The sequence below is a fragment of the Ammospiza nelsoni genome, chromosome 4 (assembly GCF_027579445.1).
Source record: "Ammospiza nelsoni isolate bAmmNel1 chromosome 4, bAmmNel1.pri, whole genome shotgun sequence".
In the NCBI taxonomy this organism is placed as follows: Eukaryota; Metazoa; Chordata; class Aves; order Passeriformes; family Passerellidae; genus Ammospiza; species Ammospiza nelsoni.
In genome coordinates this window covers 64,572,945-64,699,808 of record NC_080636.1, presented here as the reverse complement: position 1 = coordinate 64,699,808, position 126,864 = coordinate 64,572,945, and the positions used below count along the sequence as shown (strand labels likewise).

The 126,864-nt window shown below is 39.9% G+C and overlaps 3 protein-coding genes across 3 annotated transcripts; all 3 read left to right on the top strand.

Moving 5' to 3' along the window:
* Positions 1-5,268: 5,268 nt before the first annotated feature.
* RRH (retinal pigment epithelium-derived rhodopsin homolog) lies at positions 5,269-15,142 on the top strand. Its single transcript, XM_059471353.1, has 7 exons — positions 5,269-5,374; positions 8,734-8,924; positions 10,488-10,587; positions 11,264-11,417; positions 11,781-11,949; positions 13,955-14,133; positions 15,013-15,142. The coding sequence occupies exons 1-7, from the start codon at positions 5,269-5,271 to the stop codon at positions 15,140-15,142; spliced, it is 1,029 nt and encodes a 342-aa protein (XP_059327336.1).
* Positions 15,143-16,546: 1,404 nt separating this feature from the next.
* LRIT3 (leucine rich repeat, Ig-like and transmembrane domains 3) lies at positions 16,547-28,269 on the top strand. The gene is made up of 4 exons (XM_059471370.1): positions 16,547-16,662; positions 17,923-18,401; positions 25,912-26,217; positions 27,206-28,269. The coding sequence occupies exons 1-4, from the start codon at positions 16,547-16,549 to the stop codon at positions 28,267-28,269; spliced, it is 1,965 nt and encodes a 654-aa protein (XP_059327353.1).
* A 17,482-nt stretch (positions 28,270-45,751) lies between these two features.
* On the top strand, positions 45,752-103,469 carry EGF (epidermal growth factor). Its single transcript, XM_059471348.1, has 25 exons — positions 45,752-46,363; positions 55,343-55,474; positions 58,886-59,085; positions 60,063-60,244; positions 61,560-61,790; positions 63,372-63,574; positions 67,717-67,842; positions 68,843-68,965; positions 71,159-71,281; positions 72,395-72,520; positions 73,613-73,749; positions 75,605-75,753; positions 77,359-77,463; positions 79,165-79,388; positions 82,463-82,630; positions 83,381-83,530; positions 83,976-84,122; positions 84,743-84,859; positions 85,872-85,997; positions 88,134-88,253; positions 90,382-90,532; positions 93,119-93,292; positions 96,157-96,259; positions 99,167-99,269; positions 100,709-103,469. The coding sequence occupies exons 1-25, from the start codon at positions 46,237-46,239 to the stop codon at positions 100,930-100,932; spliced, it is 3,771 nt and encodes a 1,256-aa protein (XP_059327331.1). The 5' UTR covers positions 45,752-46,236; the 3' UTR covers positions 100,933-103,469.
* The last annotated feature ends 23,395 nt before the right edge of the window (positions 103,470-126,864 follow it).

Below are 126,864 nucleotides of genomic sequence, written 5' to 3'. Positions count from 1 at the left end.
GGTCTCTTTAAATGGATGGATAATGAGGGTTGTTGGAAAGATAGGGACTGTGTCTTCCTAAGGATGGAGGACACAGGGGTGCCTCTGCTCTGGAACTTTGGAAATAAAATAGGTGAAAATAGAACCCCCTGGATTTCTTTCAGCTGGAGCTAGGAGTCTGTTCACAGACTCTCCTACCAAGCAATTTTCAAAAGGGGTCTGTAGAATAATGTATGTGCAAGTATTTTGAGCATCTTGTTCAGTGTGAGAAAAGTTCCTTTCAGAATTGATTGCACTCTTATGCTTTTTAGTTGATGAATGCAGTAACAGGCAGTTTAGTTAGCTTACTGCTTAACAAAGGCAGCAGGTAATTTCTCAGTACCAGGATTGGACAGTTACTGCATGTTTTAACAAATGTGACCATTACTTCTAATAATGTCAAACAAAACTTGAAAGAGTGAAAAAACAAACAGTAAAGAATTCATTTAAATGTGAATAGATGCTGCAAAGGATAATAGATAAAAATGTTTGTCAGCTTAAAAAATGAAACACAGAATATTGAATTTCTGCTAGATCTGCTTTTGTGAGAAGAATCTGGCTCTAATTTTAACCCCAGGAAATTCAGGAAATGAGGGATTCCATGGGGTTTTTTTCCCTGGTATTGCTACAAGCCTAGCTTTAGCCAGGTCAGTTAAATCCAGAACTGAGAATCATTAGGCTTCTGTTGCTGTGCAGTGCTAGGCCTAAGTGCCTCAGGGCTTTGACGTGAGGCTTTGTAAAATTGCCTTTTATCTAAATTCTTTGCAAGTAATTGCATTTTGGGCATTCCACATTGCAGCTGAACGACACAAACCAAGTGCACCTGCGGTGTCAGTACTTCTGTCCTGTTTGCAGCTGGTTCCTCTGCTGTGCTGGGTTTCCTCACTGATGCTTCAGTAGTGGCAGCTGGCTCGGGTACTCTTTCCTTACTGTTCTGACTTTGAAAGACTAACATAACACAGTCCTCACTCTTACACCCAAAGTCCTCACTCTTACACCCAAATCCCTGCTGCTCTTTGCTATTCTTTAGGGACGTGCTTTTTGCCAGGATGTCAGAAGGCTCCTGCCATGCCTGTGGAGTGCAGGGTGTGACAGGCAGTGTTGGGCTGCAGCAGTGTGGCCTGGCAGCCCAGGAGCAGGCGAGTGTGCCGAGTCTCTCAGCAGATGGAGCAGTGAGTCAGCCTCAGGCGCTGCAAGGGCAAAGCAAAGGCTCTGACCTCTGTGCAGAGGGGCTAAACAGCAATATCCATTGCAGCTCTGGAGGAAAGATTGGCCTCTTGGATACAGGGAAGGGAGCATTATGGCATGGCCTATGCATACAAACAGTGCTGTTTGGATTTTATGCAAATCTCCAGAGAAATCTTAGATCTCCATGGAGGTTGTAGGATGTTAGGATGGAAGAACATATGAGGAATCTGTCCGGATGTGTTTGCCATATGATGATGCCTTTTTTTCATTCTCCATTCTGGGGAAGAGGGGATTTGCAAGGCACATTAAGTCCTTGTTCTGTGTTGTCTTCTCTGTGCCATGGTGTGACCCTGCCCTCCTAATATAAATAAGGTGCTAACAGTAACAGATTAAAATTCAGTCTCAAAAAAATGAAGATGTCTTGTCTGCAGTGTAATGCTGTAATGAACTAAGACGTTCTCTAATTTAATGACACCTTTCTCTCAGTCTTGAACTTCTAATTCAGATTCTATCTGTGAGTCTGTCCCAGTGTTCCTGCTCTAGTAAGTGAAATGTTCTGGATTTATTTATGTGCATAATTACAGATACTCTGCTGCTGCAGAGAATAGGAGAGGGGCTCACAGGTACTGTGACAGAAATAGGTGTGTTGGCAGAAATGGTGAATTTCAAGTAGTTGCAGCGTCTGGGGAAGAAAAGTCAGAGTGCAATCTGAAGTGAGGGGAGTGGGGGTAAGGTGTTACTCTAGCCTCTGGATGACAGTTTGGTGTTCCCTGTATTTATATTCCCATTTCTGGTAGCACATAGCTGAGCCGTGTAAATATCTTTTCATCTGCCACCTGCTCCAGCAGCACAAGGTGGGGTTGCTGTCCTGGAAATTCCTTTGAAGCTCAGGTGGGCTTCAGAGCAGCTCAGTACACAGCAGTAGTGATGTCACCTGTGTCCTCCTCCACTCCCATGGCAGTGTTTGACCCAGGTGTAGGCTCTGACTTTGAGCTGATTTTGAAACTGACACCAGGTGCATCACCAGGATCAGATTGCCTATAAGACCTGGAGCCTTTTGTCCATGCCACAGCAAAATTTTGGAGTCTTTTTTTTTCTTTTTGGGATCCAAATCCTCCTTAAACAGAGGGTAATACATGGTGGTGTATTATAAGGCTTATTGTTACCTAATGAGAATGGCTTTAGTGGCCTTGCATTCCTTATGGAGTTGTTTATTTTCCTTTTGTTTTCTGCAGATGCTGGGATAGGATGGCCCAATGTAGTTCAGAGATTTGCTATATTATTTACAGAAATTTGATGAAGTGCAGAAAATAATTGGGGTATTTTAATGTGAATCTGCACCACTGGGAGTTGTAGAACGGGAAGGATTTTCTCTGGCACTGACTTGTACATGTGGATGTTTGCCTGAAGAAATGGTGGGCTGTTGCACATAGACTGGTGCAAAGTAATTTGCAGTTGTGTAAAGCATTGTCTTGGCAAGGAAGAGCATTGTTTAAAAAAAAAAGCATAGTTATTATGTGATGTATGGCAAGTAAAAATCTTAGTGGGGTCATGCATCTTTCAGGGCTGTCAGGTGAAAATCTCTATGGAGTGAAACTTTTCTAACCAGCAGTTTAAGTCCAGTAAAAGTCTTTGAGAATGAGGAGAAAGAAGTATTCATTTGTTTTCCTTGGGATTTGAACCATTTGCCTCAGTTTTGGAAAAGGTTAAAGGGACGTTTTGCCTTAGAGGGCCCTCCAGTGGTGGAGGGCATAGTAAACATGGGAGGGTTTGGGTTTGGGATGGATTTATAGCAGGGTTACTGGAAACAGGAAGAGGTTTGGGGTTGGTTTTGGTTTCCAATTTATTTATTTTTAATGCAAAAGGTACGTTTCTCTACTCACATGCATTGATATATATTTTACACATAACTGAAAGCAGCTTGCTAAACCTCTAATTGCATTGCCCCACATATATAGGGAGAGACCGGCAAACTGAAGAATGGATTTTAACAGAAGTTACATTTTGCTACTGATCTGGGACAGGTGGGAAGGAAAAGCATCACTTTATAAGGTGCCCCTCTGACACCTGTAAGGCTATGTTATTGAAGGATAAAAACAGCCTGAGGTTTTGGATTTTATCTTCTTATACCAGAAGTAATAAGCAATGTGGTAAGACATATTTTATCTGGCTTAGAAGCTGTGGATTATTTTTCTACTTCAATATTTAATTTCTTGTTTTATCTTTTTGACTTTATTTTATGAACTACGGTGTTGCAGAAGAAGAATACTTTTGATGATGTCTGCCTTTAGTTTTGACTTTTCTCTGTCAATTGTAGTTGCAGTAAAATTAGTCAATTTGAGAAGAGACAGAAACAATTGGTAGATAGGAGGGACTGCATGTATTAGAAAGTTGTATTTAAATCAACAAATATAAAATTTCTTTTGTTAATTGCTACTGTACATCTGGAATCCTATCTGAGTAAAAATAGTAATGGTTTGCTTTTTTGAGACGTTCAACATTGCAAGCTCTGACTTCTGGGGAAGCTGCAAGATCTGAGGTGCTTTTGAGAATCTTGCCAAAGTGTCAGAGGAGGAAAGCAAAGATATCAAATTATTGTCTTGCCAGATTTTTCAGGGCACGACAGTGTTGCACGAGGAAAGTGGCTTCATTGCCAAATGGATCATCTTTCCTTTCAGAGCCCTCGCACCCTGTTCCTGTCTAATCCTCTTCTGACAGGAAAAATACTGTAATAAGACAAACACCCTGAGAGCTGTGAGTGTAGATGTGGGGCATTAAAGGGAACGTTTGCTCGCAGGATTGTGACGCGAGATCATGTGTAGTAATGATGACTAAATGCTGTGACTGCACAAGGTTATGTAAAAATTTTCTTACCTTTATGTTAAAAAAAAAGATGCAGGATGTTTGTTTTGGAGAAGTGAGGAGTGGGAGGGAACACTCTGAGTATTTCACAGGTTAGAGAAGTGAGAGCTCTTCAGGTATACTTTCCATGGCATGACTGTATTCTTTGTTACTGCACCCTTATTGCTGCTCAGAAGGCACAGCCCTAGCCTGGGACCTGCTTCACCTACCACATACAACTGAAGAACCACTGGTGCTCATCTTTGTCACTTTTATACCCAGTATGAATACTGACTGAAGGCAAAAACTGTATGACTGAGGGGGAACAGTTGCTTTCTGATGCTCTGCATAAGTCCTTTGGGCAAGGACTTATGGCAGCTATTATTTATGCAGGGTTTTTAAAAGAGTCTTTGCTTTGGTGTGCTGGTACCTCATCATTGGAGGGAAGAAAACATGAGCTTTTGCTGCTCAGATCTTTGAAGAATGTCCAGTTAGATGCTTTGAAAAATTTGCCCAAAGTAAGCTCTCATGTATTGTGTTTAGGAGAGGGAGGCATATTCAACAACTTTTCTATAGACCAGGCTATTTTAGAGATGTAGCAGCTGAGTTTTCTGGAAGTCATGCTTCACTTAGGAAAATGCTGGAATGTATTTTTCTTGTGTCTTTGTCAGAGTTTAAATCAAACAAAGAACCTTGAAGAAGTAAGTCTTTAAAGATTTGAAGGGATGGGCTTTAGAGTAAATGTATTCTGTTTTTAAGGAAACTGACATTTGTCTCTTCATGCTGTACTGCAGGTTTTTGTGCTTTGTGCGAGATGGGAATTAGTTCCAAGCCAGGCTGATGATTGATTGAACTGAGTCAACTTTTGTTGAGGTTTCGAAAGCATTGCACAAGAGGTTTGAGGGGAAAAAGTTTGGGGGCATGTGACAGTTAATCTCATTAGCAGTAAGAATGAAGTTTAAGCACACTGTTCAAAATTTACTCAATTCTGTGCTGCTCTTTGTTTTAATTAACAATCTCTTGCATAGATTGGGAGTGTAAACTTCTTTCCACTTTAGTCCAATTAAATCATACTTGGGAGCTGTCAGTGGTGGGGGGAACTCCTCCCTATCCCCTTTCTTTTAATTGTTTAGTGAGTCTGTTGAATAATGGAAGAATTTGCCTGACAAGGTTTTGTAGTGTTTAGTCTTCTTGATGAATTATTTCAGAGGATAGACGACAATGCATTGGAATGATTCATCCAATTCCTCAGAAAGTGACAATGAAGCTCATTCAGCCTTTACACAGACTGAGCACAACATAGTTGCAGCTTACTTAATAACAGCAGGTATGGGCATTGGCAAATTGTTGCATAACTTTTTAAAATAGAACTTGTAGATCTGAATGCTCATTTTGTACAGTAATAGGGATGGTATTTCTTTTTGTGTTAGACAGCTGTCTGATGGCTTTTCTCCATGTTTACTGACAAGTTAGCAATCAGCTGCCTGACTGAAATATTCAAAAACACTTAAAGGGTGCAGAATCTAAGTTTTCTGCTCTATATTTGAAGGCAGCGTTGTGTCTCAAAAAATACATTTTGTTGATATGTAATTATAGAAGAGTGTGAGAATTAGTTTCTGCCAGCTTGCAAAATGGATAAAAATAGGGCATAGCTGTCACATCTTGCATTTTTCTGTGATGTGCTCTAAGCTATCTTGAGGTTTCTCCTGGGCCACATGTTTGTAGCAATATATGTGTAGTCTGAGCATGTGAGCGGGTGTCTGTTAGGGGGATGTAAGGGGAAGGGTTGGAATGTGACTTAGAGGGAGGGAGCTGGTCATTAATCAGAGAAGAGCAGATTCCAGTTGCAGCTGTATTTTTCACCAATGACACGTGTTGGAAAAGCATGCTGTGAAGCTTTACATCGTGTTTTATCCCTGTGACTGCAGTGGTCTTTGGCTAAACTTGAATGATTATAAAATTATTCTTATTCTCTCCTTAAAAACTTATTCATTGTATTACCACAGCTTTTTCAGTAGTGCTTTTCTGAAGCAGTGACTGCCATAGTAAGGAAATATCCAGCTAACCAAAACCGAAACCTACTGTGTTTAAAAACAGGCCTTCTGTACCTTTATTATGGAAAATCAAATCAGTTTACCCTTTATTCATTGACTGTACCACAAATTTTTCCAAGTTGTAGTTAGATTTTAAAATACTGTAAAATATTAATGTATTTTACATTTATATGAAATAGTATTGCTGATGGTTGCAGTGTATTTAGCATATATGTCTGAAATGATGAGTATCAAATGGCTGTGCTGGAAAAGTGGGTATTTTTGGATGCAAAGACAATAATTTATTTAAGGTCTTTGGAGAAATTAATAGAACAGCTACACAGAGCAGTAGGCTTCTTAAGAAGCTGTAGAGATAAATAATTGCCAAGTATTGGAAGCCTAGACATACATCTTATATTTTTATTAACATTGATTATGTAGTATGTAACAAGGTGATATTTTCAGATAGTTTTAACCAGCTGGTCAAACAGTTCGGGATCAAAGCTATCATTGGTGATCATAGGGTATCAATGGAATTAGCCAGAATCAAGCCAGCTCTTCTTTCTTAATCTTGCATGGAAATTAAATGTCATGGGGAAAAAAAGTTGGATTACTTTGCAGTTTTAGGTTTTTTTCAATTTTTTATTTCTAATTATAGTTGGGGAGTCTAATAAATCTTTACTTTCTTAATGAGAAATGTTTTTGACAATGAAGTCCATAAAATATTTGAAAGTATGATTGATTGCTTTGCACCAGCCTTACCACAGCAAATTTCACATCTGGAAGATTTAAGCCTTGTTAATAGGCAGAAATGTTAAAATTAAAAAGAAGTCTGGGTGCAGTGTTCATCATTATGCTGCTCTTTAAAGGATTTAAGTGTTTCTCTCTTGTTTTCTGGGAAGGAATTGGTTGTTAAGCATTACACTGGTCAGTGTATTCAATTTTGTATTCAATTTTGTTATGACAGCAGGGATACTCAGGCTGCAGCAAGCTCTGCTGCCTCATGGATGTCTTTCTGCTTATAGTGGTGAATGCTCTGGTATCATTTTAAAATGCTAGCTGGAAAGGTAAAGTCCATGTTATACATGTACCTGGTATTTTTACTTTGATGCTACTACCCAACATTGACATGTCTCACCCTAAACTGTCCCTAACCACCATACCTACACATTCCAAGGGATGGCAGCTCAACCACTTTCATGGGCAGCCTGTTCCAGTGCTTGATAATCCTTTCAGTGAAGAAATTTTTCCTCATATCCAAAATTTCTCTTCCCTGGTGCAACTTGAGGCTATTTCTTCTCACCCTGTCACTTGTTTCCTGGGAGAAGAGACTGACCACCACCTGGCTTCACTTCTTTTCAGATGGTTGTAGAGAACAAAAAGGTCACCTTGACCCTTCTTTTCTCCAGGCTGAACAACCCCAGCTCCCTCAGCTGCTCCTCATAAGATTTGTGCTCCAGCACTTTGACCAGCTTCAATGCTCTTTTAATGGACACTGCTTAACTGCTACCTGGAGAAACTTCATTCATTTGCTTGACCTGTTCCTCAGAAACAAAGATAATTTCTTGTATCGATGTGTTTTTTCTCACTTTGTTCAAGATGGAATCTGTCTTTCGTCTTATATTTTGTTTTTCAAAACAAAATTCTTTTTTTGCTCTATTATTAGTTTAATTTAGTGATAATAACATTTTTAATTAATACAGGTTCCACTTTTTCTTCCCTGTTTTTCACTGCCTCCCCTCTCCCCCCTTTACTTCTAAGGCTGGACTCTGAATTATTAAATTTAAGTATGTCTAGAAGGATCTTTTCTTCACCCTGAGGATACGAGTTTACAGTCCTGTTGTATGTCTGATTTCATTATTGGTAGCTGTAATATCTGTTAAAACTTGCCTCATAAGAAGCCTGTGTTATTAAACTTGTAATTCTCCTTTGCTCCCTCTCTCCCAAGAGATGATGCTATCTGTCAACAGGAGACTTGACAGAACTAGCACTGCATGTGGATTTTTTATGTGGTGTTCATTTCAGATCAGATCCTCAGCTCCTTGTTTATTTAAATTTTAGGAGCACATAGGATCAGTGTCATTCCTGAAATGTGTGAGTATATGAATATGATAGATGATGACATCTGTGGGGCCAAAAGATGTTGGATCTCCAACAGGAGACCTGCACCTGAGAACAGACATCCTTGATGGTGTTAAAAGAGAGATAGCTGCGGGGTAATTATTATTTTGCCTCATTTGATTTTAAAATTACTGAATCTCAGGGGTTGGCAGGGGCCTTCTTCTAGATCAGGTGCATAAATTTTTTTATAACCTTTTTTTTACCAGTCACCAACCTGGATTCTTTACCATGGAGGTCAGCACTGTACTTGGTGGCCAGAGTGTGTCAAGTGTAATCCTAGATGCATTTGAATTTCTATTCTGCTTGTTGTCATTGCATCAAAAGTCTCGTTGGCTGAATGCATGTGAAGGTTGCCTAATTGGAAAAGCTTTTTTCTCTTTTTCAGGTGTCTATCTTCTTTGCAAACTTGTACTTGACTGAAAATAAATCCCTTTTGGGACTTCCATATTACAATAGGCTGCATTTTCTTCTGCATGTGTTTTGCTGGCTGGTGTGTACCTTTTGTAAAGTTTTCCTTTTTCTGTTTTTGCAGGAGTGATAAGCATTCTCAGTAACATTGTTGTGTTAGGCATCTTTGTTAAGTACAAAGAGCTTCGGACAGCAACCAACGCAATTATTATCAACTTGGCTTTTACTGATATTGGTGTTAGTGGCATTGGTTACCCCATGTCTGCTGCCTCAGACCTGCATGGAAGCTGGAAATTTGGATATACTGGATGCCAGGTATTGCAATTCAGTTAGAGAGAAAGTTTCAGCACTTAAAATCAAACTGAGAAATAAGTAATGGTTCTGCCTCGTGTTATTTTAAGGGATAAGGTGGAGATGCAGAATGTGACTCTGGACCTGAAGCTGATGTTCTCTGATGTCAGCAATTTCTGGAGATGGTACTTTGTGTGAATTTCCCTTTAAGCTTATATTTACAATCTGAAAACATTAAAGTGTAACCTTATATCTATCAACTAGGCATTTTAAAATAGCTTTAAGGAGGGTTACAAAATCAATTCCTAAAATGAAGATGATTGTAGTAGCACAGGTACATTTGATAATTTTGCTGAGAGCTAAAAAACTTTGATAGTGGCTACTATTTTGATGGTGAGGTTGACAGATCTTGGTGAGTTGTTCTTGGCAAATTTGTGTCCTTTTTGGATGGGACTAATAGGATATCCAATGTAAAGGCCTCTAAGGTTTTTAGTCTCCATTAAAGATTTAGCCTACTTTTAAGAGCTGCCTATTTTTAAGAGTAGACTGACTGAAAAACATATACTTCCATAGCAGAGAGATGGTGGCCTTTGCTCACTGTGTATTATGATTTTAATTTACATAATTGATAGGTTGTTGGGCTTAAGTGCCCATGAATATGAGTAGTAATGTGAAAGCATGTACTGAAAATGTGTCATAAGGCAAACATTTTGGACATTTATCTAACAGATGCTTATCACAATCTGACATCACTTGCCTCAGTAGACACTACCTTCACAGTCAAAATTCAGTCATTGTTTGGCAGGAAGCCTCACTTTTAACATCTTTGGGTGATGAGAGATTGACTTGTGGTGTGTTCAGATTGATGAGAGATCTCACTGATTTGAGAGTTAAGACCACTTGAAGCACAGCTCATGTCAACCTAAACCAAATGATTCCTGTGATCTGAGATGGCTGAATGCCATCTGTTATAATTGCTGGTGGCATGTGTTCTGACTCAGGGCTCTGTATTACTGAGTGCCAGTGGTAACACAGCCCTCCCAGTCATCCTTCCTGGTCAGGCTTCCCATGGGATGACCAGGCAGATGCATTTGGAGCATGTTGGGGTTGCAGCATGTGTTGTTCTGTGCAAAAGATTTGACACACTTAAAAATGGAGCCGGAGGGAGTAAATCAGTGGGCCACATCTGTGAAATCATCATAACAGATGAAAGAGTGATAATTCAGAACCTCATGTTTGCTAAAGCTGTAACTCTTTCTGATGGACCAAATGCTCCTCAGGTTTCCTTAACATATATTGATAACATGAAATAAACCCCTCCAAACTCTGAATCTCAAGATTTACTTATTCAAGGACAGTGTTTCTTTGATTTTGAGACTTTAGGATTTCTAATGTGCACACAAGCAGATGCTTTTGAAATATTTACTTTCTAATGAGCCACCTTCAAATTGTCTGCATTGAAATAAGACCTTTAAGACCTTGCTTATGGAAGAGAACTCTGGTGGAATTGTGTTGATTCAGCTTTGTGCTTGCATCTTTGAAAGGTTTCTCAGAAATTGTTTTCTTGCTTGTTTGTTTTAATTTCAGATCTATGCTGCCTTAAATATCTTTTTTGGGATGGCGAGTATTGGTTTGCTGACTGTTGTTGCTATTGATCGTTACCTGACCATCTGCAGGCCTGATATAGGTACTGACTTAGGGTCAAAACTCAGTCACTGTTGGGAGGAATAAAATTCTGATTTGATTGCATTGTTTTCTCATGAATGACTCCATAGTTACAGTGCTGGGCAGAACTTGAACCTACAGTACCTGGTTAAGTAAGTTACCTAGTTGGCATACTGCTCATTAAAGTGAAAAATTCATCATTAGGCTGTTACTCTGTTTATAAATTGTGTTTTTATGGCCATTTTCAGTCTTTAGAGGGCCACACCCATACAGTGAAGCACACAAAAAGCCGCTGGCTGTGTCAGGTTTTGACCTCTGTCAAGCAGGTGTGTGCCTCTGTTAACGTCCCCTGGGTGTTTTTCTCTCCTCTGTTGCAGCTGTGTTGTAACAGTTAATTCCTCCCCTGCAATCTTCCAAGGATGTACTTGAATGCAGTGTTGCATAATAAGCTTTTGGCGTGGGGTTGGGATCAGGTATTACCTGTATGCTGAGTTGGAATGGGTGATGGTGTTCAAGTGGCTTTAAAGGCTGCAAGGACTGAGATGTGAGGCAGCAGAATGAAAACAGGTATGCTACAGTGTTTGGGACTGGAAAGGGTCTATATTAGCTCCTTATGTGCTTGTTGGAAGCCACTCGTCACTCTAGTTTGACACTGGGAAGAAGCAGCAGGTGAGAATTGTGTCTGTGCTTGGCTGCAGGAAGAAGAATGACCACCCGTAGCTATGCCACTCTCATCCTTGCTGCCTGGATAAATGCAGTCTTCTGGTCTTCCATGCCTACTGCAGGCTGGGCCAGCTATGCTCCCGATCCCACCGGGGCAACGTGCACAGTAAATTGGAGGAAAAATGATGCGTAAGATTCCCCCTCACACTTTCTTTTGACTTTGCTGCCTCACTGGAGTCTAAGATTGTTTAACTCACTGCTGTAGGAGCATAACTTCTTTCTGAACTATGCAGTAAAATTTTTAACAAAAATTTAAAACAATAGAAATAACATAGTGCAAGTTTAGCAAAAAACCCCATAGGAGCTGAGATATTGTTCAAAACTTCAATACTTGTACTTTCTAATAAAAAAAACTTAGCTAAAGAAAATTTTCCTTATTATTTTAGATCTTGTTGCAAAATGTCATAATCAAATCAAAATATCAAATTCTTTGGTAACTTTTCCTGGATGGCTATTTGTAAGTTACTTTATTTTGTTTTTCTGTCTTATCAGGTCCTTTATTTCCTACACAATGAGTGTAATTGCTGTTAATTTTGTTGTGCCCTTAACAGTCATGTTTTACTGTTATTACAATGTTTCCCGGACAATGAAACAATATGCCAGCAGTAATTGCCTGGAGAGCATTAACATAGATTGGTCTGACCAAGTAGATGTGACAAAGGTAAATGAGTGCATGTTTTGTTTTAAGCATGTTCTTTGTGCTAAAGTCCTAGTTGCAAAGGGATGATGCAGTCTTTTAAGTATTTCAGTTTCCTACATTCCCCCTTTTCTTTTATACTAAATATTAGCTGATACTAAGCCTTGGTGAAAACGCTTAGCTTGACTTACCACACTAAATTCTTTATTTTTGGTCTAATACCCTTTCCAGATGAATAGCTGCTTTAAAGGCTGGGAACACTGAATTTTCCTTGCTTCTCTCCTCTGTCATTACCTAGAAATGTACCTCCAAGGTGCCTTAGGAGAACTTTTATTCTGTGTCTGCAGAGTCCTTAGGCTTCCTGCTTGCTTCACAGATGTGTCTGGTCTGAAATGGACTGGTCAACTCTCACTTGAACTTGTGGCCTAGGAATGAGAGTGCATTTCCAGCTCCCGAGCTGTGTAGTTCCAGTCCCTTGTTCTTTTCAGTCTGTTGAGCTTATCTCTTATGTAAGCAGTAGCAAATGTGAGTTATGGCCTGAAATGATATATCCTGCCTGGACAGTTGACATTCTTTTAATGTATAAAAGTCCTTGAGAAATCTTGAAGTTCACCAGCTCCTTTGATTTTGTGTAAAAATGTGATTTATGGTTGGGCATGATGAAAAAGTGAGAGAGAATTGGACAGAAGAGTATGTACCTATGTTTTTGAATTACTTATCAGTGCAAACAGCATTCCTTGGAAAACTTTCTCATTGCTAAGTTCTGAGGAATAGTATTTTTACATAAAAAGAGTAATTTGAGTGTTTTACTTTTGTGAAGAACTTTCAGAATACTTGAAACTGAGGATTCAGGTAAAAATTTAGACTCATGTTTGTGAAGAAAATGCATTTTTCCTATTTTGAAGTTGAAGACACTAAGTTCTAATAATAAAAAGGAGAAAAAAATACTTTGGAGTTAAGCAATGTCATTGTTTAGAACTGGACTAGTATGTGCTTTTTGAAAATTAGCCTCCTCTAAGTTTTGTATGCACCAAACTTTTAAATGAAAGGGTTCTTTCTTACATTTTGGTATTGTGTTTGCATTTAAATAAGGATCTTCTGTGACAGTCGCTGCTTGTGTATTGATTGTCCTCTAGAGCAGCTCATACAAAGTAGCTGTTTATTTCTTGTTTCTCATTTTGTTCATCTCTGAAAGACTAACTGGGAGCAGCACTAGGGAATCCTGTGTGTATGCAGCCCTGCAGATCTGGTTGGTTTTCTAGTGGTTTGTTTTGTCCTCTTGATGCATTTGAGATTTCCCTTCCAGTTTCCACTGCTGATTCATGTCCCTGACAAAATCCAGAAAAGTCTGTCTCAGCTGATGACCTCTCCTACCCTCTGCTACCCCTAGTTTGTCAGGTCTGGCTGTGGCATGGCATGTCCTGGGGCATGAGCCCCAAGATGCCCAGGTTGTTCTCTCTGCAGGCAGGCAGAGAAGACATGACAGCTCAGATACCTCCTCTGTATCATTCTTGAACATGTCTATAATGCTTCATTAAACCAAGCAGAGACTTCTGGGTTCCTCAACTATATGTCGTAGAACATTTGCTTTCTTTTATTTAATGGTACCATAATTAAGCCTTATGAAACACTTTTATTAACAGCCAAATTAAATATTTGGCTTAAATTTTCGTCTCTGTTCATATTTATTGTTTGCAATAGTGACTTGTTATGGAGGTCATAATTCATGTGTGAAGTCCTCTCTGGTAATTTAAACTGCTGATGGGCAGATTCAACATAATGAGTAGTGCTGATTTTGAAGGAATATTGTATGTAATGAAATGCAACATGCAGCGAGGTGTGCTATTAAGTCCCCAAAGCAAGATTTCAGTGTAAACTGTCAGAATGTGTCAGGCATGCTTGTTTATATGTTATTTAATTCAGGATAGCTCTGTTTTCACCTAGGTGTGTGCTTTTGTTATGAGGTTTTGCTGTGAGGTCTTCATCTTGAGATAATATTGGTTATGTATCTGTTCCTCTCGTTTTACAGATGTCTGTTGTGATGATTATCATGTTCTTGGTGGCATGGTCTCCATATTCTATTGTGTGTTTGTGGTCTTCCTTTGGAGACCCAAAGAAAATTTCTCCTGCAATGGCCATCATAGCTCCTCTCTTTGCAAAATCTTCCACATTCTATAACCCCTGCATTTATGTCATTGCAAACAAAAAGTAAGTTTTCTGAAATATGTCTATTTCATGATTTTAGCATATCATCTGAGTATAGAAGGATCACCTGTAAAACATGGCAAGCTGATTAGTGAAGAGCAAAGGGTATGGCACTGTTACTGAAGATGACCTTTTATAAGCCTAAAGTAAATTGTTATCATCATCATCACAACATCCTGAACTGATACATATTTTTGAGAACATACTAACATAGCTTTTGAAAGTCCCACTTGTGTTTTCTCAAGGGGATTCAGTACAGAATTTATGTTGCATCAGTAGTAAACTGGTTTTATTGACTGTGGCCTAAGTGTGTGGTCTTAGTGACATGTAACTGGTGTAGATTTTCGTGTTTGATTTGGGATGTATCATATTCCAATGGATTAGAATGGATTGACCCTTTTCATTAAAGTAAATAGGTTAAGCCTATTCTGATTTGAGCAAGCATAACAAATGCTCTAATCAAGCCAGTGCCTCTGACTGAGGACTGTGTTTTGCAAAGAGGCATTCTTCCCATCTCTGCCACCAACCTTCAAGCAGAGCCTGTGAACTCTGCCTAGGTGCACATACCTGCTGAGTCAATGGAAAAACATCTTTTTTCCCATTCTGTGAGTTCATCTTTGTTATGGATGTATTCTCTCCTGGGATAAACAAAAGCTGCTGTGATCCCTATTTAAGAAATGAAATTAGCTTTACACTCCGTACCTGGAAGTGTAAAAGACCCAGGTCCTTTTGAATTCCAAATACATGTTTTTTTATTAAGTCCATTCTACTAAAATTGAGAACTATTGCAACAGTTAAGACCATCTTACCAAAATTTTCCCTTCTCTTTGGTTCTCCAGCTAATCTCTGATCTTTCTGTTTCCCCTTTTCTGCCCTTGGCAGGTTTCGGAGGGCGATCCTGGCAATGGTGCGCTGTCAGACAAGGCAAGAGATAACCATAAACAATGCTTTGCCCATGAGTGTGTCGCAAAGTGCACTGACATCGCAGAACTCCAGTCATTTGCCTGCATAAGTTACATGGAAAGGAGTGAAATCTGGGTTCAAGTTAATTCATCTTTTGGACAATTTCTTTTTGAATAATAATCTTTCCCAGCTAGCTGGTTTGTGTTACTTGCAGTAATCTTTTTAGAGAAGCTAAGGAGACAAAACCTGTCAAGACTTTAGTTTTTGAGAGTGAGGTTTATTGGTCCAATATGTCTGTCCCAAACAAAAAAGGGTAGCAAAGTGGCCACTGTGACTCTTGCAGAGCTAGACAAGGTGACAAAGGGGCCAGGAAAGACAGAACTTCAAAGTTCTTCGGTTCAATAATCCCAGATTTTTCTTATGTATTAATTCATTTCATGAGGTACTTTCCACCAGGTTCCCTTGAAAGTTTTTCAGATTTCAAATATTCTGAATACTCCCTATGGCTATATGACTTGGTATATGTCCATACCAATTGTCCATGTTCATATGTTTTGCAAAGTTCTGTTTCTGTGAATATGTTAGGGTGTCAAAATATCTACACTGATAGTGTAAATATTTGGTTTTGGTTTTAGGGTTTTGAAGGAATTTCAGCATATTTAAAGTATTTTTAAAAATTTGACTGATAGAACCAAATTAATTTGTAGTAAAGACAGCTTTTGTTTTGTAAGTAGCATGTTTCTTTCTAGTGCTTGTGACTCCACAGCAAATCCTGAAAATGTGACAAAATGTACCCTAAAGCTTCTCACTTGGTTGGTGCATAAAACTGAGTAAATATTTATGGTAATTTCTCATGACTTCTAAGTCAGTCTTATGTTTATGTAAGTCTGATGTTTGATTTTCAAAAAATATCTTTGTCAGTATGAGCAGTGGATTTGTTCAGGGTGAAAAAGATGACTGCATAGGTTTAGCTTCAACTATTATGTGTGTGTGCATATGCAGTTTGGCTTTGCAATGTAAAACTTAAAGGATATATGTATTTTTGGCAAAAGCCTGTTTTTATGGGATTTTTTAAAAGCTCTGGAATCTAGGCTTCCTATGAATTTGCCATTTTCAGTATTAAAGAAAATGCCATGTAATATCCTCATGGTGTACTAGATTTCCTTCAGGAACTTTGGAACACTTTATAGACAGTATAATATATGCACTGCCTCTTAGAAGAAAAGAGATATTTTATTACACACTAACTTTACAATCTACACATTAAAACAACCTTGGAACATGGCTGGATGTGATTTGAAGCAGTGTGTTCTGACAGAGGAAAGAGTGAGCTGCTTTAACTGATGGCATTCGGGATACATTTGAAGGTTAAGCAACCACAGATCTGGGCTAATCTGTTGTAATCTGCTGTTACTAAATGGATGGCTACATTCACATTTGTAGCACACTGCACATGAATGCCTAGGAGTAAAGCTTTCACATTTCTTCATGTCAGTTCTTCTGGGAGGAAGCCATGTATCTGTTTATTTCCTTCTACCTCCTAATGAGTTTTTTTGAAGACGTTCATGGCTTTTGTCCTTCACAATGCACTTGCGTTTACCATGGCAGAAGTGATGGCACTGGAACAAGGTATATATTTTATTATTTGTTATATAGGGCCATTTATAAGAAAAAGTGTTGAAGAAATTGGAGATAACATTCTCAGACATTGCAAGTTATTTCTAGCATAGTTGCAAGGAGGCATATTTTACATTAGCACTCAATGGCTAGCAGCATTCCTGAACAGGAGCAGATGGTGATTATGGCTTTGTACTTAGCAAATAGCTACTCTAAACCTTCATTTTCTGCAGGAGGCAATTTCTTTCTGCTCCATGATATTCCTACTATTGCAATGTCCTTTCTATTTCTACAAACTAGTTAACTAGTGTAAGGATTCTGGTTAAATAAATACAGTAGTTTCTTTTCCTTTTTTTTTAAATCTGCAGTAAATTATGTAAATTTTGATAGTAAGAAGATTAATTTGAAATGTGGTGACCTGGTTTTGTCGTGTCAATTTTAGGAGATGCTCTTTGTCATTGCTATTTATTGTCACAGACTATCTGGAATAAAGCTGCATGAGGAAAAAGTAAAATAGAGAAATAATCTAGAGAAAAGCGGGAGTAAGTTAAGGATAGACTTATTGAAAGCAGAGGATCTTTCAAGCTAGTATGTGCAAACAATATACCCCAAAGAAATTGTTTCCTGAAATCAAATAACTGAAAATGCTGAGAAATCCCATTTCACTGAAAACATTGTGAGCAGAAAGTTCTTTTCATCTCTATAAAGCAAGTAATTTGTACATAGACATCAACAAGAGGGCCAGAAAGCTCTTCTTTACTGTATTTTCTTTGGTATATTTAAAATTTTCAGTTGATTCCAAAAGGTAAGTATGGAAAATACTTTGCCTCCTCATCATACAGAAAAATTAGAGATTAGTAATCTGAATTTTGAATTTTAATATTTTTAATTAGGGGCGTGCATTTCCCACTTGAGACACATGCATGTATTATTCCTTGTACAATGGCTTCTGTCTTTCAGTTGTCAGTAGAGTGAGGGGTGGATAGAGGGTGGTGCTTATATACTTTAGAATAAAGCAAATCTAGGTTTCATGTGAAAGGATCAGTTCTGGTTTGTATTCTTTTTGTCTTTAGAGACTCCATGTTTGTGGAGTTTGTTCAACTTTTAAATGCAGAGGACTGTTATTGATTTCTGTGTTCTTTGTTCTGTTGTAGTGTTGCAGAAAGCTACAGCATTTGCATTTAATTCTGAAATTCAAATTTCTGCTAAATAAATGCAAATATGTCTCTCTCCCTCTTTTTTTTTCCTTTGTTTTTCCTTCCCTGTTGCTAGATCTGTACTCTGTAATGACCCTGACATGTATGAGATCCCTGTGAATGTTCCTGTGGATACTGTAAAGCTTCGTGTAGAGAAAACTGTCATACGAAGGATTCCGACTGAAGCCTTTTACTACCTGGTAGATCTCAAGTACCTGTGGGTCACTTACAACTGTGTAGCCAACATTGATATCAGCAGCTTCTATAACTTGAAACAGCTGCATGAGCTCAGGCTGGATGGTAATCTGCTCTCAACTTTCCCTTGGGAATCCCTGGCTGAGATGCCCAATTTACGGACTCTTGATCTCCACAACAACAAGCTGACCAGCATTCCCGCTGATGCTGGCCGCTTCCTGAGAAACCTCACCTACCTGGACCTATCCAGCAACAAGCTGACCACCTTGCCATCAGACCTCATGGACATTTGGCCCCCCTTCTCAGGAGCTATTGTGTCCAAGAACACAGATATTCTGGTGACGCAGAGAGTAATCTTGGGTATGTTGAGCAGCCCGTCTCATTCCTTACCAAAGTATACCTGAATGTTAACTTCCAAGGGAGAACAGTTAGAGGACCAGCCTAGGATTCAGGAAAGGGGGTTTTACCCAGGTTACTCTTGTGGTTTGCTCTGTGCTCATTTGTTTATTTTCTACTGGTAACAAAAAAACATAATATGAAGATGGTGACCTCCATGTGTGTTGTTACCTCAAAACTATAAAACTGAAGTAAAAGCTGTGAGAATCCAGATTGCAGGAATACAGGCCATTCGGTAGCTATATAAATAGAGGACTTATATTGTGTTTCTGATGACATTTCCCTCATCTTTCTTTGTGTTTGCAACTGTAAACATGTCCATCTGCAACTGCTTTTTTCCAGAGACTCCCAAGCCAAGCAAGCAGCTAGAGCTGATGCTCTTATAAAGCCTGTCCTGTGACCCAATGCTGCAGATAGTGTTGGTGGCTTAGAAGAGGGCAGCTCTGGTCCCCCTGGGACCTCTGCTGACCTTGCATTACTCCAAAGCTGACTGATTATCTTGAAATATTTTGCAATTTACATATTGAATATGAGAGAAAATAGGAGTCTGATCCCTATTTATTCATGGTACTTTATTTTTTAGTATCTAAGGTAAATATTTAAGAATAATTTGGTCAGACTGATTTTTTTTTCATAATTTGATCCCCTTCTCTAGCATGCAGTTGCATCAGTTCTGTTTGTGGCATTGTGCTTTATCTGATACTTTATCTCCACTTCCAGGTCTTGCCAGGGTAACCCCTTTCTCTTTTTGAGTCTCAAGCTGGAACAGTTCTATCAATACTGTTCTTCTCTATCACTGTTTGCACAGAAGTGCATATTTTGATGTGTTTGTAGTGCAGCAGGTGGAAGGGAGGAAAACCATCTGGCTCTATCTACTGCAGTAATTCTATAAGCACTTGTAAAGATCTGTCCTGCATTGTACTGCCCAATATTTCCAATTCTTGATCTAAACTCCCATTTGTTTAGCTGCTTTGTTTCACAGCAGAAGCTGCAGCTTGAAACTCTCATTCAGAGAATATTTTATATAAGTAATTTAATAGATGCAAGTAGGCTGCATGGCTTCATAAATATGGTAACTGTAGGTTTGCATGATAAAGGGTTTTGGTTTATTCAGACTTTAAAAAAATAAAAGACTAAAAGCTGTAAAAGTAAGTCCATCTCAGTACTCCTTTCCCTGTCCCCACACTGAAGACTACAGGAGGCTGTAAAGTGGGAGCTGATTGTGCTAGATCTAATCTTCATAATCTCATGTGGGAGTCCCAGAGATTAATTGGTTTCCTTATCCTACGTAGCCCTCACCACTTCAGGCAAAACTAAAGGAACTGAGAAAATAAAATAACACAAAAATCCACCAAAAAAATCTTAAACCCTCACACACTCTTCTCTCCCTTTAACTCTGGGAATCATCTGCAGCCTTCCTTGGTGCAGGCACTTTTCCAGCCTCCTGTAGTCCTGGCAAACCCTCTGGTGCCAGCATTGAGTTCTTTGAAGGCTTTGGATGTGACCTTTGGACTATTTTCTATTATGAACTACAGCTGGGTTTTAATACAGGCCTCCAGAGAGTTACACACACTGGGTTTAGACAGAACCTTTCTTCTCCTGGTTGTTTTTTTCCTGTTAGGTACTAAGGAAGGCTCTGTGCAGCCATTATAGATTTGCACCTGTGAATACAAAATGCCAGGTGGTACTTTCCTTGTTTTACATTGAGTAAATTTACCTTGGGTAAGCTGTGAATCAATTAGCTGAATTCTTTTTTTTTCATGGACATGATAGTTTTCCTATGGGGGTGTTTTCTTATTCACGATAAAGTTTCTTATGTAGCAAGCAGACAGACAGTGCTTGCTATGTAAGAAACTTTATAGTGAATAACAAAACATCCCCTTTCTCTGGAGATTAGAAAGTGCAGTGCTCTTTATGTCATGGGTTATTTTGACAAATTTATTTAGACTCCATTTGGTATTAGTGCTTCCTTTCTGATGGCCCTCCTTTCTCCACTGGGCTTGCTGGAGAAAGAAGTGCATCCCATCGATATCCTCCTCCTCCCCTGAGCCAGATAGGGATCACAGAGATATGTGGTCAGGAAGGACCAAGCCTACAGGGATACAGGTCCAGAGGAGCTAAGCCATTCTTCTAAAGTCAGTGCTGTTCTTAAAGCTGTGGCCAGAGCACACCAGAGCCTCCCATGGGCACCTCCTCCAGTGCTTATCTGTCTGTCAGGGTAGTGAGAAAGTTTCTCCTAATATCTAACCTCAATCTGCCTTACTGCAAACTAAGCTGATTACCTCTTGTCCTACAGGGCATGGACATACAGAAAAACTAATCATCTCTTATTGTAAGCTTTCAAAGGTTTTCCTTCCCTGCTTGCCATCCTAACTAACCACACCATTTCTTTCACCAGCTTCTAATATAATGTGGAAGTTTTTGTGGGTTTTTTGCTTGTCTGTTTGGTTGGTTTTTGTTTGAGTTGGGTTTTTTTTTTTAAATTTGGTTTGGTTTTGTTGGTTTTTTTCATTTGTTTAGTTTGGCTTTTTTTTTTTTCCTGTGTGTGGTATTTTCATTTTATTTTCATTTTCTATCATAGTTACTCGTTCCCTTTGGACACCTTTAGGTTGAAAAAATGTTTCTCTTAAAATGAGATGCCCACAATTGCATGCTTTGATGCCCAAGAGTGTTCTATGCACTCCAGCCCTCTCTAGGGGAGCATTCAGCCTGACCTGTGTACCTGTATGGAATGATCACTGCAGCCAGAACTCTGCTGGAAGCTGAATCCCATTTCCCAGAGTAAATAAATGCTGTTTTTGTCTAGTCAGGAACACAGCAGTTGGATTCTAATTTGTATAATGAATTATGACTTGAGCTGTCTTCACTCCTGGTTCTGGCAAAACAAGATTGTCATGTGCATGTAATTAACAAGATCAAAAACAGCAAGGCCCTAAACTCATATGTTTGTGCAAATGTATTTTTAATTTTTTTTAATACCAGGAGGCAATTTTATCTTCAGTGTCTTGACTGAGCATCAAGACAGTTGCTTGAATGAGAAAGTTCAGGTTCCCCATGTTTACTTCAAGGACTCTTGGAGGAGCCAAAGGCTACTTTTGCTAGAGGACTGGAATGTTGACATCTCCTTATTCCAGTTCATCATCTCTGTACTAAGAGGTTTGGGGTTTTTAACTACTTCCCGCTGTATGATGTTCCTCTGTGTGTGCACTATGCTAAATGAAAGAGGCTTGGGGAATGATTCTTGGCCCTTTGGCCAAGTGACTCCCTCTGGCTCTTACCCACACAGTTTAGGTGCAGCTCTCTTTAAAGCTGGCTGTCTGTTCCGCACTTTGTGAGATTTAGCCCTTGGTTCTCTGCGGGCTCTACAGGATGCTACAGTGACTCTCAAATGTAATTCTGGGAATGGGGGTGTTTTTTATTAAGTCTAACCTGCCTGAAGTTATGTGAGAATTGCATTGGAAATCATTCATCTTTTGGATGATTTCAGTTTTTGGAATATGAAATAGCAGGGATATGTTGTATGTCTAAAGGGCTGACAGACATGCAGAATAGTTTGGAGGTACAAAACCTGCTGCACTTGCTTTGGGGGAAACAACAGGATAGAGAGAGCCATCCTTGGTGTGGTCTCATCCACAAGCCTTTCAGTGAGCAACTCCTGGAGTGCCAACTGTCCCTGGACTCATGTCTGGCTTTGTCTTGGAAAGTGCCCTTTGGAACAGCTCAGAACAGAGCTGTGGAGTGAGCTGAAAATTAAACAGTGCAAATGACTGGGTGAATTCCTGCAAATTCACTGGTGTGAATTCCTCTGGCCCTCTTGGTTACCTCTGGAGCCATAGCCCGATACTTTGATCCAAATTACAACTACATTTCAGCGCTGGCTGCTGTACAGATATTTACATTTCTGGCAGGAATGATGGCAGTAGTTTTTTCCATATGGTGGATTCTAGTGAGTCATTGAGAGGAACAGAAGAGTCCAGTATTTGACAGAGTAGCAGTTATGTGAGATCTTGCCTCTGTTGCGTGCAGAGGTGCCAAAAATCTGGAATACTGCAGGTCCATCAGGCTCCCTCCTGTTAAACTGAGCCACTGGGTAGAAATTGCTTTTCCTGAAACTACTCCCTTAGCAATTGCCATGTGGGGAAAATACTGTGACACAGTGTTGGATATGGAATTTACTCTTTAGAACTATGGATCAAAATGTGTAGGTTCAGTTGGAAAGAGCCTGGGGTAGGCTGGCCCAAGCTGTGGTGAGTATTTCTATCAGCCCAAAACTTGAATAGTTTACATCTTGCTATTTTGCAGCAAATAAAAATCAGTAGGTTACACAAGTTATGGTCTGGGTCTGGTTACTGATTAACAAAGCAAATTTTGCTCATAGCTAAAGTCCATATTGACACAGCCCAGGGAAACCCTGCTTACTGAGGAGACTACAAAAATGTGCATGCACAGGCACACATATACATAAGTTTGCCATTGTACGTGCAAGCATACATATGAATGTGTGAGAGTAAATATAAAATATGCTAAATCTAGAATAAGGGGTTTTAGAGCAATTTATAATTAATAATTAATATTAAAATAGCACTGCATTGGTATATCACTGTGCATAAATATTTATCAATGTTTGTTTTACCTTGGCCAGTATTTCTTTCTCAGATCAACAAGCTGTCTTGATATTTCTACAAAAGAATCCAGGGTTTATAAAGATAATCTCTTTCCTCAGATATGTGTACCATCAGAGATTTATCATTATTTTAATTTTTGCTTCTTAAGAAATTCTTTCATTAAAGCTCCCTAATATTTTCAATTTTCTAATTCTGCCCCCCCATCCTTTTAACATTTTCTTTATTCATTCATGTGTTTGCTTTCACTTCTAACATCTTGTCAGCACAAACTATTGAATGAAGTTCAAAATGCCCCTTGTAGCTTGGAAACTAGGTTTACATTCACATTTCTGTTCTCTTCAACACTAACTGAAGTATAATGAAATTCAGTGTTTTATCTTGCTTCCAACTCAATAGTGTTTTCATCTTTTCATTTTTAAAATTCACATAACTTGATGATTTACAATGGCTAGAAATAATGTGAATACTGTCAGGTACTGGCAAAACAAACTGAGGGGCTGTGCTGTGGGGGCAAGGAAGGAACTAATGTAGCTGTATCTATTATATTTGTTTGTATAAATCCTGCTTCTTTAGGCAGTTTCATCAGGAAGCATGATGGATGGGGAAGATGAAGTGGCTGACTGACATAACTCTTCTTCTGCCCTACAATCAGATGGTCAAACCTGTGTCCAGGCTGGACTTCACAGCCATCCAATCTAAGGACTGTTCATTGTTGCTTCATCATTCCTTTCATTTTGTCATTTTCTGATACCTATTATAATGACTTGGGCTTTTCTTTAGGACACTGGGAGAATATGCAAGCTGTGTAGGTATATATATTAGGAAAAGTTCCTTCACTGAAAGGGAGCTCAGGAAAGTGGTGGAGTCACCATTCCTGGAGGTATTTAAAAGAGATGTAAATGTGGCCCTCAGGGTCACGGTTTAGTGCTGGACTTGGCAGTGCTGGGTTAGCGGTTGGACTTAATGGTCTTAAAGGTCTTTTCTAATGTAACCATTCTTTGGTTCTATTTCAAAGGCTTTGAGTGCTTCAAGTAGGTTAAAAACAGTAATAAACCCCTTCCTTTCCTGCAGTAAATTTCTTAACATAGTGAGGAAAATTGCAAGAAAGTGAGAAGAAAAAGAAAATTACCAGAGCATTGTCTCTGACTACAGAGCCTCCCTAATTGAAAAGATGAGCACAAATAGTTACATACCTGTGCCTGATTGAGCAGAAATTCTGTGAGCACAAGCAGTTGATGTACCCAGATATAGAAAACACTTGGATAGTATCTTTTCTCCTTATAAATTTGTGTGTGAAGTTCACAGGCAAAATTTTTATGTTTTGGAGATTTTTTTGAGGAAAAGCAGTTGCTCCTTTCCTCACTTTCCTTTGACTTCTCCTTCTCTGTTCCCCATAAACAATAAGTAGTGAATAGATGTAAAATCTCTTCTGTCTGGAAGGGATGAAATTGGATTGTGATGTCAAAGTCATGGAATCTCTTCAGGTCAAGTGTTGTTTTAAAGAGCAGAGATTAATAGGGGTTTACCATAGTTTTAACCAATCACTACCATTGTGCTTAAAATAACCTAATCTTGGTCTGGTCATAAAAAGAAGAAGTAGTTAAATATTCATGTATTCTTTCATCTGCAGGTTTTCCAGAAAAACCCACGATTTTTTCCCATAGCTGTTTTAATGATTCTTAAAATTACACTCTGAAAAATATTTGCAGGTGTTTAGGGCTCTTTTTTCTTTCAATACGGGTTTGACTTATATGACTTGTTTATTGTACTGATCAGTAAATTCAGTAGTGAGGAGTCCTTGCATCCCTTATTTCAGACCATAAGTTTTGTTTATTAGTAGTACTTGGAGAAAACGAGAAAGGCATATTCAAAAGTATGAGTCCAATAGGAAAATAATTGAACTCCTGAGTGATATGCTGTGTCGTATTTTACCTGGTGAAGCCACTGTTACTCTATGAAAGTCAACATAGTGGGGCAATCAATACCAGCTGAGGATTTAGACTGATAGTCCTCAGAAATGGTTATTCTCTTCCAACGTCATAAATTCACAAAGAGGGAAAAGCTTCTAATTAATAAACTGGAAGCAAGAAGCAAATGTTATTGGCTCTGACAGAAGAGAGATGGGCTTCTTCTGTGCCATCATAAAAATATTGTAGTCATTATGTTGTGTGTGCTCCTTCCTATTTTCTACTCTTCTGTTATTCTTCTTGAATATATTTCAGAGGCTGTAGTGAAGCTGACTTCTAACAATACTGGTGTGGTTCAGAGCCAGATAAAAATTTTGTTGGCCTAAAACTTTTTCTCCTTAGCCTTTATCCCTTTTTCTCAAGGGGCAGAGATGTTGGTGTAAGCTCTAAACCCTTAAATCATTGTATTCTCCTCAAGCATTGAAAAAAGGGTCGGGGAAAGTCAAGCTGTCAGAGTCTAAAGAAGGACTAAGAGGAGAGGAGAGTGACACGAAGCAAAGAGAAGCTGTCTTTCCAGGAGGAACAGGCTGGTGAAAATGTACCATCAGTCTTAAGACATCTTTTCAAAGTGGTCTTAAATGTGGTAGATAAATAGCAAAGTTAAGCACAGGTAATGCCAGCACATCACTAAGCTCCTGTAGACTTCTGTGAAGTTGTTTAGTTTAATGAACATTCATACTGTTCTCCCTAACCTCTGAGAATATTCCTCCACCAATCAGCTGAACAAAAACCACAAGTTGAAAGAGAAAAGATTAGCTCATAATAGGTCCAGGGTTGTCCTTGAATGTATTTGGTGATAGTCATGTGTCATACTGTAATCACAATATCCATATATTGACTGACAAATTTGTTTTTCTTTCCCCACTTCCCTTCTTGCCTCAGGTTTTCAGGACAACCCATGGTTTTGTGACTGTCGCATTTCAAAGCTAATTGAATTTTCCAAAATTGTGGACACCTCCGTTGTACTTCTTGATCCATTGGTTTCATGTAGTGGACCTGAGAGCCTGGCAGGAATCTTGTTCCAGAGAGCTGAGTTAGAGCAATGTCTTAAACCATCGGTGATGACCTCAGCAACAAAAATCACCTCCCCACTGGGCAGCAACGTCCTTCTACGCTGTGACGCCACGGGGTACCCAACACCACAGCTCACTTGGAGTAGGTCAGACAATATTCCAGTCAACTACACAGGTATAACTGCTCTTTTATAGGAAATGGGAGAACCAAAAATTGTTGTGTTGCTTGTGCTTTGAGATCACTGTAATGAGTAATATGTGTTGTGTCAAGCTGGCAATTGTATCTGTGCAACAGCTGTTATGAGATTCTCTGTCTAGTTCTGGGTCTTACCATATCCAGCAGACTGTTTTGGTTGTGGATGTGGTCTGTCACAAGAACATTGTGTGTGGAAGGGAGAAATGGGGGAAGGACAAAGGGAAATGGAGTTTGAGTTAGTTGGACCCTAACTCAGAAGCTAGAAAGGAGACTTTTTTGCTGGCACCTCTGTTTAAAAATATTCATGTTAAAAAGCCAGTGAGGCCATAACTGAGCAACTTAAAACTCAGCATTATAAACATAAAATTTTCCAAATTCATGTTTTCTGTGTGCAAATGATGCAAGGCATCATTGTCTGACGTCATTCTAGCTGCTATGGCAGATACTTATGCAGTAACTTAAATGTAAAAAATGCTACTTGCTAATGCCAAGTAGTCAGGAGTTATCATAGGTCTGATGAAAGTAAGAGAACTGAAATATCTTAGGACAAAGGAAATTTCCAATAGAATTTTAAATGGGTAGCATGATAAGTGTCACAGGAAGTCAGTGGGTCTTGTATTTAAGAGTCAGTAGCAGCTTTAAGACATTTGATTTCGATTTATGTGTTTTTTTTTCTTAGTGAAATTGCAAACTGTATTCTGATTACTCTAGACATTTATTTCCATTTGACCCAAGCTGAGCACTTCTATTTAATAATAGAGCACGGCTGGGAATTCTATAGTTTATTTTGGAGATTTGGTTTAGGTTTTGTTTTTTTGTTGTTGTGTTTTTTTGACTGCTTGCGTTTCATTTTTAAAATTTTCATACATGTAATTTCTTCTGGCAGAAAGGTAAGATGTATTCTAATAATGTTTAATTCCCCTTTACTTCCCATTCATAATGTTTTACTCTTTGCATTTTTCCATAGTAATTCAAGAAACTCCTGGAGAGGGTGTCAGGTGGTCCATAATGAGCTTGACAGGAATTTCATACAAGGATGCAGGAGAATACAGATGTAAAGCCAAGAACTTGGCAGGAATGTCAGAAGCTGCTGTGACTGTCACAGTGGTTGGTGTAGTTACTACAACTGTGTCACCACAGAAGTTTGGGAGGAAGCCAGAGGCTGAGAGGCAGAATACAACTCAGGAGGAATCCAAGCAGGAACCCGAGAGGACAACCACACCTCTTCCCATCACATCGACCACCACAGCTCTGGTGAGCACTGAAAGATCAACCAGCATGACACTTACTGACAGAAAGCAATCCAGGCTCATGCTAGATGGAAAGAAAGTTTCAAAGGCAGTGACAAATGGAAACAGAAAGCAGATTGGAGAGTTAAGCAAGAAAGGTGAGGATACTTCATTGAGCACAGCAGATATGGCTGAGCAAAATGTTACTGTGAAGAACCTAAGAGTGATCAGTGAATCTGATGAAAGAGTGACCTTAACTTGGAAAACTGTCAATGCCACAGGCAATTCTGCTGTGACTGTGTTATACTCCAAGTATGGTGAGAAAGATATGTTGCCTCTCAGCACTGATTCTAACAAAAACAAAGTCACAATCGATGGTTTGCAACCTAGTACTCAATATATGGCATGTGTCTCACCCAAAGGCGTGCCACCTACAAAAGAGCAGTGTGTTGTTTTCTCCACTGATGGGTTAAATGATGAAAGCAGCTCTGAGTTTTCCATTCTGATAGTGGGCAGCAGTGCAGCATGTGTGGTTGTTTTACCTTTGATATTTTTCTTACTCTACAAAGTTTTGAAACTTCATTTGAAACCGAAATCTGCAAAGGAAGCTGAACTTGCAAAAGAGACTTATGTGCAATTTGAAACACTGTCGCTGAAGCCGCGAACACTGGGTGCAGGAGACCAGCTCTGGGCACGGAGGTACACAGATGAGTCAGAAAGACTTCTCCTTTGCTCTAGGTCAAGCATGGATTCTCAAATGACCTTCAAAAGTGAGGGCTCCAGGTCTGAGTATCTGTGCTGAACACGGGTCAGGGTGGAGATGAAATAAATAATAGGTAAAATTAATTCAAAATGGCGATGCTGTGTCTGGAAGCAGGTTGATGCTAGATGGTGGTCAGAATACATTATCTGATGTAATAGAGTCTTACTGGGTGGTGGTGGGTAGGAGGGGGAATAGAAGAAAAATGTTGCCTGTTTATTTTCTTATTTTTTATGTTTGTGATTTTGGATGTGAAGGAGTGATGTTCTTCCAAAGAAAAATACAGCGTGAAATGGCTCTATGGTTAAAGATATTTTTTAATTTTATTAAAACATTTCTGTTTTCTCTCATTTTACCATATGATGTGCTAGTGGCATGTATCAAACATGAATCACAATCTTCTCAAAGTTGATGTACTTCAACATAATAGGAAAACAGTTTTAATACTTCTATTGTGATCAAAACTTTATTTGAATCTACAACTTTTCTTGTATCTTGGGTTGAAGTATTCTCAGTCCAGTCAAGACAGAAGTCACAGTTTATGGGCTCTTGAGAGGTACAATACACATCTTATTGTCATTTTGCAGATGTTGCCCTCTTGCAGAAGGGCAAAGAAGCTTCTTTAGTGTCCTGAAGTAACTAATTAAGTTAACTTACATCAGATGATCTTATTGCAAAATCTCAGCCTTAGAATTTACTTGGATGTGTCTGTCTACATACCTCAATTTCAGAAACCTCTGTACAGAAAATTCTGTGGTACTGTGTAATACAACACACACTCTTATATGTAAATATATGACACAGATATTGCACAGTATTATGTACTACACTGCAGTAATATAATACCTTTTGAAAAAAGTAAGAGGAGTTTTTGTCCTTGGGACATGTTGGATGTGAAGTTTAATGAGCATAGTGAAAATTAATTGTGAATGTGCTTCCCTGTGTTTAAAAATCAGAAATTAATAGTAACAGTGAATTCAGAATTGCCTGTTAATGATAATAATGAATAGTCTATTCTGAGGCTGCTTTTTTTAATGCCTAAAATAAATAAGAGAACTTTTGTTGTTCTAAGTTCAGATATTATATTTAGAAGTATGTATGAATTGTGAGCCCTGGTTTTTCCTGAAAATTACAGCTGTGTTGTTTTCTTGGACCTTCCTATGCCTAGAGGAACTGTTTGTTTTGCTAGGAAACTGGGAATTGACATTTTCCAGAGGGAGAAATATTACTCAAAGCTACAAACCAAAGCTCAGTTTGTCAGCTTCAAAACAGTAACATTTCTCGTTGTCACTAACGTAGGATGAAGTTTTGCCTGCTGGAATGCTGACGAGCTTGTCTTGTAAGGCATAGCTTGGTGAGAGGTGTCAAAAAGCCTCTGACACAAAATCATGGCAGGAAATGAACACACTGAAAAATCTCTGTAGCACCTACACCATGGTGTCCAGTGACCAGGATTAGTAGAATGAGTATTTGAGACTATGGGGGCTGTAATAAAAAAGCAGGTGGGATTTTCAAAAGGGCAAAATTAGCTTGCCTACTTAGATTGATCTTTGGTGTTCCTTTCTATGTTACAAGCATGTGTGATTAAAAATCAGTCTTTCTTCTTTTTCTATGAATAATTTTGATTGCAATGAAAATGGTTTTATCTTTCTAAGCTGTTTAACTTTGGCAGGTTTGTTCCTTTTTTTTCTTAATTTAGGATTTTTTAGGGAAAAGAGATTCTCGGTGCGTCAAAACCAAGGTTCATCTGACACGTTAATGACAAACCAGGTTTGTGCAGGACCTGAAGTCTTACAATATTTGCCTTCTATTTTCCTGATAGACAGTACAGTTGGTAGTTGTTGAAGGTTTTTTGTTAATGAGAACAATTGTTTTGACTTTTCTTTTTTTCCTGGAGAGTATTTGATTTCAGGTTTCAAAGCTCTAAGTCTGATTCTGAAGTTCACTATTAATATCATGTGACTTGCAGGTATCAAACTGAGGTGGTGCACAGTTCATTGGAGAGAGACCTCACTTGGGAATGTTAAACCAACCATTGGGTTTGACTAATCCTTGTGTAATTAGCATGTCCTAAAGTTAGAAACTAATCTCTGGCCACATGGGCTATCAGTGTATCAAAGATGAAATTTACTATCAAGAGCATGTTCTTTCAAGAAAACATGCTATACCTTATTTTTTCCACAGTTCTTGTGATAAAAGCTTTACATAATCCAGACATACTTCTGTAACCCATGTCAAAACACCAAATGTGCTGGGGAATTTTGGCAGGAATTTGACACATAGCGCAAATCACACAGTAAAGACATTTGCACTATCACCTAGAATTGGTTTAATTAAAATGGTGAAGAAATACTTTGCTAACAGATGTAATTTTTTATGCCAATTGTTAATGATGGAACCATTGTGAGATACATTTTGTAACCCATAATCATTTGTATAATGTCTTCTGAAATGCAGCACTGGATCAAGCATTGGTGTGAACAGTGAGGACTATAATCTGTGTAGGAAAATTCTGAGAGATTTTAGCCTGTGTTTATGTGTCACCTTTCATGTATTTTGCACTTTGTTTTCTGAATTCATCCTGCTTTTCCCAAAAAGGTTAGACATCTTTTTATACATTACCTACAATGGGTGTGTCAAATCTGGATGACTAATGAAATAACTGAGTAATGTGAGCTGAATTCTGAGTAAACCTCATTTTTACTTAGTGTTTTAGTGAGCATAGTACTTATCATAATACTTTTTAGTACTTTATCATATTAAATCATAATCTTGGCTTCAATGTGCACTTACTAAGCCAAACTTAAGGCATCTGTGCATCTATTTTAGTCCTTGCCATTGCTCACAATGGGCTTTATATTCCTTGCACCATCATCAGAGTCTCATACATTTCTCAGGGAGGCAATTAAGAGAGAAAACTTTAATGTGTAACATGAGAATGTCTGTAATAGCAAAAACATTCACATTTGGGCTATGTCTAGGGGGCTAAACAAAGCACATTTCAAACTCAATACCTTTTCAAAGAAGTAAGTAAACCAGAAGTTCTTTTCATGTGAAAATAAAAAATTGTTTTTGTACAAGGCAGTGTGCATGCCTGACCCTTTCATCTTTGTTTATAGCGTTAGACAACATGTGATGAGTGTAGGTGTGGGGACAAAAGGAAGTCTGAAAAGAAATGAGAGAAAATGCAGAATGAAGGCTAGAAACAACAGAAGGATGATGTCCTAGAGAATTCTGTGACTGTGCCACAATGTCCTTTACTTGCAATTCTGCATTTGCGTGGCAGGGGTGCTGGGGCATCTGCAGACAGGCAGCTGTAAAATGATGCATGAAGATACTGCTGGATTATTGCAATGATTGGAGTTCTACACATGCCCAATTTTGACAAGGTGGAGGCAGCTATAAAACTGGAGTGTGGGACAATGGCACTGGGAGAATTTGAAGAATGCACTTGAAGCTGGCCTTGAAGTCTGCCTGTGCCCCAGTGAAAGTTGTGAGAAGTTTTTGGAGGGCATTGCCTTTAAACTGAAGGTAGCTTATGAGTCTATTGCAAAAAAGAGGGGCATGCATCAGCAACAGTTCTGGAGAGACTCTGAAACCAAAATATACATACACTACAATCACCAATCTTGATGTATGACTTTGTTTTAAAAACAACCAGTTTGTTAGATTTGTGGCTGGGAGGTAAACACAAACTTGAATCTTCTTCATGACAACAGATGAAATTTCAAAATGAACTTTTAGAAAAATATCTAACTGTGTGTAGATTGGAAGCCTGCTGACCTGGGTGCCTTCTCTCACAGAATTCATTGCATTGTTCTAGGTGTTATAGGAAGTCACAGAAGCTCCAGGTCAGCATTGTCATGTCCCTTTGTTGAAAATGAGAAGTTCTCCATAGAAGAGATGCTTTATTTTTTATTTACAAATAACTGAATTTTTTTACTCTGAATTTCAAGAGATCAGAGTTCTCTTCAGAATGGAGGCACAAATAATGTGTCATTTTTATATATCTGAAAGACTCCCTTGCTAAACAGAGGAAAATCAAGCTGAAATATCAGTCTGAATCAGGCTGTATGAAGATTTTATTTTATTTTAACAAAGCTCTATTTTTCATAGGTGTTCAAGATAGGAATCATTTCAATCAAAAAGGCAGAAAGCAGCTATGAAAAAAAAGGATATGATATTTTCCAATACAGAAGTAACTGCACTTTTCTCCATTTTCTATTTTTTATGAAATAACATCCTAACCTAGTGTTTTAAAAAAGAATGTAAAATTGCTGCAGCAAGATCAATAGCACCTGCCAGGTATATATTTTAAGTATATTTGTTCTAACTTGAGGTCTGGTATTTCTGAAAGACCCTTGATTGACTTAAGAGTATTATGAAAGGAGCTGACCGTGCAAACAACTACAACTAACCTTTCATAATAATGGAATACCAGTTTAGTGACAGTGTATGAATGTCTGCATTTTGCAGAAGAGGCTCTGACAAGAAAATACTTTATTCTAAACTGTGATGAGCTATCAAATATTTTACTGAACTATCTTCTTTTTTTAAGGAGGAGGCAAAGGAATTTGTGGTTTCTTGGGTTTTGGGTTTTTATTTTGGTGTGGTTTGGTTTTTTTCTTCAGGTTTTTTTTTGGTTTTTTTGTTTTTTTTTTTTTTGTCATGATCTTTGAAAAGTTCAAGCAGTTTCTTCTAAGGCCTCTGATATAGGCTGCTGGCACTTGAGAATGCTACTGGACTAGATGGAAAGTAAGAACGACCCAAAATGACAATTACTAGTATATTTGGTGCAACTCTAGTTTAAATTCAATATGTTGCTTGTTTGGTCAAGTAAATGAATACTTTGTTGTTTTTATCTTTTTTTTTAGTATTTTCCTTCCTTTAGACATACAGTTGAAGAAAACCTCTAGCATCCTCAAACAAATTTCTCTAATACTTCAAAAAGTAAACTCATTAACAAATCTCTAGATCAGGTTCTTGCTTGACTCTCATTTATTCTTACTAGTTTAGTATTGTTTTGGAAAAAAGGAACAAAACACTATGTATAGTCTACTTTGTAGTATTTTCCAGTCTCTAAAACAGTCACACCTTTGTTGAAGAAAAAGGAAATTAAATCCAATACTCATAAGTATTGGTTTTTGTTAGAACCTGATTTAATTAATGATGATGAAATCTAATGTCATGGACTGATTGGATGGACTACTGAGTCATGTGTCTTGAATTTTTTCCTGCTAATATTTGGCCAATTGCTTGAGACTCCAAAAATAGCTTGGATTAATTATATTTTTTTGTTTTATAGCCCAGTCCCTTGTGTTTAAGATCATGTGGAAGTTGAATGATAGAGAGAGAAAGAAGGCAATATAAGCATATAGTAAACAGGCAGCTAAATGGCATGGCAAACTAAATTCAAAATAACGTTACTCTCTTTAATGTTATTTTTCTCTTTGCATAGAACCTTCTTCAATGTTAAGCTAATCCTGCAGTGCATTGCTTGTTTCAAATTGCACATGAATGACATTATCTGTGGGTGTTTATCCAGAGCATGCTCTCAGGTCTTGAGTGACCTGTTCTGGTTTCTCACTGATTCTCCAAAAAAGAATATGCTTGGTGTTTCTTGTTCTCTGGCACAGAAGTGACACGGTGGAGGGATTTCCTCCTGCTGAAGCATGAATGTGAAAACAGGAATTGTGACACTCGTTTGTTCTGAGCATCATGTTTCATAGCTGGGGATTAGAGAAAGTAATATTATCCTAAATTTAATTTGCCATTCTCTGTAGCTGGCTGCTTATTGTACTCTTATCTTGTCCCCTTTCTCCCTCTGTGATTTAACTTCCACATGAACCTAGGCACAGCACCTTGCAATTGTACTGTTTGCTGTTGTGTCTGGATCAATATCTCCAAAGCACTCAGTTCCTGGAGTTCTGTGTCATTCTGGGTTCAGCCTAAAATATGAGCATAGCATTTTTCAGTAGAAGATTGTGCTAAATTGCTTCTCAACATGAGGGAAGGAGCTCTCTAGAATGGTGGAGGCATATTTTCATACACAAAAGTGCTGTTTATTTGTTCCTTGCTTGAGCATTCTTTACTCTTTGACAGAGGAGCAGACATTCCCTTTGGATAGAGTAATCAGCAGCGAAAACAAGGAAATAAGCATTTTTCACAAGGCAGAGAAAGAATGGTCTTTGTTCTGGTCAGGAAAAATGATTGAATAGACATTGTATCCAGTAGCTATATGAAATATTTCTTTCAAACTGTAACAGGAATTCATGAGGAGAGGTAAGTAATAAAGTCCCTTGTTCATTGATAGTAAAGTGACATTTTCTTGTGCCATTGATAATAATTTAACACTAGAGAATGCCTGAATGTGGGCTGGCAGAGACAAGAGTTTGGCTGGTCACAAGGTGATTAAGTTTTTGGTTTCTCACTACTGAAGATTCAGAGATTTAGAAATGAAATCTGAATCAAATGATATGAGAGAAAAAAATCGTGATTCCTAAAGCTCATTGACCTGCATAAAGAAACTAGAAGAATGGTCCTGAAAATTCTTTTAAGGGGTGATCAGCCAGAAGTTGTGCCAAAAAAAGGAATAATATTAAACAATTGCTCTTTTTAAAATAAAATCCTGGAAAAGCCCAGAATTGGTGGATGAACATTTAGAAAGGCTCTCTGTATAAGCAGAACACATAAATAATAGTTTTGTGGCTGGAAGAGGAAACAAGAATTTTTATTGTAACTATCTATGTGCAAGTCTGCCTTGAAGTTGAGTACTAAATTGGCACCTGATCAAACACAGATTCTAAACTAACCAAAAGGCTGTGGTGGAGGGGAATGCATGAGAAGCAAGGGAGATTCCTACAGAAAACACACAAGTAAGGTTAAGTAAAGAATAAAAACACTCTGCTGAACAGTATGCAATGCCCTGAGTGGAAGGACCTCATCCTCCAGTTGTTTGGCTTATGGGCAAGACCTGAGAGGAGAAAGAATAGTAACAATTCACCAGTTCCAGTAATGGATCCAGGAAAGATCTTCAGTAGAGTTTAGAGAAATCTGACTTGGGGGATAAAAGACTCTATTATTGTACATGATTTTTTCACCATACTTGATATGAATTCATAAGCTGAGGTAGCTGCTTTGCAACAAGACCTGTGGATAGGGAAAACCTAGGCTGAAGGACAGAAGAAGAGTCTGCATAGGAAAGGAGCTGCAAGATTGACATCTTTGTCATCAATGGAATCTAACTGAACTGTAAAAATTAGATGGGCCACATGTTAAGTGGGAAAATCTAGACCAGTGTTTGATAACAGCTGGCAATTAGAAAGGTAGCTGAAGTGAACTTGGACAGTGCTGCTGCCTGAATGATTGTCAGTCCCCCTGCGTAGAGTACTGAAACTGAAGAGAGAAATAAGCTATGTAGGTGATGTACTCTTATTAGATATGTTACATTCAAAACACACCTTGCACATCTTTCTGATCCTTCCCAGTTATAGTTCTGGGCAGAATGAATTAACAAAAGTTTAACTATGGAAGCCCATTACAGTACAAATAGCTTGTGATTCATCAAAAGGGCAGGGGGACAGGCCTGGAGGAAGTTGAAATAAAATGTCACCACCTAAAAATATAGCTGAAATGATGAGATTTCTTCCTCTGATTAATGTTTGGAGTAAGTTCCACAAAAGGCCATGTTCTTTGTGAGCTGTATGATGCCAGCCTTGTGTGGGCTGTGGAGAAAACATAGGAATAGGTTCTGAAAAGATGCTCTAAATGATTTATTGACAACATCCTGGGAACTGACATTTGACAATGTTTCTGAACCCATAGCCATTTCAGCAAATGCCAGTGGTGCAGGATTTAGGGGGGCGGTGCTCCAGTTACAGTGAGATGAATACTGTCCCACGTTGTTTCTGGCAGTGCTCAGACACCAAGAATAAGCAGGCACAAATAGCAGGAGTGTCTGGTGAGAGCTTGGGATGTGTGAGAGGTTCAGAATATGCTTCCACATCTTGGTAGCTTCAGCAATGTGTCAGGTAGAGGGAAAGCCTCTTGCAGTATTGATAAAAAAGGAATAGATAAAATGTCCCTTATTAATGTATTTTAAACCTATCCCAAAAAATGCTCTACCAAAAAAGCCTCTGAGGCTGACTAATTGTTTATTGAGGAGACCACAGACGACTGAGATTTTGAGCAGGGTAATGGGGTCATGGAGATGCAACTGAATGGTCACTGTACGAACCTGGTATGGATAAATAATCACTGCAAACAAATGAAAATTCTCCACGATTTTTTGAATTGGCCTTACTCAGCAACCTCTGCTCTGCCCAGCACATTTCTGCAAGAGTGCTTTTTTTGTTTATGTGCAGGTGTTTCACAGCAGTTCCACCATCCTGAAAGTTCAGCAGTTTATGAGAAACAGTGCTTCCAGCTTCCATTAAATTGCCACTCACAGAATTTAGGACATCCACTGTGTAAGTAAAAATACTGCAGAAAGGAAAAGTGACTGCCACTCACAATGTAGCACACCAAGACCTTCTTTAGTGTAGGTTGAATTCTAGTTGTGGAAATGCTGCTTCTCAGTAAGTCTGCAATCCAGCACAGAAAACTGCTTTGAGTCCAGACTCCAATCTCCAGAGCATTATTTCAAGCCCTAACAACATTGCCTGAGCACTGACTGCCAAGAACTTTGCTGCATCAAAAAGACTTTACTTATTCAGCTACTGAATAGGTACTATGTTACCTCCATGAAAAGTTCAGTTGGTTAGTGAGGAGAAATCCTGGCAATTTCAGAGGTAAGTTTACATGGTAAATCTGTCTATGTTAAACACATGAAGCTAAGATATGGCAGTATTTTCCTCTTTGTACATTAGTTTCCACAAAGTGTTTAATCTGATGAGTCCGGGTAAAACCAGAGGGATGTGAAAGATGAATGTTGTCATTTATTCATTTGGGTACAGCAGTAGCAAGAGTTCCAATAGCCAAATATCAGTACAGGCAAACCACTGAGCAATAACTGCTTATGAGACTCTCTCTCTTGAAGGCTTCTGCACTTAATAGATTGTTCTTCATCTTGTTATAAAAGCATTAGTAGTAGCTGCATGCTTGATGCACAGATCACCATGCCTTGAATAATCTTTATCAACTGATAATTTTTGAAGGTGTTATTTCTTTGTTGATATCAGTGAAGAGGTGCTTGCTTTTGGCAGTAGAGGAAAAGGAATACTGATACTAATTGCTAGCGAGTGTTTGCTCATGGAACCTCCTGTAGACTTTGGATTGGGAAAAAAAAGTCCATATCGTACGCTCCTGCAGTAGCACCTTGTTGTTTGGGACAGGTGTGAAAGGGCATGACATGAAAGCCATATCCCGAGGCCTTAATCAGACTGTCCTCTTTTTTTGCTGCTATGCTTGCCACTATTTTCTAATATTTTAGAAATATTTTCCAATTTTTTTCTTTTTTCTTAATGTCAGGCCTAATTTAAACCATACGACGATGTCAACCCACGACACCTGTTTTAAAAAAATAATACTTAAGTGGGCCTTTGAGATCATATGATAGTGATATCCTCTTACTAAAGGACTTAAACACTTTTGATTTCTGAGGGATAAAATAGAAATGTACCTCTTTAAGCTGTGCTGATGGTCAAGACAAGAACCTGTCATTTCCATAAGGTAGGCCTGGTCCAGTGTTTTATATGTAATCGGTGGGAATTTGGCATCAGTGAGCTCAGGATCAGTTTCTCCTTCATGTCTGAAAGTGAAGAGCTGTCACTCTGGGTATTTCATCCTGGAATGTGGAGGTAAGCTTGTGATCCAGCAACATTTGAGGAGAGCCCCTGCCCTTAGTGCATTTTGCAGCTGTGAGTGGTTGTGAGCACTGGGAATGTAAGCAGGGATGAGTGTCTGACTTCCGTGCCAACACACATAAGGTGGACACTTCTATAAGCCCCTCTCTCTCAATACGTAGATTGCAACAGAATTTTAGTGTTTGCCCCAGATATTTTGGTGTGGTTGGGTTTCTTCTGACACATCCTGCCTTGCCTGCCAGCCCAGCTCTAAATAAGGCAGCCAAATGCAAATGCGCAAATGGAGAAGTCTCTTCACCATTGGGAGCACAGACTCCCAGAATAGATTTCCTGTGCCCCTCTCCCCTTACTGGAGTCTTATTTCATTTTGGAAAACTGGGCACCTATGGCTAATTTGCAAAGCACTGCCCAAGAGGTACAGGAACCTTCTCCATGCACATGGCTGAGGAGAGTTTGGTGGGGGCTCCTTTTTAGAGTCTTTTCCTAATGCCCACTTGTAATATTACACAGAATGGCCTTGAAATACTCAATTTTTTGATAAAGATGCTGTAATAGGTGGGTTGCATCTTATAGATGGTGATCTTGGGTTAAATACTGTGTTCATTATTATAGCAATTTTAGTTTGGTAGCTTGTGAAGTGACTTGAGAGTGTGGAGCATTTTTTTATACAGTCTATGAGGCCGTGACCCTCAAAAATGCTCTCATAGCACTAATAGGAATTTTGTTACAATAAATCTAGCTTGTACTTTGAAAAAGATAAGTTTCTATAATACACTGCAATGATTTTTGGTATAAAAGCACTACAAGCATTAACGTACCTCCTTTGAAGGAAATATATATTTACTGTGCTTTTCCATATAGAAATAAATATATATTGCATTCTGAGAATAGCAAGTGATATTTAAAATTTTCAGTGCTTTCTAACACCACTGTATTTCTGACACAACTCATGTACAAATCCAAATTAATTTTCTCTTTCACCTTGTATTTTATGGCCTAGTTTGTTCTCTCTATGTGATGTAGCAGGAATAAATGAACAACTGCTTTGCAATTTTGAGTACAACCTTATGTGCAAGAATCTCAGTGTACTTTATGGCAGCTGTTAAATTAAATAACATTTCTTCATGTAAAAGGAAGTATTGGACCATTTGCCCAGTATGCCAGGATCACTCAGGAAGCCTGTGGCATGGATGTAGGTGAAATGAAGGAACCCTTTAATATGCTGTGCATATGGTAACAGCACATATCCACATCTCCATGCATCCATAGACATTTTAATTTGCGAAGCCTAACCGTGATTGATTTCACTGCTGCTTTTCCTACCTGGTGTAAGGTAAAGGCTTTGCCAGCCAGCACACACTGGCAATTGTAAAGGAGGCAGCTGTAGCTTCCAGGAATCTGCTCATTCACCCTTCAGCTAGACAGACATTGCTTGTTGTGTGCAGCCAAGCAGACATTTTGTGAGAATGTGTGTGAATGTTAGTGAGCTCTTTGCTTGCTGTTTGTTTGTTGCTTGCACAATTATTTTATGCTGCTGTGTTGCAAAGTGATTTTCTCCCATCCCTAGTGCTTAGCACAGTTCTTAGTATTTGCCTGGCCAGTGCCTGAGACCAAGCCCTTGTAAGGTCATTTCAATTTCTTCAAAACTACTGTAGAAATAATACAATTCCTGACTCCTGCAGGCAGTCCCAGGGGATTCCTGTAGTGCAGTAGTGTTTTACAGGGCTCCAGAGGGAAAATGAAAACTGCAAGGAGTGGTTTCTCCCCTTTCTAAAATCACCACTGTCAGAGGAATCTGACCTGGAGCTTCCATATTCACACTCCAACCAGCAACATGGAATCTGTTCAAAGCTTTGAAGTACAGAACCATTATCTAAAGGCTAAATATAATGTGGGTTATTGCTTGTGCTTAATGCCCCAGCCTTTTTCCCCATTGCTCTTCTCTCCCTGTCCCTGTTTAGATGGAGAGCTGGCAGCTGTGGCCTCAAGCAGGGTGTGTTTGGTAGCTGCAGGATTTGGATGCCAAGTCCTGGGATATCACGCTCACAGAGGCATTTGGGTCTGTGATAGGCTCTGGCACTGCCCTGCCTGCAGCTCCCTGAGGTGCTGTCAGGTCAAGCTGCCTCCTGCATGGCAGAGCCCTTGCTGATCACTCTGTGCCAGCTGCTTCCCAATTTGGTATGAGAAATCCACTCTGGCCACTCTGGGTAGGGTCTGACCCTATTTATTATTTTGCTTTTCTTCTATATTGCACCCATAAAATTGTCTCACACAAGAAATGCCATTACATCAAAAACTTGTACTTCCAAGCCCAAGTTTACTTTCAGCAGGCTCTGAGCAAATATTTCAGGACATGCTCAATGCTCAAAGATGTACTAATCAGGAAAAAGTTACTTCCAAAGAGCTCTTGAACTTGTTCTGTGAATTGTAGGAAACCTGAACATTCCCAGCACCCAGAAGTGTATTTTACTCTACATGCTCTTGGTTGCCCACCAATTCACCAGAGAATGCTTCTGATATCAGTTGCATGGGCATTTGTAGGAAAATAATGACCTTCCACAAAGAGGATGTGGCTTGCAACATGCTCAGGATGTCATTGCCTCCCTCAGAGTGTTTGAGTATGGCAACACCTGGGAGCATCCTGCAACCTGCTTGCAGGAGCTCAGTACTGGGCCCTGGCAAGGTCTCAATTCTCTCCTGAATTCCAATTCAAGACTGGAATTGTCTTGAATCCAAGACAATTGCATTTTGCTGTGGAAAGCTGACTATAACAATGCCTGTTTATGCTTCTATTCCTATTTATTGTCCATCCTGTTTGGTTCTGCCTTTGAGGCGTGCTAGACAGATGTAAGTTTATGCAGGTGTGAGTTTGTGTAGATGTGCCAAACTGGTGCTACAGATGCACCAGGTGAGATGGAGTTAATTGGACAAAGTGAACTGGACTGGTAAGTGCAGTGATGCTGTTCCACATAGCCAGCAAGGCAACTATGAGACAAAACTACAAAATGTTCCTTGCTCTTTATTCTCTGGGGTCAGAAGAAGAAAAAAACATCTGAAAATGTCTGTAACGAGGTAGAAAAAGTTGATCAAAAACTAAATTTAATTGTTCACCTCCCCAGGCCAGGACTTATGAGATAAAAAAGTAAAAGTAACAATATTTGTGATAGATGGACTTGAAATAAGAGCATATGGACTAACAGATAAATTCCTAATCTCTTGCTGGTATCAGTGTAAATGGTGAGTGCTCAGGAACTCTGAAAATTAGTGAAATTAGATTTCAGCCAATGCCTTTCTTCTGAGAGATCTGTTAGGGCAGCTCTTCTAGTATGTGTACTAGAAATCATTTTGCTGTGAGGGAAACAGAGCTATCCTTGGGATGGAGACAGCAAAACACACAGAGAAGATACATTTTTTAACTCTGAGCTAATGCCATACCTGTTACTAAGATCCTTTGTTAAATGTTCTCACATAGCAAGCTGCATAGATCTTATTCATGGTAAAAAATGACTTGCTTTATCTTGAGTTTTGTTTCCACCTCAGAGAGCCAACTGACTGTTTCAACATGCTATTTTAACTACTCCTTCATGTCTGTTAACATAGAGGCCTGAGGTAGTCATCTAACATTGATAAATGTCATAAGTCCGTAATGTGCTATGTGCCTTCCCCAGAATGTTTCACTCTTGTTCTGGCTGTCAGGATAGGAGAGAAAGCATATTTAACTTTCTTTCTGGATCCTTCTGTGGATTCCAGTGTGGTCTAGCTGATGAAATAAGCATTTACTGTATAGCAGCTGGTGAAAGGTGCCTGTTAAAATGTTAAATGTCAAAACGCTTTAAAAAAGATAATATTGGCTATAGTTAACAGTATGCTTTAAACACAGATTATTTAAACCTTTTTTTTTGCTTAGAATCAGTTTGTAGTAGGAAAAAAAATGTAACCATAGCAGATAAATGATGGTACTCAAACTCCCAAAAAAACCCAGCGGGTGTTTGTCCTAATTGCTGCTGTGCAACAGACAACTGGAAAGAGATTACTTACAATAACACTTGGTTTTCAAAAAGCTTTCATGATTTGAAGTCCCACTATTTAATTAATTTTATTAGTAAATTAAATTAAAACATCCTGCCAGCCAACTATAATCTCCAAACTGTTGAAGTGATGAGTGACATGCTTGAGGACAAAGCCAGAATGGCCATCATACTCAGGAGGAGATTTCAGGCATTCTTGCTTTTAGAGAGCACTGCAATATGCCAGTCTCTCATGCTGGGCCTCTCTCTGCTCTGACAGGCATAATAAGGCACATGGCATAATGTCCCTTTTGTCAGAATTATGGATGATACAGGCTGAACCTGCTGAAATGGCACTAACAGCACTGAATCCAGCACTGTCGTGTCAGAGGAAATACAGAGATCAGTCAGCCAGCCCCACACTGACCCCGAGGCCAGGCTGCAGCAGGGAGGCGTAAGGCAGGACTGGGCAACTGTTGGGTGGTTTTTTCTGAGCACTATGAGAAATCCCCAGTAGCATCACAAAAGTTGCTTGTGTCAATCAGCTGCTTCTCTGGTGGCACTGCCTTTTGTGACAGAGTGACACATTCATGAGCATCTTGTCCCAGGGGTGGGCAGATTTTCTGGGGCAGTTGGAGAGGTTCTGGAATCTGTTTTGTGGGATCTGAATGTTCCTCACTGCTCTGTGCTATTTGTACTAGAGATAGCTGCTACACATTACCTATGCTACATCACTGAATTCACATTTAATAATTTACCTGTGTTGGTGGTAATTTAGGTTATTTTCACTAAAAAATATAACTTTAACCACGTTAGAATATGCCTAAGGCCAGAATTAACCTTTCAGAGGCTGACAGAAACAGAAGTCCAACTGCTTAAAAGCTAGTGTAATGTGTAGTGAACAAGAATAAAGCCAATATATGACTTAAACAATATATTTATTAGCACAATGTAGATAATGGGAAGCTGAGGGAGGGCTGTTTCCTCCACATTTTAGAAACAGTCAGAATATACTGTCCTTGAACTACAGCAGCTGTTTGCCAAGAAGCCCCCCAGTACTTGAATTGCTGGATGATCTTTCCCAACTTTGGTAAAAAAAGCCTTCCAAAGCCAACAAAGATAGTGAGAACTCCAAGAGAAAGGGAGAAAATTTTTATTTGCTGTTAGTTCATAAATGTCTTCAGTCAGCAGGTCAAATTCAACTAAATTCTTCACACTTGATAAACTGGGATGATTTTAAGATCATTGGGACTGATTCTGCAGGGAGCCCGGCAAATTAGACTGTAGAGCTAATTTGGTCTAATTTATCATGTGAGTGCCAGACCAATGTAGATTGCTGTACTTAATACCTGAAGGTGAGCACAATAATTTCCTTTTTGGAAACTCATTTTGACAACTTCTGAAATGCTTAATGACTTCAGGTGTGAAGGAATTAATGTGAGCAGTATGCTGAATCACTTGGTGAAAAGCCCTATGTTTTAAAAGCATAGGTGTGGCACAGCCTGATGCATTTAATACTTTATTGAGCACTTTCTGGTTTGTTTAGGGGAAGTGATTGGTTCTGTTCACTTCAAAATGGGTAGTTACCTTCTTTGGCCTAGATCACATCATATCATGCTGTGGGTTTGGTAACTAATTCTGGCCCAAGTTAAATTTGGGGTTTAAGGGTAAACAAAAATTAATTCAACTCTTAAGATTTTTTTTTCTTCCTGTTTTTAAGCCATTCCTATACTTCTAGCATGGTAATATTAACAATTTTATTAACTGGTCTCTACCTGGCTAAAGTGAAGGGTTCTCTTCCTTCAAAAAAGGTTGTTGGGGTATTGGCATGCAGAGAGTTCTATATTTATATTTAATTTAGAGGGAAAAAAAAAGAAATTCTGGGATGTGCTGTGTTTTGTGTAAAGGCAAATGTGGAAATGGAGCAGTGTGGGAAGATTGAGGGAGATGTTCAGAAAATACAATGTGTGTAAATGAGAGACGAAAAGAATGTGAGACAGAAATTGTTTCTGGGTTTTAAAAGGGAAGGGAGAGCTTATTCACTCTGTCTCCTTCAATAAGCTTGTGTGAGTCTGCCCTGGAAGAGGTCAGGATGTGCTGGGATGGCCACCCTCACGGTCTGGCAAACATTCTGCTGGTGGCTGCTCACAAAGAAGTGACACATTCCTTCTAAGCTGTCAGGGCTGCTTGCTCCCAGCTCGAACAGCGAAGAAAATTGTGTGAGGAGAAACTGATGACTGCAGAATTAGTAAAAGAAGTTCATGTGGAACATACCACAGTTCCTGAGCAGGATCCTGTAATCCTAGATGGGATGGCTTTATACTGTGCTTTCACATTGTTTGCCCTTTTGTATTCCCAGGGACTATTTGGAGAAGCAAATGCTCTTTGGCATGAGTCTGGCCCTGCATAATTTACATTACTGTTATTGTATTTTATAGCATAGCATGTGGGATAAAGACTGGGTTCTGAGCAGAGTGTATGGAAATGTGGCTGCCATTTGTCAGTCTGGATTTAATTGCAGTGGCTGTAGCAGTGAAGATTGAGAGACCAGAACGTGCCTGCACACAGACAGAAACATCAAGAAACAGTTAATTTTAATGGAGAGTGGCCCAATTCTTCATCAGGTTTTAATCCTGGTTTCCGACAGTACAAGTCTGGACTCTTACTGATTCAGACAAATTTGGGGAGGGGAGAGGAGAAGGAGAATTCTGAGGCAGAACTCGTACAGTTGCAGGTACCTTCTGATGCTGCTGCTGTATCCAGCTGTTGTGTTAGTATTCATTCCAGCACAGCACTCCAGAAATAAAATTTTATCAAATCAAAGGAAAGAAAAAAGTGGCAGAACCAGATTGTCTCAGTAGTTAGCTCAACAAAGCCTGGCACATGCTTAAATCTCACTACTTTCAAAATTCAGTAAATCTTAGAAGCACAAACTTATGCTTGTGGTTTACAGCTTTGCTGGTCTAGGCTGATGGGCTGGGAAAAATGAGTTTTTTTTCAATACTGAAGAATTATGAGCATCTGGAATTTGTCTAGTTTTTATACCTCAGTGGAACAGGTGTAAAAGAGCATTGCACCCTGACAGCAGCCTTGTGCAGCAGCAGTGCACATATAAATGTCTGCAACATCTGTGGGTGACGCAGGCTCAGAACACATTACCCCTTGCTCTGACAACAGGTATTCTTCTGGAAAGGCATAAGGGCCAAATTCAGACCTGAGATAGATAGTTTCAACTCAAAATTACAAACACATACCCTGGATCTGAACTTGTCCTTAATCTGATTTGGATTTCCAGTAAAAATATATCAGAGAAACCAGAGGGATTTTTTTCCCCCCTGATTTTTGCATGAAATGTTTTGATGACAAAATTAATTTCTGGTGGTAAAACACATGATGATATTAAGAGGAATGCAACTAATTGAGAATGAACAGGAATTGAATAATTTGCCTGCAATCTCTATGGAAAAAACTTAGCTGGCAAGCTGCAGGTACTTCTTGAGCAGGAGGCGTTGCTTTTCTAAAGAGACTGTATTTATTATGGGTGGCTGGATATCTGCATGCTGGCTCAGTTCCCTGTAGTAAGGAACTGACCACATTACTATGTGCAAACACAGGGTTCACTCAAGTGGTACTAAAAAGAGAAGAGGTGGGGCAAGCAGAGCTTTAAAAAGAAAAGAGGAGTCCATCCAAGTCTGGATGTAAAAAACAACTGCGAGTCGGAGAAGGACGGTACCTGGAGATTTCGCTCCCTGCATTCCATTGAGAGCTGTGCTGAAGAGCTTTCTGAATTCTCTGCTTTAAAGATTTAAACAGCAGCTTTGTTGCAAGGAAATTTGAAGTGATCCTTGCAAGCATGGCTTTTGAACTGTGTTAAATTTGTGGCAAGAGTGTCAGGCATTTCATACTTGGCTTCCAAAAGAGAAAAAAAAAAGAAAGGAAAGAGCGAGAGAAAAAAGCCCTGATGTGTATGGGGAAGAAATCTCCCAGGAATTTCTTCAAGGTTGTAGTCAGACACAGTAAGGTCTAAAGTGACAAGAAAAGCAAGGCAAAGATAAAACTTGAAATTGTGATAAGATGTCTGAGTCTAAAGTGACAGATTGCAGAAAACTTTTGGGATTACACATGTTCATCTTGTCCTGGATATGACTGAATACAAGCTAGTTTTTCTCTAGTGACAACTCAAAAACCCCCTCAAGATTATGTTTCTCTTCCTTGTTGCTTTTTTGCCAGTGGTTTTTAAAATTGGTTTTGTCAACCTCTCAGCTCTGCAGCACTGGAACTGTCCTAATGGATACAGACTAAAGCCTGAAAACTCTGCTTGTGTAGGTAAGTTGCTGAACATTCCCACATTAAGAAAACTGCATTTGTATTCTCTTAATTTGGCTTTAAATTTTTTGAAGGTTTTTTACAGATTGCTTGTGTGTTGTACTGGCAGAACTGATAAATCAGCTTCTCAATATCTGTTGCATGTCAAATGTACAGAACTCTTTTTTTTTTTTTTTTTTTCAGAAATCAGCACTGCCTGTTTAACTATCAGAAAGCAGAATAGGTTTTCATATAATCATTAATAGATATGAACTGTTCTCTACCATAGCTTTAGTGTCTCCATAGTTTCAGTACATGAGCATGCATGTATTCATGCTTCAATTTATGAAAAGTTTGAGTATAAGTGTGTTTTTTATTTCTGTATACATATATGAAGAGTGTTTCAATTATTATGTATTAATATGCATTTAGATGCAGGCTAGATAACTTTAAAAGCTATTTTTTCTATGCTCATTATTACATCTAGGTGTGTGTGCTCATGCTAATAAAGCATCTCATACAATACATGAATAGCAGGTTGTTTAATACTGTAGTAGGGAGGTCTGGGAGAAATATGCAACACTAACATTCCTGTGATTTGGAGCATATAAAATGCAAGTTTCAATTCTTTACAAAGTGTAAGACAAAGGATGACAGAACCCTTCTCCCTCCATTGCTACCGTGAGATCAGATTTTTTCAAGAAATCCAGAGCCAATGAAGTTGTGAACTTTGCAGTTAGGAGATGAGGAAATGCTCTGAAAGGATTCAAGCAGCTCCTGATACTTGCAGGTAATGCTTTTGCCTTAGATTCCTCGGGCTTCAGAGGCTCTGACTCAGTTCTTGTAATGAATCTAGTGATCCAGTAACAGGTGCTTCCTCTGTGCTTTCTGCCAAGAAATATCATCTCGTAAGCACAAAATAGAAGCCTGCATGTTAAATGCTGTCAAAGTGAGGGGGGAGGAGCTGGGAATTTTTTTGTGTACAAATGTAAACCTGACTGAAGGTTTATGTGAGAGCCGAACACACCTGGAGTGCTCCTACCCTGATGCTTCAGTTCAAAGGAAAAGCACACTTCTGAAATTAATCTCCATATTGCTACCTCCTACTATGTTTGCTTCATGTTGAAAAGCACTCTCAAAGTGCACAGACTGAACTCCCTTTAGGCAAACTTAAACCAGAGGGTGTCCCTGTAGGAATCATCTTCCCTCTTTTTGCTGATGGTGGCCATTTGGTCCATGGGACCAGCCTAGGCCTGGGTCTCTGTGAGTTCAGGCTGAGATACATGCAGTGGGTGTGCCGTATCCTTAGCAGCTGTTGCTGTTTACACAGCCTTTCCTATAGATCCATACCATTTGCTAGCATGTACTTAGCTTCCAAGAGCTCTTTAGGATGTCCATTAGCTATGGCTTCTGCATTACTGGGTTTCCCAGTTAAGAGCTTGTGTATAATGGGAGAATCCTACTGAGATGAAGGGAATTGCTTGGCTACTGTTCAATGAGTTAAAAACCCCGCTCTAAATATTAATATGCAAAAGGCTGCAAAGGCTTTTTTTTCCCCAGTGGACATATTTTGCACATTGATGCATATTGGTCTTCCATTAATGAAGACATAACCAGCTCTGCATAAAGTCTCTTCTGTTGAAAATTAGTTGCTGTATGAGTGAAGAACTCTGGATAAAGCACTGAAACAGATTGGCTGGTAGGTCAGCAAACTCTTCAAGAAATATCAGCAGAAGAGTTGATGTTACTGTGACATACTCTGAGCAATTCCATGTGACACAGAGCAAGTGAAAAATGAGAAGCATTACAGCAATTTTTCAATTACAGGCCACTGGATTGCAGGGGATTGAGCAAAGGTGAAATTTTGACATGAAATGTAAGACTGCAGGATGCTTTGGTGTTAGGGATTTCCCTTTCTCTTTCCTCTGTGTCCTGGACACACGACTGGTGCTGTGAGCATAGGACCGGACGTGTGATATTCTAGTTCAGTAATGATGTGAGACAGAGGGTGCAGTGGAAGCAAGTGGCAGGAAGCTGGAGGCAGGCTTTGAAGGCAATACTGGGGATAAAAGTGGTGAGTGGGAGATGTGATTCATACCACTGCACTGTGAACAATGACATCAAGCTGAATCGTGGCTTGGCCACCATTCTTGGCGAGCTGTAATAGATACACCGATTGCAAAATGTTCTTCATCCTCTGAGGCTGTGGTGGCAACCTGCCCACCATAAGGGTTCCCCTGAATTGAGAAGGTGTCTGCTCTTTGTTAGTGAGCTGCTACAAGTGATATTTGCAGGAATGTGTTTAGGCTGTTCTAGATCTGGATTCCACACTGAGGCTGAAGACGAAGGTCTGGGTCATCTTCTTACATTGCTAAATAGCTCACTCCTTAATTAGTTCCTTTGATTTCTATAGATATTCAAAGATCAAAGACTTCCTCATCCTGTGGAAATATAATGAAATCTAACCCTAAATGTCTCACATAATTTTATACAGTTATTTTAAGAGGGATTATTTGAATCCTGACTTGTTATGGCAAGAGAGAAGGGACTTTTCTGAGGCACTGTTAGTCCCAAAACAGCAAAGCTTATAGGAAAGAAAGTTTGGGAGAAGAGATCACAAGGTCAGAGCTAAACTAGTCTGATGAATGAATGCATCAATATATTGACAAGTTATGGTAGAATTGGAAGCACTTCTGCAATTTTTGACATGCCATCTTGAATTAATAGCTTATTTTAAGATGCTGTGAGGATTGTGGATCAGTCACGTTTAATAACTCATGTTTTGTAGACTCCAGTAGAATCATAGAACCTTCTACCTCTGAAAAAAAATAGTCTGGCCTACAGAGGAGCTATTATTGCTACAAAGAAAAAACCACATGCATAGCTGGTCTCAGGAGGGCTTTGATTTGTAACATATTTGACAATGTAAGCACAACAGGGTAAGTACCAGAGGATGGGCCTACGCCCGCTGGAACCAGTTGCCTTGTGCCCTCCTGAAACACCACGTTAACAACAGTATTTTTTATTCTCTCATGGTGCATAGATGCTTTCCCTACTCAAGACTGAAAAAGTTTTCCTTGTTTGTCTGAAGAAGGCCCTAGAGCAGCCTCTTGCATTATCAATTTTAGAGTAGATATTAATGTCTGTTAGTCTTGGGCTACCCTAGGTAAATATATTATATTCTGGATTAGTCTTGGGCTACCCTGGGTAAATATATTATATTCTGGATACTGCAAGACTGGAAGTGTACTTTGGTTTCAGGGCTGACTTTAAATATTGTGTAAGTTTGAAAAATGAAGAAAGATAATAATTTTTAAGATACCAAACAGTATTGTAAAAAAATCTTGGAAGAAGGAAAACAAGACCCATATTATTGAAGTTTTGACTGATCATAGGTTCTTAAACTCAGCACATTTCTACCAAATTCTGACATTAACTGCTGAGCCCTTGTCACTTCTACAGGGCTAACATGCTGCTCATTCCTACAGAGCTACAGCCTGCAATTAGAAGGTGACAACTGCAGCTATGTAGGTCACCTCTTTTGGTCACATGCTTCCTTCTGTGTGTGAAGCTTTACTCTTTTCTTTCTTCCTGTTCACCTCTCTCCTACCACTGAGATGAGGAACATAAAGTTATTAGTTTTTGTTTTATATCTTTAAATTCCCCTTAATTATCTAAATCCTGTCTTCACTTTACTCAATACTTCTGAAGACATGCTGTTAAAACTTCTTGTGTGTATTCTGAGAAATATGAAATGCCAAAACCTTTTTAACTCTCTTTCTTTGCAAGCATCTCATAAGGAGCAGTAAGAGCCAATGAAATGGGGAACTGCTCCCTACCCCTGTCATGACAGGGATAAACCTGATAAGCTGCCTGTGCTTCCCTCTGTATTTCAGATGAGCTGCAGTGGAGGTGTGTTTTTGACTTGTTTTCAGTAGCTGTCTTCCAGCTAGCTTACTTCTTATTATACTGATGTGGGAAAAGGAGCTTGTAAATATTTTTAAAATAGTAGCCAGTAATTCTCAAACATGGGTCTGAACCACAGACCAATTCATGAGGAGATTCACATTCAGTTGGATCCAGCTGAATGTGGAGAAATACTATCCTCAGCTATGAGAACTTGGTTCAAAATAGAAAGGAGGCAAATATGTTACAAGAAAAGACAAAAATGGCATCACCCATCATGTGATGCCTAATACTAAAGAGGTCTAAGGGGCAGACTCCTGAGCCATTAACTAATATTAAAAAACTCATTGTAAAATAGTAGTTACTAATTTTGTATTCTGTTCTAAAATAAACCTGACTACTTTTTAGTATCTAATTTGAAATCTGATTGTAAAGGGAGCTGGATGACAGTATTTGATGATGCTTCATGGCCTCCATCTTTGATAGGCAAGCCAGCAATAATATGTTGGAAGTTGCATGATCCAGGAAGTAGAGGTTTGTTTTGTAGCTACTAATTTACTCATAGACTTTATTTCATATAAAATTGATTTCAAGGGTGGAATTTTTTTCCATTCTAGTGAGCAAACACTTAAGATCGGAGTCCAGAAAGGGGAAAAAATAGAGATGCTGTTGTTCCTGGGGATCTTTTTGTCCTTTCTCTACAAGATGTCTGCAACTCTTTTCTAAATTTTATTTAAATTATAAATTTGATTTGATTTTATACTTGATAAATCATCTGTTCTCACTTGGTGTCATAACTGTGACATTATCATCTCTGGCCTGGAAGACACCAGGAGTTGTAACGCCCTCATTGTGTTCATATTGTATTTCTAACCACGGTACATGAGCATTTCACAACCTCTACCCTCTCAAAATTTGAGTGATCAGGTTGTGTTTTAGGCCTCATTTAAAATTGGAGATAAAATATATTGAACTGTGCATCATCTGTTTCATTTTGAGCTGCTGATAGCTGGAGTGTCTTCCATTTCCAGCTATCTTCTGTTCTTTGGGCTAGATGCTTTAAACACAATAGATAAAAGTGATGGGTTTCTTTCTTTGTCACCCAGATGAAATTTCATGTTCAGCCTTGTTGAAAAGCTGAACAGCTGATTGAATTAATCATGAGTCCAACTCACCAGGAGCTAGATTTGCATGAGGTTATTTGAGTGTATGTATCTGCACGTATACTTTATGTATATAATGTATGTATTTGGGGCCATAATGAAATTCAAGTTCTGGCTCACTGTGGTTTCTCTGTGTCCCTGCCAGGCATACTAATGCTTCAACCTTCTGCAAGCAGAGCCTTTCTCAGGACTCTCAATAAAGTAGTATATTTGTATGCAAAGTCTTTGAGAGCTGCCAACATCGTGATGACATGATTCATCGTTTTTGCTGATTCTCAAGGCATTTTTTGCATAAAGAAGTCTTTGAGAACTAAGCAGAACCTCATTCTTCCTTTCAGGGCTGGCTGTCAGGGCACTGCAGACAGCTTTTGTGTTCACTAAGCCGATTTCTTTCACAGGGTAAAGTTCCCACTGGGGGATGTGGTTGCCAGGACACGTAAAACAGCTTCAACAGGATGCAACTCCATGCTTTCCTCTGGCACTAAAACTGCAGATGAAGGCACTGCTAGTTACACCTGATGGATGGTTTTCTGATTGAGTTCTCCTAAACCTTAGAAACCAGATTTTTTTGGTTTATTTTACTTTGGGGTTGGTGGTTTGATTGCTTGATTGGTTGGTTCGATTTGGGTTTTTTGCCTGGATTTTTTTTTTGTGCTTTAAGCAATGAAGAGAGGGTGTTAAGCATAGGATCCTCTTCTGTTGTTAAAGCCATAAAAGCCAAACATTGGCAGTGCTGTGGCCTGTTTCACAATGACAGTGTCTCTTGGCTCTTCCTGCTCACCACTGGAAGGGCACTGTCCAGTGGTTGAGCTGCCTGTGGCCCTGGGCCCCTGCTCTGTTATTGGGAAATTCTCCTTCCTCGAGAGCCAGTCTTCAGCTGGAACCACGGCTTGCTTTTCAGTATGTGTGGGATTTGCTTTTACTGTGTGAATTTTGGTGGTGATGAAAACGGGCAGGCTGATAACCCTGAAATCTTCTCTTAAAGTGCTTTTACTGAGAAAAGAGTGTAAATTCCTGCAGCCTGACCAATCAGTGCTCTCATTCTTGGACAGTCAGTTTCGTACACTCATATAAACCTGGAGAATCCCCCCTGGAAATAAAGTGTCATTGTCCTTTTATCTTGGTCTGTTGCTCAGTAACCTGTGTTTGGTAAAGCATGTCTTCCCAGTCTGACCTTGACTTTAGAATAAACTGCCTTCAGAGTTTTCCCTGGTAACTAGTTCCCTTAGTGATTCACCCTTCCTGTTAAAATGTGAATTTAATGTCCGAATTTAAATTCCCTGGCTTTAGTTCTCAGCTATCACTGCTTGTTAAATTGTTCCTGAAAAAGATTATAGTGTCTTTTAGAAAATCTGCTGCATTTTCTTTGGGAAGGTATTAATTTGTGGCGCTTAATCCTTCTTCCAAGCTTCTTTCTGAAAATTTAAGCATTCTGAGCTCTTGAATTTCTCATAGAAAGAAAGGCATTTTCTTTACCTTCAAATCAGGCTTTCTATCCTTGTTGTATACACTTTCTAATTTTTCATGATCCTTTAACAACCTTTATCTGAGAAATACAAACAGCATGCCAATATAGTCTGACCACTGCCATATAAAAAAAGCATTTTTTGTCCTCACAGTCATTAATTTCTCCTGTGTTTATTTGTGTTGTGATTTGAATTTTCTTGTCAGCTTTCTGTCCATTATGAACACAAATCCTTCTCAGTGAAAGCAGTCTTTCAAGTCTAATCTATAGGCCAGGCCTATTTCTTTTAACTCTCAATTAATGTACTCTTTATTGTGATTGAATAATAGCTCATCTGTGCTTCACACTGCTTTATCAAAAAACCTCCCTCTTTAGCACTCCTATATCTACACGGTTGCCTTTTTCACCCATACTTGTGATTTCCACAGAGAAATAACTTCAGGCTCATTTAGCAAGCTATTACTGTCATAAAAGTATATTGACAGACATAAACTACATTATCAACACATTCTCACACGTGCTGTGGTGCTGGTGGCTGGATCATGTCAGGTGCCCAGCTTAGTCAACCAGTTTCTTGATTTGATAACCAGTGCATCAGGGAGGGAGTGGCAAACAGTGTTCATGTCTACCTCTGACAGCAGCTGGACAAGGAGCTGAGCTCATCACAGCCCTTCCCCTTGGGCCACCAAAGAGCCCTTTGGTGTCACTGGCATCCAGGCAGTGTTTGCCAGGAGTATCTAGTTTTAGTGGTGACCTGGAGCCCATGGTGTCTGTAGAACATTAACACACTTCTAAGCTCATCAAACCTTCCTAGAGGGGATTTCGAAGAGTTTCTCTTTTAATGCCGTGGAGAATGGAATGTACAATCCTAGTACATGTGGGAAAATATGTTCCTGAAAGCTGATTGTTTGGAGAAAATTGTGGGTTGGAATTAGAGTACTTTATGAAATTACATTGCTGAAAACACTTCTGCTTTATCTTTGTAATCTAACAAGAATCAGTTGCATGTGCTCTGATTACATTTCATACATTGTCAAATTACTTCAGCTGCTATTTGGAGCATGAACTTGTGGGAAAACTCTGTAAACAATATGGAAGCCTTCCCTAGTTGGTACAGACACATTAGGCAGCTGAAAAGCATTGACATTATTTTTGAACACCTTTGGTACCTGGGCACAGATGAAACCCCTCGGAACACTTATTTCTAAGCATAGTTTCTTAAAGCAGTTTGGAAGAGTGGTTTGCAGAGCCACGGGATATGAGAGATCTGCTTGCTTGGATCTCCCTGAGTTGCTGGGAAAGTTTCTTTCAGAGACTTTTGTGAGTTGGTTAAATTGCTGTTCCTCGTAGTCAAGGCGTTGTTCTTTAAACTAAGGGAATTCTCACATAACACACACAGACCTAGTTTGTTGTGAATCCAAATCCTTTAGTGACTTATTTAAATGTATCTCTTTAAAACAAAATATGTTTATTCCTTCATTCCTGCATGTGCTGAGTCACATGGGCAAGAAAAAAGCTACTCCTTAGAGCAACCATCACACAGTAGTTGAAGAAGGAAAATATACAGGAAATATATCAGCATATTGGACGGTCAGATGTTAAGTACCTTGGGAAGTTAATATCAGATGTGTTTGTTTTCAGCAGGAACAAAAATTTATCCCAATTTCGTGGGACAATTATCCATGGTACTGCAAATTTCTTTCCCCCTTAGTATAAACTACAGTCCTCAGTGGTAGACTTTTTTTTTAAACAGATTCCTTTGTTTAGGGCTTAATTAATAGTCACTTCCTCAAGCCCTGACAAAACACCATAAATACTTCAAATGTCTTTCAATTCCTAAACCTTCTAGCCTAACCTACCAGTTAAAAGCCTAGTTTCTAATGAATTTGCTCAGTGCCTTGATTTGGGCTTGTTTCTGTCAGAATACAGTGGGAGACTTTAAGTGCTTTGTATGTCTGTTTGAGATTTGACTCAAACAAAAATGAGCTCAATGATGACCTCAGTGCTGTGACAATCTGTTTTCTGCTTTGCTGTTTTGCAAAGTCTGTTTATTTGTTGGCAAAATTATTACTGTTGAAAAAGGGATAAAGACAGAAGCAAGCAGCTGCAAGTTGCATTTGCATAGCAAATAATAACACAAATCAAGACAAGTCTGTTCCCTGTGTTTGAGCAATTAGAGGCCAGTGCCCAGACACTAGGGAAAAGGGTAATTTTCCTAGGCAATCAAAAAAACTCAAAATAAAAACCCAGCACCCTGCAAAACCACTGTGAATGTGACAATGATAAATTACGCCCCCAACCCCCTATAATTCTGAAACTAACGCATGAAGGAAAACATAGCCACCCTCATTTAATTTTTACATTTTGTGACAATTTATTATTGGGTAAGTTTATCAAATTTTATTCTTGTTCTTTGCTGCCTTTGCTAGGTGAATTTTCCTGATCTTTTTCAAATACCAATTTCAGATATTGATGAGTGCCTTGAAGGTGGTTTGGGAACTTGTGGCCAAACCTGTATCAATATTCCAGGGTCGTACATCTGCTCCTGTTTGCCTGGCTACTCCTTGGGTATTGACAAGCAGTCTTGCTATGCAAACGGTAAGGACATTTTCTTTTTTGATAACTGAAAAAGGGCTTTGGAGATTCAGTTAGCATTCCTTTTCAAAGTGAACCAGGCCTGCTGGTCCCTACTTGTCAGCGGCTGGGGTTCTCTGGTTTGCTGACAAAAATCCTGCTACTGTGTGGGTAAGAGGCAAGGCCAAAAATGCCACAGAAGAATGATGGTGAAGAATGTAAACTATAGTGATAGAAAGATGAATGAACATATGAAAACAAACCACTAAATTTAACAATTACTTCCTATTTGCCCTCTCTGCCAGTTTAAAACTGTAAACTCTCTTATCCCATCCTTACTTCCAAGAAGACATGGCAGTACACAATATTCCGCTACCTCGGCTGCTTTTGGTCTGTTGGCCTTGGTGTCTTCCCAGTATGTTTAGGTTCTAGGGACAGTGCTGTAATATCAGAAGCAGGATGCCCTTATTTTTGCTTTCATCCATTGGTTTTCATGCATTAAAACACAAGTGCCACTCTGAGTTATTTCTCTCCCTTCCTCTGACATGAATGTATAAATTGATTTTTAAATGGGGGAGATGCATTTAATTTTAAAAGTTTTTAGCTCTTCTATGAGGAAAATATTCACAGTTACAGCCTTTGATTAAGCCTCATTTTGTCCTCAACTGATACTACCCAGGGAAAAGAAAAAGAGTTGGATTTTATTGGTTAGCTAAATCCTATATTGCATCTAGAGTGTGAGGTGAAAGTGCTCTGAAGTTCATCTCTTACCTCTCCACTTTGACTTCCTGAATGCTTGGCTTTGGTGCCGGCCTGGGATACACCATAGCTCCCTTCTGATCCAGGAACTAAACTTTTCTATTTTTTGGCTAGTATTTATCTTGCTGATGCAGAGGTGGGATTTGACAAGGCAGGTTTCTGACCTGAGAAGTGGGACCTGTACTTGAGTCCCTATGTGTGTAGATTTTGGGACCATGAACATAACCAAAATTATTCTGTAGAGCTCCCAAACTGTCATCAACACAATTATTTTAGAATAGAGGCCCTATAATCATCAGAGTTATCAGCAACATGTAACTCACAAAACCCAAACTGGATTTTTTGTGGTCCTGCCTAAACATCTGTAGTTCTTCTGCAAACTCTGCACTCCTGAACTGAAGTGAAAACCAACTTGTTTTTTCCCAGTGATATTTGTGCACAGGTATCCTTCAAAGAACAATCTTTCCTTCATATTGGAATACTTAAACTTTTAAACATGTTGTTACTAACATTCATAGTAACTGCAGGAAGTGACAGATAGAGCTCCTGTGATGGATAAGGAGCCCTTAAGTCAGATATAAACCCTTCTGTGGGGGATACACCAGCTGAAATACCCTCATGTTATAAAGGCAGGAAGGTCTTTGGTGCAGATATGGTTTACTTGGTAATTAAACCCCTGGTAAATCTGAGTGGTGCCTCTGTAGCAAAAGTTGGCTTTGTTCATCTCTTGTTCCATTTAGAGCCCTCATTCACAGGTACCTGGTAGGGAATTCAGAGAGTGGAAAGGAGAAAACCAAAGTGTGTAAATATTCTTGGTCAACTAATTGGCAAGACTGCAGGCAGTAGCTGTCAAATCCCTTAGATAAATCAGCCTGGCCACTCTTCAATATTCATTTAGCACTCACATGAAGCAAGTTCATTGTTCAAATATGGGGTTGCTCAGTTCAAGTAGCAGCAGGAAAAGGGAGTAATTAAAATCCTGTAAGCAGCTGTTATAATTAGGTGATAGCTTTAAAATTTGAGATACAAAATATTCTGCTAACATGGAAACAGTGTACTGACCATCTTCCCTGTGAATGAGACAAAATTACATCTTGGGTGCTTGTCAGAACTTTCTTCACTTGGAAAAATCAAAATTTGTCTCATTCCTCTGCTTTGAAAGGAGAATTAAACAACCTTGCAACTATGAAGGTGAAGCATCTGTCTCAATTTTGTAGAAGAGATTTTTGTTGAGATTAAAGCCTCGGTTTTCATTCTAATAGTAAAGATATTTAGTTAAAAAAAGACGTGAACCTTGTCAATAAAACCAATTTAATTTTCAAAGGTATATGTGTAAGGAAACTGGTGGTAGTGCATCTTTGATGGCATCTATTCCCAACTAATGGAATTGTGGAATAATTCAGCAATTGATTACACAGGTTTGAAAGCTGTCATTCTGTTGGATCTGTATCAATAACTGCATTTTAAAGTCAGCTGGGTTGAGGACTACTTGTATGCCAGGATCTGTTGTTTCAGGCAACCATGTTCTAAAATTCCATCATTATCAACACAATGGGATTTATGTTTTGTACGTTTTTTTCAGTTTAAAATTAAATTAAATAATAGACTCGATGCCCGCAATTAAATATTTTTATATAAACAAACAAAAAAGCAAACAATACACCCATGTTTATTTTCAAAATGAAAGTTAAAATGTGTTGGTTACGTAAGAACTGCTTTCCTATATGCACCTGATAGACAGCCTAAATGAAAACCCTTGTGGTTTGGAGAGGTAGTTAGGGCTCCTTGAACAATTTTAATTGTAGTTAAGGTTCCTTGTGCAATCTTAATCATGCTCTACAGTGATACCCTAAAAATAACCAAGAAGGCTTAATAAAACTGGATCAACCCCAATTATTTTATCATACTAATTGTACTTCCATACTTGTCACCTTGTTTTAAGGTTGCATCAAGGCTATTGGGATCATCCTAGCTGCTCATCACTTTCAACCTTAATTGGTTTTCTGGAGTATGGGGCATAATTGGAGCACCTTTCATTTTAACGTATGTTATGTAAGAGTACTGTTATACTCTTACCATTTGCTCATTGAAAATAAGAGATTTTTGTCTGGAAGAAGTTGTTGCTTTTGAGCTGTCGGAGTTTTAAGTACAGGTCTTTTGCTTTCCTTCAGCCTGCTGCAGCACAAGAAACCTCCCAAGTCTCCAGTTTCTTCCTTTTTCCTGTCTTGGGATCTTCAATTTCCCTTTTTGGATAGTTAAAGGAAGGTTCCAGGCTACCTCTCTGTGATAAATTCTTGCCATAGCACAATAGTTTGAAGTGATCTTCAACTTGGAGGCACATCCATGGCAAACTTCTTTCAAACTCAGCTGGCAAGCATGCAGTTGTTGTTTTGACTTCTGATTGGGCTGTGGTTGTTTGGGATAAGTGGTAATTTCATTGTCATTTCAGTTTCCTAACTCAGATTTTTGCCATAATTTTCAGCATCAAATGTGAAAGGACCATTCCATTTATATATAACTGGTTTTCTGTGATACACCTCAAAAGTTGCTATTAAGAAATGAGACACCTAAATCTTGAACTTTCTCTTTGCCTAGTATGTAACTGATGAGAATTCAATGCAACAAAAATGCAATGATTATCAATTAAATGGTCTCATTTTGTTTTCTCCACACCAGACCCAGCACCATTCCTGCTTTTTAGCCACGGAAATGCCATCTTTAGAATTGACACTGAAGGGACAAATCATGAAAGATTGGTTTCTGATACTGGTCCATCAACACTTATGGATTTTCATTATATAGAAGAGAAAGTGTATTGGGTAGACTCTGAAAGGCGACTACTTCAAAGAATTAATCTAAATGGCACAAAACGAGAGGTAAAGTAATCAGTTCTTTGGAATTCTCACAGTTAATGTGTAAATCTCTCTGTGGAAATCACCTGCTCCTTGGGTACAGTTCTGCCTTTACTGTTCACCAATTAGCACTTTACTTTTGCTCTTGTAATGGTTCTGACCCTGAGCCAGGCTATTTTACTGGCATTCACATTCAGGACATACAGTATTTTCTGTGGATCAGGTGAATGCAGGAGAGGATTGAGTTAAAAATGCAGGAGAGGAAATTCAAACAAATTAATGCTGTCTAGACTTTATGTTTCTATCAGTTATAGATTATTCTCTGGCATTACAATATTGTCTTCAAGATTATTGTAACACAAGCTGACAAAAATGCTATGAGAAGAATGTGCTTGGATTCCTACTCATTTCTTCTCAAACCTTTTATTGGTTTCTATGGTTGCATAAATGCCATTAGCACTTTATTCTTTGTTTGGAAAAAAACCTGTGTATTTCATTGCATCTGGCTAATTAGGGAGGGCAGACAGGCTGTTCTGGCAGAACTTTATTGCTGTGAGATTGTTCTTTTCTTTGAGAGAGATTGCCAGTATCATTTACCTCTGTGGAGTTTTCACTCATGTATTTTCACTGATTTTAAGGGATCAGGGTCCAGCAGCAGTGTGTTAGGAGACTTCCATCTGTAACAGCACAGGCCTGGGTGCTGCATGGTGTGCCAAATGCAAAACTGTAGCTAAATATTAATCCAGTATATATCCTGTGCAGAACAGTTTCTCCTTTTGCAGGAAGTCACTCAGTTCAGAGGAGGTATGTGTAAGCACAAAAACCAAATGAAAGTGATGAAAGAAAAAGAAAGAGAAACAGCTATAGGTCTGAAAGAAAATAAAGTAGGCAAAGGAACGAATGGGAAAGTTTCAGCTGGGTCTTCTATTCCTTGTAACAAATGCCAAGTTTAGAGTAGTCATTAGGAATCCTCTTGTCAACTCATTTTTTCTTGTTTACAGAGACTATGTTACATAGACAAAGGCATTTCAGGATTTGCTATTGACTGGATAAATCAAGACATTCTCTGGGCCAACAGACAGAAAGGAACCATAGAAGCAACTGACATGAATGGGAAGAAACGCCGAGTTCTTCTGAGAGCTGTTGGTCGTCCCACAAGGATCACCATTGATGCTGAGCAAAGGTAATTTTATAGGGATCAGTAATTTCATTGCAATGGACCCCAAATATGTAAAGTACTATGGTTGTGGTTTCATGGAATCATAGAAATGTGTTAGAAGAGACATTAAAGGTCATCTAGTTACAACCCACTCACCAGGGACAGGGACACCTTCCACAAGACCAGGTTGCACAAAGTCCCATCTGATCTGCCTTGAACAGATCCAGGGGTGGGGCATCTTCAACTTCTCTGGGCAACCTATTCCTGTGCCTCACCACCCTCACAGTAAAGAATTTCTTCTTTATATCCAATCTCAATCTACCCTCTTTCAGCAAAGTTTATGGGTAGGAAAGCAGTATTGGGAAGCAAAGGGAATGATGCCTGAAAATGCTGGGAGTCACTCGTGCTCCAGACTCAGCACACTTAGAATATATAGTATGTTTTCTGAAAAAAAAAGTCAAAACTGATAGTTTGCTGCTGTTTCCCTCGTTTCTTTATCAGTGTCTCCAAATATTGGTTCTGAATTCACTGCTGCTGCTTAGCATCACTAGCACTTTGGCCTTCACAGAGATGCTCCTTTCAGCTTCAAGTAATTTACATGGAGAGCCATGCTCACATGAGAGGCCTGGCTCCTCAAGGGTTACCAGTATAAATCATCACAGTGGTGTCTCCATGCTGATTTTCCCTTACACAAAAACTTCTCGCATTAAAGTTGCAAAAAAAAAAAAAAAGAAAAAACCAACTTGAGAAGAATTTGAAATGTTTCTATTTTGTTTAGCAAGAGCATATATTTGTTGCCACTTTTGATTTGCATTAAAGCTGCTCAAGGTGTGTGTAACTATTTTAATATTAAGATTCTTGTGTCCATTCCTAACACATTTGTACATAAACCAATTTTCTGATAATAGTAGAATTGCTAATACTCTTTGGAATCTTGGCATCTCAGTGGGATTTCGGGCCTGGACATCAGACCTGCCTTTCCTCAAATTCGCAGGAGCTCCCCATAGATTTGAGAAGTAATTCCAGTTTCCTTGACTGCATGTCTGAACAAAGTAGAGAGACAGACAAAAGTGCCTTGTGATTAAGCTGGGCTGATTCCTCCTTGACCTACTTGAGGGAAATTGCTACTACCTCTAGTAATACTAGTTTTTAGTACCTCTAGCAGTACTCGTAGCTCTAGTACCATACAGAGAAACTCTGTATACAGGAGCAACTAAATAACTTTATAAAGAGTGTGTAGCTGTGATGTGATTTTGAAAATGTAGGGTTTGTTTGTTGTGGAGTTTTTTGTTTTGTTTTGTTTTGTTTTGTTTTTTAAACATGCCTCTCTTGCCTGCAGGCTGTTATTTTTGTCTTCAGATGGTACAGTTTCCAGCATATACCGAGCATCTCTCAGTGGAAGTGATATGATAAATATTTTGAAAACTACAGAAAAAATAAAGGCCATCTCACTAGATTTGGTTGACACAAGGCTCTACTGGATCCAACATGACCACGGAAAAGAGATTTCCCACATTAGATCATGTGACTATGATGGTGGAGCTGTTCGTTTCCTCAGAAATTCTGTCCGGTGAGTTTTCCTCAGCTTGTCAGAAATAAAACATTCATTTCAGGGATGCAATTAAGATCTCTCCCTCATCCTCCCTTTTACTGGGTCAGTCCACAACATGAGGAGTATAAAGTGTAATGCAAATGGCCTGTGACTGTAAATGTAACATTAATGATAGGAAAATGAAAAAAATGTCGCTGTTATGAGAATAATAATTGCCACTCAGCACTCTCTAACTTCCAAGATTTCAGCTAATGATAACTAATTAATCCTTAGAAATCCTCTCTGAGTGTTTATTAGCGGCCTTTTTCTCCAGAGAGAGGAGCTGAAAGGAGAGATTAAATGATTTATCCAAGGTCACAGTGGGTGAGCTCAGGTGTCTGAGCCGTGCTCAGGAGACTGAACTCCATCCTCCTCTAAGCCTGTTGTCCTCCTTAGCTGCAGCCTGGGGAGGCTTGGCCCTGAGCTCAGGCTCTCCAGAAGCATCAGCAGATGTGGAGAAAACCGTGCTGTGCAGGAGCATTGTCCTGCCCCAGTGCCAGTGCTGGGCACAGTGAGGGGGCTCTTAGGCCCACGTCCTTCTGGTCCTCGTGCTGCGCAGGGGTGCAGGTGCCTGGTGGCCACGGGGCCAGCGAGGGGATCAGGAAAAGGCTGTCACCACTGAGTCTTTCACTATGGTTGGGTCTCCATGTGCGGAAAAGGGATTTCCGACAGTAGAGAAAAATTCAGTTTTGCTGGTCTGCTTATTTAAATATGTGGTCCACCATTTTCATATGAGGAACACAAAGTTGGCTTCTCCCTCCCATGCCAGCAGTCAGTTTGGGTTTTTTCTTACTTTTTCCCCCTTTCTCCCTTGTGTTAGTTGTTGTTCACTGGGGTATTAATTTAGCCTGGATGATCTGGATTCAGCATTCTGGATCTGGATTCTCTTTTCCACCTGGAATATGTTTTCCTGGAAAGCAGAAGACAAAAATACCTTTTTCAGTATTTTTTCTGATTTCTCTCTTATTTAAAACTTGACCCTTTTGTGATTTCTGCTAGCTGCTGTAACTGTGGTCAGTGAATGGAAACTACATTCCTGAGATAGGAGAAGCAGCAGAAGATGGGCTTTAGGAGTGCCCTGCTCCTACCATGCCATCTCCACCCTGATTTCCTCAGACAGTCAGAATTGTCAGAGCAGGCCCTGGATATTGGGAAACAGTGGAACTTATCTGACCTACATCCTTGAACAGACCAAGTTTCCATTTTGGTTGCTGGATTCACCAGAAGCAGGGTCACACCCAGGATATCTCTCTCAGTTAAGTCAGTCCTGACCAATAGATCATTAAACCTGTGAGAAATGCAGGTTATCAATTTTGTGTCTATTTCCTGCAAATAAGCAGGATTGAGTGCTGAATTATTTTGGTAATGTCTCTGCACCTCTTCTGATTCTCTGATTCTTATATATAGAAGATACTATAGTGTGTGTGTGTATATATATATACAACATTTTAAAAAAGGTAATTTTCAGTGAACCTGACTAAACTAGGCACTCAGAAAATGTTTGAGTGAGTAAATATGTAGGGATCATGTAATGTGCCACTTTGCTCTCTTCTCTTGTAGACATCAATTGCTTGGTATGTCTCTCTTTGCTGACCACCTGTACTACTCAGACTTGAAGTCTGGCATGATATGGAGAGCCAACAAATATACTGGAAATGTTCTGGTCACAATTAGCCTGAAACCATCATTTTTCCCACCAGTGGAGATAAAAATAGTACATCCATTTAAGCAGCCAGGTGCAAGGATTGATTCTCAGGATTTGGGTAAGTAAATGTAATGCTGCTATGTGTGAGAATAATAATGTCATACACTCTGATTCTCTGCAGTAAGAATTGTCTTTGGCAAAATTCCAGGCCTCAGTGAAATGAAGGAAAAAGTTTTTTTTCACTTCAGTGGTCCACAGTTCCACTTGGTGTGTGCAGCTCCAGCTGAGTATCAGAGTAGAAGCATGCCAAGCATGAACTGCTTGTTTCATTAATGTATATACACATGCAGATAAATGTGACTTTCTCATTCTCTTGCCTTTCTTTACACAAATACATTTTTATGCTTTCCTGCTAAATGCACAAAGCATACAGATTTTTAACCCTCTGTCTGCATTATCCTCACCAAATGTCTGCTTCATTCTGGAAGTTTTAGTCTAAAGCACATGGAAACAAGTCTGACTATCATGGCAGTGAATGATTTTAAGCACACAATATGTTCTACAAATGGAGGTCTCAGCTTTGCTCACTCATCACAGTGAAATGATTCAATTAAAAGTCATCACATCTTAGACAGTCCTGAAGCTGCTATAACAACTATAGGATAAGAGACTCCTACCTCTTTAATTGATACCAATTGCAATCCACAGTGTGAGTTGGTCATCTCGCTGTCTTTCACTGTGAATCCAAAAATGAAGGTAATTGGCTGTCAATAGTTCACCTTCCTTGGGGATTCCTGCTGAGGCAGTAGGAAGTGGGGGATGTCCAGGGAAATAATGTCTTGTTCCCTAGTCTCTGGGGAGCAGAGCATTCTTGCTTTAATGGAATAGCTTTTGTCACCAGTGTTGCTTGGGTAAGAGCAATGGGGCAAAGAGCATGGAGGCATTTGTGTGCCAAGCAACGGTTGCACAGCTCCCAAGGGAAGGCAGCCATGGATTCCCAGAGGTATAAAGACATGGGGAAAATATAGTGTTTGTTTTAGTTCATATGAGCAAAAATCAAACTGTAAATGTATCTTTTTGAACTATTCCTAAATAGCTACTATAAAATAGGCTTTGTCTTTCTTCATGCCAGCCAACAGCTGTGCCCTCTGAAGATTGGTCTGAGTGGCAAAATCAAAACCTTCAAAGGCTCTTTCCCCCTCACACACTTTGTTTGCGGTGCCAAGACGTGTTGAGATGCAGAAGATTGTGTTCCTGGAAATCAAGCTTACCCTTGTAAGCACAGGGAGTCTCTATTCAGAGACAATACTTGATCTGTCCTTACTTTGGGGAAAATGGTTGTCCTGGCAAATGGAAACACTTTTTTCTGCTGACACGTTTGGTGCTCTCACATAGAGGAACTAGGGCAAGAATGTGCAGCTTAATTTCAGTGACTGTGGGCGCTTAACCTTTATTCCTGTCTCAGAAGATTTACTCCACTTCTTCCACCAGAGCATTCTGCTTTCTGGCATTTCTCTTTCCATGGAAAAGGCCTTTCTCTGCTTTTATTAATATATGACCTAACAATGTTTTCAAATGGATGTATATTTCCAACATGTTTAGTGAATTTTTGTACGATAGGCTGTTTACATGTTTAGTAAATTTTTGTATGATTCTGTTGTCAGCAGTAGGCTTTTTAAAAAAAATTCCAAATAGCTTCCTGTAAAATGTCTGGGAAGTGGTGGAGAAGAAAGAAAGAAGCTTAAGAAGTTGAATCCAGATGAGCCTTTTGGACTTTGTATGTGCATTGCTTGGCTTATCCAATGCAAGAACGGGGATGAAAGGAGGACTAATGAGCCTGGAGTTCAAATGAGATTTATAGCTGATCTTACAACAGAGAAACCTGGAGATAAAAGCATACCTAGACTAATTGGATGCTCTGTACAAGCTAAGAAATTGTACATTGCAATGTAATGTCAGCTGTGAATTATCAAGCCTTCTTTAAAGCAGATAACTAGTGAGTTCCTTCAGATGAAAAGGGAACTTAAGAGAAGTGTGCAACTGATATGATTTGATTTTTTTACTGTCATTTGAATTATTTACTTTGCTACTTAAATTCCTTAGGTTCCCTCTTTCCTTTCTCTTTCAAACTACTTCCTTCGATTGGTCAGGGCCAATTAGTAGAGGGAAGAGCATTAATTCATCTATGGGTTTGCTGTAACCCCACAGAACAACTTTGGTGTGTCACTTTTAATAACGGCTCATAAAATATCTGAAATACCTTAAAATCTCAAATACTGCTGCTGGAATTCTTTGAAAGAATCTTTCCCAACAGAGTAATGATATTCAGTATTCTTGTAAATTTTTTTTGAGAAATTGTGTTGTATTTCTTTACAGTGTAAGATACAAGCATCAGGCTAATATCTGAGTATATGTATTTCCCTGTAAGACAGGTGATGGGAGGGGAAAAAACTCTGCAAAACACAAATAAGTTAGTAAGAGTGGTTTATAATGGTGTTCTTCCAGAAAATATTACATTATAGACTTTGTGATTCATAATTTAGTCCCCATTCTCTTTAAGCTTTGAAATGTGATTGGGTTTTTCTGTATCGATATGGCTACATAGACTTCTAATATTAGTTAAGAATTATTATCTTCCAGAGATTGTCCAAATGGCAAAACTATAGTTTCTATTATTTATTCTGTAACTCCAAGGTCTTTTTAGGCCACTTAGATCAATAATGGTACAACCATGGGGAGAAAAATCAGAAACAATGATAAGCATGTGATGCAGTTGTGGATTCTGTTTCTTTGTGGTTGCATGCACTTAGACTTTTGTTTTTTCTAATGAGTTCTTTATTTGAAGATTAGACTCTCTATTACTTTATGTTCCCAATTCCGTTGCAGTAGAAAAAGATTTTGTACAATTTAAAATTAATTGTACAAAACAAGAGGCTCACCTAAAACTACACAAAATTCTAGCCTCTTGAAAAATAATATGCTAAATAACGTAGATAATATCTACCTAGTCATCCATTCATAATGATGTGACCTTTGCTAGAGAAGACTTAACCAGTTAACCAAATATGTGCAAGGTGTCTGTGCCAAGCTGTCTGGGAAGTTATATATAATTTTATAGATGTGATCTGTCTTTCCACCAAGGGGCCAATGTTTTCTCTGTTGTGGCTGGCAGAAGAATAAACTTGGAGCTTAAATATTATGCAGGTTTCCATCTTTTGGAGTTTAGACTGTGAATGGGAAAGAGCAGAAGAGAGTTAGTAACATACTCATTTCTTTGCCTGTATGAGCCCACGATGTCTTACACACACAGCCCAGGGCAAAGACAGCATTTTGTGTGGCTGAGCACCCACATTCAGCAGCATCAGTTCAAACAAAAATAACCATCTTGGAGACAAAAATAAAATAATGAGTGCTGCATATCTGTGAAAGCACCAGCCCTGAAAGATAGCTGAGCAGAGACATGAGGCTATGCAAATCCTCATGAGAAAGGAAACTGGAGTAGCTTTTCCTGAGAAGCAGGAGAAACAGGAAGGCTCCTGGACTTGTTGGGCATATTTTTTCTTCTTCCTTTGAAGAAAGGTTCTGAGTTTGAAATTTGAACTCAACATTTATAATGCTTGTATTTCTCATAGAGCCACACCAATACAAAGATTCTCTAAAATGGGCCAAATGGACCTTTTGCCCAAATGAAACGCATGGTCATTAAAATCTCCCGTTATCTTTTTTTGTTAAATAATATGAGTAGTAATGTGGTAATGATACTCCAGTAACAACAACAACAACAACAACAGTCTTTGTATGCTGTGTCTTAAAAATCTATTTTCTCTCCTTTTTGCATGCATGCTTCCTCTCTGTTGTTCTTATTCCTGAATGTTTTACAAAGTAATATATAATACTGTGCAGGACTGGGGGCATAGGAAACTTGAATTTTCCCTTTCGTAGTCACTCTAGGTATGGACCCAAACCAAACCATCCCTTAGTTCATGCTCTCTCTAAATCTGCTTGTGCTGACATACAGCGCAAAATGATAATTTGGACGCACCTACTCCTAGTACTCCAAGTACTTTCATTTTTACAGTGACTGTTTTTTGCCTGATTTTACCAATGGAAAAAAATGAAGTTATTTTGCATTAATAAGAAGTCCCTCAGCTTGGTTGAGCAAGCCGATGTTGACAAGAAAATACATCTTTTATCATCTTTCTACTGGAGGGTTAATATGATAAGAACTCCAGTCTACTTACACTGTAATTGTTCTTTCAGAAAAAGGAATCTGTGATTGGAACAGAGAAAAGTGCAGAAGAAGAATCTGCAGGCCAGACTTGAGGACTCATCGGTGTAAATGTTCTAGTGGCTTTATTTTAAGTCGAAATAAACAGTTTTGTGAAGGTAATACATGAATTTTTATCCACTTTATCACATGAAAAAATTCTTCTGTTCTTTCACTTAGTATCTTGAGTTTGAAAAATTACTATGAGCTTGTAAAAATTTCAGTGTGCCATTTCAGTTTTGTGTCCTTCCAAGTCTGAAACAGTTTAAAACAAGACCTGTGAAAGTGTCACAGATGTTATTCTTGTGAGAAATTTTGGTCTTAGTCTGAGTAGGTAAAGGAGTTTCAGACAAGTAGAAATGCTTATGTGTGCTAATTTAATTTTAAAAGAAGGATGAAACAGGATATACCAGCAAAGGTGAAACATGGAATAATCCAGCAACAAGAAGTCTGTCTGAAGTATAATTTCAAAAAAGACATAAATACTTAACATGCTTCTAAATATTTTAATCTGGATTGTTTTATTAAAAATCTAAAATTTCTATTAATAATAGATAACAAAATGCTTTTTAAAGCCTCTCTTTCATGACATGAACAGATTTTATAAGACACAATGCCATCAGAATTCCTAGTTTACAGGATTTACAAACTTGCCTGAGCATCAGCCTCCCAGTTCTCAGGAAATTCTCAGGTTTGATTTCTGAATTTCAACTTTTAATACACTTGTGTTTTCTGAGGCTTTTACTTAAGTCATGTTGAACCCAAATTTTTAAAAAGAACTTTTGCTTTAAGACAGTGTCTATTGTACATGCTTTGGATGTGCACAGGATTTAAATGGCACTGGAATCTGTATGAAAAGGCATCTTTTGGTACTCCTCTGGGCACCTATGCTGGACACACAGAGCATGAGTATATTTTGCTAGAAGGTTTTTAACACTGTATTGAATGAGGTCTGCAAACTTGTTTTCTTATGGTTCATTAAAAAAAAACATATTTTTGTGAAATGAATGAAAACAAAAGGATGTACTTTTTCAGACTATTACTTTGTTTCATTAATCTATTCCCTAACATTGGCTGATGAGGTTATTCTGACACAACAAGTTCTCTTTTTTTTTGCAGACATTAATGAATGTGGCTTCTGGAATCACGGCTGCACTTTAGGCTGTGTGAACATCCCTGGCTCCTATTACTGCACCTGCCCGAGAGGCTTTGTTCTGCTGCCTGACAGGAAAACATGCCATGGTAAGGAGCTGAAATACACAAACACTTGGAGTCTCCTGTTGGAGAGAGTCCTCATTTCACACTGGAACTGCTGAAAGTTTTGTGTATTGCATTGCTGCTTCCAATCCCATGTTATGTAAGCAGGATCGGCTTAAAGTGAGTGAACTGATTGCAGGTGTCATGTTCAAGGAAGCAGAAGTTACACGTGAGAAACTGTGTGCACTTCTTCAGAGGAGGAAAAAGGAAACAAGTCATGTTTCCAGAGAGACCTCTTCTCAGATTAGGCCTGGTGACACAGCAGTTATGAATTTTTAAATGTGGTCTCTGAATTTGGCTCACTCTCTAAGGATTTGCCCAGTCTCTGAAAGAGCAGCTCACAGCATCATGTATTTTTGTTTCAGATCAGGGCTGGCAGCATTGCCAATATGTATGACATTAGTGGAATTAAATGTATATGCTCAGCCTACAAATGAATTAAGCCTTTCTGAAGTAAGTCTAGAACATAAAATGTGAAAAGCTTCCAAGTCTTGAGGTCTTGGAATATTGTCAGTCACTTTTGAAGTGAAGCATATGCATAGAAATAGGTCCTTCTAATTTGTTTATTTGAAATAAAACATTGGTATAGGGCCTAAGCAGGAGTGACAGTGCATACCTACAAGTTCTGTGTGGATCATGGCAGGATAAGGATCTAGGATATATTAAATATCACTACTGGAGAGTAAATATAGCCACAGAATCTAACAGGCTCTAGCAGTCAGTCTATTTTAGATTCCAAGAGTCCTGGGCAGGGCCAGAAGTTTGACTCGATCTCCATGGATCCCTTCCAGCTCAGGATTTTTGTTGATTCTGTAAGAGCCACTTCTTCCTTTTTACTAAGAGGAAGCCAGGAGCAGGATTCAGAGACCCAGAGTGGGGGTCCAGGGTGCGTGTCACAGCTGCAGAGGGCAGCCAACTGCAGCAGAACAACTATGGCAGGCTGCAGCCAGAGGTTACTGGGAGATGGGATATCACTTTGCATCCAAAACAACATTGAGACACTGTGAAACTCAGTCCTCCTTTGGATGACTAGCTTGAACTGTATGCCTGCATTTTGGGTAGCTCAAATTAGATAGAAAATAATGTTTTTCTAGCACAGGCTGGGGATGCAGGATGGACAGTGTGACCTGCAGCGCAAGGCAGATGTTCACCAACTATGCAGCTTGAGAGACACACACAACATGAGAAGTCCAAATGCTGGCCAGAGATTTTGATACTTTGTTCTCCAAGTCCCTTGTAAAGCTCTTCATCTAAAGCCACAAGCTCTGGTCAGAAGGAATTTTCTGGACCCCATTCTCTGTGCTGGAGTGGTTGGCACACTCCAGTCCAGCATGCAGGTGTCCTGCAGAAGCAATATTTGCAAGAGCTATGCACCATTTAGGCCAAAGTGTGCTGCTGATTCATAGAAGCAGCTGTGGAAATCTTGCATTGGTTCCATGGCACTAGAACTGGGACAAAGAGATGGCTACTGCAGTGCAGAAGGTGGAAGGAGCACATCTTGTGAAACTGCATTAAAGAAATAAATAAAAAAAAAAAGTTGGCACTGCAATATTTCTAATAGCAAGTAAAGGAAAGCTCTTGCCAAGTCCTCAGGTGATTTTGCCCTTATAACTTCTAAAATTGACACTAAGGAACATAGTTTTGTTTCTGGAAGGTCCATCTCCTGTTTTGATTGATCTTAGCTCTTTTATACTTGGAGTAGTAGGAAAGTGGTTCTTCCTCATTCTCTTGGTCTTTTATATTTATTCTTTCAGTATAAATTCCTTGTAGTTTTTAGAAACTGATCTATTTTTGATGAAGTACAAGAAAGAAATGTTTCAAAATTAACTTCTATTTTGCTAACAAATCTTCAGAGTATTTTCGAAAAATTAAAGCTTGATAAGTATAATGGCTTTAGGACTCAGCAATTTTGGCTTTCTCCTGGGCTGTAATTAGGAGGAGGTGTGGAAAAAATTTGGAAAAGAAAAACAGAAACACAGCATAACAAACCACATAAAGATTTCAGAAGTCTTGTACTCTAAACATCACAATTATATTTATTTATATATTTAATTTCCCTACTTTTTTTTTCTTCTTCTTCTTCTTTTGCTATTTAAGATGTTAACATCTCTTACTGGGGGCTTAGTAAAAATTTTTATCATCATTTAGGGTTTGTTTTTTCTCCTTAAATTCCTGTAGAGCTAATTACCTGTACAAGTAATGACACTGGCTGTAGTCACGGCTGCCTTCAAACATCCAAAGGCCCTGTTTGCTATTGCCCAGAAGGATCTGTGCTCAAAGTGGATGGCAAAACATGCACAGGTAAGGAACATTTTTCTTAGCTGAAGTCACTGCCAGGCTCTGTTCATTCTTGGCACCAAGAGCCAGAATTGAATGAAGGCGTTTTGCACTCATTTTGAACAGCTGTAAATGATTGTACAAGATAATAGAATGTATGTTGATTTGAGTGCTGACATGAACAGTATTCATCTTAATTTTTAAATAGATTTTTAGTAGCAGCAACATCCAATATTTGCTGGCCAAGTTCTTTTGTTGTCAGCACAGATCAAGACATGTCTCAGGTTTTTGTTGTGGGAGACATCTAAAATTTATACTTCAGAGTACATATACAAACAAAATTAAGGCTCAGGTGATAATTTTATTGATGTCATGCACCCCATGTCCAGAGTCACTCTAATTTACCCACAAATGGAATTTTTGCAGCCAGAATACTTGAAGCTGCTACACTCAATCTGTCATTCCCCACTTCAGCAATTTTCCAAATTCAGGGGAATATAGCTTCTCAACTGCATCTTTTCAGTCGTAGGGGTCAAGATAGCTCCATTACTGACACAGCCTTATGCTGTGAAAAATCCTCTTTCCCTTTTAATCCCTTTCATATTGTGGACTGTACTTTATACATAGATTCAGTCATTATTTCTGTTTTGCTAGTTCATATTGGTATTGAGACTATAATAGAAAATAAACCCCAAAAGAATGGTTTCTTGGTTTGTTTTCTTAGAAAGTATCAATTTGTCATCCTAGCCTAATTAACTTCTGGGGGGACGATTGCATTATTTGCTGTTTCTTTGCATGGAGTGCAAAGTCTGATAAAATTTATTACTTTGTTGTAGATGGGATGAGATTTGCATGGGAGAAGAGTTCTCTGAAATACACGAAAGACCCTCTCTCTTTACATATCCCACCCTCCCACTTTGTGTTACAACACAACATTGAGTTACTACTAATTTGTTTTCACTTCTCTAGGCTTCTGCTTTCAGCAGGAGGCATTTTGGTAAATCTACCAGTCACTGAGATGATTTGCACTGTAGAAATCCTGAGCAGAGTGAACCATTCTCTTATACCTCTGATTTTGTTGTATTTTATTTTTCTTTTAGAACGGCACAGTAAAATTTTACAAATGCTCTGTTTAAGGTTGTACATCTCCAGATAATGGTGGCTGCAGTCAGATATGCACTTCCTTAAGCCCATCCTCCTGGGAGTGTGCTTGTTTTCCTGGATATAAGCTTCAGCGAGACAGAAAGCACTGCACTGCTATAGGTTGGTGTCATGGTATGCCTGCATATTTCTGCCAATAAAAGTAAATCCTTTTTTGAGTTCTTTAGGGTGGATCAACTGGGATCCCTTTTTGCGCTGCTTTTAGGTTACTTTGTGAAATTTGGGAAGTATTAGTTGTTAGGAAAGGCAACCTATTTTGGAAATAAACCAGAACAAGCAGCAGTACATGGTTCTGTCTCTGTCACAGAAAGTTCAATCTGTGATCCATCTTCACCATTTCACTCTGGGCTCCCTTACTGTGGAGGCCTGTCCTGCAGTACACAGGGGTTTGTGCCTTCACATAAATATGGGCATAGTTCCTGCCCAGTGTTACAGAGCTGGGGCTGAAGTCTCTCTGTTTGGTGAATAGGATAGGGAATAGTCTGCAAAGGACTTTCCATATTAGGATATTTCTCCCCCTCTGGCCCCAGGAAGCTGAGGTGTTTATGTGCACTTTTGGATTCCAGACCCTTCTGCTCTTTCTGAGAAAAGGGCAGACTCTGGTGAGCAGCAAGGGTATAAGCAATTGCCAAAGAGAGAGGAGGAAAAAGAAGCTTTTGATTTGTGCCCGAAATAAGGGGATAGCTAGGTTTGATGGTTTTTTTTTTTTTTTTTTTTTTTTTTTTTTTTTTTTTTTTTTTGAGGACAGTATCTTTCTTGCTTTTGCTACAAAAGACTTCTCCATATGCAAATTCAAGTTATTCTGGCATTTATGCTGATGCTGTGAAATGTAGAAAGATGATTGCCTTGAGGCTAAGGCACTCAGTGTGAAATGCAGCAGGACTAGTGACTCCTTTTGTCAAAAATGTTGAGGCTGATGCTGACAGTAAATAATGTAATGCTTGTGGATGATTTTAAAAATGAGATTTGCTCTTTTGGCAGTCAAAATATGCTTTAGTCTGTAAAATTATATTCACATTTATTTTTAATTTCTTAGGCAAGTCGAGTGTAGGAAAATTGCTGTAATTTCTTTTTGCTTCTGCTCCGCATTTTGTCTTTTACTGTGACTTATATACACACTACTTAGGAGTAATGCAAGTTAGAGATCACTTTGAACTTAGTGCAATTAACATACTGGCAAATTTTAATCGGCAGGTCCTAAGCCATTTTTGTTATTTGCAAATGGCCAAGATATCCGCCAGATCAGTTTTGATGGAACAGATTACACAAGTTTACTTGACTGGCAGATGGGAGTAGTCTTAGCACTGGACCTTGACCCGGTGGAAAATAAGGTAAGGCATTAAAAATGAGAGGATTCTGGAGTGTTGCAAGGACAAAAGGATTGAGCTTTCATGTGCCTTAACCTTTCCTCTGTCAGTGATCTGGATTACGCATTATGCTGCTCCTTGTTCTGTCGCCTGTCCAGGAGCACAACTGGTACAGGCTGCCAAACATTAGTTGAAGAGTTTCATCCTTTATATATTTCCTTTTTGTACATTGAAAATGATATTTCACAGAGAATTTCAATGTCTAAATTCACTTCAGGCATGATTTCAATTTTAAAGAATTTTGTGTGAGTTTTCTCCATTAAGACTGCAGTGCTGTTTTCTGGAAATATACTGTCGACTTTCTTCACTGTGTGGTGGTACAAGCAAAAATATCTTTTATTCTATCCAGCTAAATCTGTATGATTCCTAGTAAATGTTGGAGTAATCTTAATAAGAATTATTTCCCACGTCCTGATATTATTGAGCAAAAATACTGAATGCTCACAGAGTCTATTGCTCTTCCAAAACACACTTCTCACATACTAGACAGTGCTGTTGGAAAGAGGAATCTTCTTTGTATAAAGACCTGTTTGTCTGTGTGGCCACATCCTAATGTCCTACTCCTTGCCTGCAGAGTTGGGAAGAATAGAATTTCAGCTGTGCTTTGCTAAACCTTCTGTGGCAGACAGTTATATTTTCCCACGGAGAGCCTTATTTCCACTGTACAAGTGTTGCAAAGAAATACTGGATGGTACAGTGAAAGCTGATGAGGAGCTCAGTTAGGTTGTTGGAAGCACCTCAAGGCCCAGATGGACACAGCTAAACATACGTGACTGTTACCAGATCTGCGTTTACAGGAGGAGCACTCCAGGCACTCCTGGAACATCTCCACTTGCTCCCGAAATAGGGCCCTGCTGGAGAGGCAGCAGTTGCCCTGTGCCGTGCCAAGTGGGGATCAGCTGTGCCAGGGACTCTGGTGTGCACCAGGGATCTCCTCCTGCGGTGTTGGGTGGCAGAGCAGAGGTGGGGGGACATGCAGGGGGCAGCCAGGCTGTGTCAGCTGAGGGGCAAGGCAGCACCCCTTTGTGCTACCAGGGTGTGGAATTAGCTGGGCTATGGCTAGAGGCTCCCTCCTGTTTTGTTTGACCTCATGGCCAGCATCAAAGCAAAGTTATTTGTTTTGCTGTTACCGTTTCCAAAGAAAGCCTCAGCACTACTTCTGATATGGTTGTGCCATGCAATGTTTGCCTCTTCTGGGGTTTGAATACGAGATAAAATTTACACATCCTTGGAAAATGCAAATCTGGTTATCCCTACAAGCAAAGAACTTTACTTTTGACCTCAAACTAAGAAACCTCTTCTGGAAATGTTGGAGTCTTACAGAATAGACACCCAGTAAAAAATTAAGATAGCTACAGGAAAGAGTGGAAAAAAACACAAGTAAATTTTATACCTCCTTTTCCCCTTCCCAGCTCCTTGATATACATAGGGTGCTGCTATCTTCTCCACACTTGTCACTTTTCAACAAGAGCAGCCAGTGAAATGACAACATGCTTCTTTCTGCCAGTCCCTCAGCTGTGCTTCATGTGAAGTAGCTGCTGGCTGAAACAAAAGTGCAGGATATTCAGAAGGCTGTATATAGGGCAACCAGGATTTACAGCTAAGCACAAGCTGCCTGTAGAAGTCATCCTGGTTGAAGGATAAGTGTCTTTTTATTTGATCAGGGATCACAGGTTACCTGTGCAGCCTTTTGTGAATAGGCAGTTTAGGGATTTTTCCAGAAGAAAAAAGTGTTTTAGAAATGGAGTTACGAGACAGAGAAGGTAGAGTGGAAAATGAGATGAGAACTAATGACACCTTGTCTCTTATTTATTCACAGATTTACTTTGCCCACACTGCCTTGAAATGGATAGAACGAGCTAATCTGGATGGCTCAGATCGGGAAAAGGTTATTCACGGAGCTATGGATACACCCGAAGGCCTTGCTGTGGACTGGATTAACCGTAAATTGTACTGGACAGACAGAGGGTACATGCTCCACAGGGCATTTATGCCGAAGCATGCCATTAAATATTTGGAATAAATGACTGGTGATGCAGAAATAGCTGAGATATCCCTCTAGATCAGTAGTGCTTCACATTCTGAGTGGGTAGTTTTAGTCCCAAGTATATACAGTTGGAAGGTTCTGTAAAACTAAAATGCTGGAAGTTCACTTGCAGTCTGTATTGTGTTTTTATCTTTGTATTTCCAAGAAGCAAGGATTTGGACTCAGTTGCAAGGAATCTAAAGCATGCATACATATGTGCACATGAACATATTTCCTTACACTGTTTTTTATATACAGACGCTGCGTGTGAGTGGGTGTATGTAGGTATATCTTTGTGTATACATACATATTATAAAAAAGAATAAAAGATAAAAAATATTATTATGGTATTGAGTACATCTTGGGCAGAAGTCAGTGTTGTTGGCAGCTAAAATCATGTTATTAGAGAGTATTTGTCAATTATCTCTGATAAAAGAGCAATGACTGCTGCCAGACAATGTGACCGCCTTTCAGCCGATAACTAACCTTAAATGCAGAGGGAAACAAAACTGACCTTTGATGAAAAGGCAGTTTCAGATCACAACAGATAATGAAGACATCTTGAAGAGTGGTCATGAGCTTTCAACATGATCAATAATTTGTTAGTCAATAAAAAGTAATTTTGAGTGTTTAGATCACCCTTATTCTCAATTTTAAATATTCTGCTAGTCCACTTCCTTGCTTTTAGGTACAATATTGTCATATGATTGAGCTACTGTAAAAATATGCCAGTGTTCCTTGTGAAATGGGAGATTATGGTGTTTCTCTCCATAAGACAGAACATATTCAGGGGGAATATGAGAATTTGAACCTGGAACTTCCTTCTCACCCACTGCATTTACCCATTTGTACTCCACATTTGCAGGAATGTATTTCTCCTTCCATCTCTGTGGGGCCTTTCTTTAAAGGTTCAAAAAGGCATGGAAGGCTGTAGGTTTGCTTGCAGGTAGAGGCTGATATTTGTTTGGCAAGATGAATATTGCAGCAATAAAATCAGTTTTCTGGAAAAAAGGCGAATTGAAAGATTGGCAGTGTAGATTCTATACTTTACTTGGTCACAGATTTTATGAGTAATCTTAAGAACCTTAGCCTCATCATTTCCTGCAAAATAGATGTAATATGTAAAATGACCACTGATCTCTGGATGAAAAATGCTATGTAAAGCTACTATTTAAAAAAATTCTTTATACATTTGGTAATGGTATTCAGTTAGGAGCTGGTTTTCCTCCTGACTCCTTTTAAAGCTAGCATTTATCTATTAGTGATCATACTTGCAATTCATTATTCACCCAAAGAAGGAGAACTTCATGTCTTCTGCAGACCAGCAGGTATTTTATCATTATGCCCTGGACCAGATAATGAAGCTGTAACATGAATTACTTGTTGATAAAACAACTAGACATCCCACATCAGCAGGATTACTTCCTGTCACTGTGAAATTATTTATTACAGCTTAACTAAAGCAATGTGAAATCTTAGTGCATTCAGCCCAAGAAGACAATTAAAAAGATGGCAGGGAGGATCTAACAGTGCTCTCTGTGTTGCAGGAAGGTGTGCATTGAGAGGAGCAATCTGAATGGAATGCAAAGAAAAATGATCATCTGGGAGGATCTTTCCCAGCCCCGAGGGATTGCCATTCACCCATTTGCTAAGTAAGGAGTGATAAACACAGTAAATCACGTAATGCCTGTGGATGATTTTTAAAAATGAGTGTGCAAGCTTTGCCCTTTTGGCAGTCAAAATATGCATTAGTCTCGTGCTGGATTAGTCATTGCCTCACAGAGCTGTGTGAACTGTAATGTTTTATTGCAGGGTTTCTTTCATGAGCTGGGACATGTTCATTTCTCACATAGATCTTAGAAGAAAGTTGGAGCATTAATGATACTACATGCAGTTTAAGCTAAAGATAAGCATGAGCATCTGAGGTCACTGACAGCTGTAGGTGCCTCACTACAAACTTTGATGGCTCCATATCTAGTAGCGTGAAGAAGGTAAAAACTTTTAACCAGCAGTGATTACAAAAATGCCTTTTTTTTGGGTCCATGTTTCAGTTTCAGAGGAAACTAAACCTAATTTACTGTTCTGGAGATTTGTTGTTTTAAATGCACCTACTATCTTCTTAACTAGTGTTGAAATGATCCCGTGTGTTTACAGTCTTGATGAAATTCTGGCTGTTTCAATCAATGGCAAAGTCCCACGGATTTTTAGTCAGTATGCTTGTAGTAGGAATATTTTAAATCTGGTCCTTTAAATCTTGTTTTGATGCTCACATCCTGCTATAACTAAGTACTGAAGAATCAGAAAGAAGCAGGTTTGGGGAGGGTGTTTTGCTAGCTTGCCTCTGCCCATAAAAGACCTGAAAGAACCTTTCAGTAGAGGTCGAATGCTATAGAAACATTTTGCAGGAAAACTTTGAAGAAAGGTAGGTTCTGCCAGATTGTTTACTAGAATTATTAGTAGAGGCAAAGCATGCAATGGGAAAGGGAGGAGGAAACATCATTAAAACCTAACTTTTTAGAAAGTTCATGGTGAAAGGATGAACAGACATTATGGCAATGTCCGTAGTATTAAAGAGGGATATGAAACCCAATTAGAATTCTTGAAAATACTGATCCCTGCATTAGTTAGAGCAAAACTGCTTGTGTAACTAAAGCTAAGTGAATCTCTGGGTTATTTCAGTAAACCTGACAGAGGCAACTGGCACCTGGGAAGATGAGCCCAAACTTCAGATATTATTTGCAATTATAGCTATCCCCATTTTGAGTTGCCTTCTAGCATTGTCTGTTCATTGAAAACTGCTAAACAGCCTGTGAGTAACACACAGGACTCTAGAGGGAGACCCTGAGAATCATGATTTTATTAAAGGAAGAAGATTCTGGACCTGATATTGGTGTATCTTTTTTAAACAACCTGCCTACTTTTGCTTGTTTTTCATGGCTAATGGGTAATTTTACTTTCATTTGTTTATTGTTGTATCCCTCTTTAGACTAGGGTCTGGCTAATGCATAATTTTCTGTTGTCTGGATTTGCTAAAACACTATCAGCTGTCACATGGAAATCAAAAAGCAGATATGAAGAGCTGTGGTAGTTAACATAGTGAGGAGTTGTTTTCCAAAGGTTTCATGCCAGTGAACAGAGTGAGGATTCTGCATAAGTCTCAGTGCAATCACCTGGAGTCTCATGGCAAGTGTGGAAAGATCAGCAGCCAATATGTTTGCTTGACGCATGCACTTTTTCTCCTGTGAGTCAGGGCTGTGCTGCTCTGATCTGACCTTTCTGCTTTGACAGAACTCTATGGAGAGGAGGACAAACATTTACTTACTGACTCCCTGTATTAATTTTGTTTTCTGAAGGAGATTATTCTGGACTGACATGGGAGTCAGCCCGCGGATTGGCAGCTCTTCCTTAGAAGGCTTCGATCGCCGGGTCGTAGCCAACACCGGCCTGCTGTGGCCCAGTGGAATTGCTCTGGACTACTTGGCTGACAAGGTGTACTGGTGTGATGCTAAACAGGCCGTGGTTGAGAGCGCAAACCTGGATGGTTCTGGTCGTCGAATTCTTGCACAGAATGATGTAGGTGAGGCTTTGGGGTTGATAATTACCTACTGCTGCTTGTCTGTGTGTGTGTGTCTGCATATGTGCATGAAAACTACTGGCCAGCTGCTGTGCTATATATCCCATGCTATGTTGAGGGTAATGACAGCACTTGAGCTCTTAATTCTGTTACCCAGCTGACTTTTATTCATTTTAGCAAAAGAATTTCTTTCTAACCCTCTCTGCTTTTACTAATGAGTCACTTTGCATTGCACAGAGAAGTTTGTGCGATGCCCTCTTCCTGCCTTCACAGAAAAATGAAAAGAATAAAAAAATTAAAAATGTGCTTTGCTTTTCCCATGCGTGGCTGCTTAGTTTAATTCAGGTTTTGCTGTGTTTATTGCATCAATGAGTTATATTGACACAAGAAGAAAGGGAATTAATCTGGGTTGTTAAGGTCCTTGAGCAGCAAACCTGTATCTGCAGCATTGAGCACTGGAAGGATTCTAAACACAGAATAGATACCAAATGAAAAATGATTTTACAATGTGCTGGTAGTTTTTATGGCTAAGATTTCTACTGCTTGACACATAACTGTGCTGTTCTGAAGCAAAAGAAGAGAGGTGTTAGCAACACAGAACTGATGTTGTACCACGTCTAAGGTAAACCATGTGTTTAAGGATCTTGTCCATGGCAAATTAGTTTCTGGAGAGGACTATTTCTTTTGATCATGGGATCTCTCTGGGGACCACTTTGTAGGTGTGCATACAACACATGGGCAGAGTGAGGACTCATAGCTCAGTGCCATGACTGCTGTGGGTAACCCTATGGTTACTCTGTCGAGTAGCCTCTGTTCTAGTCCGTGCTCTGGGAAGGCTTGTGTTCATCACTGAAGTCAGATACCCTCCCAGTCTTTTGGAGGTGACCAAAGTGTGGTCCTGGAGGAATAAGTGTTCTCCAGTTTATAAGACATCGTAAGGCTCAGGAAGTAATTTCCTAGTAGTTTCCAGCCTTCTTGTCTCTTCCTTTTGCTCCCATGGTGACTGCCTCCTCCAGGAACGGGGCAGATCTGCAAAGGAGGACCTTGAAATCTCAGCCAAGTTTCATTTTGTTTCTCCACAAAGAGTAAGACAGTGTCTTTCAGGGAGCAAAAAGAGAAGGAGAGCTGGGACCACTATAGAAATAAGGATTATGTGAAAGGAGCAGTGATACAGCTGTTTGGAGGTGAGAGAAAAGGACATGAACATCTCTGTGCAAGGTAGTGAAAAGAGATGAAGGCCTGTAGGGGTATGAATTTAGAGAAGCATGTCCTGGTCATTTGCTAATGCTGCTAGTGAAGACTGGAATTCAGATTTTGTTGTTGAACAGCTGTACACTGGAGGACAGGAAGGCGGCACCACTTCATGGGTGTTCTGCTGTAACATGAATTTTTATTGCAGCAGCTCCCTCTAGTGCCCCTGTGCTGAGAGCTCGTTCAGTAGAGCTGCATGCAAAACAGTAAATCATTTCTGCTCTTCCACCTAACCCCATTTTCAGCTGGAAGTACAACAACCCATAATAACCTGCACGAGGCAATGAAGAACACAAGCATCCCTTTTGTTTATGCAGTGGGTCAAATTTGTGGTGTTCCTGCTGTCTCCACTGACTGGCACTAGGCTTCTGATTTTAATCCTTATTGTAGTCACAAAATAAGAGGTTAATAAAGTGCTGGACAAAGCAGGGTGCTGTTTGTGAATAGTGCAAACTACAGATCCTAAAACTGTGAGGAAATGTTTGGGTGTTTGGGGACAGTATCTAGGTCTTGGTCTAGTTGCTCAAATTTAATGGGAAGAAAAGGTAAGAACCAAGATCAGTGATTAAGCATGGGTCAGTGGAGGTAGTTAGGTGCCCATAATACACTCTTCAAATAACACTAAAGAACATTTACACAGTGTCTTAGAAATTTTTTTGTAAAGGACTGTTTTTTCAGTTTATTTGTGAGTTGAATTTAAGATTTACCGACACATACTCCTTTCCCAAGGTTCTAATGGTTATCTGTATTGGTTATCTGTTGTGTTGTTTTCTTGTTTGCTTGCCTTTGATTTTTTTTCAAGCTAGTACGTGTTGGGATCACATTTTCATTACTGAAATGAAACACCACATAGTTGAGGTCTACATCAAGAATGTAAAAGCACAGACCATAAAAATCATGTCCTTAAAAAACATACCTTTCAGAGGGGCTCAGACTGCAGCGGTAGAGTGCAGTGCCACTGAGGCTCTAAGGACCACAACAAAGCAAACCTGCTTCAGCCAGGAAGTATCCACTCTGAAGCCAGGTGTACATCCATGGAAGAATAGCATGTGTCGTTCTTACCTTCCATTGCAAAAAGCTTGCCCAAAGGCCATCTTGAAAGCAGGAGATTTCTGAGTGTATAGAAAAAAATGCATAGTGCCATGTGAACTAATGACAATTTTCTATCATGAGAGATTAAAAAGAGTCAGAATCATTTTGTAGAGATCTTTATGTCTGCCATTATTTATATGAAATTTCTCTTTGGATTCTGAATTGCTGATCTTATCTCTGGAAGTCACACTAGGGATCTGAGTTTTCCTAGTGCAGATAATATTGTGCTACCAGGGAAAAGTTCCTGTGCTCTGAACTTGGGGTGGAGTTTCTTGCAGCTACAGTTAGTCCTATAATTGTTAGGTGCCTGGCTGAAGCTGATATCTAGGATCCTGTTGCCATCAGTGAAAAGAGAGGAAGTCACCTGGATGACCTATTGCCTCCTGTGGCTTATGTTAGCTGGCTGTATGCCCCTGTGCATTGCACTTGTGTGTTCTTTTGGCACTTGCAGAGGCCACACACTGGCTTTGGAGTCAGTGGCTGCAGTGGCTGCAGCTCCCAGGCTGCCCTAGGACAGGATGCTTGTGCAGGATCCTGGCAAAGGGATTTTTCAGAAAACATGACAGTGACAGCTCATGAACACTTATCCCTCCCCGTGGGATATCAAAGGGAGCACAGGCTATGGCTAAGTCCCTGTGTTAGAAGTTGATCTATATGCAGATAATTCTTTCCTTTGCAGGGTTTCTTGTGTATGTTCTACAGATGTGGAAATGACAAACCTAATGTCTTTCCAGGGCACCCTTTTGCGGTAGCGGTGTTTGAGGATCACCTGTGGTTTTCTGACTGGGCTAGGCCATCCCTGGTGAGGGTGGACAAGAAGACCGGCCAAAACAGGGTACGTCTGCGAGGCAGCATGCTGAGACCCTCATCAGTGGTTGTAGCTCATCCTCTGGCTAAACCAGGTACACTGCAAAGATCGAGCAGTCATTCCCTTCCAGCCTCCTCTTGTTCACTGATACCAGCAGAATAGATGTCCCTGGGTAGAGGATTGTCTTCTCAGAAACAGGCTCTTTAAAAAGCCTCGCATAGTCAGGCTGGCATTTATTGAAAGCATCATCTGGGCATGTGTCCCAGGAATGCTGACAGATTTATGGTCATGGCCAAGAATAGATGCTGATCAATTGCCATGAGGCTACCACAGTCTTCAAATTCCTATTTATCCTAGTCTATTAGCACACCCCCCCCCCCTCCCCCCAATACCCCAATAATAACAAATGACACAGGGAAAGATTTTGTGAGATTTATTATTTTTTGATCAAATTATTTAATTTTCTGTTGGGAACAATCTCCCTGTAAGCCGAAACGAGTAATTCAATAGGTCAGGATTGAGAGAAGGTAATCACAGGTTCCTTATGCCATTGAAATATTAGGACTCCAAATACCAAAGGAGAAACAATAAAGGAAATAAAATTTAAAAATGTGGTACATGCATTAGATACAGAGTACATGAATCTCTTTTCCTGACAGTGGCTAGGTGATAATATCTACGCTTTACTATATGCATTTGTTGTTGTATAAAAAAAAATTAAATTAAATGAAATCCTAGTTTTTGTCTGTCCTGATTCTTTTTCCAACTGCTTCAACGCTGCATAGCTAAACACAGATGTTTAGTGAAGAAGCAGCTTGTTAATTTTCCTGTTTTTCTTCATTAGGGGCAAATCCTTGCCTTTATGAGAATGGAGGCTGTGATCAGATCTGTGAAAACAGTTTTGGAATTGTCCACTGCAAGTGCTATCCAGGATTTGTGAAAACTCAAGTTGGAAAATCCTGTCGTGCTCTGGATTCTTCCAACTCAACAGCAGGTACAGTCCTCCAGTTCCCAAAAAGCCCCCCCTCAAATCCTTGAGGATCCTGATAGGTAGCACTGGAAAAATTCACCTTGCTCTAAAATAAAGAATGATGGTTTTTCTGAAGAATGAAAATGCTGGAATGTTTGGGACAACAAGGCAACAGATGTTGTCTGGCCACTGTAATTCTTCCCTTAGCATTTTAGCAGTGAAAAAAGTGTGTGCAATGCTGGCAATTATTGTGAGCAATGAGCCGCATTTCTTCTCTTCTGTAATTGAGATAACTCACCAATGAATGCTTTTAGGAATAATTTGACGTCAGAAACAGGTCAGTCTGAGAGGACACTGATGCTTATTTTAAAAGGAAACCACCATGATTATTAGAAAATACATAAGTATTTGAAAATCAGATGGCTATTTCAGTAGATTTAAATAGTCCACGTCACTTTTGTCTTTTCAGAAAGTGTCTCTGTGCACAAGGAGATAATGCCAATGCCACCACCAGAGACTGTGCTCCAGAGCACATGGAGCACTGGGATTTTTAAGGATGCAGACAATGGGAAAAAGCAGAAAATAATTTTTTTTACTGCTGAAATCATGGTATCAGGTATAGTCTGATGGTTATCTTCCTTATGCTTACTCTGAGGCTCTGAACAGGTTTATTGAGCAGAAAGAAGTAATAGATCTTAAAGAAGGAAAGGTTCATTGTTGATGGTATTCATGCTCTTAAGCTTCTAACAAGACCTTGGGTCTGTGCAATTATTCCAGGTAGGACTGCTTTTTTTGTTTGTGTCTCTATTCCTTGGCTATGTCAACAAAAATTGATAATATTATCCTGGTCTAGAGAACAAACATTTCTAATTTGGAACACTTGAGAAAGTCTCTCCTTTAGGTTTTTAAGTATATTGCATTCCTTTAAAAAAAGTTAAAATAAGCCCATTGAATTCTGTATATCTTTGATGACACTAGATCATTAACTTTTGCAATAGGTTTTGAATAAAATATTCAGAAATCCTGATACTGACATGTCAATTCAATCTAGACAAAGAGAACAGCTGCAGAAATTGTATTGGCTTACCATTATTAATCCTGGAGAGCTAAGTTTCAAACTTAGCTTAGTATGTTGTGGTTTTCTCAGTTTGTTTTCTGTAATATAGATATACACTACCTCCTTTGATATTTCCAAGGACATCTAGTGGTTTTTCTTTTGTTTTGCTTATGCTATAGATGAAGATGACTGCACTGCCCTAGAATGTTATGCCAATGCGGAGTGTGTTTTGTTGGAAGATGGTGCTATGTGCCAGTGTTTGAAAGGATTTACCAGGAAGGGGAAATCATGCTATGGTAAGAAAAAAATTATTATAACTTTTGAAAAATTGTAGACTGAGGGGGGAGGAAGAAAATCTATCTCCTTTCACACTGGCAACTCTGCTGTGTGAGGCATCAGAGAAAGGTCAATAGTATGAAAGGGATGATGAGCAGAAAGCATGTGAGATGAAATGGCTAATTATCTCATGCCTTTTTTCCCCTCGAGCAATGAGAGTTAATCCTATTAATATTAACAAGCAATAACACAGAGAATAGAAAGTATAATGTATTTATTTGTAAAAGTTCACTAATTGTAATAGCTCAGTCCATAGACATGATAGTTAATGTATAATTTAGACATAAGGAATCTCTTCAAAATTAGTATTCCTGATGTAATATTTGTAAAAAAAAGTAGTTTCTTTCTAGCACTAGAAAAAGACTCTAATAGCCATGCAAAACATTGCTCAGGGTGGTCTTTAAGTTTCTGGACTTATTTGCAACATAAATGAAATAACTGTTCTGCTCTCACAGAGGTCAGGAGAGGAAGGTGTTAGAAACAGAAAAAAAATACCATTTGGTGGTTAAGTGTGAAGACTCAGAAGAATCTGTGTTTCCATGTAAAGGGAAAAAATTGTAAGCTGAAATGAGCATACATTTTTTCCACTGTAGTACTTTTTCTTTTTTTAAGCCTATGCATTCTTTTATAAAACAAAGTTGCTAAATGCTCTGAGAGGTCTTTTCCAACTTAATAGATTATATGATTGTAGAACATAAAGCTATTTTCGAATCCGATAATTTCCTCTGAACAGGTTTTCTTTAAGCAAATGATATTTGTGATATCATTTTGTTGACTCCCTTGGATTTTGAGCACCCCCATCAAACTTCATACCAAAAAAGACCACAAAGTCCTTCTCTTCCCATTTGCTTCACGTGCACAAATGCCAAGTGACGGCAGAGTGTGGGGGAGCTCCGTGGTGCAGATGTCTTGGTGTGCTGACTGATGTGCTGGTTCCTGACCCAGTGTCCTGTCCCTTGCTGTGTCCCACAGACGTGGACGAGTGCGCGGCACGCACGGACCGCTGCAACCGGAGCGTGTCCCGCTGCATCAACACGGACGGGGGCTACGTCTGCCAGTGCCTGGGAGGCTACACTGGAGATGGAGTCCATTGCCGTGGTAGGGGCACGTCTGAGGGCTCTGCCCTGGCTGGAGGGCTCAGGCATTTCTGCCTCTGTGGTGCCTTCCTCCCTGTTTGAAGCGTGGTTACATCAGCAACTGATGAATATGCAAAGCTTGTAGTTGTCAGTGAATATCTCCTCTCAGTGTTTGCACTCTTTTTGGTGGCTATAGAAGGAGAGAGAGGAGGAGGGAAGTGGAGGTGAAGCAGTAGAGCTTTATTGGAAATCGTTGCCATGAATATAAACGAAAGCAGGTATTGAGTGTGTCATAATACTCATCAAATAATTCCAGGTCTGTTTAATAGGCATGAGGTTCAAGGTGTGACACTGACAACTTGAGTACATTTAGAGTCTTGTTAATAATCAGACCCACTGATTTTCCCATCCAGCTCTAATGCCAGGTCTTTAGTTCATTCTCTACATCTCTTAAATTCTTAATCCATTTTAGTGGTAAATATGAACAGGAAGCTTTTTCTCTCCAGTATTTGGCCAGCACACAGTTTGTTCAGAGCTTTATGAGAGTGTTGCCTTCTCTTTTGTCCTTTTCTTTTACTTTTTTCCTTTATAGCTTAATTCAAAGCCCAAGGAGTTTTAACCAATTCTTACATAATCTTTACTGGCCTTGGTTCTTCAACACTGATTAGGATGACTGAAAAATTAAAAACAATATCATTATTATGGGTAGAATGTGGAAAGTATCAGAGAAGAATCAAGAAGGCCTTTTGCCTGCAGGGGTCAGAGGCAGAGCTCATGTCTTTGAGGGTGTTTGGAAGTGCAGATGGAAATGCACACAGAAGTTACAAGGTCCTCTTGCTGTCCCAACACAACCTAGAAGGCAAATCCTCAAGCAGCCCTGGGCTTTACTGTCTTACCACTGCACTGTGGAATAGTTGTTCAGGATGTACTACATTCCACTATCATTGAAAAAAAGTCTATTATTTTCCCGAAGTCTTTAAGTCCAGAAAATAGATTCTAAGCTGATAAAAGATGTAGTATTACTAAGATGTAAACATAACTGAAACTAATTTTGTGTTTGAAGACTTGAAATGTACTGAAAGCCAGAAACTGGTAAGTGATTTTGTGCTTCAGTTGTAAGTGCCTGCAAGCATGCACAGTGTCCAGGAATGTGATGGTATGTTCAGTGATAACACACCACACATGAGTTTGTGTGGTATTGGTGAAATCACATTTCATGAAACTGTAGCAGTTGTGTTCCCCTCCTCCCCTCCTTTTTTTTCAGTGGTTTGAATTTTCTGTACTGTTTTGAGCTAGATCATGTTAATTTTACTGTAGAAAAATTCCAAGCAGTTTAAGCAATCATTTCACAAAAATTGGGGTAGCAGATCTGTGATTCCCCAAAGTAGACCTGGCACATTTATTCTGCTGACAGATCATAAAATGAATCAGAAGCTCCCAAACTTGGCTGAGTGAACCAAAGGTTTCACCTTTGAGGGGGATGCTTCATCACTTAGCAAGGTGCAGGTGGCCAGTCTGGCAGGAACTGCTGCCATGGGCTTTGCAGAGAAGTGTGGGGGCAGGAGGAGAGGGTGCAGCAGAATGGGGGGCAGAGATGTGTATGAACCTAACATGGTCTCTGAGCCTGGAAACTCTTGTAGTCAGGCAGCCTCTTCACAGTCACTCAGAACCTCACTTATTGAAGTATTTACACAGACTGAATAAACCTGTAGGTTTCTAGACACTTTTCTTCTGCCTAAACTCTTGTTAGGCTGAACTAGGTGGGTGGTACAGGGGTGGGCAGCTCCCCACTCCCAAACCCTTCTGCAAGAGTGCCAACATATAGATCCAGGCTGCAAGCTCGGACTAGCAATGCCAGGAGAATGCATCTGGTAACAATAAGTCTCCTCTTCAACTCTGCTGTATTTGTTACATTTCATGGGGAAGCCTTTCCCTCCTTCTCCCTGTGGAGAGTTTCTGCAGCAGCACAGCGTGCTCTCGCTATCGAAAATAAGCTGGTTGCTTTTCCATTAGGCTTTCCATGAAGGCATGTTTGCACAGGGAGAGGTCTCTGGTGTTTACCCCACTGCCTGGGGAAAGCAGTGCTGCTACTGCTGCCCCTTTTAGCCGATGCTCTGAGGCATTTCATTCTTCTAACTGCAGACTGTTTGGGTGACAGATATTGATGAGTGCAAGACGGGGTCCCACACCTGTGGAGAAAACATGACCTGCACAAATACAGAAGGAAACTTCACTTGCTCATGTGCTGATCATGCTTCTGGGACTGGCGACGGTTGCAGTGAGTAAACGCAGTGAGCAAATACAGCAAAGTGGCCCTTAATTAAGAACTGTGTCCTTGGATAAATTGTTATACCTGGAAACTAAGGCACCCCTGTACAGTAACATCCCGACCAGACTGTGGATACATTTAGCACTGCCTTTGGGAGGCTGTGGTGAAGGAGAGCAGATCCAAGTTTAGTAAGGAAATATCTACATCAAGGTTCAATGTAAATTTTCTACTGTCTAAATGTACCAACAAATCTATCAAATGTCATTTACAATCTACAGCAGAAGTAAATGCTCCTTGGAACATTTTTTGAGGGTAATTTCAGTCTGTGCCATTTTTCAAACTCCCTGTGCCTTCTGTTACTTTGCAGAAGGCTGGCAGAGGAAATGCACATGATTTAAGTGCCCTTTGATTCTTCAGTATAAGCCTGTCTTTCAGTTCCAGTCACTAATTGCTCAAAAGGGCTCTGAAATTCCTTAGAAAATCTGATTATCAATTTACTGAAGGGAATTGCTAAAAGTTCAGCACTAGTGACTATCTGACCTTCATTTTGGTGCCTCAATGAGGTAGCAGCATTCTCTGAAATTGAGAGTGACTCATTCTTTTCCTCTGTGTCAGCCAACTTGGTCAGGGTGAATTTTACTCCAGATTGAGTGACTTTCTGATAATGGACGGACATTGTCACAGAGCTGTTTCTTCAGAAAAACAATGAAATTACAGCTTTCTTAAATAGAGCGCCTATCAGGATTTCCACTCCCATTTCAGTCACTTAATCTTTCAGTAGTTTCAGGTGTCACTCAGGAAATGATGATTTTAAATGATGCGTGACTTGGAAGTAATGTTTCCTAGGTCTCTCATGTGCCAGTCTGATCCCATGTCTTTACAGATGTTAACACACTGTTTTAGCTCTTTGCCTAATAAGCTCTTTTAGCAAGATGAAATTTTCTTTGCTGAATGCATACACACCTGGGGTTCACTATAATCACTCATCTCTTTCCATTCAGGCTCTTTGCCATGGCAGTTCTCCTGCAAATGAAATTTTAAAGCCCAAATGTCATTGAAGGTCATGTTGCAATAAAGCTGGTGTGAGTCATAGAACTGACCCCGTAATTATATGAGAATGATCAGGTGTGTCTCTGCCAATCCTTGCTGCCAGAAATTCTTTGCCATGTAGCTGTTTTGTTCTGACCTACAGGTTTGTTGTAGCACCAAAGCAGGCATGAAAGCACTCCTTTTCTGTAAGGACATGTCTGCACTGTGGTCATGCTGTGCAGAGATATTTGTGCTACCTTTAAAACCAGCTGGTTTGGATAGGTGTGTAGGTGGCAGAATGTGTGATTCAGAGCAGGCTGCAGAATGCTTTGGCAGAGCCACAGGGCTCCCTGCTCGCCCAGTGATGCTCTTATCTGCACCTGAGCTACCTGAAACAGTAAAAAGTGTGATCTGCCATTACACATACGTGCAATTAACTGAATGGCAGCAGAGTAGAAATAATCTGCATAAGAATCTCAAGTTTCTTGTGAAAGCTTCTGAGTCTGAGATCCAAGTGCATGAAATACAGTCACCCTTCACCTCTGCCTCTCACTCTGGTGATTTATGCATAGTAGAGATTTACCATATGTCAAAACTTCATAAGTTGCAAAAATCATTACAGAGTAAGCACCTAGATAGTTGGTGCAGTTTTTCTTCAGGGCTGGGCTCATACAAGTAAACACACGGAACTCAGTCAATCTCTGTAGGCCTTTCACTGTAAATCTAAAATATTTATATATTAATATACTATATTAATATATTAAGAGATTATTGTATCATACTAATAACACAGTATATTAATATCTATATATTTATAAATAATAAGTTATATATAATGTATAAACAATAATACTTAATAATATATAATATATAATATATATTTATAAATAATATCTCCATATCAATATATCATATTTAGTAATTTTATCTATATTTATGCTTGCCTAAGTTTGATAACAGCATAAGAAGATAGGAAAAAACAAGTAATAAATAGAAACTGGATATTTTTGCCTAGTTTAGTACCTTGAAGTTCTGGAACTCTTTCATAAGATTATGTTACCAATGAGGCCAAAAGTTTGAGATGTCCCTTTGAAACTCTCTGTTTCAGAATCTACTGTTCCCCCAGCTGCTGTCAGCAGTGAGTACACTACAAAGGCTGTGCAAGGTGATGTTGTAGGATGTCCTCCTTCCTACGAGTCATACTGCCTCCATGGTGGAGTGTGCAATTATGTTTCTGACCTACAAGACTATGCCTGCAAGTAAGTACAGAAATTTGTATTTTCTCCGCTGAACAATGGTACCCTTGGAATGCTACCCTCTGTTTACTGCAGGCATTGAAAAGAGTTTATCCATGAACGATCTGCTCATCCCTCATGTCACTCATTAGCATTTGAATCTCCTCTTTCCTGTAAGTGATCAGTGTAATTTTCAGTGCATGGCCACTCCATTGCAATTCATGGTAGGATTGGATTTGTTCCCTGAGCACTTGATTCTTTACTTTGGAAATGGGTGGTAACTTGTTAGGTGACTTGAAAGAGGTGCCTTCTCTCTCTCCTGTACATGTCCTGCTGACTGCACCTCCCTGTTGGCCTTGCTGTTCCTGTGTAGCATTCACTGGGATGGAAGAGGACAACTCTGTCTTGCCTTCTCTGACTGGGGCCAGGGAGCAATCTTCTGCTGTCACCTCTTCCTTTACAGAAATAAGTAGGATATAATTGCCCTCTAAAAACAGGAAGAGTTACAATGAGACCTCAAATTTGAAACCTACTTCCCCTGTCAATATTTTTGACCCTGTCAATATTTTTGTGAAGCCTAATGAAGGCTTCCCCAAATGAAGGTACTGATAAAAGCCAGGAGAATCTCATCTCCTCAGAAGTCAGCCTTGGCTAAGTCAATGTGACAACCTAGTTCCATGGGGTAGTCATTTCTTCAAAACATTTAGTGCTGGCATTTAAGTGTGTAACCTGATTATATTTGAAGCTGTACTCAGAATGTTTCTTCACAATCAAGCATAAAATCTTTGCAATGGGACAAATCCAATGCCTGCCTCCTCCCCTGGGGTCACAGGGGGTAAATGAGGACCTGTACAGGGGGCAGATACTGTTCCAGGGTAGGAAAATCTCTCTCTGTGCCTCAGGCTTTCCTATTTTGAAGTATGAGTGGTCTCCCTTGCCTACAGACCTCTGTACCTGTAAGAATATGAAAGGAATGTGTCCCATGTGCATTTATGGGAATGAAGTCAATGCTTTGTGCTGTAGATCTCTTGAGCTCAGCAAAGCCCTTGGGCAAAGACATTATGGGAGACAGACTCATGGTCATCTCTGGTACTTTTTGAAGTACCAATCTCTGGGTTTGAATTTTTAGTGTAACTTTTAGAGGTATAGTAAACTATCTATTTTCACCTCAGAAGTTTCTTCTTTAGAAGAGTCTAAACCTGCAGAACTTTCAAATTAGATCACATTTATTTTTCTTTTATTTGTTACATGTTAGTGCATAATGAGAATTGAAATGTACATGTTTTTCAGTTTTGGAAGTGGAAGCAGTAAAAAACTTAAGAGCAACCTTGCTTGGCCATGATGTTGGGATTTGTGTGTGGGTGTTGCTGGATCCTGTCCCCGCTGAATCCTCACTAGATGGCAGCATTCATTCATGTAGGCTCTGATTCATTAACTGCAGAAGGGAAGGAATGGAAAAATGTTATCCAGCAAAAACCACATACCAAATGTGATTTGTATTTTAATTAATAAATGATCATTTGATCATACACTAGAAATGTAGTGTATGATCTGCCAGCATGTTTGCAATTCATTGTAATTTAACATTAAAAAATTAGCATTTTTTCTGCCTTCCAGTGCACACACATTCTAAATTTTAACAGAATGAGAGTGCTTGTGCCTGACTTAATAATGAATGCTGATATAACGTTTTCATGACATTGGGTAAAAGCTGCTGCAGGTCAAATCCTGCTTCTTTTTCTCATCTGACTAGCTCTTGGACTTGAGTAAAATTAGACCAATTACAATTGTGATGAGTTGAGTCTACATTGCTGAGAGATTGTTATGAGCTGAATAGACTTTTCATTTTTTCCATTTATTATTTATGTCTTGCCTTGTGTAGTAAAACTAGGCTGAGATTATTTTTTTGATGTATTTCTCACTTTCTAGTAGTTTTGATTTGAGGGTTTCATGCATAGATAGGATATTTCTGTATTGGGTTTTACAATGGTAAAACCAGTCAAATAAACAAAAACTGTCTACGGAAGAAGCTTATATTCAAAGTAAGTTTTGAAGATAATTCTAAATGAAGATATTTCTTATGCATCGGTTTTTTAAATACTTTCATTCATCTTTAATTTTACAGTAAAGATTGAGATTAAAATTTGATTCTCTTAAGTCACTCTGAAAATACACGTTGGTCCTGTCCTGCCTACTTTAAAGGGAAGTTTGCTGCTGAAAGAAGTTTAATGGAAAATCCTAGGGAAACACTAATAACACAGCAGGATTTACAGAATTTAAGAAACTTTTTTCCCTACTATTTAACCCATAGGAATCTGGTAATAACAACCGCTCTGCACAATTCTATAGGCAATTCAATACCAGTAAAAAATAACAGTACAAAAAAAAAGAAAAAAAAAAAAGAGGAAAAAGAGAAAAATAAAAATACTTTCAATACTGGATTCTACAGGTTTCAACTGCATACCTTTAAAATGGTTTTGTCTTCCCCATGCTAAAGTGAGCCAGATGTTTCTGTAGTGGTGACCAGCGGTGCATCGATGCGAGGTGGCGGTCGGGGGCCGAGCCCTGCCGCCGCTCAGCGCGTCCCCCGTGTCCCTCTTTCCTTGGCAGCTGTGTGACGGGCTACGTGGGCGAGCGCTGCCAGTTCAGCGACCTGGAGTGGTGGGAGCAGCATCGCGCCGGGCGGGCCAAGGTGCGGAGCATCGCCATCACCGCGGGCGCGGCCGCCGGGCTGGCGCTGCTGCTGCTGCTGCTGCTGGCCGCCCTGGCCGCCCTCCGCCGCAGGTACTGCTGCCAACGCCGGCCTGCCCCTCCTGAGGCTGCCCTCAGAGAGCTGGGGCTCAGAACCGGACCTGCTCCTCAGCGGCTGGGAGCTCCTGCTCTTTTCTTTTTCTGGCTCTGGGAATAATGCAGAGAGTTCTGGCGTGTCCCTTGCCCGCAGAACTCGTGTTGGTGTTAGTGAGCACACGTGTCTGGAGGGAAGGGGAACAGACCTTGCTAGAGCTCAGGAACATGCCATTTACTTCTTCCTGCCTTTCCCTTCACAGCTCTAGATGGCTGGAACTCTCATGGTATGGGCTGGCTCTTCTCTGCCAGCTATTCAATGAGCTGGCTTTTGTTTCCCATTGAGCGTAGAATTCCACCCGAAAATTTCTTTGCCTACTAACCTTCCTAAGGCTAGTAGCAAACAGCAAACTGTTTCCATGTTCACTGCTGGAGGCATCAAACTTACGGAGTGATACTTCCAGCAGTGAACACGGAAACAGTTTTCCTGGCAGCAGAGAGAGTAAAATCAGGGGAGTGAGTCTAAGCACATTTGCTGTAAAAGTACTCCCTTGGCATTTTCCATGGCTGTAATGAATTGCACAGATTTGGGATTCTTCCTGTGGCAAAAAGAATTCCAACGGTCACTATTTAAGAACCCAGTCTGATGTGAAATTAAATGTCATTGGTGTCCCTTAGACTGGAAAGTATTAAGCATTTAAGCTAGAGTCTTTTGGCCATGACCTTGGCAGACAGCTGTTCTCAGAGGCTGATTTAAATGCAGGATTTTTGTTTGTGGTTTAGGTAAATTTTAAAATTAGATCCTCCTAGACATAAAAAGTTAAGCTACAAAAGAAGTTAACTATGCAAGCTAGTGTTTTTCATTCTTATGTAATGGTTCTTAGCATATTTAGTCCACAAGAGCAGGAAAGCAGCAAAATTTGGTATTTTCTCTTAATTCCTGTAAGGGGTCCAGAATTAAAGCTAAGTGCAGCCTGGTTTTTTCTCATAACCTGGGCTTCAGATTTCAATCAGTGGATAAAAAAAGAACAGAAAAATTATGACATTCTTATATTTCTTATATATTTCATATATTATCTTATGAAAAATAGACAGAATATGATTTGTTTAAATGTATGAAAGTATTAAATTTCTTCCCTACTTCACTCTTCTGTAATTTCTCCCAGATTTATGTTTCTTTCTTGCCAAATGCTTTTGATCAATATAACTATTTACCACAACAACAGGTTTTCAATTACACACTTGACTGAGTTTGAACTGCAGCAATTACTAGTATAACCAGATCAAAATTAAACTGCTGGTCTAAAATCCCTATTTAAGTGGAGTCTGGGAATCAGTATTTGGGTTGAAATTGCTATACCACTTTTTCAGATAATCTACTGTATTTCAAAATGTACTGATTAAGTCTTTGATAGTCCTGTTCCTTCCCCTGCAAAAAGGAGATGCCAATCTCCTTTTAATTGAAGGAAATGAAACTGGAGGTCTACACCTGCCGGTTTGAAAATGTGGGAACTGAAGGCCGAATGTGCTGCAGGGTTGTGTTGGTTTATTCAATCACTGTTGTCTGCTGAAGAGCACTGGGTGATTCTTAATGTTAGGTTTATGCAGTCTGACTGTATAGTGTGCCAAGTTTCTTATCTTTCTTGGAAAGAAAAGAAACAACTCTTTTCCACAAAAAACCCCCCCCCCAAAAAAACAAAACAAAAAAAAAAAAAAAAAAAACACCAAAAAAAGCCCAAAAACCAAAAAACCCCAAACCACCAAACCTGAATCATAGATTCAACACCTACAATTTCTCCACCTCAGTTGGCCAAGGCTGCACAGAGCAAAATTTATTAACATCGTATTTTCGTGAAGGGAGCAATATATGATAATTATGCCATGTGAACTTTCTCAGTTAGTATATAAAAGCTACGTAGAAATAAAAGGAAATTTCCTAAGTAAAAGGAAAATTGCTATTTTTGTTGGCAAATATCTACTAAATTTTAGTTAAAATAGATCAAGTGAAAAGATGTTATAAACTCAGACTTCCAGAATCTGAAGATATAAGATTTTTTTTTTTTTAGCTGATGCTTAGAAGGGCAAAAATGTGTTTGTAAAGTGAGTAAAGATATACTGATTTGGATCTCAAGAGAAGTAAAATAATTTTTTTCCTTTGGGCCTATATGGGCTTTTAATACTGCCTTATAAGTGATTACTGTTTAACTGCAAAAATAACAGTCTTTGAATTTATGTAAGTAGCCTCTTAGGGCTGATTATTCATACCTTTTCTAGCTCCAGATTGTACTCATAGCTTTTCCCCCTAAAGCCAATTCTGTGGGTCATGATTTTTTCCTGGAAGAGCTTATTTCCAAGCTTTTTGAGACTTTCAGTTTGTTTATTTCATAGTAACTTCTGAAACTGGTGCTTTGCATAAATGATGGAGATGAATAAAAAAGTGACTTTCATAATTGTAGCTACCAACAGTGTACAAAAATACAGTCAGCTTTTTATTTCTGAGCTTCGCCCACAAACACTCTTCATTGCATTGGCTGAAACAAATCTTTGTAAGATAAATGTATTATAAATAGAATAATGTAAGAAAATGGAAGGTTCTAGTTAAAATTATGAGGCCCATTGTTCATTCCAATGAATGACCCTTTACAGATTGCACATGGGAACAAGCATTTGTGCACTTCTTACTGACTTCTTTTTCTGACAAGCTGTTTGTTTTAACCACTGTGCGGTAAGGGATAGCAATACACAAAACAGTGAGAGAAAACAAAATCTATGTACTTCTGTGAATACTGATAGAATAATGTGTGAAAAAAGCATCTGTTCCTCTCTGAGCAAAATAATTGGCTTCAGCTTTTGTTCTGTTGCAGAAGTCAGAATTTGTATAAGAAGAATCTCTGTGCAGAAGTGATAAGAGCTGCCAGCAGCCGCGCTGACAACGAGAGCGTAACACCTACTGGCAACAACTCTCTGGTAACCATATTAATGTGGAGTGGAGAGGGAATCAGGAAGGATCAAAGAGTGTTAGGGATCCACTTGAGATTATCCATCAAATAATTCACATCTTAAATACATTAAATAACTGCCAGAGTCATCAAGAGCTTTGCTGTGAACCCCAGTTCATCTTACCTCATTGTTATCCCTCAAAGTTCACAGCTGCCTGGATGTATTGCAACCATTAGCCAGTGTTATTGTTAGCTTTGAACACAACAGTTGGGGAACTGTGTTCTAAATTAAGGAAATGGCAATGTGATGACATGGCATATCACACAGTTATTTTCACAGGAAAGTATGCCCTCTGTAAAAAAGCCTTCTTGGAAGCCAAGTATTGTGTGTGCTACATGAGATGTTGAACTCTATTTTGAGGCTTGATGAAATTAAATGTCTTGTATTAGAAGCTGCTGCCTTGTAAAGAAAAACAACCAGGATTTTATCAGGCAGCTTGGTAGGATATATAAAGTTCCAATTTTGCACTGGTGTAGGTAAGAATGCCGACATGGTCTGGTTGTACAGGCCTGTGGTTGCTGTCATTTTTGAAGCTGTTTTTAGCCCTATAAAATCTGGTTTAAGGATCTGGTTCTGACTGGCATTAGAATAACGTTACACTGCTGGGTGATCGCAGTTGGAACTTGAAGTTGTCAAGTGACATAATTGGCATCTGTGGCTGCTTCTGTGCTGTCTGAGATTCTTAGAATGGCCTTGCAAGTGATTTAGTGAGAGTGTCTGGCAGGACTTGTGAGTGGGTAGCCACTGAGCACTCTGTCAAACATATGTTGGTAGTACTGGGTCGACTTGTCCCTGGTTGTGGCATATTGTTCCTTAGCTGGTCATCTGCATGCTCTTATGCACATTTTATTATCAGCACATTTCCTTCAGGTATTGGACAGCAAATGAGCTGAGTCATGGAAATGCCATAATTTGTTCACAGTAGAAGTAAAATCCACAGTTTGTAAAATACCCGAAGTTGAGAAAAGCAGAAACATTTGTTGGGACTGAGAACAGTTCACTGCCAGGGAGCAGTGCTCCATGAGGCCTGCAGCCCATCAGCTCTATCCCCACCTTCTGCTGACCCTGCAGTTAATGCTGGTCACCAGTGACATTTTTGCTTGAATATAAAGCAACTAAACAGCTAAGCAATGGACTGAATCAACAAAAACAAATCAAGCTCTTACATCTGTTATACATTTGTGTTACATTTCACTATGCACCAGGAGACATGGAATACATTAATAAAGTAATTTATTTCAATGGCTTGTTGCACACTGGAAGAGGAAATCAGTGACCCTTTGCTAATTGCTTACTCAGTAACGATTGCTGTGGTTTCATTCATGTGATTTTCTCTGTGCTGATGTAGCCATTGATTGTTAAGTTCAGCAGGGCTTCATGCATGCATGCACTCAGGTTAGGACATCAGAGCTGCCAAAAAGCTGCAGGAAGTTGTCCATTTGTGCTATTCACTTCAAGGAGGTTATTGCAGAGCTTTATGTAAATGAAAAAGGTTATACTACATCAGGGACAGAAAGCTATAGTTGCTCAACTTTTAGGGGTTTTGGGTACTATTGAGCTACACAATGTCAATGATCTTAACAAAGGACTTCATATTGGGACTGTGTCTTGTGTATGCAGTAACTGTAAGGAGCTCATGAATTTCACTCCTTTGGTGGTCCTCAGTGCCACTGTTCATTTGTGAGGCTGCTGAGAGAGAGTGCAAAGACTTGCTTCCTTTTGCCTGTCTGGCTTGATGCAGAGGATAACAAGATTTTGTGCTATCACACACATCAAAAGTTAGGTATCGTGATACTGAAACTATACCTACAAATTGACCAAGCATCATTCACTTTTCCCTTTACATCTTTTCTGCCAGGTGAGGGTGCAATTAGCTGAGGGTATGCCTGCATATTTTTTTTACATTCATATTAGATTTCCATAAGCCAGGCTGGGTTATTCCTGCTGATATGTAAGCCTTGGTAAACTTCTACATGTGCCTGGATTTTGATGCTGTTCTGAGACTTTTCATTCACCAACTGTTTTGCTTTGCACAGTCAAAAATATTTTGCAGAACTGTGTGTATCTCTGCCAGGGGTTGGTCACATGTGGGTTAGCAGATGTAAGAGTACAGATTTTACAGAAATTAACTGATGCCTAAATAGGCGCACCTGCTACATGTGTATTCTATCCACATAAATCCACCAGTTATCCACCTGGACCTCTGAATCTGCCAGTCCTTTGGTTGGAACATCTTATTTACAGATGTTTTCTTCCCTGTCTCTGCTCTTTAAACCTCCCCCCTTTAAGGGTTTTTCATCTTAACCTCTGTACAATTTCATCATAGTCCTTCACATGGCTTTCCTCTATCCCATTTTTTCTGTTTTACCCCTGGTCCTTTCAGCATGTTCCCCCAGAGGGTCTCATCTTCTGACTTCCACTGTCACTGTGGCGTGATGGAACCACATCCTGCAGGAGATGCTGAGAGCCAGGAAGGGAGGCTTGCTTCCTTCCCTGGGTTTGACAGAGTTTCCTGAGGTCTAGATTCCTGCAGATATCTTTAATACTTTAAAAATGGCCCTCAGTACTATGGAGAGGGTTGATTTTCATGAACTTTTGTCCTTGCCATTAGAAATGTTGATTTGCAAGCAAGACAGCAGTTCTTAGCTAGACTGAGACTGTGCACTTTCCAAAGAAAGACTGGGGCTGTCATAAACTCAAATGTTTAATTACCTGCAGGGGGAGGGGTCATCCCAGACGCCAGGATGGCCTTTTTCCCTGTTCTGTGGTTAATGTGTGTGGCCCTTTTAGTTTGCCTCTTGGGTTTTAGAAAACCAATTTGTTTTTTATTAATTTGGGCTCTGCATGTTTTGTGCATATTGTATGTATTTGCAGTTGGCGGTTTTTAAGGAGGGTAACAGTTCTCTGGAGAGTAAAGCAGTTGATCTAATTGAGTGTGAGACAGCAGATCCTCATCCTGCCTGTCCTTCAGAGTCTGGTGAGTAGGATGTCCTTCCTTATTAGCTCTCTCCTCACTTGTACCAGCAGTAGCAGTGACTGGTAGAGGAGACAGAGAAATCCAGATTTTATTTTTGGCAGAGCCTATGTTTGTATTGATATGAACAGACCATTCAGTCCTACATTTTGCAGATTAACCATGAGAAACTACACTACAACAGTGCTTTCACGCAGAACAAGCCAGAGGGTTCTTGTGATAGAGGGATATCAGATGTTTGCATTAATATAGACCTTCAGAGCCTTGCAGGTGAAGTTATGCCCAACACACTGTTGGGGAATGGATGTCCATGGAGCAGCACACTTTGACAGTCCTTATTAGTTCAGGCAGGAAAACTGGGAAGGTGTGAGGAATCCAAGTTTCACCCCGTAGCAGCAACTGCAGCTCTGCTTTTTGTGTTAAACAAGGTGTTTGACTGCTTGGGCAGTGTTTGGTGCTTAAACAAAGATGAGATGAATGGAGGAAATGCACCTCATCACTGGTCCAAAGGCAGCAGGTGGCACAGAAGCACAGAATGGGCTTCCATGACCCTCAAATTACCAGCTGAACCACTCTGAATTTTAGGAACTACTGGCTTCTAGGTGGCAACTGGATCTATAATTGCTCAGATGGTGAAAACTGTTGGAGGAAGACTAATGCCCTAAGACATTTGTTTTATTTACCATATATACTTCCTAATTGCAGAAGTTACTAGAGATGCCAGTTTGCCTCAGCCGCTTAGAAATATGCAAATACAAATGTTTGAGGATACAAACATCCTGGTATCTTGCAAGATTTTCAGAATTGCCAGTCCTGTCCTTAGACATACACTGAGTAATCACTTTATTCATCAGTAGAAAATGTGCCTCACATTTACTTAGATGCTCTAATATTGGGAACATGTGTAGAACCTTACTGTCCAGCAAAGGAGCACTGATGTTTCTCATTAGGAGATTCTGTTTTCATTTACAGCTTTATCAGATGCCGGTATGGAACAGAAATTTCCTATGACAGGTGTCTGATTTTTCATAAAAGTTTTAGCAGAAGTGATTCCATTTTCTTAGACAACAAGATCAGTAAATAATCTGGTAATTTTTTTAACATGTTAAAGGAAGTTCTTATTCTGTGCCAGTAAATAATTCTAAGATCTTTTGACTTTAAAGCAGAGATTTTAATTTTGCCAGGCAGGTAGTCTTGGCATGCCTTTCTCTGCTATGAATTAAAAGAGAAAACCATCAATCTAGCCTAAGACAAGTAATTTCTTAAAATGTGATGCAAGTTCTTGACTTTGCCTTTTTTTTGTTCTTCTGTGAGGTATTGAACCTGATTCTGTGCATTCTTTCACAGCTTTCTTCTCTCAAAGCTGCCACTACATTTCTTTCAGCTTAGCAGCTGTGAATCTTTTCACATGGCTTTCAGTAACACATATCTGTTTTCTCCAGAGGAAGAGCAGCCTGTAACACATGCCAAAGCAGCAGAGACTTTGGCAGAAGAGGAGAGAGAACAAGACCACCGAGAAGAGGGTCCCGTTGGTGAGAAATCGCACCACTCCATGGCAGCAGTGAAGAGCTCTCCCCAGGCTCCCTGGAGCATCCATCCCAATCCCCTGCCCGAAAGGGAGCCTTGCAACCTTGCCCCAGCCAGCCTGCTGATGCAGCCAGACTAGAAGCAGTCTGTGTTTGAATGGGAAAAGAAGGAAGTCAGCAAAGGATGGGAACTCACAAACACTGAAGCAACACTCTTTTTTTCCTTAAAACCTTCTTTATAAAAAACCCACCATTATTCAGAACAAAAGAGAGTTTTTGCCACTCCTTCCCTGTCATCTCTGCTTGGAGGAATTACTGTGAGGAACGTGTTGGCAGTGAGTACTCTATAAGTCTCACCGCTGCTAACTTCATTACCTGCCTGCTGAAAGGTCACTGGGAGGAAGAGAGTCAAGTGGGTGATTTATCAGTGATAAGTATTCTCTAAGGGAGCTTGTTGCAAGTAGTGATCTTTACACACACAGAGTTTAGAAACTGCTGAGAAAATGGAACCCAAGGAAAGCTGCAGAGAAACGGGAATGGAGGAGAAAGCAGAAAAATTAGTTCAAAATGATCTTACCATTAAAAGATTTTTATGGACTCTATATGCCTCTCTCCAGTGATGCTGAAAGACCAGTGCAACTTCTTGGATTCCACCTGAGATGCTCTTGTGTCTTAGCAAGCGCCAAATAGGATCTTGAATTTCTCAGGTTTTGTGTACTGGAGGATGGTTTGCAGTCACATGTTATTAAGCATGGGTAGCATTTGAGGGGGAAAGGTGATTCCTCCATATTTTTCCCCAGCCTACACTGGTCCTTCAGGGCATAACAGGATTATTTCTGGGCTGAGGAAGTGGGTTTGTGTCTGCCTTCAGCCCTGCAGAGAGGCATGTGCTGGAGCTGTTCTTGTCTTACAAGGTGTGCCTGGCACCAAAACCTGGTCTGTTATATGGGACTCAGTGTGAGGACAGAAGTCCAGCCAATTGCTGTTCCAAAAGACCAGGAGGAGTGGGACAAAAACACAAAAAAGCCACCTCAGTTTGGACTGACTTCCACTCAACTGATTTGTGCTGCCTGTGGAATCTGAGGGAACAATTGGAAAACTGAACCATTTTTTCTTGTAACTGGATTTCTAACACGTATCAGGTTATTTACTCTCTTGCAAAGCTCTGTAGTACGCAGGGATGAGGTCAGTAGGTGAGGGCCTGGTGCTGGTAGCACCAAGGTTGGGGTTCAACCCCTGTACAGGCCTTTCACTTCAGCGTTGGACTCAATGATCCCTGTGGGTCCCTTCCAACTCAGAGCATACTGTGATATCAAGTGACTTTCACCAACTTGTCTTGACTTCCTAAGGCTGTTTTCAGAATGTTTTGGAAGATGCCTGAACATCAGCTGAATTACTAATAATGATTTTATTATTTGTGAGGGATCTCTCTGTCCTCCATTTTTGAAGCCTGCTGTTGCAACCTTCAAACTCTGCTATGGTGCCCACCACTAATGCTCCTTGTAATTCATAAGATGGATAATAGTGGCAAATATTACTAATTTCTGTGTTTACTATTCTGCTTTTCTGGGTTCTTTTTGAATCCTGCCTGAAAGGCAAGGAATATTGTAATTTTTTTTTTTTTTTTACCAGTTCTGTAGGCCAATAAGGAAAGAGTAATGAAAGGCTCTTACCTCTTATTCAAAATAGTTATACACTGGAGTAACTTTGTCAAGTCAGTTTTGTTTTATGTTGTTGAAACAGTAATGACACTGAGTCCTGGTTTTGTAGAGGGCTGTCACTTATTTGACTTCCAAAGTGATTTTGAATTGTTGAGTCTGTTTTCTAACCACATCAACTCTGGATTCAGAACAAGCTTGTAAAATACTCATTTCCAAGGATTAGTTGAAACTACTAGCAGTGAAGACCCATTCTCTTGTGTGAATGGTATCAAGGGTACTTCCACAGCAAGAGAAACAGTTGAGAGGTGTTGGCATACTAAACTGTGTTCAGGGGCAGGCAACAACTGTGTAGAATCATTAGGATTTGATAGATTTGATTTTAAGTTTGGTATTGTTTAATTTCACTAACATTGTTCAAACATCTAGTTTGGATTCCCTGGTCTTTCAGTTAATGATCTTTTGTATTTTAATGTGAAGAGAGTCCAGGTCCAAAGGCCCCAGTCCAAAAAAGCATTTTGTTCCCATGCGAGCTTCCCAGCAAAAAGACTTTGGTCCCTGCACTTTGAGTATTTCTGGTGAAGTATGTTTGTGTGCTTAAAATGCAAGTGTTGTGTCGAGTGACAGTCAACATTTCATTGGAAGTTTCCCCAGTCAAAAGAAATAAAGATTTGTAACTTTGAATCTTACCTGAATAAAGATGTTTCAGACTTCTTAATAATTAGTTTGCTATTCTATCTTGGGGTTTTTTTGTTTACTTTGCTTTCCTCCCAATGATCTAACTTTAAATTTGATAGTATTCTTTACAGAATAAGATAGGGAAACCAAACTGATATGTTTTTGTAATTAGAGTGTTTGGAGTTTTAAACATTTCCTAAACTCAGCTCTAAACTCAAAATAATCTTTAGGGTAAAAACTTGAAGGGATATTTCAATACAAATATAATATATTTGGTTTATTTGTATGTTTATAAAGTTATTGATTTATAAAATAAAATTTTAAAAAATACCAGACAAAAATCCTTGGTGTCCCTCCTGTTTTAAGAGATGAGAGTACAAAATTCTGGTTTCAGCTGAGTGCCATCAGGTAAGCTGAAAGCTCCTCTGGTTTCATACAGCCACAGTCTATAATGTGCTGGTGTAGCACGTGCAGGTATTGTGGGTTTCTTGTTCTCCAACCAGAGAATCTATGCTAATGAGGATTATCTGCTGCAGATCACACCTTGATCCCACCTTGAATATGGTAAGTTTTCATTTATATTTTACTTATATCTTCCCATAAACCAATAAAATCCATGTAATCCTTTTTGTTCACGTCTAAATGACTCTTAGGAATGCTGCTACTTATTCATCTGGAAATATTATCCATGGCTTCAGAATATGTTTTTGAATTGCTTGCCAAGATGTTCTGTTCAGGCTTCACAGGCTTGTTGGTTGAAGTAAAATAGTTGAATCCTGGAGGTTGCTCAATTTTTTTGGTTAAACTTCCTTCATCAAAAATGTTTTTAAAAATTATTAGAATTTCTCTGTAAGTAACAAATTTAGTATTGATCTTAAATCCTACTGGTGTACTCTGACTTTTTAAAATTAAATTACCCTGTGTTATATTAAGCTGTAAAAGAGGAATTCATAAACACATTGGGTGAAAAGCTTGACAAATCCAAAGTGAGAAAACCATGGGTCACTTTAAAGAGTAAAGTGACTCTGTTTAGTTCAGTAAATTTTGACTTTGTTGAAATTAGCATTTCAATCCTCTAAAGCTATATTTTCACTGTAAGCAAGTGAGGAATGATTCATGCTCATTCATAAGGGACACAGAGGATGCAATGGTTTCTAGTCATAGAACTGCATGACACATCTACTTTTATGTCCCTTTTTCAGCTCCTTGCAGCTTTGCACAGGTTTATCTGTTCAGGCAAAATTTTTTCATCTTACTGATCTCTTCCAGAATGAAAACCTCCCCCCACCACCTCCCCCCACCCCCCCAAGAAAAAAAACCTATGGAAAAAGTGAAAAGTTATTCAGAATGGGATTATTTAGGGGAAGCCTATTCCTTCTCAATACATATCGTGTTTTTGTCATATTAAGAGTAATTTTATCTCATGTTACTTCAGGGTGATGCCTACAGCGTTCCATTAGTCTTCAGGACACACTTGGTGTTATTGCTTCACTCTCTGATAACTGGCCATCTTTATCTCTGTGCATGTGAAAAGGAAAGAAGTTAGTGGCATTAGAAACCTCCCCCACAGGCCAGGAATGCACCCCAAACACAATCTGCAAGGATGATAGCCTAATTTGGCTTACGTTTCTCTGATCTTTTATTGAGACTGCTGTTTAATGCCAGTTTTGATGTGGACCAGAACCAGTTAACTTTGTGAAGACCATTCATCATGGGATTAACTTTCAGACACTCCTCAGTACCGAGGTGGACTGGGTTCAGACCCATGGAAAGCCTTAGGCCCTTCTAACCAGAACTAGGCATCCTTTATACCCTGCAACTCCAGGACTTTGGAACTTGGCTTTTGAGGCAACTGCTGCAATAATCATGTATAAAGATGCAGAAGTAGTGGATCCTTTTGTAGAGGGTCTGTGGGCACTGTCACCTCTTCCTCCTCGAGGTTAACGCTTGTAGGTGCTACAACCAAAATATCTTCTCCTTGCCCACTTTCTCTTTGGAGAGGATGGTTGTGGCTCTTTCATTGTTTTAGGTGCAAGCTGAAGCTAGCCCAAAGCCTGGAAGGAATCTCTGGACTTCATAGATCAAGACCCTGTAGTCTGGCAGCTGTCTGTTTTCCAGGTAAGAAGTTGGGATATCATCTCCAAGAGTAGTTTTAAGAACATCTGAGTCCTAGAACTGTTTTTGCTTGCACTCACTGCTGCATATGATGTTACCTTTCCAAGTGCCCAGTTTTGTACCACACACATTGCTGGAGCTTCAGTTCACAGATAGTCTTGTCCTTGTTGTCCCTAATCTGTCCCCACCAGCCTGACCCCCACTGTGTGCTCACTGTGGGGTTTGGGATCCTGTCTGACAGCCAGTTTTCAATCCACATTGCAATACTGACCTCACCCATGTGGTCTTTATCCAAACCTATTTGGATTGGTTATAAAAGAAAGTCAAAAGACACCATGTAAGGGAATTACTCACTTTTATGTGAGCAGATACTGGAAATAGAACAGCTGGAGTCCTGGTCCAGTAGTAAGTTCCCTAGGTATTAGTAGGATGCATAAAATGAAAAGAATACTTAATAATTTATAAAACAATTAGCTGCTCTGGGATCTCTATTGACTAAAGACAACAAAATTTATGTTTTACATTCAGTCTACAAAACAGTGTGCACACTTAAATGGACATGATCTTTGTTAATATTGATTGCACAAAATAATACATTTGATTGTGATGTAATAAATTTAAAGAATGCACAGTTGATATTTCATGAGTCTATTAACAGCAGCTAACCATAATGTAGTAAAAGCAGTGGAAGTGTGCTATGTCTAAATTTATAATTTCTTCACTAAAGAAAGAAATAGAAATATTTACACTAAGCTTATAAAGACCATTTTGATGTTTATTTCTTCTTTACAAGGGAAAGTTGGACCCAGTTCCGTGCAGCCTTTGTTCACTGTGTGTGCCTGTAAGTATGTTAAGAAGAAGAAACATGTATTTTAAATGGCTCTTGAAAGACAACCATTTAAAAAGAAAAATCAATAAACTAATACAGCCAGATGCTGAACATCTCACTGGAGACCAAAATAACTAATAACTGTGGGAGATTCAGGGATCCCTACAGCATTTGTATGAAATAATAATAAAGTTCAAACATTTCCGCTGACCTTAGTGTTGCTTATTAAAGCTTTTAGCTGAGACCTGGATACAGTTGCATTTAAGTGAGGTGTTTGGAATTAAAATACAGATAAAAGGAAAAAGGTTAATCCAGGTCAAGGGAACAGACCAAAACTGGGATTGCATAAGATTATAGTATCTTCCCTCATTTCTCCAATGGTCAACAGCAGTTAGTTTTAAGTAACACTCTTCTCTGCAAAATCTCTTAAATGAGAGCCTAAACACAGTATTAACTGTCCATTTTTTTGGGAGTTGTCAATGTCTTTAATCACTATACAATGGTTTTTTACCTCTAAGAGAGTTTTGTTGGCCTAAACGCAGAAATGTGCTAAACACCACCTTCAGCAGACAGAGATATATAACAAAACACCCCCTACTGCTTATTGTATGTTGTAATCATAATAGTTCTTTTCTCTTTTCTCATACCTAATAATCTGTAGGATTTGTAGAAAGTACATCAAAACACACTCTGAGCCCACTTTCATAATGGAGAGGCAGCCTTGACCCCAGAGCTGAACACTACCAAATGCTGAGGCAGCTGGATCTGGATCTTGCATTGTGGCTGAATGTAAAAACAAATCAAACCTAAAGTCTTCGTCCAGCCAGTGGTTCACTACTCTTCTTCTGCATCCCATATAATGTTCCCTCAAAATGCAAACCCAGGGCTGTGTGGCTGAGGATGCTGCTACCTTAGAGTGGCCGTGGGCACTCAGGAGCTCTTGGGTCTGCTCCTTGCTCCTCTGCTCAAGGGATGACAGCAGGCAAACAACTCAGCAGGTCCTTGCAAGCTTCCTCTCCACTAGAAGGAAAAAAATCATGAGAGGAGAGGGAGAGAAAGAGAGGAAGAAAGAGAGGGGAGGGATGGGGGGAGGGAGGGAGAGAAAGCAGGACTCAAGAATTGTTGCCAATATTGTAATAGCTCTTGGTATGATAGTTGTTTTGGGTTTTTTATCCTTTAAAGAAATTCCAACAGAAGGGCTACTCTTATAAACAAAGCTAACATTCAAATCAGTGTGCTTGGAATCAAGCTGATTGAGATTTATATTTCTTTCTTCTCCAGGGACACACTAAAACCTGTTTGAAATGGATGCAGCTTTGGAAATGTTGTGTTGGCACAATTTTACATGAGATTTGAATCTTACCCCCTTCTCACATTATTATGTGCAAAGAGAGAGTACTGTACACCCTAACTACTCAATATTTAGTTTTTAAATTTTGTTAATTAATCTCTCTTGGTAAAAACTCAGCCCTTTGTTTAGAGCCTTAGAGTCCAACTCAAATCCTAAAACTGTGCTAAACCATAGTGCAGAGGTGAATTCACCCTCTGTTTGTTTACATATGTAATGCTAAGCAGACCCAGATCTAAGATTTTCTAAATGCTTTACAGAGCAGAACTCCTGGAGACCTGCACGAGCAGCTTCAATAAGCAGAGCACAGGTGTGCTTGCCTCAGTGTGTCCTGTGGGACAAAGGGAGCATTAGAGGCATTTGGATGTGATGGGGAGAGGTTTTCTGATCTCCAGCGACACAGGGCACACTCTGTGGAGTCTGGTCCAGGATCCCTTTCAGGCGAGGTCCCAGGCAAACCCAGGCTTGCCAGCCTTGGGAAAGAAGGATGTGCATGCCTGGAACCACCCAGCCTGCTCCAGGCACAGGAGGGAAGGGAGGCTGGGTCCTTCAAACAGCTGGGCCTAACAAATAGCTCCTGTTTGAAGTCTTAGGAAAGAATGTGGGCTAGAGTGCACTAATACTGGCAAACAACAGCAGAGAAAGGGATATGGCCAAAAGTTAGCAGATCTTCTCTTGGAATGTAAAGGAGGTGGCGGGGGGAAGCCAAGAATAAAAAAGACTAGGTGTTATTCATTCCACATGTGTTTATAGAAAAGGGATAGATTTCACATTTCACCTTTTTCCAGTTTAATGTGTATTTTTTCTTCTGGTTTGGTTTTTGTTACTTTTTTTTCACCACCTATTGTTCTGTTACAGGTCATTCAGCCTTACATTTAGATGGCTTAATAACTTGGATAGTATTCCTCTGCTTCCCATCTGCAAAATCAAAGGGTCATATTTGGTACACCACTAAGTATTTGCATTTATCCTGCAAGCTGTGCACAGATAACAGGAGTCCACAGTCTGCTTCTCCAAAAACTTAAAAGCCAAACAAATGCCCACAAGGACTGGAAACAAATAACAATGATGAGCAGGTTTTGAATCTCCTCATCATAAAAATTAATAGGTTTTTTTTTTTTTTATTCTGTAAATGCTCTCGAAGAGACAGAGGGGATGAAGAAACAGTAGTTAAAGGCAGTGGTTAATCAGAACAGCCTTTCCTGAGGCAAACCTAGATCATATCTCATGTGGCACAAATTAATGTAAACTTTTCTTTACAGGTCTTTCCTGTTATCTCCCTGTGTGGAACTACCATTTCTAGTACAATGTTTTGAGGCTCTTCTGTTTGTTTGTGTGTTCCCATCTTTACCTTACTACACTGTGAGTTAGTTTGAATGTGTAACTTACTATTTTCTGTCCTATCAGGTGAAAGGGACACAGCAGTGAATTGCTTCAGTTTCAGATGTTAGATGAAAGCAGCATCCAACTACCGGTGCTCTGAGCAGCATGATACATATTTCTTTAAAACTCCAAGAAGTAAATATAATTGTGAGTGTACGATTTGCATTCTTGGCTACTGGACTGAGAAGTGATAGCGACCTTGAGGTAGCATCTCCCTCTTGATAAATATCTATAATCAAGAAAAATTGAGAGGCTGCCTAATTCTCTGCAAAATTCCCAGTCACAGCTCTAGTCCTGCAGCATCTAAGATGTTCAGGGAGGTCTTGCAGGGGTTTTTTGGCCCCTTCAGGCTTTTCTGAAAAGTTTTTTCTCGCAGAACTTTGCAGATGACAAGAGTTAGGTTAAGCTTAAGAGAAGAGTTATGTGAATGTGTAGCATCACAGCTGAAAGGAACCTTTGAAAGTTCAACTATACTTATATGCTCCATTTATTTTCTTGGGAAGGGTTTTGGGGCCCAATTTTTGACCAAACTTGTAGCTGACAGCATGACTTAGCTGTAGAAGAAGAGAAAACCTCAAGAACAAGGACTGAAATGAATGAGAGAATACTGGATATATTGCACAACACTTAAAAAAATAAATGAAAATTCATTTATTCACTAGAAAAGCTGATCAGTTGAAAACTATTAAATGGTGCAGTCAAAACTCTTTGTCCAACATTATTTCCACCACTTCATTTATGGGCATTGGACTCATTTATTTCCTTTCCATCTATGGATTTTTGATTCACTCATGAACAAAATGATTTAGAATACATTTGCACAAAGAAAATATTATTTTGATTCTCAATCCTGATTGTATTTTATTGGCAAACTCCCTAATGAGATTTCAGAGAAAGGAAGCATTAAATTAATTTAAGCAGAATCTTTAAAAGTAATAAATCATTTTCAGACAGAGTTTCGATTTGAAAGTTGACTTCAATGTTCCTGCTTCACAACATTAACACATTGTGTAGACTGTTAGCAATGATGTTCTGTGTGGTATTTTTGTTCTGCTTTACTAGCACTGTTCAAGCTGCTCCTTCAGAAAGACCCAGAAAGCAGAAATGTCCCTGATAATGTCATTTAATTCCAAACCCTTATGCCTGCAGTGCTTATCTTTCAGTAGGGGCAATGAGACTTTTAAAGAACCTGTTCACATCTGAATTGCAGAAGTTGAACACAATGAGTTTAAGAAAGGATGGAGCTCCAGCTAGAACAGTGAATTTCCTGACTTCTGATTCAAACCAGATGCTCAATACTGTTATAACATAGAGTTTTATGGGCGAGTACAGAAATATTTTGTTTCATAAATGTGTGCTTTACACCAAGTCTAATGGGAATTGTAAAGTAGTGCCGCATAATATCAATGTTTAAATGTCCCAGCGTAGCATATTGAAACAATTGCAGTTCTTTGCTCACGACACAGCTGAGGTGCAAATCCCTAGGCTGATACCCTCTGTAAAATGTGTCAGATGGAGGACAGAAATACACTCTCCCAGGACAGTATTTCAGGGCCAAATGCAGTCTCTCATGGGATATCCTTAGAGATCGATTTCTTTGGCCTATGAAAAATAAATGTAAACATTCTTGCAAATGTCTGTCAGCATTTAGGGATTTGCATTATGTATAACTTCTGTCCATTCATGTCAGAAAGAAACACCGCAGTGTGTCATACAGCCTTTCCTATATTGCATGCTCAGTGTTGTATTGGTGTTTTAATGAGGTTTCAAATTAAGTCTTGTCCAGCTCAGTGTTTGCCTTCTTGTAAAGAACTAGTTGCACATCCACATCTTTCTCCAATGAAAAAATCCCATGTAAAGCAGTTTTTCCTCCCCTTTATTTTTCTCCCACTATTTTTTTGTTCTGGCAACCTGTGCAGCCATGTCGCAATAAAAACAGAGGTATTGAGGGATGCTCTCCCAGCCAGTGAGTGTGGAGCCAGCTGGGCAGCTGTCAATCCAGCTGCTGCTTTCCCTGCCTGGCCTGTCCATGCCAGTGCCAGGCCCAAGAGCTCACACTGGAAACAAGGAGGCTTTGGTTGCATCCAGGCTGCCTGAGCTTGTCGCTTTAAGTTTTAACCCTGTGTTATATTTTCTAGCACAGGAAATTTTGGCCTCTGGGGCAAGGCAAGGGCTGGACCTACTGTATAAACAGTGGTCAGAGTGCCAAGAGATGTGATTTGTGACTGTAACAACTCTACAAGCAAAAATTCCAGGAGTGAAGACTAAGCTTCCCTTTAAGTGGGGATGGAGGTGTGGTGTGGTGCAAGCATGGCTTTCTATGCCCACCTTTTCTTTTTGCTTTTTTCCTGGAGTCCGTCCCTCTGCTTTCATGGATATTTCCCCAATTCCAGTGGAAACATGAGCACATGAAGGCAGATTTCAAACCCACAAGGTTTCATGTGAGCAGGAGATGTTAGAGCTATAGTGTTTAGTGTATAGTGCTTACTCCAAAATGCTGGAGGAAGAGAGCTGACACAAAACATTAAGCACCATTTTTCCTTAGGGATGACAGTCAGGAAAAGCAACAACATTTTAGTGTCGACCACATTTCAGAGTTCCAGTGGTCAAAATGTTGCAGTGGTTCACCTGTAGGGACCTATTCCTAAATTGGGCATAATGCTTTTGTTCCAGGAATTGCTGATATGGCTGAGGTCAGTAGTGCTGGGATGGGTTGGTGCCTTCAATCTTTCTCCTAATTTCTGTGCCAGGGACTCTGTATTTCTATAGGGAGTGAAAATGAAGGCATTATTTGGAGGAAAGTCTGGATCATCGTGGGCGAGGTCCATCACTTTAACCTTTTGATCTGTGGAGGGAAAAACCTGTCCTTTTACTCTAGATCTATTTGGTGTTTGTGAAGACATATGGAGTGAGAATACTGGAAACCACATGCCCACATTTATCTGAAGGTTGGGGATTACCTTCCTGACAGGTGAGAAAGAAGTTGTCTCAAATCTCATTCAAATGTTTCCTTTGTTTCAGTAAGTCTTGGAAGAACGACAAAGTACAGCAAACATGTAATTTTGACATGAAAAACAGTCCAAAAGGGCCTGAAATGAAACCACAAATTCCTTTCAGCTAGGCACAAAGATTAAGAGAGACTCTTTTGCAAATGATCTTTTCTCATATGTTGAAATTCCAGAGGTTGGCCTCTCTCCTTTTTTTTATCTTTTTAATTGAAAAAAAAGTATCATTGCTTCCCCATGTCACAAACTCTGCTAGTCTCTAGGATATTAAGTCTCTCTTCCTAGTAATTTAAAGCAACCCTTTTACATTAACTTAAACATATCCCACTGTCAACCTTTTGAGGGTCCTGCATCCAGGTATCAAGCTGGGGTGGTGTTAAGAGCAGGATCTCAAGGAGAGGATCTTCACATTCTTCAAACTCTTTCTGACTTTGGCCTTAACAGTCAAAATGACCTGAGGGACTGCCTGAATCAATGTGAACTAGCAACTCTCTGTTCTGGTTCCAGGTTCACCACTTACCTGCTCTTTGATGCTGGTCAATGAGGTGTTTTATCTCTGAGTCTCTTGTTTGTACCTCTCAAGATAATCAGCTCTGGTGCACAGCCTGCCCATGCCATGCCCATGCCCTGCAGTCTTGTGCCCAGGGACTTGTCCGTGTCAGCCAAAGCCAGGGCCAGAGGGAGATCACCCAGCTGCTGTGGCAGGCAGGGCATGAGGCTGGGCCATGCCTTTTCTGTGCTGAAAGCAGAACAGAAGGATCTGAATGCAACAGGGAATGGCCTAGTAATTCCCTTGCTGATCCAGAAATGGTAAGAATAAAAATGATGGGGTTGCTGCAGGATGCAGCACGAATGTCTGTGTAGAAAAAAGATCATGTGGGGTTTGTTATCTCTCACTGAAACTGACAGATATGTTCTTGCTAGGAAAGAAGTGTACCAATGAAATACCTACAAAATGATCATTTGCACCAGCTCACCAGTCATTTTGCAAGTTCCAAAATACATTAAAATTAATGCATTTTGGGGAGTGTCAGCTGCCAGCATATTTTTCATTAGTTTGTAGGCTGTCACTTATTGCACTCAACACTAGAAAGTGATGGCATTCTGAGGCCCATGGAAAGCTGCTGTTTGTCAGCCTGTCCTTCCCCACAGAAGGTCCTTTTCCATTACATTGTACCATTTGAACTTGGGAGCTGTGTTTTACCTTGCTATGGATTTACTTAAGGCAGACATTGGTGTGATGGGCATCAGTGACAGACTCTGCTCCAACTGTGATGTCACAGCAGCTTTGTCACTTCACTTCTGTTTTCAACTTCTCTGGCATCACTCTTTAGGATATACTGGGGAAAAATAAACCAAATCTAACCACAGAGTTCTTGTGCAAGCAAAATAAGATACTGGGTTAAACTGCCTGCTAGATCTGGCTGAAAACTTTGCAATAAGGGGCAAGCTGCTTGTTAGAGGAAGTTGGAATTTGCAGAAGGAGACTGTACATCTGTGAGCTCTGTTCAGGCTTCTGGAGGGAGGAGGGAGGTCTCCTCTTTTATTATCTGATGAACATCAGTCCCTTTGGTCAGACTGCTAGGCGCCTCCTGGAGCTTAACCTCAGATTAGCATCTGCTTCATTTCAGTGTCTGTCTGATAGGGATATCAATAAACATCATCATCTTACAGTAAAAACTGATAATTAAATCTGTGTCTGCTGACTCACTATCTATTGTACCCTGGGGAATAATTCCAGATAGGGAAGATTTAATAGATAAAGAAATGTATTTTGTATATCACTGAGTAATGAATATGAGGCTCTTGTAAGCACGATTAACTGCATATAATATGTATCTATAAATCATATGAAATACAGCCAGAAGCAGGCTGAATATCCTTGTGCTGGTGTAGACCTGCTGTAAGTGGGTAATTCCTGTTAACCAGAGTTGGACCTGTTACACCAGGATGGTACCCTCAGGCCTGATCCATCTCCTTTCTGCTTTGCAAAGATCCGTGGCAACTAAAAGGAGTACAGGAGGAAAGCCACAGATGAACCCCCTGTCACACTGCATGTACATTTGCATGTCCTTGTCCTCTCTTACCATCAGACTTTAGTTGGACAGACCTGCACTTGAGCTACAAAAATCAATTTTCATGATTTTCCTCTAGAGTGCCCCGTGGTGTCTGGTGAACAGCCTCTTGAGGTGATGCAGCTGCACCTCCCGCAGTGACAAGGAGTAAGAAACATCCTGAAGGAAGGTGTGAGGCACGAAATGCCGTGAGCAAGGACAGGGCTTACAAGCACTTTCTAGGGTTACACGTGAGGCCCTGTTACAAACCAAGCCTGGTTCAGCTGGCAGCAACAGCTCTCCAAGGGGCAGGGCACAGCAGTGCTGAGCATCCTGCTGAAAGAGGGCTCAGCCCCAGGAGAGTGACGGGGCTGTGCTGCTCTCAGCCCCCATCCATCGCTCCAGGGCTGGGCTGGGCTGAGGAGCACCAGGAGCTGCAGAGGGCTCAGCCTTGCAGAGGCGGGTGCTCAGCTCTGGGGGCTGCCAGCAGCTTCCTCACTGGTGCTGCAGGCAGGTTCAGAGCCTTAAACTGAGGGGTTTGGGCTGGCCTCTTGAGAAGAAAGAATGGGAAAAAGAGGGAGAAAGGCAACTGATTCCAACTGAGTGTATTCTAAGATTCTATGATTTTGTTTTGTCATCAAACCTGCATTAGGATTTGGCTCACCTCTGAAATAGTGTCTGCATGGTGTTTGGGGTGCTGATATCCACTGGGGCACACAGAACCTGTGCCTCTGAGTTTGGGATCTGCTCTGCAGGACAGGTCACAGAAGCAGAACTGAAACTCTCCCTGGAATATTCCAGGATTTAATCTGAGGGTCTGAATTTAGTGCAGCTTGAGTTGTTTATGAACAAGGATATTTAAATAACTTTTTAGACATTCCTAGATTGCAATACATTAAAAGCTTATTTATATTTAATTTAAAAGCCCAGACACTGACAACCCCTTCACCCCAAAATCTCACAGTACTACACTACACTGACTGTCAGAAGATTAAAGCAGAGGGAGGTGAAATAGCACAGTGCTCTTTATGTGAGAACACATAAAATAGGGATCTGGGGACCCATATTTAAGGAATCTTTAGAGAGCAGAGATAAGCTGTTACTACTTTAGCTGATCTCTTTCATGAAAAGATGCACCTTTATCACAGATTAACACATATCATCATATCATGAAGCCACGATCCTGTCAATATCAAAAGTAATTTAGGCCTTAATGGGCTATCAATTCAGTTATTGAAATAATTTGTATTATAAAAAGTTCTGTAGCTCTTTGTGTGTATTTAATGCAGAGATACAACCAGAGATCAGTGACTTGACCAGTATTTTATGCAGTGCTTCAAACTGATGTTAATTTGGCAGTGAAATGGGGGACTAAGGAAATACAGTAGGACACATTCAAAATTTTCACTGGCAGGAAAAAAACCTCCTTTGCTGAGGTTTATGCTAAAGGCTTTTGCTTTCACTTTTCCTATGTGGACAGTCCTGTGGTTCAGCCATGTGCATTAACCCCCTTAGCTGGCCAAAGGTGTCTGTCTGATGAAAGAAGGGAGAAACTTGTACCCTCTCCACAGAGGACAGGAGGGACACTTGAGCTTTGTTTGGCTTAACCTCTTTATCACAGGATTTTGCATTAGGAAAAGAAACTTTGTGTTTAGTGGTAGGTGAGAGTGGCAAAAGCTTTGGGAGACTGTGGGTGGTCTCAGAGGGTCCGAATTTCAAATCATGCCTTGCTGCAGGTCCATCCCACAGTGGGGTCCTGTGCCCCTTGGAGGGAACCAGGAGTTCCTCCAGTGCTTTGAGCACATGGAGGCACCTTCAGTGCTGGCTGTCAGGGGCATCCTCACCTGTAATCTGGGGTTAGGGCACCATGACCCCATCCTGCCCTATTTGCTGAACTTGGTGCTTGGACAAGGGTTTGCCCTTTCTCTGGGTCCTGCAGACTGCTGTTGAGTTTTGCTGCAGAGCTGCTTTGCAGCCCAGAGAGGGGCAGATCCTGGCAAGTGGCCATGCTTGGAGAAGCCTGCTAGGAAAGGTGGTCAGTGGAGAATCATGGGTGGCCAGGTGGGCTGGAGGCAGCTGGGCAGCACATTCAGGGCTGCACCATCCATCCTCCTCCTGGCAGGGGCTGCTGAGCCACACAGGCAGGCACGAAGCTGGCCAGGGCAGTGGGGCAAGAGAATCCCCCCAAGGAGCTGGGATTAATTGGGTAACTTAAGCCAGTTGCTTTGAATATAAGAAGAGATGTAAAAAGCTAATTATTACTATGAGGTGTCGAAGAACCCTTTTAAATTTACTGGTTGCTGTTTTCTATACTATGCAATAATAAAGGGGCTTCTGGCAAATGGGACTGTTATTTTTAAAATCCAGAAAGTAAAATCTTGGGTTGTCCAGTGCTGTTACGGAAAAATTATAAAATTTCCCAACAAAAGTAAGACCAAAATTAAAGGGCAGGACTTACCTTACTTACATGGAGCAGAGCCATCTCATAGCCTTTGCTCTCTGAGCCATTCTGAAGTTCCTGAAAATATACAGATCACCCAGACAACTTTCTACAACTCTAAATGTATTTTAGATGTGTTTTTTTAGAGGAATAATAGCTCAGTGTGTAATATCATTGGCCATATTTATTGAGAAAAATCTTCCATCCAAACCCTTAAGTGTTTCACTGATCTTAATGAATCCTGACTGGAGAGAAACATTATTTGTATTTCTGAACAGGAAACCTGAGGCATTTGGAGAGTGAGTAATTTTTGTGAGTGCAAAAAGGCACTTACATCCACCTGTGCAATCTGCTCTTTGTGGCTGCATTTACTAAAGCTGCATTTACTAAAGCTGGGTGGATTCTGACACTTGGGTTCAGTAGCACCCTCGTAGATGGTGCCAGCGTCAGTCCTCCTCTGTCCTTCTCTCCTTGTCCTCAGTGTCCTCCACCTAAAGCTAAAATGCCAAACACTTTCAAAGGTCTGGCTGCTTGTGCAGACTTCTGGGTGCACTTTTCATTGCTTTCAGTATTTTCTGGTTGTGTGGGAGCTTCCACAAATTGACACGGTAGAAAAAAATAACGCAAGATACCAGGATTTGTGTCTAAACTGGGATCAATTCCCAGGTCCCAGGTCACCTGCTTGCCTTGGCCAAATGTGTCACCATCACTCAGTGACACCTGCACCCATTGCTATGCCTGGTTTCTAAGTGATGGAAACCTCCATGCACAGGAGAGAAAGGAGCTGTGCCAGCCTCCACCAGGTCACTGCACGAATCACCAGGACAACATGATCCTGGACCATGCCAGGGGCACATGTGCCACAGCATGAGCAGAGTCAGAGTCCAGCAGCAGCTCCCTGAGTCCAAGTGGAGCCCACCTGGTCTCCGATTCTCTTCAACTTCTGGAAGTGTACGAAGGAGCCGCCTGGGGCAGGATCACAGCCTGTGGGAACTGTTGGGCAAGGGAATGGTACAGGCTCTCTTCCAGCAGGTGGTTTTCCATGTGGGAAATCAGAGGGAAAATAATTTTTTATTGAGGTGATGTCTATTTATTTTCTAGCTCCTAGTAGACAGCTTGAGCATGAGAAACTTTGTGCCAAGGCAGCAGATGGATGGAGCATCATAAAAGCTGGGGCATCTCAGGTGAGCTCCCCACTGGCTTTACACTGCACATTGTTTTGTCCTTTATTTTTACTTTCACTTTCCCAGCTCCTCGTATTGGCAATGATCGTGTCAAAATGCACAAGTGCAAGTTGCCAACCCAAGGAGCTTACATTTCCTTTGGAGCTGTAAAATAAGATGTTATTAGAAGCCCAACCTGTATTGCTGCCTGACAGCGCCACTAAACAAAGATGTGAATTAATTTGTATGTACTTAAAAAGCTGCTCGGTGTTTCTTCTAAAGCTCATATCAAACCTTTCTGGGGATAGGTTGAGAGAATTTGTCAATAATGACTATATATTAGAGAAAATGCATAGCAATGGCATTGAATATGTTAGGGGATTTGTGCCATTTTTTCCTTTTTGGGAAAGAAAATATCTACATTGCTTTGCTTTATATTCTCCCCAGACTATAAATTAGTTTCACAAAATATGCATTTAAGGAATAGAAACGAGAACTATTGTTTTAATATGGCAGGCATGAAGGTAAAGAGATAAAGAAGGGATTTGATTTCTGTACAGAAATGTGTAACTGGGAAAAGAAAAAGGGGGTTTGGAGAGTTTGATTTAGAAAGAGGTTCTTTTTCCTGCAGGAAAAGTTGAAGATTTGTGCTGGGCTTTGTGTGATTGCCAAAGAACTTTTTTGGGTAAGCAGGAGCCCACTGAGCTGCAACCTGGGTAATCTGCCCATGAATAACCAGAAGTTAACTGCAACTCTGATAAAACAAGCTTTAAATTGCCAAGGGGTTCAGTGTCTCTGGTTTTCAGAGTATTTTGCAGAAAAATCAGGAACAAGGCTCTAAACTCCATTGGAGGCTTGTCATGTAGTTTTTATTTGTAAGATAATTGTGTGCTGGAGTCTGGTTATGGGCATTTGTACTCAGTGTTAACATCTTCCTTCATTTTATTGTCCAACCCTTTTAGATGTGAGGTTTTACATGGATTAAATTAGGATATAAGAGTTGTTTAGTCTTCTGTTCAAAATAAGTGCATTTAAAAAAAGGAGCTGCAGCATTTAAATGAAGGGCAGTAAGGAGTGCATACCCAGAGGGGCTGCCACTTCAGATAAGTGTGAAGGCAAGTTCTGCAGCAAGCTAACACAGAGAGCTGGTTTCCTCATGTGTTAGTTTTGCTCACCACTCAGTATAATCAGGAGTCCAGGGGCTGTTCAACCTGACCCAGAAGAATAAAAGCTCTTTGGAAGCACACTGTAGAAGAATGCTGATAGCCTTTCACGATTTGTTTTATATCCTGTAATATAAAGGGAAAAGATGACTCCAATTTGCATTCAGCACATAACAGTAAACATTAATGTTGTTATTCACCATCTTCCAAAGACATATACATTCAGTAATGACATACAGGCCTGGATGACTGGGTTAATCTTTACACCTGGATTTATGAACCTGTTAACAAGCTTTCCTATTCTCTCTGAAGGAGGAGGCCATAAACACTGTAATTTAATCAGAAAGCTTTTGAACTTAGCACTATCTGTGGGACTCCTTGTTGCTCACCAAGGGTGTATAGGAGTGTGCTTGAAAGTATTGCAAAAATATGTTTGCTATGAATTAACATTTGAGTGAATTTTGGCGGCTACTTTACATCTGGTTTTGTCTGTTCTCTGGTACAAAACTTTATCTGGAATATCTGAGAGGAGCTGCATTCAAACTCTAAATTCAAAAGTGTTCAGTGAAACAGAAATACATATAAGCTACACAGTTATTTTTGGTCTCTCAGCCAAGGGCTGGAAGCAGTCCCAAGCATGGCCAATAACAGCTGAGCAAACCTCAGCCTGGAACATTAAGTATTTCTTTGCACTCTGACTTAGTAGATAATTATGAATTTACTTATTGAAGTAATTGGTAAATTAAACAGTTGCATAGATGTTTGCAGAAGGGTGTTTGCAACTAGAGTTTTACAGAACAAAAAAATTCTTTTGGCAGTTGTAGAAAACAAAATAGATTTGAGAAAATTACAATTGTCAGATATTCTGCAGATGGAAAGAGAGTCTTATGTCATGGGATGCATTATTTGTTGAGAATCGGTTATTCCAGCTCCAGTTGTGGGTGAAAGAGAAAATTTAAACTGATCAAAAATTACAGAGCTGTTACAGAGCTGTAACTGTGAGGTTTAATCTTCAAGTAAGTGGAAGCTCAGAAATGAAAAAGAGCCATTTCCACATGGCTGCATTGAGATGATGACTAGGGATGAGATCCCATTGACACAACCTTGGTCCAAGCAAGAAATTGCTTGGAGGGCTTGAAAGAGCGAAATTTGTGGAGTGCATAGAGAGAAGGAGAAGACCAAAGGGTAAAGTTAACTGCACTGTTTCAGAACTTAGCAAAACCTCTGGATGTCAAGGAGATGCATTGTGAAAGCTTTGGTCCTACCCTCTTCTGCCAGATATTTCTGTTGTCTCCTGTTTCAAGAGATGGAAAGAGAAAACTTTGGAAATACTGTGTTAGCTAACACTGCTGACCAAGATTTGTGGGGTTTTTTTGTCAAAAATTTGGTGAACTTTAAAAGTAAACTTTGAAGTGGGTTTTACTGATCTGTTTGATTTCCACATGAGTTCTAAGATTGGCCATCAGGAACAGACTGTGACTACCACAGCAAAGCAGCAAACACTGCCCCTTATTCTGGCTCAGAGGGGTGGGATATTCATGTTTGGAGCAGAAGGCTGAGACTGCTCTGTGCTCATTTCCTCCGGACACCACTGTACCTGAGCCCTTGCAATACCAGGGTATTTATCTTTGAGAAGGTCTGATAGAGCAGGATAGTACTACTATTCTCATTTTACAGGTGGTGGAATCAGGAAGAGGATGTGCTGTGACAGAAGCATGCTTGAGGCAGAAAGGTGTCATTACCTCACAGTTCGCCCATATGGAACACATGTTCCAGAAAATAAGTCATTTGGGGGCTCAGATTAATATACTGATTTAAAATGTGTTTTCCAAAAGAAATCAGCATTATTTATTTTCATTGCTTTCCAGGTCTGCTGATTCACAGTCAGTAGTTTGGACAGCATTATGGATTGCTCCTTCTCCAACCCTGTGATTCTCTTCCATGAAACTATGCCACCTCTTCCACACTTATGTCTCTCTTGTACCACCTCTTAATGCCTCTCTGCCATTTTTATCTGCACTGAAAATGTTGGTTACATTTGTTGCTCTACTAATTACTCCATTTGCAAAAAAATTTAATTGTGAGCATTTTTCTTGAGTATCTTGGCTCACAGGCTTTTCACTTGAGTCCTCACAAAATTACAGGGCTCCTTTCTCCTCAGTCATGTGTTTCGGCTGCTTTTTACTCTCACCTCTCAGTGGTTTGTGGACCTTTCCCCTCCAGTCCTTTCCTCTGCTCACTGGAGATGCTTTCTCTTTTGTCTTTGTGAGATGCTGTCACACAGCTCCAGCAAGCCATGTGTGAGAGAGATTCATTGCAAACTAATGATAGTCCCCGTGTTTATTTGAGTTGCTGTCATGTTTAGTCTCCATCAAGGCAGAGTGAGTGGCTGCATCACCGCCTCTCACTTACAAGCTTGTGTTAAATGTCATTTTCAGCATGTGTTATAAAACACCACGTGGTGAAGATAATCCATTTTGTTAGTCTGAAACTTGAAACCCCTGTCACCAGACGCCAGAAGGAAACCCACATAAGTTGTGTAAATGACTTTGTTATAGCCAGGCTATATGCTGAACCCACAGATTTGAGCCATTGTTAACTGCTTAAGCAGAAGCGCCTGGCAGGAAAATTCACACTGACACAACAGCATAACTTGGTTTATTATGAAGTCAGGAGGTAACAGCATTTTCCAAGTTGTGTTTTCCTCCTTGATTTTTCCCCTGCTTTTGCAACATCTGCGAAGTTAGTTTTGGTATCTTTTGGTCCTTTACACCGTACCTGATGTAATTCCTGTCCATTTTCTTGCAGTCACTAAATTTCCCAAATTTTTCTCTTTTTTTCCCTTTAATTTTATTTCCCTTGGTGGTATCTCCATTCCAGAGTGTTCTTAAGTCCTTTTTTTCTGTTTTGGCCTTCAAGGGGGATCAATTTGGGCAAGCTTCGGTGCATGCCCCTGCACTTGATGGTATGCCATGCTTTTTCATGGCTTCCCCTTCAATGAAGATCTTTCTTTTTTTTTTCTTTTTTTTTTTTCAGTATCCATGCCATGTCCCTCATATCTTCCCCTCCAAATTGTGTCTTCCTCCTTGATTTTTTCCCCTGCTTCTGCAACATCTGTGAAGTTAGTTTTGGCCTCTTTTGGTCCTTTGCCTTTTGTCCAGCAAGCACTCACAGCGCTTCACCCTCCTGCATGTTAAAAGGCACTCCTGCTGTAGGCAGCAGCTCATTGACAAAAGCCATATTGACTGATGTCCTAATGCATTATTGACCCTGGACAGGCTGATCCCTGGGTGCAGCTCAGATATTGGATGTGACAATTGTAAGGAGAAGGGGCAGTTGGGAAGCTTTTGCTGGAATCAAGGTCCAGCTGAAAATGGACAGCTCATAGTGATGGTGCTTGTCTAAAGAATCAGATAGTAATGAGAATATATCAAAGGTAGCCTTGGAGTTCCTTTGTCTCCAGTGCCTTTTGAGTGAAGGGGACACAGACAACAGTCACCTAAATTAGAGCAGAGTAAGACACATTCATTTCTTTGTTGCTCTCTCTGCCCAGAGTAAATAACTCTTTAACACCATGTTCAGGAAAATAACAATCTTTACTTTTGCTCCAGGACTACTCTGATGCTGAGTGACTTCAAGGTATCAGAGTAGCCTGCTCACCTCACTGGGACACTTTGGTATTGTTTCACTCTTCAACCTTCTGACATCTCTTCCAGTTTAGACGTTCCTCAGTGTTAAGAGGATCCCCTCCATAAAGATGAAAGGTTTGGCAGCACAAAACATCTCCTGGGGAATGGCATTGCCCTCCACCAGGTAAGAACTGCCCTGACAGGATATCAGGAAACAGCCTGAAGCTCAGGAGTCCTCCACACTTGGGACAAAGGCCTTGTGTGACCCCCACACGTGGGACAGGTGAGGTGTGTGTCCATCCAAGCATGCTGTATTTTGGAAAACCACTCTTGTGACTCGCACAGCATCTGTCAGGGAAAGGGCTCTGTCCTGGGTTGACTGTATGATGCTTTTATCCCCAATCGTCTCATTCTGTTTATGTTGAATAATAAGTTTTGCACCTTTAAGAGTGTTCCAGAGAGTGAAGGGGGGGAAGGAAGAAGCGCGCAGTTTGTTTTCAGACACTGCACTCCTCCTCCACATTCCTGCTCCTGACTGTGTTGTTTGTGGATGGGCAGACAGCAGGACAGAGCTCTTCTTTTGCTTTTTAGTTAGTTTTAGCTAGCTGAGGCAAAGAAGTTCCCTGGACTGTTTGGGTTTTTTTTTCCCCTTTTTCTTCAGACGTCTTGAAACCTGCTCTGGACTGAACACCCAGGAGAGCACCGGCAGCTGCAGCTGTGGCCCACCAGGCCGGGCCTGGCCTGCGACAATTCCAGCACCGGAGGGACTGATCAGAGACTGAGTGAGCTGAGCTTCAACCCGGGGTTTTATCAGTTTGTCATCTCTTTTAGAGTGGCAAGGCGTCTCATTGTTTGATATTGTTTTGGTTTTATTGTTTAATAAACAGGTTTTTTCCACCTTTCTCCAAGGAGGTATTTTTTCCCTCCCGGACCTGTTGTGGGGAGAGGCCGATTGGATCTGCTTTTCCCACCGGAGCTCCTTTGGGGGATTCTTCCCCAAATTTGCTCTAAACCTGGACAGGCTCCCTGCAGGAGGGACACTTGATGGAGAGCTGCTTTGCTGACTTGCCCATTTCTGGGGAGGAGGTGGGACGGTCAGCAGGTTCAGCGTTCAGTGTTGCAGGGCTCCCATGTCGGGCTGGCCCAGCAGAGGGGGCTTTCACACCGAGCAGAGGCGCTCCTGCCGCGGGAAACAGCAGCAGCCTGGGCAGAGCCCATTACAGCACCTCCTGTGCAAACACAGCCGTGGGCTTGTTGCATTAGATTTGCCGTGCAGGGAACGTTTCCCATTTTTATTTGTGCCTAGAACACTCACCTGGTGCAGTATTGTTATGTCTGTTACCGAAGTGTTCCCCCGTCGTCACTCTCCACCTTCCCAGTCATAGGATGTTCCAAAAATTGCTGTAAAATATGCTCACACTGATGAAAAGTAGGAGCAGTGATTCGATCTTGGAAAAGGTAATTATATAAAACCTCAAAATGTTTTAGAATTACATTCATGCAGCACCTAGAATTGACCCTTTATAGCAAAGCAAAAGTTCTATTTGTGGCTCTGACATGTCTTGTTTGATAATTAAGTTAGATTCCTACACATGGAAAATTGAAACCCCATAAAATAAAAGTTAGTTATTAATGCAAGCAGGGCCTCCGTGAATAAGTGAAGCTTATGGCCTCATTTTTGACCACTAAGCCCCAGTCCTTGCTATTGAGAATCCATGAAAATTCTGCCACCATGACTGGCCAAGGATGACCACTGGAAAAATACAAGTTAATTTTTAGAGAGTTACAGTTTTTCTATAATTTGCTGTATATGACAGTAAGATTGATTATGCTTTTTATACCATCTTCCCTAGTAGCTGCTTGAGGACTTCTTTTGGCCTTTTTCTGCAAGTTAAGTACACTGTCTTGGTCATACATAATCCTCTACAGTAAAACCCATCTGTTCCTGTTTAGAAAGTGAACTCTTACAGCTTTACTACTGACCATACAACTTGGTAATTGTGAGTTTTATGTTTCTTAGTAAATACTTTGCTTGGAAAAAATAATTGAGGAAAACCCATTGAGGGTTTCAGTAAAAATCATAGCAGAACAGGGCTGAAAAGAAATCCAATAGCTTGCCTGATTCTTTCTGCTGCAGGATAAGAACAACCACCTTTATAAAAATATTTATTCTGTTATCATATTGTATCTTCCTAATACATTCTTCAATACTTCCAGTGATGGAGGCACCACAGCACAGCCTTGCCTGCAGTACACACTGCAGTACTCATCTCCTCTTCCCACTACCCTTTGGCTCACCTTGAGACAGTGTGAGCTGTAAATCCTTCACTCAGTCTGTGGATGCTTTGAAATATAATAGATGAGCCCCAAAAGTCAAGTCACACATGTGTTTTAGAACAAAACTTTCTGACTGACCTTCCTCAAAATGGTGGGTTTGCAAATCAGCATCACTGAAATGTGGGGCTTTCTGATTTACGAAGAATCAGGAGTGAATCAAGAATCAGGATCAAGAAACATGATTTCATTTTAGCTTATGAGTGTGAGTGGAGAAAAATGTCCCCCCCCACAAAAGCCTTTGTACATGCCATGAAATGAATAGCCAAATGGCAACTTGCACATTTGTGCATGTTTGTGTCTGAAAACAGAACTAGTTTCCTCCAGAGACAGAGATGTTCTGTGGTTTGCATGCTTCAGAAAAAACTCTTTGAGGGATATTTCACAAAGTTTTGAAATTATCTGTCAAAATGGAACAAGATGTTCTGCTGTGTCCAGTCATTTTGACTGAAAGACACTGGAATATTACAAGTTATTGCTGCCCCTGAAAATTTCTGCCTATCCCCAGAATAAGTTTATAAAGAATTAAAGGAAGTGGATCACTATTTAAAAAAAAAATAAAATCTCAGCTGATACATAAATAGTTAATCATTCAGAGTTAATCTGTAACCCAGGGAGAGCAGCAAACCACTGATCCTTGTTTGCTTCTTATCACACTGAGTAGTGACTGCCTTTGGACAAATGGGAATAACCTTGCCAAGATTTCCTATAAGCTGTTTCTGTGGTTTGTTACTCTAAGGGAAAAATTATACAGTGAATTAAGAGAAGAGCTCAGGCTGTGTTATGTCTTGGTGTGCTGACAATGGGTAAAAAAAATGTGTTGAAAGGATGCAACTGTGAGAGTGGCCTCCCCTCAAAGTTTTACATAAAACCAGACAGCCTACATTTGGGCAACTGAAGACCTGGCCACCTCGTAGCAAAGCCCAACCAGCCCTACATCTCAGCTGAGGCTTGCAATGCTGCTTCAGTGCAGGCATGAGGCATCCTCAGCATCTCAGGTGTGCCTGGGGCCAGAAGGTCCCTTCTGACCAACCCCCCAGCCTGGCACTGAGAGCAAGGACCCTGGCAGAGGAAGGGCTGGGAATACAATACAGAGCCTGGCTGAGCTGGGGCAGCCCTGCAGGGTGGTGCTGCTGGCTGCTGCCTGGCTGGATTAAAACTGAGGCCCCCCTTACCACTGCCCCAGATCACCCACCAACCCCCCCCAGCAGTACCCAGCTGCTAGGAGTAATAGCAGGGGAGTGGATAGGCCTAGGAGGCAGATCTCCTCCTCTTTCTCACTGTTTCTTTCTGGATTAGAAATAAAAGAATAACAAACCATCTAATTTGCTGTGTTTTACACCTAGATACCCCAGTTAATGCTGTGAATTTAATTCTAGTAACGCTCTTTGATCTTTCTCCGTTGGCAAGATTCTTACAGTCTAAACTGCAAGAGTGAATTGTCATAAAATAAGGATTCTTTTGACAGTTTTTAGCATTGCCATTTAAAGCAAATTTTTTTGGATCAATAATATAGCACTTTGTTATTTTTAGTGTAGCTGCTGAAAATCCCTGTGGTAGTCAGGCTGTTAGGAAAGATATATTTGCTTCAATATACTTTATGTCAGATTCCTGTAAAATAAGTAACTGCACCATAAGAAAGGAAAAGAGGGACTTCTATTCCCAAACAAGAGTCTGTCTTGTTGAAAGCTCTGAGCATCCACTTTGCTTTGATTGTGTATGTTCATTCTTTCCTTGATCACCTCATTAAAGATTAAGAAATGATTGATTTGCTCTACTTCGTTCTGGCCTTAACAACATTGCAAGATGTGTGAGACAAACAAACACTCCTCAGAAAAGAGAAGAAGGAAAATGAGAAGGAAAGAAAATACTGAAAGGTCTCCTGGCTTTGTGATTTGAAGCAAAAAATATTGATACTGACAGTTCTTCTTGTGGCAAAGCATAGACCTGCAGAAATTAAGTGTTAATTTCTCAGGAGGTTGGTCTCCTGGCTGATGTATTGGCTAACAGCAATGCAAGCCTTTCATGCTAGTCCACGTGCTCACCATGCTTGTACAGATCCTTTCTGCAGAGGGAAAGATCAAAGATCACTCTCTCAATTCAGAAAAAAATTAATCCTGGTAAAATTCCTGACATCATAGCATAACCGCTCACCTCTGCTATGGAAAGCAATGGAAACACAGGACAGCAATTTGTGCTGGTTGGTTCCCTGCTGTGAGATGAACTCATGCTCACTTGGAGGCCAAGTCCTAATCAGAGCCTCTGTTTGCTCC

Excerpts from the sequence above, each read along its gene's own strand:
- RRH (XM_059471353.1), top strand. The coding sequence starts at position 5,269 with ATGCATTGGAATGATTCATCCAATTCCTCAGAAAGTGACAATGAAGCT. Across the intron at positions 10,588-11,263 it reads CATCTGCAGGCCTGATATAG|GAAGAAGAATGACCACCCGT; the intron begins GTACTGACTTAG and ends GCTTGGCTGCAG. Across the intron at positions 11,950-13,954 it reads ACCAAGTAGATGTGACAAAG|ATGTCTGTTGTGATGATTAT; the intron begins GTAAATGAGTGC and ends CTCGTTTTACAG.
- LRIT3 (XM_059471370.1), top strand. The coding sequence starts at position 16,547 with ATGTATCTGTTTATTTCCTTCTACCTCCTAATGAGTTTTTTTGAAGAC. Across the intron at positions 16,663-17,922 it reads AGTGATGGCACTGGAACAAG|ATCTGTACTCTGTAATGACC; the intron begins GTATATATTTTA and ends CCCTGTTGCTAG. Across the intron at positions 26,218-27,205 it reads TATTCCAGTCAACTACACAG|TAATTCAAGAAACTCCTGGA; the intron begins GTATAACTGCTC and ends ATTTTTCCATAG.
- EGF (XM_059471348.1), top strand. The coding sequence starts at position 46,237 with ATGTTTCTCTTCCTTGTTGCTTTTTTGCCAGTGGTTTTTAAAATTGGT. Across the intron at positions 55,475-58,885 it reads GCAGTCTTGCTATGCAAACG|ACCCAGCACCATTCCTGCTT; the intron begins GTAAGGACATTT and ends TCTCCACACCAG. Across the intron at positions 99,270-100,708 it reads TGCCTGTCCTTCAGAGTCTG|AGGAAGAGCAGCCTGTAACA; the intron begins GTGAGTAGGATG and ends TGTTTTCTCCAG.